The sequence below is a fragment of the Paramormyrops kingsleyae genome, chromosome 9 (genome assembly GCF_048594095.1).
Source record: "Paramormyrops kingsleyae isolate MSU_618 chromosome 9, PKINGS_0.4, whole genome shotgun sequence".
Classification (NCBI taxonomy): Eukaryota; Metazoa; Chordata; class Actinopteri; order Osteoglossiformes; family Mormyridae; genus Paramormyrops; species Paramormyrops kingsleyae.
Genome location: NC_132805.1, coordinates 8,116,049 through 8,260,227, shown reverse-complemented (window position 1 = coordinate 8,260,227; position 144,179 = coordinate 8,116,049). Strand labels below are relative to the sequence as shown.

At 49.5% G+C, this 144,179-nt stretch overlaps 1 protein-coding gene across 3 annotated transcripts; it reads right to left on the bottom strand.

Annotated features, from left to right (window-relative positions):
- Positions 1–44,110: 44,110 nt before the first annotated feature.
- LOC111844543 (mannosyl-oligosaccharide 1,2-alpha-mannosidase IC) lies at positions 44,111–138,843 on the bottom strand. Of its 3 annotated transcripts, none has more exons than XM_072716254.1 (12): positions 138,752–138,843; positions 98,809–98,905; positions 84,956–85,071; positions 73,040–73,120; positions 54,780–54,874; positions 52,632–52,755; positions 52,244–52,337; positions 50,866–50,981; positions 49,139–49,358; positions 47,289–47,461; positions 46,955–47,070; positions 44,111–46,040 (listed from the first exon to the last, which is right to left on the bottom strand). In XM_072716254.1, exons 2-12 carry the CDS (start codon positions 98,903–98,905, stop codon positions 45,893–45,895), a joined length of 1,380 nt encoding a protein of 459 aa, XP_072572355.1. In that variant the 5' UTR covers positions 138,752–138,843; the 3' UTR covers positions 44,111–45,892. The 3 variants fall into 3 exon arrangements, with proteins under 3 accessions (XP_072572355.1, XP_023668860.2, XP_023668861.2); XM_023813092.2 differs by lacking the exon at positions 138,752–138,843 and adding an exon at positions 136,317–138,001; XM_023813093.2 differs by lacking the exon at positions 138,752–138,843 and adding an exon at positions 134,273–134,398.
- Positions 138,844–144,179: the final 5,336 nt, after the last annotated feature.

Genomic DNA, 144,179 nt, shown 5'->3' with positions numbered 1-144,179 from the left:
TGGAGTTTGTCATTTACTGCATTTCTTCATAGAGGCAGAGTAAACTGGATGGTTTTATAGGCCACCTGGTTGCAGCACAAGGCTACGTTAAGTCTGTCAGGCACTTTGGGGCTGCCGGGGGGGAGGGTCGAATTGCTCCTCCAATCAACATGGTTGATTGGCCATGACTAAAAGTGGGCGGGCTGAATCGGAGAGGTACAGGTCAGCTGATCTCTACTCAATGTGTGGAGAAAACCTGGAATAAAATAAGCAAAGAAGAACAAGACAGTTGGTTGTTTATCAGTAACAAGACACGGTACGTTACAGAACATGGGGCATTACAATAATGCAAAGCCAAAATGGGGGCAGCACACAGTCAAAATGGCATTTAATAAGCACTAATAACAGAGGGGCACAGGTGGGTGCAATCGACAGACAAAGGGTCGAACAACAGCAGAGACTAAAATAGTAACACGTTAATGCTATATACAGGGTAACAGGGAACTAAGACAAGGAACTGCAACAAAAACACACAACTACATAATAAACCAAGGAAATGCAAAGAAACATACACGTTAAATTATAGCTAGTTGAGACTGGCTTCTCGAACCCAAGGGGAAGGCACAGACGACCTAACCACCCGCTCAGCTCATTAAGCCATGAAGTAGCCTGGGGAACAATAGGAGCTAACACCCAACAGGATGAGCAGCGACACCTGCTGGCCAAATGGAGAACAGAAATAACAGTGGATCTTGACACAGGGGGCTTCTTCTACAGAGAAACGTCTATCACTATTCATTCTTAAATTACTCACCATCTCGTGCACCGATCTTCAGCTCCAAAGAGACAGACTCAGTTGCACGAAGAGGCGCTCATCGCACTAAACAGATAAATGGACTCAGGATGCAGAACGACGTGTAATGCTGGGCGGCAGCAGGTCCAGCCGGACCCCCCGGTCAGGGTTCGTATTGATGCCTCAGGCGGCCGTGAATGTCAGTGTGAAGAATCGGAAATTGAGTTTTTTAGACTCTCGACCACCGTTGTGTAGCCTCTCGCTGGGCATAAATGAGAAAAATGTGAATGAGGAAATGTGCATTAGGTTAGTGCGTGGGATGGCTTGTAGGACGAGATATAGAACAGGAGGTCAAATGAGAGAACTTTAAAGTTCAAAAAATGTATTTGGAAAGATGATGGGGAAGAAGAGGTAAAAAATGAAGGGAAAATCATCCCAAAGTACTGCAGACACTATCAGCCAAATGTGCCCTATATGTGTCAAGGGGAAGACCTGCCTCCCAGCTCCCAGCTGACCCCGGTGGTACCATTTAGCCCAATCAGGTTTAGATGGGTTACCTGTGGGCACAGGGCGGCTAATGAATCTCCACAGCAACACGGAAGGTAAGGCAACGCCGGCCCTGATCCGTCTCCGCACCTCGCCACTGCGGACATGGAAAACAGATGCCCTACCGTCAATATTTACAGAACGTTCAGTTCACTCTGTTGTTGTTTTATTTCAGACATGGTGTCTAAGCACAGAGGAATCGGAAGCAGCTGACAGCACAGCTGTAGTTCTGCAAGTTCTGAATGTGCTATTGACCCAGTTAGATCGGCGATCGTCAACAGGCTCCAATTAGCGAGCCTTATAGTATAACTCTACCCCAGGGACAGAGAAGGGCACCCGAAAAAGGTTCTGAAGTACAGCTAATTAATCAGCCACTTAGCAAACAGGCTAATGGGCAGATTGAGGGCCTCGTGGTCCTCCTCAGGAGCAGAACACGCGTCCACCAGATGTGTCCCTCTCGACCGATTCATCTCATGAATGAAACGGCCATAACCTGACTCGACATTAAATGGGCTTTTTCCACCGACCCAAGAAGCAGCTCGAAAAGGATTTCCCCCAGAAAATCACACAGTGTCTGTCACCGTTGGCCTGACAGCTCTGTGTGAACTCAGTCCTGTGTCACCTGCAGTTTAAATAAGCAGAGGATTGCCATATTAGACCAAACACACGTCTCTGTGAACTGCACTCAGGTGAGACATGTCACATAACTGTCCAGTTTTATTGTACGCTGGAGACCAACACTTGTTGGCCCATTTAATACCTTCGCTTATACTTGGGTTTGTAGGAAGTTTTAGCTGAAGATTCCAGGAGAAGGATTTAATCAGACAGTGAGCGGAAGCTGCATGAACCTATAATCTCATCTGGGAGCATGAAAGATAAGACCACCTTCATTTCACAGTCACAATCATCCAACCAGCAGACCCCATCCCTAAAAAAACATTAAAGGTAATCTATGATATCCATTCCATCTATCCATCCATCCATCCATCCATACATTTCTCATATCCAGTTACCTCAGGAAGGGTTCCAGTGATGCCTACATTTCAGATTATATAAGGAGATATTTTACTTCCCAAGGGCTGTCAGGAAAGACTTACTGGTACCAGACAAATAAGGAAATTGAGATGCCTTGTTACATATGTCTGACAGATGAATCAACAAACATACCTTTCACCCTCCACTGACCATAGCTCTCCCCATACTGGGTTGTCTGCAATTTGAATAACTTAACCTTCATGCACGGTGCTTCTCTGAGTAATTCATTCTAAACGTAAGCAATTATTTTTAAGCACAACTCTCTGGAGTAAATCTGGAAGGTTGAGCTTTTGGTCCATGCTGTGAGAAGTCACTTATCTCCACGCTAAATGCTAGCATTAACACTAAAGGTGGGACGTCCCTAATGAAGCTAAGAGCAGCACGTTCAGGCTGCGAACGTAACGCTGTGCTCAGACGAGTTTCTGTGCATTTTTGCAGGGGGAATTACATAGGGGAGCAACACGCCTCACGTCAACCCGCCCTCGTGAGGGAGGGCCTCGTTCAGGGTCGGGAGGCGTGGCCTCAATGCACAGCTGTCACGCCTTGAGCTAAGAGGGAGGAAGTCAGTGCAGGTAGGAGGACCTGAATGAGAACCCTGACTGTGAGAAGGAAGGACCACCGTCTGTCTCCATGGTGACAATCAGGTGACCCGAATTCTATGTTAATTTGTTCCATGTGTCCTTCATTACAACTGGGGTGTGGCCCAGCAGGATAGGGCTCCCGTCAGGTTATCGGTTCAAATCTCATCATTGGCAGAATAATCACATCTCCATTGGGCCTTGAATAAGGCCCTGAACCCCCTCCCCCCCACCAAGAAATGGTCCTGGGGCACCGGATAAATGGCTGCACTCAGACCACAAGCTTTGTCCTCAACTTGGGGTGGACTGATCCACATTTTTTCAGTTCAGACCCGATACAGATTCCAACACAAGCTCTTTTTACTTTAATATTCCAAAATTATAACTATAATGTATAAATATTTATACTTTATATAAAGTTTTTTTAATGAAAAATATAATGAAAAAATGTATTCCAAAAAATCTTTAATTAGGCTACTAGAAACATACATAACGTACTGTTCCACCTCATTTGTAATCTTGTTTTAAGTGTTTTGAGGCAGTTCATTTTGAATAAGTGAGGATACACAAGTGGCAAATGCTTAAAATGCCCCCCAATGTTTCCCCCACTGGCAACAGCGTCACTTACACTTCGTTGTGATCTCATCCCGCTTTTTTTAGTGGGAATTAAACAAACCTCTACATCCACCTCTCAAAACTTTGCTTTTGCAAAGATTGCAAATCACCGTGCTACTTGTTGTTGTTAAAAGCATAAAATACTCCCAGATAGTTACCCTCTTATCGGACGTTCTTACAGTCCTCCTGGTGCAAAAGGGTTTGCACATGGCATCACAGCAGGTGGAAGTCACTGCGTTCACACCCACTATGCAGCCAAAAAGTGGGAGTGATACCGTTCAGCTTGACTGCCCCAAAAACACATCTAAAATGGGAAAGAGCTGTCATGCGATTGATTGTACAAATCAATTCAACAAGAAATCGGAGTTATCTTTTTACAGACTGCCGAAAACGAAACAAGTAAGTATCGGATGTGGATCAGTCCCATACGGCCCAGACCTAATCTGTCTAATAGGTCTGGATCAGTGGCGATACTAACCTGAATATCGGATCGGTGCAGCTCTACCCTTAACCATGTATGTATAGCAAATAGAGTAACAGTCAAAAGACAGAACTAACCTACCCACAGAAAGGTTTATTTGTACAATTTTCTACATTTTACACTTATTATAAAAACATGAAAATTGTAAAATAACATATATGGAATTATGACCAAAACTGACCAGAAGGTTGTCAGTTCAAATCCCATGGTCGGCAGAGTGATCCCACCTTTGGTCCCTCGAGGCCCTTAACCCCAATTGCCCCAGGCACTGGCTGCCCCTGCTGTCTCCTCTATGCCAGGTCCATGAGGTGGCCTCCTGGGATGGAAGGAGGTCCCACATATATGCTGAGCACTAATTGGCCGATTTTCCTTCACTCTTTGGTCAAACTCCTCCAAAACCATCTGTACTGTCTTTAGGTGAGGTGGCCAGGTCATGTGACACTATATCACTCTCCTTTGTAAGTGTCTTGGCATGTCCAAACTTATGACTGGTACTGTATGTGTGTGCATGTCTCAAAGGAGCGCAAGATGGCATATGTGAAATGAATCGTTCCAATGTACCTGTACCTTAAATAGCAGGTACAGAGTGAGTACAATCCCTCACTTTCACCCTAGTGCAATATAATACTGACCTGTTTTCCATCACCAAAATGAATATTTAATATGACATGCAAATTCCGATCAAATAATGCATCAAGACTTCCTCAAAGATCTTAGGCACCCCAATTACTCTGTTTGCAAGTTTTTCAGGGGCCCCGACTAACCTTGTATAATATAAATTTGAAGGCCCTGCTCTCCCCACCCAGTCGGTAACTCTCATTACACTCCAGTTTCCTCCTTGCAGTTAGAGGAACTGCTACCCATAGAAAACCCCTTTTGTGTGACTGTTTGCCTTGTGATAGATTGAGCAGTTCGGCTCGGTAAACACCAGTCAAATCAGATATTTTCCTTTTGTCAGCTAATCCAAAGGTACACCAGGCCACCTTGGCCAGTCTCCCAAAGACACACCTGACTGCCACTCCCATCTGCGCGGACCAACTTCCGAAGGGTGCTCGTCTCCCTGAAAAGCCGCTCCTTCAACCTCTAGGCATCATAAACAATTCATTGAGCCACGGTAAGTATTGATGAAATTTAATTTGTGTGCAAAACAAGCCTCTGAGTAAAAATAATGCATAAATAATGCAATTATTTTCCTTTTTTTCCCTAACGAGATTGCAAATTAATATGGAAATTATATCTGGAATATGAACGAACAGTCAATTAAACCAAAGTCCCAGACCTATTCAGCTGCATAAGCAGCTCAGTAGGACCAAAGAATCCCTCTCTGAAGAAATATGCCAAGGAAGTCAGTACCTTTCTGGTTAACACCGCCATCACGTATCAGCATTTTCTCTAAGTCAGGTACTGCTTTAATAAAATTCAGTATTTACACTCTCAGTAATGCAATCTCACTGTAGATCTCTATTTCAGAGTGAAATATACTCTGCAGACCAGAACATATAGACAATAAAATGGAATTTAAAAACAAAACAATTTACAGAGGAACTCATACATTATATAGCCTTTGAAAGAAAGTTTGGGAAACATTTTGTGACTGTTGGCTGATATGAAGCATAGTGTTGCTAAAACCGTAACTGTATAATGCTAGAGTAGGCCGTACCTCCATCAGTCTTAGGATGGCTCTCATTACACGATGCGAAAATACAGCGCTAACATTTCGCGAGTGACTGCAGCACCACATACTGTAAGATGCTTTAGATATTTTTCCTCAGAACTTCCTGCATCGCTACAGAGCTCAGGGGAAACCACACGAGCTCCTGTATGAAAGGATCCGACAATAAGCTCCATCGCTCAATTTGCCACTTTCTGCCTCACGCCTGCGATGTTCTGTGAGATTCTTCACTTCTGCCAAGTCATGGTGGCCATTCCTATTTGACGCCATTATATTCTGGAACAAAAGCTTAATACTGTGACCCAAAAACTCGTATTTACACCTCAGGGGAATCTGTGTTCCGGGACACAAATACTGACAACTGCAATTCGCACATGGCTCAGTGTCGCCCAGATTACGGCCGATTTTCCTGCATTCATCTACACGAACCGTGTGCTTTTCTCCCTAACACATTCAGGAAACTGTGCTCTCTCTGTCTCTCTCCCTAGCTATCTCTCTTTCTCTCTCTCTCTCTCGTTCTCCCCATCCCTCTCTCCATCTGTCTCTTGCTATTTCAATCTTGTCTCTTGGTTTGGATTCAGTGGCAGAGGTGAGCCCTGATGACAGGCTCAGGAACGATAGAGCTGGGTTTGGGTTTGAATCTCGCTGCTGCCTGAAGTCCTCCTTGCGTGCAAACGTCTGAGGATAGCACTCTGTATTCAGCCTTGGCACTTGCTAATGAAGCATCGCATGGATGTCAGACTTCATTTATGAAGTTCATGCTCAGATTATCAAGTTTGCAAGGAAAACATTACGAAGTTTAAGAATGGGCAGTACGGTTACTGCTTCGGGGCAGTGTGGATAAGCAGTCTAAGGTGCTGATTTAACCATTTTATTTACGCTCACATCAGCATACAATTATCCTGCAACATCCATGTGTTCCGCCTGGTCAGGTACACTGATGCAGAGTGTGGACATTGGATTTCAAGCAACTTCTACAAGACCCATTAATGGTTTTGAAAAAAAAAAAAAACATCATCAAGTTTATGAACCGTCATTTTGTTTTGCAATCTCCAGGTAGTGTGGTCGAGTTTGATATGGTGCTGGATTGAGGCTCCAGTCTCTCTGTAAGCATGGGTTTGAATCCCCTTGCATTTACACATCTACCCAACAATATGACTCTGCATCTGGCCTCACCGAGTACAATGATGCACAGTGTGAATGTCAAGCGTCCAACATCATTTACAAAATAGATCAAATATTCAAGGAAACCCTTACCAAATTTAAGTACCAATAACATGATCCAGAGTGCATCCTTGAGGCCAAGTGGTCTAAGGGGCTGGATTTAGGCTCCAGTCTCCTTGGAGGTGTGGGCTCAAATCCCACTGCTGCCAGAAGTCCTGAACATTAACTTCAAACAACTTTTACAGGACTGATTAACCAATTTGCAAGGGAAACATGACCAAGTTTATGGACTACCAGTATGTTTATAACTCCTGCCCAAAGCAGATAGTATGCTGGATTAAGGCTCCAGCCTCCTTCAGAGCTTAGGTTCAACTCCCATCACTGCCAGAAGTCCTGTTTTCATGCCTGGCCAGTTACAATGATGCATAGCATGGACATTACACTTCAAACCTCTTTTATGAGATTGATCCTCGCAAGTATGCAAGGAAAACATTACCAACATTAAGAACCATCAGCCGGCTGAGCAGTGTAAGGGGCTGGACTGGCTCCAGGCTCTTCAGAGGAATGAGTTTGAAACCCCCTGCTGCTACAATCCCTGGTTTTGAAGGTGATGTGGAGCTCTTCAGGTTTTGATTCTATGCTTATAATCAGAAGGTCACCAGTTCAAATCCCATGCTCAGCAGTCGTTTCACTGTTCAAGCCCTCAAGCGAGGACTAGCTGACCTGGCTGCTTCAGTGGGGCTTTGCTTTGGATATAAGCATCTCCTATATATATGAATGTATCTGCGGAATTTGGATGCCTCAGGCTCCCGTTACTATTGGACTCCACTCGCCCACCAGAAGGGCGGCGACATCAGCTATTACATCTACAGCATAAACTTACCTTCAGCTGTGACCGGCCCTGGTGACTGTCCTGAATGATAAACATTGAATGATTAAACACTTATCCAACACTAATTTGATCCCTAATTCTCACCAAGCTTCAGCAGACAGTTAGAACTCATCATAAACCTGCAGAAATCAGTTTAAGCCCGTGACTCAGGACTGGGCCTCACCTTTCCTCCCCTGTGCTGAATGTTTCCCGACTGAACAGTAACAGCTGGGTTCTTCAAAGCCACTCTCACTCGCTCTAATTAGGTGAACCAGCCTTGGACTCGAACCAGGGACCGTGTGAATATCTGCGGGAGCTATAAGCACACAACCTGACAGAGTCGTCCATATGCTAAGCTGTGGCTGGTTATTATTTTCATTTAATGCAACCTGGCGTGGACTGGGATACTAGGGAAGCTCAAAAAGTGACATTTCATAGGATATTGGTGGCAGCGTCATCTAAGCCAGGATTGTTTCTCTTGCTGATCCCGCTGAATACAGGACATAGTTCAGTTCAGGGACACTTCTGCCATCTTTCGAATGACAAGGCTGGTACCCTAATGTCCTGGTTAAAGTGGCGCTTTTGTATCTGACCTCCTAACCCTAACCCTAACCTTAACCCTAACCCTAACTAGTGAATTCTTGCCTGCCCCCTCCCCATCTACCGTGTGGTGAGCGTACTGCTGCAGAATGGCTGCCGTCAAGCCATCCAGGTGGGGGCTACTCAGTGGTGCCCCCCCATTGGTTATGTAAAGTGCTTTGGATGTCTTGAAAAAGTGCTTGATAAATGTAATATCCATCCATCCATCCATCCATCCATCCAATTATCCATTCATTTATTTTCAGGGGCAGCCAAGCCAGCAGGGGCAGCCAAGCAAAGCCTTACTTGGGAGGCCCCACAAAAAAGAAAATTGATGATCATCTCACTTTCTCCACAACACCAGTAATTTGGGTGCCCTGGGCAGATGCCTATTCTGCCTATAGCTAGGGCCAGCCCTGGTACTTATGCAGGCAAGCGCGTAAAATGTTCAGTGTTATCGCTTGGCACTTGACATAATTCTGCGCCAGGGAAGCATATAGTACACTAATGCACTGAAAACGTAGTATGGAGCTCTGATAACGTTTGGGTAAAGCCCCACGGCATGAGGGTTGTGCTGCTGGTGTCATAGTCCCAGCATGTGAGGGGTGTTCAGGGCTGGAGAATCATCCTGACTTGATGATCATCGAGGGCCATTTTATTTACGCTCACATTCACATTCACATCGGCACACATACACAAGAATAATTTTCATATTTTACTTCCCCAGGAGGAGGTCTGGTAGTGTTAAAGGCTGGGTGATGCTCTCAGAATTAGAAATACTTTAGAAAAAATGTTGGGGGGGGGGTGTATGAGATGGGGGGGGGGCAAGAATAGGTGGCTAATAAAAATGAGCTTCCAGGCTCACCAAAACTGCACTTTGCAAATGGATGTAATAAACGCTTTACGGCGCATGTCAGAGCGTAAACATCACCTCTGGGGCGAGAGGCCATCGCAGGTCCAGGCAGCTGATGCCCATTTTCTGCCCTGTGTTTACGAATCCCCGTGTAAGTGATGTCACCCACCCGGATCTTCTCCAGATGGCGGGCAGTGGCTGACGTGTTTCTTAGCGGCAGGCCAGCTGTTGACCGCCCATAATTCCGGGAGCGGACAGAGGTCCCACGCCCGGCCAAAGACTGCTGGTCCCAATTAATTTCTTGACTCTTGACGCCTAGCACTCCACGGATCGCCGCTGAAAACCTACATCTCTTGCCCCAGAGGTAAAAAAGACTCAGCACTCAAAAGAGAGCGAGCGAGGCGTGTGTGTACGTGAGTATGCATGTGTGTGTGTATATGAGTATGTGTGTGTGTGTACGTGAGTATGCGTGTGTGTGTACGTGAGTATGCGTGTGTGTGTACGTGAGTATGCATGTGTGTGTACGTGAGTATGTGTGTGTGTGTACGTGAGTACGCGTGTGTGTGTACGTGAGTATGCCTGTGTGTGTGTATATGAGTATGTGTGTGTGTGTACGTGAGTATGCATGTGTGTGTGTATATGAGTATGTGTGTGTGTGTACGTGAGTATGCCTGTGTGTGTACGTGAGTATGCGTGTGTGTGTACGTGAGTATGCCTGTGTGTGTACGTGAGTATGCGTGTGTGTGTACGTGAGTATGCGTGTGTGTACGAGAGTATGCCTGTGTGTGTACGTGAGTATGTGTGTGTGTGTACGTGAGTACGCGTGTGTGTGTACGTGAGTATGCCTGTGTGTGTACGAGAGTATGCCTGTGTGTGTACGTGAGTATGTGTGTGTGTGTACGTGAGTACGCGTGTGTGTGTACGTGAGTATGCCTGTGTGTGTACGTGAGTATGTGTGTGTGTGTACGTGAGTATGTGTGTGTGTGTACGTGAGTACGCGTGTGTGTGTACGTGAGTATGCCTGTGTGTGTACATGAGTATGTGTGTGTGTGTACGTGAGTACGCGTGTGTGTACGTGAGTATGCCTGTGTGTGTACGTGAGTATGCGTGTGTGTGTACGTGAGTATGCCTGTGTGTGTACATGAGTATGTGTGTGTGTGTACGTGAGTACGCGTGTGTGTACGTGAGTATGCCTGTGTGTGTACGTGAGTATGCGTGTGTGTGTACGTGAGTATGCGTTTGTGTGTACGTGAGTACGCATGTGTGTACGTGAGTACGCGTGTGTGTAGGTGAGTATGCGCGTGTGTGTACGTGAGTATGCGTGTGTGTGTACGTGAGTATGCGTGTGTGTACGTGAGTATGCCTGTGTGTGTACGTGAGTATGTGTGTGTGTGTACGTGAGTATGTGTGTGTGTACGTGAGTATGTGTGTGTGTATGTCAGTATGCGTGTGTGTGTACGTGAGTACGCGTTTGTGTGTACGTGAGTACGCGTGTGTGTACGTGAGTATGCCTGTGTGTACGTGAGTACGCGTGTGTGTGTACGTGAGTACGCGTGCGTGTAGGTGAGTATGCGCGTGTGTGTACGTGAGTATGTGTGTGTGTACGTGAGTATGCGTGTGTGTACGTGAGTATGCCTGTGTGTGTACGTGAGTATGCCTGTGTGTGTACGTGAGTACGCGCGTGTGTGTACGTGAGTATGCGTGTGTGTACGTGAGTACGCGCGTGTGTGTACGTGAGTACGCGCGTGTGTGTACGTGAGTACGCGCGTGTGTGTACGTGAGTACGCGTGTGTGTGTACGTGAGTGGGTGGATATCATCTGTAAGTGTGACGAGGCATTTTGGCATCCCGTGCCCCCCCGCACCCTCCCGCTGTGCCTTGAAGGGCCCATCGAGCAGCACGGTCGACCCAGTCAGCAGGCTGACAGCGCTCTGTGGGAGCCACAGTGAGACCTGCGGCGAGTAAATAGATCTGACGCAGATCAGGAGATGGCTGCCACTCCGCCTGCCGCTCCGCCTCTGACGTCCACTGCTCGGCTGCCGCATGCGACCTCGGAGGACTCCCGGGGCTTGACATGAAAATTAATATATCTGTCGAGGCCGATGAGATCTTATGAGACACTTGGGAAGGCGTGTTGTCAAAGCCTACAGGTGTTTTCAACACAGCTGGGATGTATACAAGGGCGGGGCCACAGGAGCACAAAGTTGATTGGCCCACAGAGTGCTCCCTCCCCTGTCACTCACCAGTTCAAAAAATATCATTGGCTAATGATAAGCTCTGTATCAGTAATGGCCCCTCTTACATTCCCCACCTTAAAAACACCCTCAAATCGCCCCTTGTTACGGAGTCCTGGTAACAGGACGGGATAGTTTGTTTACTCCAGGTCATTCAGAGACCTGGAATTCCTTACATTTGTCACTGAAACACTAAGTACTATCTAACAGGAAATGCCAGAAGGAGGCTGACTGACGTTCCTTATATGCACAATGTGGGGGAAATTGCTAAGAAGGTGGGAGGTCCAGCTAGCAGCAGGAGGTGCTCTGCGAGATCCTCATAACCATCACCATGAAAGAAGATACCCTCAGACTCAGGGCTAATTGAGTGGCCTAAGAGAAGAGGGCCAATCAGAAGAGGCTGTTCATGGATGTCCATCCATCCATCCATCCATCCGATGGTCCTTAATAGACTTGCTTGTATTTGATCTCTAGCCACAGCTCAACTCTTTTTGCTGCAGTTTTCCTGGGACTGCTTGATGAGGTTAGTTAGGAATATGCGGGATCGCAGCCCCTGCTGACAGCGACGAGCACCCATTTCCCGTTGAAGTGTTTGCGATGAATTATTTAGCTAGCAGAGGTTTCACAGCTTCACTTCTGCCTTACACCTGCTTCACTGACACCTGCTGGCACATCGGATACACGTGCAGTGGCAGTCCCACCTTTCAGAGCACGCTGGAGATATCTCAGGTCTCGCGACCCCGGCAGTCTTGGTATTTTACCCGTTACTTTGCTTTCCTCTGATTAGCAATTAGAGAGCACTTTGCTGTGTGATCCTAGCCCTCCACCTGCCAGCTCCTGCTCCATACCTACCTGTGTTCTCCTGTGGAGGCGCCACAGACGCCAGAGCCTTGTAAGCCATCTATCTCCTACTTGAGCCTCAGGCTAGAAACCTGTGTCAAGGGCAGGTGACGACACACTGAGGAATATTTGTCTGCATTTGGCCGTGCAGTTCGCTCAGAAGCACTCCCCTCTGGCCACTAAATCACCCAGTTCACCTTCCAGTAAGATAAATGACTGTGTGCTGTAGGAGATGTGGTCTAAGCTCCTGAAACAGCCTTACTGAAAGGAAAAGCGCCCCCTGGTGGTGAATCACAGCACTACACCATTCCAACCTTCCTGAGACACCAGTGCAGGGGCATATATGGAGAGGGGGGGGGGCAAGAGAGGCACTTTTCCAAACTGTAAGCCTATTGGCCATCAGAGTGCCCCCTTTTTTTGTCACTCACCAAATCAAAACATATGATTGGTTAATGTAAGGTTGGCCCCTCGCACCCCCTACGACAAGAAATCCCAGAATCGCCCCTCTGCACCACTGAAGACACCGATGCACCACAAAGGACTGGTGAGACGTGATGGGTGTTTGATGGTGAGTTTCTGCACATCTGCGTCGACGCCGAATCGGATAGGTGGCTTTAGAAAAGCGGGAAGAGTCATGCGATCATGAAAATACAATCCAACTACAAAAACAACAATGATGATACATTTTATAAAACAGATTTTTTTAAAAGGAGAAAAAATAGGGGCATATCTTCACCGAAGAGGCACCTGAAGCCTCACCCAGAGGCTGCCATCTTCAGTGGCCACTAAGACACCCATCTACCCTCTGCAGGGCATCACCACAGACAGCATTTCCCAGGAAGTGCAGCAAGGGCTGACAGATCACACAAAAAAGATCCTGTTTACGTCTCACAATAAAAGGCTACTTTTTTCTACAGAGCAGCGAGAACACGCTTCTCTTAACCAAGGTCTCATTTTCTCTCCTCAAAAAGTTTTCTCCCACCGAACAATTTGCTAGCTACGTACACATTCCCACTCGTTTTTCACATCCATCCAAAGAACAAGCAGCCAGGCGTGTAAATTTTAGCTGAGCTACCTCTCCAAAATCACTGAATTGTTTTACATTCTGACATGCAATAGAATATACTTTCTGCAAGCTGACCTAACGTGCGAAAGCTGAGCCGTGTAATGGATATATGCGTTCATTATTTATGCTGCGATGGTTTGGGTGCATCTGAGTTCTAGGGCTCTGCTAAATTTCTTCTTTAGATTGTTCTCTGGGAGCTTTTAGATGAAAATGCTGATTCCATGGACCTGGGCAAAAACACATATGCAGCTCTGGAAAAAAATAGTTTCACTTATTTCTCAGTTTATGGGAATGCATCTGTGTAAAATTTTTACAAACTCCAGCTTGGGTCTTCCTTGCTTCTCGTTGATTGCTCTTCCTTGCTTTAGGGGTCTTCAAAGGCTTCTAGGAGTCCTAGTAGTCCTAACTGTCTTAGCAGTGCACTTCACACCTGGACTTTTTGGAGGTCACTTGAGGCCATCCTCTGATTCATAGGGGACTGTTGGATAAGTTGACGGTCATCTCTGACATTAGAAAGTTGCTTCTGCCCTCTACCTGGCTGGTATTTGGTTATTGCTTCACCTTGTTGTTATGTACTGCTGTCTTAGAAACCTTGAGCCTGGAAGCAGCCTGCCGTGCAGTGTAGCCTTCTGCCAGCAGATCTAGGATTAAACCAGAATTTGAGAATGCAGATTTTTAGGAAATCTGGAGTAGTCTCTTCATTTTTTCCAGAGCTGTAGAAGCGATTGGTAGATAAAAGCCAATCACATTACTGTACAGACCCATGAGATTTAGAAACATAATACAGTCATTTTGGGAGGCATTACCTTTTCAGAATGAGACTATGCAGGATGAACGTATGAGTCCAATACTGCCCCAGGGAATTCTGATTTTGGGTTACTATTAAAAAAAGCAGACATGTAGAATCATGGTGAATGAGGAATCTACAAAAATGCTGACATGGATATCATCCCCTTCCTTGTTCACAGAAATACTAGTTCTGTGCCATAATCATTTTCCTCAAAAAAGTTCTCCAGTTGAGACCAGCCATCTCCAGCATGTCATCTGGTGCAGAATATACACACAGGTGAGTCAGCTGAAGTTGATTCAATCACACTGGAGGGATATTCTTATTTTTAGCTAGTTTTTAAGACAGGCACGCCACACTACAACTGATGCTGTTCTTCTGGCTTACATGGGAGCCACAGCAGGTGCAATTAATAAGCTGGGCAACGATGGCCGGCTCTTGCGGTATTTCGATACCTGATTTGTCGGCAGGTCCTACATTCCACCATTTCTCAAGAAGGATTAAAACAAACTCAATAAAACAGTATAGAAACCACACAACACTTACTTCCTGATATCAAAATCAGTAAGAGCACAGATTTTGCAGAAGGAAATGCCAGGTAAATACCAGGTCATGCCAGAAGTTAGCGGAATTGTTGAACGAAACGGGATCAGTAATTCTTTCCTCATTTGAAGGGATACAGAAATACCTGGCATTATTCGCTCCTACATTCTCGCTCCTTCTCCGGACACTGAGGTGACCTCTGACCTTTTTCCTCAAAATCAGCTTTGTCTACGCCAACGACGTGGGGCGTGGGGACGACGGGGCCCGCTTAGGCGAGGACGGGCGTGTGCCGCTAAAGGCCTGGCTTTAAAAATTAATTGCTTGTTAATTTTAATGCCATTCTCCAGTTTAACAGTTAATTGCTTTTTTGTGCCTGAAAGGCCTCAGTGACACTTTCGGATACAGGGGCTGCCTTTTCTCCTGTTGCAAGATGTTGAAAGCTGGCCGACTGCATCTGCATGGAGAACAGAAATAAGTAGAGGAAGGAAAAAAAACATGTAAATTAATAAATGGAAGGCAGTTTAGCCTTTTTGGCGTCTGCTCATGAGACAGCGCAGTAATTGGATTGGCACATTAAAATTATTAATCTGACACCAGGGGACTTTAATCAGATTAAGGAGCCAGCAGGATCTCGTCCCCAAAGGCGCCGTTTGATGGGGGCGTAAGATGGAGTAAAAGGTGGGACGCTTCTCAGTGATGCGCTTTTCGCTACGCTGCAGTGGGGGGTGATGAGGGAGTGTGCGGGGAAAATGCTAGTATGCCGCACTGGAGAGCAGTGCCTCTCACTACTGCTGACTTACCCTGGCTGCTCGGCTGGGCTGCTAACGTCTTGAAGTTATCTCCACAGGTTGGTGCCATTACCATTGGTTCGTGCCTCGTGTTCTCGTTGCTGCCGGAACCGCCTGAGAAATTGAAGACCCAAGACGTTTAAAAAGCAGCGCAGTTAACCGTCAGGCAAGACGCAGAGCTGATATAACTCAGCTGTACCTATTAGGGAAATCCTCTCCCACACTGCGCGGCGATTTCAGCACGACGCTCGGAAACAGCGCTGGGGGCAGAACACGTTTAGCTGGCTGTCTTTGACAGGGAGTCCTTTGCTCAGCCCAAAACTGCGGAAAAGCAAAGTGCACATAAAGCCCAGACAGATAGAGAGTGGAAGGAACTGGAGCGGCCGACGGCAAAGCTGATCGCAGGAAGCGGCGGACGCAAAAGACCGCAGAAAATAATGGACACCTCAGCTCTATGTATGTGTGGAGTTTGCATGTTCTCCCCCATGTCGTGTGGGTTTCCTCCACGTTCCAGACGCATTCGGGCTGATTGGTGTCTCTGAGCCACCCATACAGTATGACTATGCATGTGACTCGGTGCATATACTGCGACAGCCTGCATCTCATCCAAGGGGGTAGCCCAGCCTTGTGCCCTGTGCTACCTCAGGCGCTATGCCACCCCTTGGTTAGAATATGGATGGATGAAGGAAAAGAGGAACATCAGGAAGATCAAACTGAATGATACACTATCTGTAGAAACCAGTGCCTGAAGCAACACGCTACGAAAATGGATGGGTTACTTCCTGTCCTGAGTCTGGGGGCCATACAAACGTGGACACTTTCAAAATAGAAGCTGCAATTGAGATCTGTCGAAGCTATTGGCCTGGATTGGCATGCCAATCAGTACCATTACCATCAGACTACACTATTAATGAGACATCAAAGTATTTGGATAGTTCATTTAGGTACAAAAGAACACAATGACTGATGCATTGTCATTTATATATTTAGCATACATTTTTAGCAGATACTTTTGCCTAAAGCGTCATACAAGTGAGGCAGATATCACATTGTAAGCATTCATTCTGTCAAGGAGTCAATTAGGCATAAGTGCAGCTAGGCTGAGTTTCCAATGAATACGCAGGTTCAAGTGTAAGCAGTTTTGTAGTAGGAGCTACGTAAGAGCTACACGACTACACACCCAACACTGACACCCAGCATTGCCTGGTGGACAGGATAAGGCTAATCAGCTGGATGATGCTGAGGAACAGGGAGGTGTGGGGACTGTAGCTGACTTTCCCTCTGTGGCTCTGAGTCGAGCAAGGCCCGGAAGGTGCACCGCGGCACACAGTAAGCCAAACGGCATACTGGCATAGCGAGGCGGACGGCCTGGAGCCTGAGTGGGCCCTGCGCCCATCTGAAGCATCACAGCCATCCTAGCACACCAGTACCTGCATGTCCTGTGTATCCCGCACAGGTCCCACCCACATGTTAAAGGATCGATGATGTTAAGAAAAAGAACAGTGATGAGAGGCCTGAATATAATGTATTCATTACCGCAGGAAGGTTCAGATATTAGCCCACTGGTCATGAGTAATTACAGTCAAGAGGGACCGAATGCTGATTATGCTCACGCATCTCACGCATTTACGTTATGATGAGAACGAATCCTTAAAACGACCTCATCACAAATGTTAACGAGGTCGACTTTATGAACTTTGGGTTTTCAATTTGCGCACTGCATTGCCTGAAAAAGAGCAGCGTGTCTTTGTAATGGATGGTATTCTGTGCCCTGGTGTACCGGCTCAGTCTGCATCTAGGCTCAAATAAAGCTCGGGAAAGCAGGGTAGTTAACAAAACAGTTCAAAGGGAGGACAAACTCATTTTTTAAATTGAAGCTTCAGTCTGCTGGTGAATTTACAGAGAGCCTGTGCTTATTATCCATCAAAGATAATCAATGAAATTGACTAAACAGTTATTTATGGCTTAGATCAGAACTCCGAAACCTAGTGAAATTATTTTTACACTATATCATTATAACCCCAGCATCCTAGCAGGAAGTGAATAATGAAAGACTTTACTGAAATATGCATACAACATGGGAATAGCTAGCTGAATTTAACAGGTTAATTCCTGAACTATTCAGTACTTAGAAAATGTTACAAATCTATTTTCTTTTGATCGTTCTGATCAGCCAGAGTTTCAAATGTGCAAAAATGTTATTGCAGTCATACTACAGATTGCATAATAAAATCAAATTATTTTATATTGATGTGTTACCAAAACCTAAACAGACTCAAATCGTATGATAGTTGAGCATCATACAATATTGAATAGTAAGTTGCTTAGCTGATACAACATGTATCTAAAGCAACTCGCCATTCTGAATAAATGAGGCAGCCTAGTCTTTTATTGAAGAGTCCCCAGTGAGATTGGAGCATCAACCTTCTGTGTTTGTTCTTAAACGCTACGGCCCTTTTTAATATTTCTGTGATGCCCATGTGATAATCCTTATTCACTGATCCCTCTGCTCCCTCCAGGAAAAGGGCCCTAAATCCATGCTCACGGGTGAGATCAAACCGGCCTTGTTGTCATTCTAGATTCTAGGTGATCAAGTAAGTTTTGCTGTGATCCTCTTCAACATGAGAATCCAACTTCTGTTCTACTGACTTACCTCCAGCAGTAACACCTGCAAGGCTATAAAAAGAATGCTTCACATTTTATTCTGCTGAAATTATTCTCTATCCGAAGAAAAGCAAGTAAGGAGGGAAGTTAAATAAGACCCACCCCAGAATCTGTCTGGACTGTGGTAGCACCTACAGAGAATCAGGACACACTAAGATGATGTTCTGTCTGTTTCGGGCTTCTTCAGCACCTCGTGGAATGAGTGCCAATCTAACACGATTTCTCTCTGCCCTGGGTCTCTGCTCATCCAAGGTCACTTCTGACTGAGAGACAGGCTTTGTGACCCAGCTGTCCATCTGCAATCGTCAGTGCTTAGTGTGAGAGATGAGTCTTATCCTTTTGAGCCTGGTGGAAAACCTGATGTTTCCTGGCCATTTGACTGATTGATGATTTGATGAAAGCCTTCCTACTCAGCACAGAGATAACTACTACCTGCCCTTTCACAAGTGATGAATAAAAAAAAAAACAGGAAGAAAATGGCACAGGTCAACACGATTATGCTGGGAAAAGTCTGACTCTAGGCGGAACGGTGAGCGACATTCTGTACGCCAAAAACAACGGGGAGCAAGACTTTGTGACTTTGACCTTGGTCGCGTGCATCTCCAATTTAGCATCCATGACCTACATAATTAAGGGAGCTTTCCAAAGAAAATTCCCATGCCGCATGTCTCTGGTAATGACGGAGAAGAGAAGTGAGGACACGGTGACATAGCTGCAGGAGATTAGAAGGAGGAACGGGATAATGACAGCTGTAAAATAAAATGATGCCAACTTGGGAACACAAAAACAAAACATACTGGCATTTGGTACGGGATAAACAAATGTGTCTGTGGGACTCGGAGTGGATGATAACGTTGTCCCTCTCAGCTCCAGGAAAAACAAAGCAGAACTCATCAATTTATTCACCCACAAGGAATTAGGGGCAGCTGTGCTGAATTAACCCCAGTAACCACAGTCACTTGACGGTCCTACAATGACAGACGGCAGCCTTCAACCTCCCCCCCATCATCACTGTCCTTCACATAACACTCTTGGTTTGAGTGTATTGACTTATGTGTGAATGGCCTGAACAAACAACCGATAGCTTTGTTTGAAACCATCAATACCAATTCATTTACAATAAACAGAACTTCGGTAAGTGTCTCCAAGTGGACTATTCCTCAGTTCTCGCTGTGCTTCTCATCCAGAGGTGGTACAATTCAGAACCTATACTGTGCTGGAAGGCAATAGTCAGAATCCATATTCGACGCACGGTTACGTGCGTAAAATTAGCCTTATTGGTTTTGTTCACTGCGGCTTCTGCTTCGACCTGAGCGGCGTGACGACAGTCTCCGGCTGTTGACGTCTGCGAGGTCGTTGCTTTTATTGGACACATTTTATAGAAGTGCAAACGCTTGCAGGGTTTATTATACAGTCTTCTGAGTGTTTGAGCGGAGGCCAAATTATTCAGCTTTTAATGCTGAGAAACCCATTTAGCCCCTAATTACTTTGGGCTGCACCACGTGTTAAAAAATGTACAGCTATAAGAGTGTTTACAGCCAAAGCTATTTTAAGCTATAAGCGAATAATAAGTTTTGGAAGTTAGTGCCACAATCAGTGATGGCTTGTGTATATACACAATGGGAGGAATGCAGATCAAATATGGCTGTTTTTCTTAAAAAAAGACCTGATCTGCTAATGGCAGTTTATCATTTTTTTTTTACATTCGAGAAACTATAGTATTTAGAATAGTGAGTATATATGGCATTTCATTTAGAGACAACCTAATTGGCTGTGTTGGAATAACAAATTATATTTACACTGAAAAAAATATTCATGTGCAATAATATTTTATTTCAATACTGACTTTTTTTTGTTAAAACTTGTATATCATATAAACATGCAGTGGAGGGTGTAACGCATTTGTATTTTGTTAAGAATGACTGTGCAAAACCTTCTTATCATAGCTGCTGCTAAAGGCTGCTTTGCCTTTTGTGCTGTTTCTTGCTTTGCTTTTGGATTCGGTCGTTGCGGTGTGAGCACCCCGGAGAGGCGAGGAGGGGTAGGAGGTGTGAAAAGGAGTACCATTCAGGGCTTGGTGTAAACACACACACACACACACTCATAATTGTGCAAATGGCAAATAAAATTTAATTACATTTTTTCAGCAGCCAGGGTTTCAGCTCCTCTCTTCTTCTTCCCAAGCCGCCAGGAAAGTGGAGCCGCCTCGAGAAGGTGGGCGGGGTTAAGGGCGTGGCTTGGTTCGTGGCGCGTGATTATTGGTCTACACCTGGGTACTGAAATACTGACAGGTGGCCGCTCTCCGGAGTCCTGAAGGAGAGGTGTGGCCACCTGTCAGTTGGCCGGGGTAGCAAAGGACAGCAGATCTCAGAGGTGGCTGGTGATGATGTCTGTCTCCTACTGCGACTGAGCTTATGTGATAGCACCTTAAGATGTGCGTTACTCATTTTCCAGGCGGCCCTTACTCTACCCCACAAGTACATTGTTCGATGGCAGTTTTCTGCATTACTGATGATAGATACATTACGTGTAACGAATCGCTTGACTATATGCTGCGGTTCAAAGGTATTTAGCATTTTCCTTTGTTAGAATTCCACATTCTACTTACAAATTCGACTACTTGACCACTTCATAAAGGACTGAGACAAGAACTAAGCGATAAGGATTATACAAGACTGGGAAAAAAGTTTTTTAATACTGCTTAAAATTTTGATTTGATAGGAAGAGGAAGTTTGCAAGGTCACACCCCCAGACTATGATATTATAAGGTCCAACAGGACGTAGAATAGTACGTATAATATGATGAGCAAAAACATAATGTCCTCTACAGAGAATAAAAACAAATTGCTGGATCTTAGGAATATATTGTATGTCATGGCAGTTATGTACTGATTCCTATAAGTAAATAGACACTGAGTAATCTGATACTCTAAGTATCCCACTGCTGAGTAATCTGATACTCTGAGTATCCCGATGCTGAGTAATTTGAAACTCTGTGTAATCTGATGCACTCTAAGCCCCTAAAGGTACAAAACATGAGGAAATATGCAGAAATGCATCATTCCAAAGAAGCTTCCAGAAAGCCTGGCTTTACTAAGAGTGTGCATTCCTCACCATCGTGAAGTCCTCGGTCTCTCTTTCCTTCACCCAGCAACCATTTGAGTTATTGGAAAGTCTACTTACAGTCAATGTGCCCTTAAAAATCACTTACAGAAAGCAGCAAGAAACTCAGTTGTTTTGAGTAAATGGTGGAGAACATCAGAAAGGTCAGTCTGTTTTCCAGTGGTTGTCTTAAACCGTTCCAGAGGGGTGTGTGAGGCGGCCAGGAACCCCCCCGCTGCATGTCTGTCCTGGAGCACGACTCCACACTCAGCTCCAATGAATTTTTCACATGAAAATGTTCCATGTCATTCCCTCTTTATGATCCCTGGGACGTCTTCACTTCTGTGTCTTTGAAGACACCTTCACATCTTGAACATTAAAAAAAAAGTTTCCCGATACCTGCTGACTTCCAGTTTTGTCCTAAACTGTCCTCGCAGCCTTTATCTTTACAGAGCTTCTCCAAATTGCTTCTATGGTAAAAAAAATAAAAAGTCGATGACATTTGGCACAGGATAAAGTTAATATCTAGTTTCGCTATAACTGTAACTGTAAGTCATATCTCAAGATGTCCTGAAGTGATACAATTAATAGACAAAACCCATAGCCTGTGGAAGAACACTTACACCCCAAGGTGCCCATCACACCCAAGGGACACTTACAGCCACATCTCCAGGCCAAGGAGCAGTTTACATTAGAACCACTTCCAAACTGAACGGGGCAGTTAATCACACCATTTAGTTAATGTCAGCATTCTCTTACTAATATTATAAGAGATTATTGTCGTTGTTGTTGTGTTTCTGTTGTTGCACTAGTCAGCAGCACAGTATTTCCTAAGATTTTTTTTACATATTCATATGGGAAGCATTTTCTTTATATTTAATATTAGATTTATTATACAGAGTAATATACCATGTATATAATTAATACTATATTCATATATGTTTCATATATTTCTTGAAATACTTGTATTCCTATGTGCACATATTTGATATATTTTATGTATGCTCTTTTTCGGAAGTACTCCTCATGCAAATTGAATTTTATTGCACCTGCTATGTACAAGGATAATAACGGCATTCTATTCTATTCTGTTCTATTCTGTTCTATTCTATTCTATTCTATTCTGTTATGTTCTATTCTGTTCTGTTCTGTTCTATTCTATTCTGTTCTACTGATTTTGCATTTCAGTTTTTTCTAGTGCTCAAGGGAACAGGTTTTCTGCTTTTACACTAGGTTATGCATCTCGATTATGCAATTTAAGCACTGCTCCGTGGCATCTTTGAAATTCTGTTAGGTGTTTGTTTATTGCTTTGAAATCTCACAGACCTCTTTTATAACTGGCACAGCTAATTGGCATTCCGCTTAATGGGACTCACCTGCATTTGTGATGCATTCATGACTTAGTTATTTCAAAATTAAAGTCCTTTTTATGTGTGGACTCCATAATCAGGTCAAACTGTTGGATGATGCAACTTATAACTTTCATCATGCCAAAGGTGAAATGATTATCATTTCCTGCAAAGTCTTGCGAGGGTATTTACATGTAGGCAGTGAAACTAATCAAAACTATTTACTCTTTCGGGGGCTGGTAACATATTGTGATATTGTGAAACAAAAATGTCAGAAAGGTCAAATGTAAGAAATGTCAGAAAACATCCCATTCATCTGCATATATTATCAGTGAACAACACCATTATGCAGTTCGATCCAGCCACGGATTCTGCAAAACGTGTTCCCTTCGTTCTGTCCTAAGCTGCTCTCTGGCTGCTTAGCAAATGGACTGGAGCACGAGAGTGAGTCAGCTTTCAACTGATGGAGCAGAGTTCATCTGCAGACAGAGGAGTAAGCTATCCCTGAGGTGATCGGTGTAGACCAGGCCCTCGCTGCCATCATGCATCCAGCACCGAAGGCTGCAGCTCCTGTAGAGCTTCTCGTCTGCTGAGAGACACCATGTACCAAACAGACTCGGACTCAAAGTAACAGACAAATTTGCTCAGATCAAATCAAGATGGTACAGTCTTATGTTACCACTATCAACACACCAGAGAAGGAAGGCCAAGACCTAACGCCGGCTCCATCTTTTCAGCAGCCCTAGGCGACGCCCCCCTACCAAGAAAAAAGATGATCATTTCAATTCCCCCGCAACATAAGTCATTCGGGGCCATCCATGAACGCCCATGCATTTGTGATCCCTGTTGAAATGTAGAGGACGACGTTTACCACCTCAAGTACGCCGAACAAAATCTCGAAGTGACCTTCAAAGATGTGATCAGCAATCAAAGAGACCACAAATCCAGAAATGATAGACAATCCTTTGTGCCGTTATGTGTTGTTATCTACGTGAGCTACAGATGAACTGAAGTGCATTTCAGTTCACACTCTCTTTTCCGCTTGTTTTGTTAATTTTGTTTCCCCTTCCCTACTATTATTACCAGTACTGAAACTTTAAGTATGCATACAGGACGTCCCCAAGTTACAATTGAGATCCATAATCTTGAGGCTGATGTACATTTCTGTGTCAAATCAACGCCATAGGCACAACAAAGGCCTAACGCACACCTCCGGGACTTGGTCCACTTGGAACCATTGCACTTCCTCCTATGCAAATGTTTTGTTGCTGTTTGTTTCCAACTGGGAGTATTTTACTGTGGAACATGTTGTGTTTGGCTTGTTGCTAGCCTGATGTTTTTGCCACAGTTACAGTGGTTCACATATTGATATTGGAAAATTTTAGACATCGCATCGTGATTTGTTTTGTGATGTATATTGTCATTTTTATAAAGCAGAAAAGGAGTTCAAGACAAATTTCTCCCATAGCCACCTATGAGCGATTTAAACAGCAAGGATGAAAATGAGTATGATTGTCTCAGAGAACAGATGCATAGCTCATGCAAAAACAGCAGAGGTAAACTTTAAACTGATTTGTAATTGTATGGTTGAAAATCATGAAAATGAACAATCATTAAAATTGCTAAGTTTCGTTTCCTATGCTATAGTAAAATATTCTAGCAAAACGTAACCCCCCCCCGCTCAGCCAACTAGAGTTTCGGTGGTGTAATTGCAGTGTGCGGAGTTAGCTCAGCCTAGGCTCGATGCAGAAGTGTAAATCAGCCTGTAGCCTGAGGCAGACCTACCCAGATATGTAACTACATGTTGTGGCGACACAGACACAGTGGTTGGTTTTGGGGCCGTAATTGCAGAGCAACACAGACACTCCATCTAGGGGTGATGTGATTCGTCGATGTGCGTCAGTGCACCAGCAAAAGTTCACAATGTGATCTTCCCAATTAAAAACTGAACTGGATACAATTTGGGACGAATTCGAGATGCACCATATCTAACATCTTTGCACTGGAAAAATCTTATATATAATGTAATTACAATATTCTAATTATGTAATAAAAAATGAGATGCTTATTGAGTGTCAGTACTAGAGACACAAATGTGTGAATTAGAAATGGCACATTTTAAGTTAATTTATGATTTGCTGTATGCTTACGACGAATGAAATAAACCAAATCAAACTATCTGTACCATACTGATCACGCATCATATTCTTTACGTCGCATTGTATCTCGTTGAATTGCACTGTATTGCTATAGGGGTGAATCATAGAGTAGTTTCTTAAAAGCATCAAATTGTTTGCAGTGCATCGTGTCAGCCTCAGTAAGAGAAATGCACAGCCCTTAGTTTGTTTTTAAGTTGAATAAGTAGGTAAGTCAGAATAATAATAATAATAATAATAACAATAATAATAATATCAATAATTTAAAAAGTAACTACACTCAGTAGTGTACTGTACCTCCAGCCGATGAAACACTGAAGCCACACAATGTTTTCATGAGCATCATAAAGTAGTGCTTGCGTTCATTATTATGAACCATTGTATTTAACTCCGTTTGTAAATACAATTAGTCCGTAAGTCAGATGTTCTTAACCTGGGGTCAGCCTGTAGCTGAAAAGCTGTGTGAATCCTACTCCAGATTACTGTGACGTGATACATTAATACATTATTAGAAATGCAGCCAGGCTGTAAAATGGCACCAATTTATTGTGTATGGGATTATTTTTTTAGTTTTGATGTTAACATTTTTGGTGAAACGCAACTGAGGATCGCAAGGCGACAAACTGGAAGACGTCCTCAATGTGAAAAAGCTCCCAGCATCAGCTTGCAGTAGCTGCGTGCTTATTTTAATGGTTAGTACTATTCAGTTATTAAATGTTGCATATTTCACATATATTATAGCGTATGATTAGTTCTCAGTGGGACCGTTAACAGAGACATGTGACCTGGAGATGAAAGGAAGGAATCTGGAATATTTTAGAATGGAAGTGGGGAGGGATTAAAGGAGAACAATGAAGACAACGAAAACAAAAGGAATCTGCTTTAACATAAACATGGAGGAACTGGATGCACAAAAACCGAAATGAGAATTTGCACAGTTTGGTTACCGTAATTTTTCTCACAATCGCCAACAATGATGACTGAAGAAAATACATTTTTAAAAAGTCCATGCAGTCCATGGGCAGATGTACCATATGGATAACCTGAGCACACGCCCAGGGGCCCTGTGTCCCAAGGGGCCTTTGAATATGCCCGATAAAAAAGTCTCATTGGAGGAAGAGGGCAGTAATCAGCCTATCAAATACTGGCAGGCACTCACAGTCACTCGCTTACAGGAAATACAATTGTGGGTGGTCGATAGCATTTGGAGAGTTTAAATGGATCTTGCTAAAACACGAGATCCCAGTGTGGCATCCAAAACAACAAAAGAAAATGAAGCAAGAGGTGTTTAATCGCTTAAAGTTCCAGTAATAAACACGTTTTTTTTTTTACAAAAATCAAGTCAAAACAATATAAACAAAGCCGGTGCTGGCACAGATATCGCGCATGCAGATGCTAACAGTCAGGAAATCGCAAACGACATGTAGGCTGTCCCCAGCCAAAGAGCATCCAACTTATGGACGACTCATACTTACAAACGGACTTCCATGAAGCCTATTGTATTAAATATTCAGTTAATATGGTTCATGACAATGAACACACACACTATTTTTTGACGCTCATGAAAATATTGAGTACTGAGTACAGTACAGTACTGTAGTGTAGTGTAGCTGTATAATAATTACTCTTTTTATTATTATGTACTGTATTATTATTTTTCAGACACTTACAAAATCGATGGATCTTTTTCGTAACCTGGGGACTGTCTGTAGCTGCTGCTAGTGCCAGTTACTAACAGTGTGGGGACGGGGGGCTTATTGTACTGGTATCCATGTCCTCTTCGTCCCCTAATTCCTGTGCCCCTGCCTGATGTCATCAGCTTCTGTGGAAACAGCTTGTCTGCTTTTGAATCGTGTGAAGTTCCGTCCTCATAATTCTTTGGAGCATCTTGACATGTAGATGAATTTTGAGAGTCTGAAGATCTAAAAGACGGAGAAGAAAGAGCTAAAAAAAGATGAGGTGCTGGGAGAGGATGGCAGGAGGAAGGTGAAAGACAGACTGCTACGGAGAATGGAAGAGGAGGACACCTCCCATTCTACACCGGGGGTGTGTGACGTGCCAAAGGTAGAGCCCTGTATCTGTATAAAATGTGCTACATCCATAAACTTTCCTTGTTTTAGAACAGAGTATTGATAAGTCTGCACCGCAAAAGAGTTTGATTTCAGTCGGCTGCCCCTGAATCAGGCACTGGGAAATTCCTGGAGGCGGCGGACAGGAGGAAGCCTGGGAATAGGCGGTGTACGTGAGAATGAGGCCCCCAGTTAGCCTTCGTGGGGTGAGTGAATCAAGGGCGGCCACCCTCTGCGATGTGAGGGAGGCCAGCCCCCCAGCAATCTCAGAGCTGTAGCTCCCCTGCAGAATGATGCACAGCCACGGGAGGAGGATTCAAAATGAAATTATTTAAATGTTAAGATGTTACCACTAATAGCATTATAATTACTCTTCAAACATTAATGTACTGGACAGTCTTTCAGTGTTGTGTCGGTCCTATGCAGGGGTGCTGCTAGAGATTTTGGCCCCCAACCCAGACCAAATAATATAATTATGCTCCAATTTGTTTAGGGTCCCTGTCACTCAGGGGCTCTTGGCATCATCCTACCCCCCCCTCCCTCCCTCCCCAACAGCACTTCTGCTGTTGCATTCTGTGAAGGGTTGACTTGTGTCCATACTTACTGGTTCCCAAAGGCCTTAGAGTACAGAGTCTGCGACATGCTTATTCATTTAGCATTAGCATCGTCCTGTTGTTTTCTCTCTTTGCTAAGCATGACCTAAGCATGACCTGTAGTGCTCAAGCCCTGAGTTCCGCTAACTTTTTCCTTTTCTGCCTTTTAAACTCCTGCAGTTATTAGTATTATTATTCCTAAGACACATTCCAGCTTTCATTTTTCTTCTAGCTGTGTCCCACTGATAATTATGTAATCCTTTGTTTTGCTGCTTTGTATCAAAGTTACAATATCACAGAAAATATTCTCATTGGGTTTAACTTCATCACAACGATAAATTTAAAATAACTGAGGTACGGCCTGCCTTGGTTTTCCACTGCCCAACGGACAGAGTACCACAAAAAAAAAGAAGAAAAAATTGAACAAACAAAAAACAGCCCTGACACACTGTTAAACAACAGCCATCTATCATGTCCGATTTACCATTCCCACCTTTCCGGAATCATTATCCCAAAGGACTGGCGTGGATTGGAGGCGCATTAAAACATGCCGCCGACTACCTGTGGCATTCCTGCAGGAGTATATTAGGCCCCAGTCCGTGACAGAAAATGGATGGGAGCACATTATTACCAGGACTGAATCACTCTTTCATACATTCTTAATTAGGCCCTTGGTCTGAAACGAGAGCTTAATCCATTACGTTCAACCAGGCTGCTACCACAGGTAGGTTCAGCTAGCGTCTAGAGACGCCTCTCCGACTCTGTTTGTTTTTACGGCCATAGGGATCACATAACAAATAATTAACAGGTTCCCGCCGATTTTTAAGAATGCGCTGTGGCTTCCTGAACGCGTTGGTGTAATAGTCTTACTGCTCCCCTGAGTGTGGTTGCCATGATTTATGGGTGAATCTCTGCACAGTGCAGCTGAGGCTGTGGCTATCGCTGATGAATTTATAGCTCTGGTACCTGTCTTCTGCAGTATAAGTCTCATTACCACCCAGGCCCTGCTGGTAGGCCGCAGTCTGTTCATTTCAGACAAACCAAGTGACATTATCTTGAGTTCTAGCTGTCCTGGGCCACCACACTTTGGTGAGATCGGTTACCGTCGCTGCTTAATTTGTAAATCAGAAGGTGCTAGAACGTGAAGGGCGTATGAGAGCGGGGGCTAATGAGAGCGGGGGCTAATGAGGCGGGCGCAGGTCCCGGAAGGTGTACAAAACAATATGGCATCTATTTTTAAAACCATATCTGAACTAATAAAGGATGTGAAACTGTGTGAAAATTGGTCCATAAATTAAAATATGTACTTATTTTATTTTTAAAATGATCTTTATTTTATGTTATTGTGGGTAGCATAGTAGTGCAGTGGTTAGCACTCTTGCCTCACACCCCTGGGTTCAAATCTCTGCCCTGGCTCAACATATGTGGAGTTTGCATGTTCTCTCTGTGTCATCATCCAACTGCTCCAGTTTCCCCCTACAGTCTAAAATCATGTTGAGGTTGGCTGGAATTACCAAATCAAGTCCTGTGCCCCTGTGGGGTTGGTGCCCCATCCTGGGTTGTTCCCTGCCTTGTATCTGGGAGTTCTGCTCCCCCCCCCCCACTCCATGACCCTGAATAGGACAAATGAAATGGATGGATTTTTGTTTTTGTTTTTTCAACTAGGGAGCTGGCAGATCTTTGCAAATATGGCCCGGAACGAAGATAGTCAAAAACAGAGAGGTCCCAGGAAGTGTTCCAGCTGAATGCGGCACAGATTAAGCAGGGGTTACCTTCCTCCAATCATGGACGGGCTGCTGGGCAGGAGGGCTGCGCCGGATCCTGATCGCCAGGGACAGAGAGAAAGTCAGTCCTGCGGCGGAGGTCAGAACGGCCGTGCGGCTCACATCTGCTTCAGCTGTCAGTGGGGTCTGGCCGCTCTGTCAATGTTCCAGAGGAACCTCTCACTCTGCTCGCCTTCGAGTTCCCCGTTATATCAGGGTGAGCAGATAAAATCACAGGGGACAACAGGACTGCAACGAGGGGTGTCCATGACGATATACGTGGCTAATTGCCCCAGCCGTCTTTGGCACGTTTCCCCAACCCTGTCCCAGTTGTGCCAGCCAGACAGAAACAGACAAAGAATCTTCATAAACAAGGTTCTGACATGAGAGAAAGAGAGACTGAGAGAGAAAGAGAGGGTGAGAGAAAGAGAAAGACAGAGAGAGAGAGAGAGAGAGAGAGAGAGAGGGAGCATGCTGGGCATGGACTGATCTCTATTTTTTTACTTTTATTTATCCAGTCTTTTTGTCTTTTTCGTTTTTCATTTCACACCAAAGGACAGCTATGCATGTGCTTAAATATGTGTGTTTCAAAGAAGCAATTAATAATGGGACTTCAATGTATTTGAATTTAATTTCTCAGTATCTGATTTGTTCCAGAAAGGTTTTTTTATTATTTATAACTATTCATCTATGGAGCCTTCCTGTGCTCATTGTAGGATGGTGCAGATCATTTGCAGCTATGTTTCCAAATTAGCAATTTAAAATAAAACTGGGCCACGTGACAGCATGCTTCCCAGAACTGAACAATGGTATTTTTCAGTGAAGAAAGTCGTTTTTTTTTTTTTTCTTTTTGTGCTGAAGAATTCACAGTGAGGTTTGTTTCGAGAAGAAAGGGACGAATGAGTTTTTTTTCTGGGCTGGAGAGATGGAGAGAGAGGCTGTCAGCAGCGGTTGGCGCCTTCCCCCAGCCCTCCCAAGCAGCAGATCCTCCCCTGTGGTGATTTACCGCCTGCTCCCGTCTGCTCCCACCCCGCCAAGAGCTCGCGGTGCCCTACAGGTGATTAACGACCTGTTGTGTGCCTTCAGCGGGGAAGGCGGTGGCCAGACTCCCACGATATAATGACAGCACCACTATTGGCGTCTGCACAGGAACACGCTGCGCAAGTAGCTCCTGAGCCGCGTGACAGCGCTAGCTAACGTCGGAAGCTAGCTAACGTCGGAAGCGTACCGCAGTTCTGCTCAGCTTTGGCCATGTAGCACGTTTCACACTGAGAGGTCGGTCAAAAAGGACACTTTAAAGAGGTGGATAATTTACAATGGGTATCTTACAGAAAAAAATATATCCCAGAATGCACCATGGGCAGGGCACAGGATGCAACAAACGAAAGCAGGAAGTAGCAAACTGCAAGCAAAAACATGAACAAAACCAAACTGCATTTTTCCTTTACTTAAAATCTGAACTAATTCTTAAATTCACTGCGGATATATTGCATAAAAAATAGTTATCATGCGTATGTGACGTATTTTCCATTTAGCACAGAACCCAAAATGCAAACTCTGCGTGTCAAACAGTGTTCAGTGATGGGATTAGCAAGCAACCTTTGGTAAAAGCTAAACTTCTCTGGTTGCTAACGATTTGCCAGCCTGTAGCTAAGGGAAGGCGCCGGTGGTCGAGTGACGTCGCATTGGGGTTAGCAGGGGCGCTAAGAAGGACCCCTGTGAAGGACACAGGCTGTTTTTACAACTCCATACATAACTGTAGGATTTAGCTTCTCGCTATTGACAATTGGAGAATAACACTCAAGGTTTCTAGCAGAAAGTTAATCTTACTGAGGCATAATCAATCCCATCCGATTGTGACTCTTAGAGCTCTGTGTTTAATTGTCCTGGTGCACAGCGGATCTCTGGGCACACCGGGGCCTCCGTCGGTACCCTGTGAAGCCGAAAACGATGTGCCCCTTGATGCGGACCATAAAGAGGCGGGGCAGCATAATGAATAATACTTCTTGACTGGATCCTGAGCAGCTGGATTTCAGAATGCGGCTCACGTTTTGATATTCTGTCACATTACTCAGAGGTAGGACTGTAAGAACCTGCTGGAGAAAGGCTTTAGATTGGGTCAACGTGCATGATGTGGTAAGCAGGCAATGGATTGGGGGGGGGAACCACTCAGATTCAAAAGGGGGGGTTGCAATAAGACAAAGTTGCTATTTCAGCTCCACACTGTACTGCAGGACCTCTTGACCTGTTCACTAGGGACAAAAAGTAAACCTCAAAAGAGACAATCAAAAATGATGAACTGGTGGAACCCCCCCGCTATAATGGATTGAACCAGAGGCCCATCCCTTCCTGAGCAAGGTCTTTGCAGCCATTTGAGCACAGTCTCCAGAAATGAAAACATCAAGAAAGGTCATTTCTCACCATGTTAGAGGGCGAGCGTTTAGATGCCCGCCAAAGTGCCGGCTTCTCTCTGAGCCCAGGGTGATTATGGGTAATCCCTGCCGAGACCTGTCTGTACACGGTCTACAAGGCGGAGGCCCTGTACCAGACAAGACTTGGGATGTTCGATCCACACTGGCAGCCATGATAAAAAATTGCCTCTTTTTACTGCTTATTAAATCTAAGCCTTGTACAGGATTGTGGTGTTTTCCGACTCCAACCCGTCCAGAACAGAATATCATTGAATAAATACATCCTACTTGTCCCTCTCCTTGAAGGAGCTGTCCTCAATCTCTTCATTTCCCCATCTCCATCCCTCGGGTTAAAATCTCTTGTAAATGGTTCAATCCACTTACCCAGTACAGGATCTCACTCTGCCCACAGCCTAGTCCAGCCAGCACAGGTCCATGAAGAGACACCAATTCACCTAAAGCAGACACCTTTAGAGGCAGAGGAACCCAGAATCACTCCTGCAATCACACAATTAGGGTGCTGGGCAGGAGTCGAACCCACAACCCTGGAGGCATGAGGTCACAACGTGATTCTGAATCGCATTTCAGCAAGCCTTCTCCATGAAAGTGGTTTCTCTATAGAAAAGCAAACAGGTGCTACGTAACAGTTAACGCGTGCCAGGCATTATACGTTTTTTAATCACACAGCTGCGGAGGTGAAGAACTGCCTGGTGTGCAACGTGCTTATAAACACATAATGCATGGCTTAGAGAAAATGTGCAGTGGTGCATCAAGATGATGGTTTGATACCTGAGACAACCTATTTAGGAAGAGGTGGAAAGTTAAGGTTCAGAAAGTGCAAATCCAGCCAACTGCTTGGTTGAAACAAAACCTTGGTCTGAATTTTTGCTTCCTGGACCTGAACTGTCCACCTCGAACCCTGCAGCTATAGAAACTGATGGTGTCTCTGAATGCACCAGTTAAGCGAGACAATGACAGCAATAAATGGATGCAACGATGGACCAGCTCCATCCTTTTGATCATAAAGAGGTCCGCTGGGGAGGAAGGCTTGTTGGGGAAGGTGTCAGCTTGACTGACTGTTTCTTTTAGCCCAGGTGCCATGATCCATTCTGCCTAACGGAAAATAAAAACGGAACTACATCAGATCTAGAGAGCTGAAAACACGCAGCGCGGAGATGCTAAAAGAACAGGCCACGTGGGTGGGGGATTCTGTTTATAACTGGAAGCAGGGCTGGATTTTGGGGTCCCCCACAGTACATTTTGCTAAAGGGGGGGGGGGGGGGGATAAAAATTTTACTGGCACCCATACTCATTGGCCCACTGGGAAAATGCCGGGTTTGCCAGATAGCCAGACTGGAAGCACCCTAACTCTGTTCCCCTGTGCCTGGTGAACACGCCCAAATCAGGCACTTCCACATATCGCAATTAACTCACTTAAGGATCAATGCCTATGAGAGGAGGCTGATTAGTATCAGAAATCAGGGACCACACTGGGGGCTACAGCCAGCATTTCAGGTAAAACGGAGCTCACTGAAGGAACGGCATTCCAGTGGAGGACTGCACAAGCACCTCAGAATCACTCATTAATTGAGTTGTCTGTATAATCACTTTGCCGATTTGCTCAGGAACCAAACAACGTTGGAGGGCTCTTTCCTGGGGAATATTATCTGCGTGATTAATCGCATCATCAAAAAGGTTACGGCAGATCGTTAAGTCGAGTAAACATTCCTGTCACATTCGACTCCTGATCCGAGCACAGCTCTACGTTCCTAATCCTTAATTCCATCAATTGCCCCTCCTAGCCCTGCCCTCTTCTCCTTGTCCGGATGCCCCCACCAGGCTCCATTTAAATTCTGCGCAGCCGATTTCCCCCCTGCGCATGCGCAGTGTCCAACACGGGCCTAGGAGACGTCCGTACGAGCGTCATCCCGGTACCATCTTTTGTTCCCTTGCCCCCCCCCCGCCACACGGCAGCAGTATTTTTAGCCGACGCAGTTTATTTAATTATTTATCGACAGCAGACAAAGCTTTCCTTAATCAACAGGAGCCATTATTTATGGAAATTAGTTCACTTGCAATTAAGGGATCCGTCACGGCCTTAAGCGAGCGAGAGAGTAAGGGGGGGGGGGGGGGGGGGGGACGGCTGTTGACTGCGAGTCACTGCAGTCCAAATCATCATTTCTTTTGAAGTCTACCGGAGAAAGGACCCGGGAACTCAGCAGTCGCCCGCAAGCACCTCGCAGCCCCCCCCCCCCCCCCCCTCCTTTGTCAGATAAACATGCAGACTCTCGGAAGCCGAAATTTCGGGAGATACGGAGAGTGCGTCAGAGATGACTAACCACAGGCAGCTAAGAAGCCTGAGACAAAATAAACTTCAGATATCAGATAACCCAGAAAATCCTTCACCTTGTCCCCATGCTTTTTGCCCTTAAGATGAATTAAGGAACATCTATTCAGCCCTGTAGTCCTGTGCCCTTAAATTGAAATCAGTACAGCAGCCAGAACCTTAATGCGTAATCTTATCCGTGATTTTATCATTCATTTCCCACATACTGCCTTTGGACTCATTTATGTGATCTTTCCTGGACTCCCTTGGTCTGCTGGCGTCGCGGATGTGTGTGTAATTGCTTTGTTAAGCTCAGTTCCGCCACGGTAACGGCAGCCTTGCACGCACGGATTAGCGGGGTGCATTTACTGCACCCGTCCTGACATATTGTGACCGTGTTCTCGACCGAAACACACGCTGCTCTCCGTCTGCGGCACGTTCGAATGTAAATAGGATTACCATTGAGATTAATGCGGTCCCCGACAGCTCCGCCACGTCTTAAATAATCCCCAAGGGCGTCTCTCCGAGAAGGGGGGGGGGGAGGCAGCAATTTTTTTCCGGATCAGGAGGCGTTGAAATCCCAACCCTCCGTTTTGCCAGTGCCATTCCCCAATCGTCACTGCAATCGTCAATCGCACTGTGCATTTGTCCTGAGAGAAGTGCTCCCCATGTCTCCCCATCCAAATATTTATTTACCACACATATTCCAACAGGCTTCTTAAGCCGGAGAGTTTGTGAGGAATCTGCAGCCCTGAACAATCGGGCCGCAGATATGAATTATGAACAGTAATCTTTTTGATTTTCATTTTAATCTCTCAACTTCAGGCTTAAATGCATGCAGACTGGGAATTACATATATAATTCAAAGGCTTAATTAAAAAAGCACAAGGAGATAAGTGTCTTACTGGAGAATAAAAGCTGGAATATTTGCCGCAAAATCTGAGTTTGGAGCGAGGCCCTGCTAGCTCTTACATCGCTCAGCGCCTCTAAACGAAGGATGAGGTTCAGTAGCTTGCTGACTGTTGGCCGTAAGGCTTCTCAATCTGTGTCTAACTCTGGAAGCCCTGCATTGCTTCAGCTCTTCAAACTCCCAGTGAAAAATGCATCTGGACCACACGATCGACCCCCCCTGCACTCCCCTCGCTCAGCAAATTTTTTTTCAGCCGCCTTGGAAAGTTTTATCAGAGGCAGTTGGCCCTTGGCTTTGTGTTGCTGACAGAATTTGGCCCTTGTTGAAAAAATATCTGGGGACCCCAGCTCTAACGTGTCTGATCTTTCCAGCCATGATGTGGAAACGCAAAACATTTACTACAATCCGTGTTCTTCTTTCGCAGAATTCTAATGACGCCGGATTTCGCAAAATCTTCGGTTTGGGACGGTACTGAATGTCATGTGGTTGATCCATCTACACAGTAAAGAAAATTCTGCAATTAGCTTGATGGCTTAAAAACGGTTCATAACACATGCGGGCGGCAATTAAGTAATAAATGGAGCGACGTCCGGTACACACAGACACACAGAGCAGTGCTGCCTGAGGTCAATAGTAGGACGGAAACCATTACAATCTCGCCTTTAATCTGAATATGATTTACAATTCTGGCATCATTTTTCGCTCGGTTACTGCAACTCAGAGAAGCGATTACGGTCGCATTAAAAAGCGATAATGCAGCCCGGTTCGGCTGCCACGGCGCTTTTGGCCTCCCTGCGACTGTTACGACCAATCAGGAGACACTCAGAGCGAGGGGAGCAGCCACGGCAGAAACGCCGGCATTAGAAATTAACCGTGATTAATTTCCACTGCTGGAAAACATATTCAGCAACATGTCGATAAGACCCGCTGCAGTAGAAGCTCTCGCATCTGGCATTCAAATAACTGGCACAATTCCAAAATGAAAAATCATAATAATTAGTCATAACACTTATATTAAAAATGTACACTAATCTAACTAAAAATGACAAAATATAACAAATAAAAGCATCTTTCTGCCTGTCTGCTATGGCTATTGAGTATTGAATATCTGACTCAATCTGATATTACCCCTCTGTTAACGAAAAAGTACAATAATCATTAGTGTGTTTACATTAATGCATTAAAGTCAGTGTAATTTTACAATGCAGTGGTTTGCAGGAAAAACAATGTGGAAAATGCATGTATCCGCAATCCTTTGATACTGATGTTGGTAGATATGAGAACTTTCACCGTGTTTAGAGCTCGGTAAACAGAAGCAGCAGAATGAGGGTTAGGGTTGCACGTAGGACATGTGTTACCCATGCAGACAACCCGCCATTGGCTATCCCGGGTTACGAGGACGCCCCACTCTGACTCACCGCACTCACGCTCAGCTCAGTCAGCGTGTGTGCAGGTGACCGCCTCTCTGGATGAGTGATTAATCTAATTACACAGCGCTGCTGTTTCCGCCTAGTGTTGTATCATTACAGGCAACCTGTCACACATAATGATCGCGATTAATTCAGCCTGACACAGGCGTACAGCTGTGCAGCACAGTTATATTTACACTTACAGCATTTAGCGGACGCTAAATCCAGAGCAACTTACATTTTTTTTCTAAATTCTGGGACAGTCCCCCTGGAGCAAGTTGGGGTTAGGGGTGTTGCTCAGGGACCCAATGCTGGTAGAGCCAGAGGTGGGACTCGAACCCGGTCAATGCCAGCGAGGAATGCCGGCTGCGGCACATCATCCACAGGGCGGAGAAGTCGACGGGCTGCGGACCCGCACACCCCCAGGACCCCGAAGCCAGCGGCAGATTGCAGCTGACACCCCCCGACTCCGAGCATGGACTTTCACAAACACTCCCCTCGCACAAGAGATTTCGGTCCGTCGAGAGAAAAACTACAGTCAAAAGTCTCAGGCAGCCAAAGAAAATGATGCTTAAATGATCTTTATATTTTTGTAAAACTAATTAATTAATTAAGTGAGCTAGTGGTGAGATTTAACAAACACATGGAATGGCCGGGGTGCCCCTGAGGAGAGGTTTGGGAACCGAAGCGGTGTTCATCTAACCATCCAACTAGATATCAGTGACTTTTTGGAGAACAGAAGAAGTTCTTATTACTTTTTATCGTGCTACTGTTTATTTTCATATATTCTAAAGTTAAATTGTGTTTTTTGTTCCTAGAAAATGTCCACTTACCACCCAGATACATGGCTATAAACGTTTCTTTTGACTGCCTAATACTTTTGCACAGTACTGTCCATGACCAAAGGTCCTTCATTTCCTTGTGGCAGTCGGCCTCATCCACACCCATTAGTCCTGTCCACCCCCTGGCCATGAGTCTCACTTCTTGCCACTACATCTAGCACACAATACCCCCACACAGCGCCCCCCCCCCCCCCCCCCCGCCCCCCAACCTACTGCTGCATCCCACACAGTATCTGCATTGCGCTTTTTAAAATTGTATTTATGTACATAATTTATTATGCTGATTGTTTTCACCAATGGTCACGAATTGGCAAAACCTATGATTGGGAGACCCCCCCTCCCCCCACCCCTGTCCCACCATCGTCAGCAGTGGACATTCATATTGTTGAAGGTATTTGGCCCCCAGGGAAAAATAGTTGGTGACCCCTGGTCCTTGATTGATTTGCACGACACCCCAAAGTAAATTCCTTACATGAAAGTACTTGTTGGCAAATAAATTATTCTGATTCTCTTTTTTTCTGGTTCAGTATCCTGTCCAAGGGTGACAAAGCAGGATCCTGACGTGATGCTTATACAGGGTACCTCAGAAGGCCTTGGCAGGTGGGTCTGCTCCGGTGCACATGAACAGACGAAGGCCATCTGGTCCCCGCTGTCCCCCATTCAAAGGCTCCGCCCTAATCCTCCCCCGAGGCGCAGACTCTGACGCCCATAAAGCACCCAGACGCCATTGGGGGGGCCCGTTGTCGGAGGTGATTCCCAGGCAGTCAGATTCCGCCGTGCCCCTACAATGGGCGCCGGGGATGTTCTCACTGCCATTTCCCCTCCGCCACGCGTAGATGTGAAACCCGCCCATCTGGCGAGGCCTCACTTCCCAGGGTGTCGAGTCATAAAGAGAAGGCCTCGTTCCCGAGGAGCCTGGGAGCCCGCAGTGCGCACACGCGTCTCACATGCAGGCAGCCAGATTAAATTAGATCCAGGTTCAGCCAGGAGCCGTGGATTGGCGTCACCGAGGCCCTGGAGCCTGTCAGAGTCGATCGCTGGTCTAAATGAGTGCCGCCGGTGATGCGGGCACGGTGCCCACTTTGGCCGTGTGATCATCTCGGTGCCATGTGCAGACCCAGACCCAGGCGGCAAGCAGTCACATTAATTAAAGTGTCTAATTTTTTGACTGAGATTGAACTACTGCCATCACAACAAGGACCAACAATCTGGCTTATCGACCCGCGTATATATCATGGCAGCAGAGAGCTGAGTGTCGAGTCGGAGGGGTTTATAACAATTGGTAGGTAGGGGATTATAATAAGGTTTAGGGTATCAGATGTCTCATTATAAACCCCTCCTACATTGCCCCTCCTACATTGCCCCTCCTACATTGCCCCTCCTACTCGACGTTCGTCTCTATCAATCTGACACGGTCGTCAATTTGCCAAAGATGCTGACGGACTGGGCAGGGTCACCTGACTAGAGCGGAGTATGTAATGCGGTAAAATACCACCCAGCTCTAGCCCTGGACTTCAAAGGGGCCGCAGATCTTGGGAGGGGGAGCCAGTCTGTTAATGACGCGGGTGATTTTTTTAAATACGGTATTGTGACAGAACGGCGGCCATCTTTGAGGCTCACTGGCACGGACCCAGGGTTGGGAACACCGCAGAAAGCCCCCCCCCCCCCCCCCCATGGTGTTTCAGTCTGGAGGACACACCAGGGATGATGCGCCGAAGCCAGAGCCACAACACATCCCAGCTGCTCTGTCACAGCCTGCAGATGAAGGTTACCTGCAGAGACTATTAGGGTGTCACGTGATTTGGTTCTGAGTGAATTTTCACAAGCTTCAGGAAGCAGAGTGAAAATAACGGTGGCATTATGTAAGTGATATTTATTGAAGCTACCCGCAGTGACGCCCCCTGGACTTCATAGTGGCTCCATTATTACGCATCATTTGGACAAGCAGAGTCCTTCAAGGTGACCTGTCTCTGTTACCCAAACAGCAGCCGCTTGTTTTGTTGGGTTTTGTTAAGCGTCTCCTGCAGCATAGTGGAAATTTCATCAGGGGCCACCCAACCGGGCGTCGGTTCCACTGGAGCGTGCCTTTCCAATCAGAGTGTTTGGACTAGCGAACATCAATCACGGCGGAGAAGCGGCGTCAGGATGGCTCTGCCTGGAATGACCGCGGCCATGTCCTCCCCCCGAAACCCGACGGCAAACAGGAATGTCGTCAGCCTCGCGGGGCACCGTCTGAACGCGAGCCTTCGAACCGCCAGTGCTAAGCTAACAGCGTGCAGGCTGTTCATGAACTGAGCCGTAGCCCTTAAAGCCAGCTAACACTCAGCAAACTTGGCTGGGAGTCTGAGGATGAGCTCCCAGGGGACGACCAAGTGCGATTTCAGTAGTTTATTTTAGTGCCGTATTATATTTAGATGGGTTTTTAGTGCTGGTTTCTCGTTGTTGACCTTGTGTTTGCATGGCTATTCAGGTGAACCTGTAACTCATCCTTAAAGTGTGGCTACACAAACAATACTGTGCAAAAGACTTAGGCAGTTAAAGAAAATAATGTTTATATGACCTTCTTGTCAGCGTAGAACTATTATGTGTGAGAAAGTGTGCCAGCGTAGCCATTTCAAAACCTTAGTATTAGCAGCAACCGTCCAATGCACCCATGCATTATTTAACTCGACCACCAGCACACCTTGATTACATAATCAATACTTCATCAAATTAACTAATTCAGTTATTCAATTAATTGAGCTGGTGGTGAAATTTAACAAATACATGGAATGCCCCTGAGGAGAGGTTTGTGAACTGAAGCGGTGTTCATCTAGCCATCCAACAAGATATCAACTTTATGGAGAGCAGAATAAATTATTGTTTTATCATTGTTATTGTTCATTTGCAATGCTGTAATGTTATGTTCATGTTATGTTAATGTAATGCTAATTTGTTAATGTTGTAATGCTAAATTATGTTTTTTTAAAGCAAATATACACTTTCTACCCAGATAAATAGCTTTAAACATTTTCTTTGACTGCCTAAAACTTTAGCACAGTACTGGCAGGAGACAACAGGGGGGTCGATCAGCCCCTTCCCAGCATCCTTTGCTCTCTCGGCTGCGTCGGTCTGCGTGAGAAGCTTGCTGCGGTGCAGGCAGTTGCTTTCACGCATTTCAGCGCAGAGGGAGAGAGAGACCGTCGCAGCCCATGGAACAAGACAGTCGGATAGGCTAACTCGACCTGGTGCCTCACGACCTTGTTAGTAAAGGAAGTACGCTAATCAGGCATTAGGATGCGCTTCTTCTTATATTGTGAGGCACATAATTACCAGGGAGATGTTCCAGTATATTAGCTGGAAATTAAGCTTTTGTGGGGGTGGATAGAATGAAATCTATTAATTTATTAAACACATTTTTGAATGTATCTATTTAGGCATTGTTTGAGAATATTGTACACCAGTGTTTCCCAACCCGGTCCTCGGGGATCCGCAGACGGTCCATATGTATATTCTACCGGAAGCTGGGGGGGGGGGGCAGAATCGTGGACCATCTGGGGGGTTCCTGAGGGCCAGATTGGGGAGACACTCGTGTATAGTATTCCCAAACAATAGGTAAATGGATATGTTCAAAAATGTGTTTAATAGATTAATAGATTTCATTCTACACCCCCCCCCCAAAAAGCTTAATTTCCAGCTAATATAATCTCCCTATTTCAAATGTCAGTGTTATTTTCCTGAAACCTAATCAAAGAAAAGGTTAAGTTAATTTAGAGCGTGGCTCAAAATTGGAAGACAAATATCAGAATTAGATTTTTGCTAAATAACTGGATTAGAGAAATCCCATTGTGACAATCTTCACCTGACAAAGACCAATCTCTTTATATATGGGCCAGAGATGAGGAAGAAAGCCTCACCGATAATTGTCCGGAATGTACTCTTCTTAATACCTTTACAGAAACTGTTCCCCCCCCCCCTTTCACCTGACAAAGACCAATCTCTTTATATATGGGCCAGAGATGAGGAAGAAAGCCTCACCGATAATTGTCCGGAATGTACTCTTCTTAATACCTTTACAGAAACTGTTCCCCCCCCACCAATACTGTTGTTCATAAATCACTAAGCAAACAGCATCCATGTTAATAAGAATCAAAATTCCCTTCCTCCTCTTGCACATCCATTACGAAACCTTTGGCCCCAACAGAACTGCCGATTTTTGAAAGTCGGCCTACGAGATCCATCCGGCAAAAATACCGCCTCGCAAATCAAAGAAAAACACAAAGGATTAATCTGACCTGAGCAATTTCATTTCATCGTTCGTGAACCTTCTGCACCTTTTTATTTTTCCTTCATGTTTTACGTGACCAGCTTGGAAGTCTCTGTTTTCAAAGAGGCAGCTCAAAATGTGTCATAAATAATGATTAGGCCTTATGCGCGAACGGCTGGAAGGACTTTTTCCTTACTTTGTTTTTTTCATACAAAACAAAGCAAGACTTGGGGTCAAGACCTGTGATTTGAAAGGACTCCTTTTCGAAATCAGCTGGTGGAAATGGCTTCCTATTCAAACCCATTAAGTCGATCTGACGTGCTGTGGTCTTTAGCACAGAGACGGGTCCCGATCTGAGTAGTTCACAGATCTCCTAAGCAACCGTAGGAGAAAATATTCCACTTGACAAAGCGCACATGGTGGGGAGAGACCAGGCCCCTAGGGACACTAAATCTTTTGGTTCCGAGTGAAGAGAGGTGCTCAGTTTCCCCTTTTCCCTGGCCGATGGTTCAGCCCGCGCCCATGTTAAATGCTCTTCCGCTGAATCGGCCTCTTCCACACCTGTCTGATGGGGTCCGTGGTCTCAGGACTGCAAGTCGGTGCTGCTCAGCAGGAGTGTCACGTGTTGGGGCAGCTGCTGGAGGACTGCCCACCCGCAACGCCCGAAACACCTCCCTCGCTAACCCCCCAGACATGGCCAGTGGCTGCTACACGTGCCATCTCGCCCTCTTCTCCTGCAATGGCGAACTTCACGGTGTAAGCTCAGATCAGCAAATCCCGCATGCATATCCATGTGGGTGGGCGGGGGGTTAAGGTGCCGGAAGGGACAGATGGAGAATACCCGCGAGAAACAGATCACATGCAGCCTCTCAGGATGTCAGTGACACAGCAAAGGAAGCCAGGAAAAGGGTACAGATGCGTCTCCTGATAAATACTCGCCAGGAAAGGGGTACAAATGCTTCTCCTAATAAATACTCGCCAGGAAAAGGGTACAGATGCTTCTCCTGATAAATACTGGCCAGGAAAGGGGTACAAATGCTTCTCCTGATAAATACTGGCCAGGAAAGGGGTACAAATGCTTCTCCTAATAAATACTCGCCAGGAAAAGGGTACAGATGCTTCTCCTGATAAATACTCGTCAGGAAAGGGGTACAGATGCTTCTCCTGATAAATACTCGCCAGGAAAAGGGTACAGATGCTTCTCCTGATAAATACTCGCCAGGAAAGGGGTACAGATGCTTCTCCTGATAAATACTCGCGAGACTTCCCAAGGCTGGCAGAATGAGGTTTTAAAAGCCTGTAATGATGTTAAGGTAATTAATCACACCGACTGGTGTTTCTATGTCAGCAGTGAGAATACGTGACTTGATTCCTTTGACAGGCTCCTTTGAATTTAAACTGCTACTGAATTATAATAATTACTATGCATTTTACCAGAGCTATCTAGGTAAAGTGCCTGCATAAGGATAAAACAGTAATGCCTATTAACTGCCCACGGGTCACAAGTCTTTGTTCCTACAGTACCTGCTACACCACCTGTTGGCCACTAGGTGGAATTTTCTGTATCTAATCCTGGAATGTGTATTATTATGGTTATATTTAATAGTTAACTGTAAAAGTAAAATAAGTACAGAACCATGCACCATTCTTTAGCACTAACCTTCTTCTGCTCGATCACTGCATTAGTCATATTTGCTTGTTATATAGCTGGAAGTGGACCCATCTGAAGCCCCCTAATGATTAATTCAGTTTCTGTTTGCAAACAAGTTGCCCGATTTTTGCTCGGCAGTTCCAGAAATGCACACATTTCAGGGAACATTGTCCGCCTGACAGAAATCCTTCCACTGAGGGTAATTACTCCACTTCAGTTCAACATCGCATCATACCTTTAAGAAAACCAGTTGTGATTGGTCAAGGTTGATCACATTGTGTGTGTTCTCCAATCCACTGGGGAAGGCAGTGATCACCCAATCATCGGCAACACCCCCCAACCAGAGTGTCAACAGCCGTCGGAGGGAGTCCAGGGGCTCAGCTCACTCGAGGGGCCGGACTCTGGCCCAGTCCCAGGGGAGACTGTGAATTCAGAAACACAGCTGCTACAACGGTGACATGTGACACAGCGAGTGCGAGCATCAAAAACACGTCTCCCTCATTTAACCTCTCGCCCCCCACCACATCTGTGGCACCAAGTAAAAGCCAGCTGATGTCATCACGTGAGCCAGGAGCCATATCAAAGGGGGGGGGTACTGCATGTCCACTGAGCAGAACTTCTTACACCAAAGCCTGTAAACGTATCTCCCAGTTCGGTTTTTGATTATGCCAAAGGCCGTCTTTAGCGTTCAGTCATCGTGCGTTAAGATGAACCTGCATGGAACCTGAGCAGAATTAAACATCTGCCCAGACAGGCAGCACGCTGGTACCTCCCTCCTCAAAGCAGCCGATGACTGTGCCCCCCCCCCCCATCTATAAACGCTTCCATCTCTTCATGGTCTGTCCACCACGTACTTACATCACTATCCCCATCAGAGCAAGATTCTCCACTTAAGCGAAACCCCCCCCCCAACCGCAAAGCCCCCACGGCAAGACGATGATGGTGGCAGGATGACCTGCGCACTGGCGGAGCAATCTGCAGATTCCTTCTGAGCAGAAGTGTACGGTCCATCTTGTCTCAAGAGCCCGTTCCGAATCGAACCACACGGACTGATACCGGACTCGCCAGTGGGCCTTAAATAAAGAGTGAGACACCTACCTGACAGTTTCAATTCGCTTAAAACCAGCGTTTCCAGGACAACACAAAAGCCCTCATTTCAGGAGACCGGCGAATGAAGCACTGCAGACACGCAGGAATGAACAAAGCCATCTTGTTTGAAATGTACAAAGCTGCACAGCGATTCACCAGTAGTGGAAAATATTCAACAACGGAAGAAAGGTGAAATTAACAATAAGAATAATTATCATAGCAATAGTAATCATGATTCAAAACTGAACTTTTTTACAGACACCTGAGGAAAAAAAACAAAAAAATGAAAAAAGCAAAGAATTGCATAATAAGAAACAAAACTATGCATTTTTAAAAATCAAGATAGATCAATAACTGGGTACATTCACACGGACCTGGGTATCTACGGCTCTGTGTGTGTGTGTGTGCGTGCGTGTGTGTGTGTGTGTGTGTGTGTGTGTGTGTGCGTGTGTGCGTGGTGCACAGTACTGGTGATGCCTGCAGTGATGAACAGCTTGCAGGACATCGGAGAGAAAGGCAGTGAGTGACAACGTCGATGACACCGTCACTGTCTTTCTGAACGACTGACCTGAAAAAAGCCTTTGTCCCCACCCGTTTCCAGAGGAAAAACCAGTACAGACGTTGTGAAAAGTACAGCGAGTGGCACACATTCTCTTTATAAGGTAACATTAACCATGTACAGCCATGGAAAAAATTAAGACCACAGCACAACTTTTTGTTTCACTCATTTCTCAATTTATGTCTGCGAATAACTTTTTGTTTTTCCAAACTGCAGCCTGGCTCCTCCCTGCTTCTCATTGATGAAGGGCTTCTTCCTTGCTTTTGGGACTTTTGCCCGATTTTTGCTTGGCAGTCCTGCTTCTAGGAGCCTGATACGATCCTGTCCTAGCAGTGCACTTCACACCTGCACTTAAAGTTTCCCGCTCCTTTTGAAGGTCACTTGATGTCATCCTCCGATTCATGAGAAACCGTCAGATAAGTTGTTGGTCATCTCTGGCATTATAAAGTCATTCCTGCCCTTTACCTGGCTGGTTTATGGTCGCTCCCAGTGTCTCCTGCTTCACCATATTCTTATGTACTGCTGCCTTAGAAATTTTGAACCTGGAAGCAATCTGCTGCTCAGCGTAGCCTTCTGTGTGTGTGTGTGTGTGTGTGTGTGTGTGTGTGCGTGCGTGTGTGTACATATGTATATAATGTTATATGTATAGCTAATTCATTCAAAGTTTCAAAGTGTGTGTTTTTCACATTTTGTAAATCCCATCAGATAAAAGCCAACATTCACCGAAGGCAACGGCAACAACAAAAGAGGGTGATTTTTGAGTAAGAAAAGATAAAATGTTAATAACGATGAGTAAACCTTTGGTCAGATAACAAGCGCTACGGAAAGGAGAAAGAGCATGAAGGAATCCACCAAACCACTGCACGGGGCCCAGGGGGGCCCGGGGGGGCTCGGGGGGGGCTGGAGAAGGAGGGGGGCACGTAAAAGCCTCAGTGATTTATCGCCATCTGACAATACTGCCGCCATTTCTGCGAGAGCCCCCAGACTGGGAGCTGCCAGCCGCCCAAATATTGTTTTCCTCATGGAGGAAGGAAGGAAGGAAGGAATGAAAAAGGTGCTATCTATTTTTAGTATTTTTCTTGTTTTTTTCCATTTCCTTGTCAAAGTCTCTGATTGTCCACCGAAAATAATACCGGCGCCCCCTGCAGGACAAAACATCCGGGCTCAGGAAAAAGATCACAGCATAGCGACGAGGTCCTTCGCAGGAGAGGGACCAGAACTGGGAACACGGCCTCGTGGTTTCGGCTCATTCAGCCGCCGGCTGGTCGGAGGGGACGGCCGGGACCAAGCTGGGGGGGCGTGGGAGGGGGCAAGCTGGTGGGCTGTGCTATTAAGGTCCCGTAGCTTCGATGCCCGGCGCTCCTCCCCGCTCTGGAGAGCAGTTCTGCCGGATGATGGGCAGGGGGTGGGCCTCTGTGTTGAACACCCAGTCATCCAGGGACAGCAGGTCATCATCGGAGAAGAGCAAATAGAGGTACCTGCACAGGCAGATGGCGACAGGGTAAGGACGAGGACACAGCCGGCTTTCTGCTCCTCACACGCACGTCATCCTGCTGCCTCCACAAACTTAACCTCCACCTTGTGAGAGAGGAGATATCTGCCCCCACCAGGTCCCTGTGCCCCCCCCCCCCCCCCCCAAGCGGGCAACAATAATCAACCTCTCAGTTGTTCTCATTCAACATGACGCTTTATGATGATCCGCTTTAGCGATTACTTATAGGGTGGTTATTGCCGTACTTACTATTCTAATAATGTAAAGGCATAATCGGTTTAGAACAGAAGCTGCTAAATATTTTATTTGTACTTTATTTGCTGCAGTATATTAAATAATAATTAACTGTTTAATTAGTTTTCTGTCGGGGTTGTATAATCAATCCATCCATCTTGGAAGTCTGGGGTCGTTGGCCATGATATAACCCTTATTTGTTGCATTGTTTAGTAGTTTCTTATTTATAAACACTTTTTATGAATCATTAGAAGTTATGGCTCTTATTAGTAAGACCGATGATGTTGTTGTTACTCTCCTAATTAAATATTTCAGTGTGAGTACGAGGGGGTCACTCTTCATGTGGCCTTAATGAGCACCAGAGGTACCAGCTGTGTTCACGTCGTCTGTGCTGGGCGAATTGAGTCATTCAAAGAGCCCTTCGGCTTAATTATTCAGCTGCAGCAGTATCTGTTTATATGTATATATTTCTTATAAATGCGATGTGAGAGTCAGCAAGACTCATTTTTTTTTATAACCCTTTGTTTCTCTTCTGCTGTGTGTATTTTTGTATTTTTTTTTTTGTTTTATTCATGAATCTTGGCTTATTAGATACTAATAACACACCTGCTTCCCTGAGTTCCTCGTAAAATGACCCGTAAAAAGGTTAGAGCCGGAGACACTCACTTCAGCGTCTCCGCCAGGAAGAAGCTCTGCTGCATGTTGTCGTGACTCGGCGTCGTGGCGTACACGTCCCTGATTCCCGAGAAGCCGGACTCGACGCGGCAGTGTTGCTCCAGGGCCTGTAGGGGGCGGGGCAGAGCAGAACACTCTCGTCATTTCCTTTAGTGAGCCAAGTATACGGGACGGCAATGGTCTGTCTGCCACTGATGGGGAAGTCTCTCTTTTAACATCATGGCGAGTTCCCAAATGGAGGAGTGTGGTGGTTCTGGTATCATGCTCAGACTCTCTCTCCATGCGCAGAACCCTGTAATGTGACCCCACACGTCACATGACTCACCTCCACGGCCTCCCAGCCCCACTGGCGGTACTTGGGGTCGTGTGTCATCCTCCACATGTACATGTAGCTCTCGACGACCTCGGGCCGCAGGATGTAGTACCTGTCGCTCAGCCGGGTCGCCGTAGCTTCCGTGCCCCCGTCGAAGCGGAAGGCCTCCGGGCCCAGCTTGGTGGCTGAGGGGACGGTGACAGACAGACACCAGGAGCACGGTCAGGTTTAGCTGTTCCATCCAAACCCTTTTACAAGCCTCTTTAGGGTCCAAACCCTTAACTGGGATCTTCCTGCTGGCCAGGAGTCTGTAACACCTCACGTTCCGGTTCCCTATTGACGTCAGCCCATCGCCGCCCCCCCATAATGGCAGCCGGGGTCCATGGAAGGAGAAACTGCCACATGCCTTCGTAAAACCGTCACCACGCCAATAAAAGGCCTCCTGAAATGGGGGGGGGGCATGGCAGTGGGAGAGCAACTGCAGCACAATGACTCTGTGATTACCTTCAAGATAAATATCTATCTATCTATCTATCTATCTATCTATCTATCTATCCGTCCGTCCGTCAGTCCATTCGTCTGTCCGTCCGTCTACCCAAATTACTAAAAGTTGCTTTGGCTAAAATCGTCAGGTAAATGAGTAAATGTCCGTCCTTCCAAGAATGGAGAGTGTCTTTTTTTTACAGAATGGTGTCTGAGCGACGCGTGAGCAGGCCGGCACTGGACTGGGGAGACAGCCGGGTCTGGAAGGGGGCCCGTTTCCTCCCGGTTCAGCGTGCATGTGGGTGCCTCACAGAACCTGCCCGCCTGCTGCTGCGGAGATTCGGCTCGTGCTCCTGATCGTTAGCAGATAAAAGGCAGATCCCCCCCCCCCCCCCCCCCGGCCAGCCACCTTTGAAATGCTAACAACTGTCACCGCTGCCGAGGACCTTCTTGTTATTCATCAGAGCCGCCACCCTCACCGCCGATCGCCGTCCATCTGCTGCCCCCAAAGCTGCGGGAGGCTGCAGCGACCTCGCCGGCGTCTCTGAGCATGACCCCTGGCTGTCCGGTTCCGTGTCGGGGGGGGGGGGGGGACACTAATGTTTCACTCCATGCCATGAAGCTGTTTCTCTTTGAAGTCAGGGAGGAACGTGCTGTAAAATTTGGACTGACTACTGATGTTTGTTTTTTTTATATTGCCCCCCCCCAATGCCATACCAACCCCTTGGGTGTCCCCCCCCCAACCCCCGATATGCAAACAGATGCTCCTTTCTTGGCTCCTTCTTGCCATGGCGACTCTGAGACCCGATAACGAGATCTGTGCCACTGGTCCAATATCTGGACATGCCACGCAGCTTACTGGTATCCTTTTCCCCTCCCACCCCCCATCTCACCCCATTGCTACCCCTCCACTCCCCCCGCACGGACAGTTATCTGCCAAGAAGTGAAACGGCCGCCAGATGAAAGGTAAGTGCAGGCGGAAGCTAGAATGCAGTGCGTCACATGACCTCCAGCGGAGCAGAGCAGCGGCCGGGAAGCGGGCTGAGGCGGTATGGCGAGATCAAAGCCGCACGCCGGCAGGCTCGCCACGGTTACGGCCGCGCTGGTTTTGATCTCGGCCGTCCGCGTGGCGTGATGCACCGACCACTCAAGGCACTGTGAGCGGCGCTTCCTGAACGCTTGGTCGCTCTAAAAAATACAGCATGTGGCATCTCAAGGGAGGCCGATAAGGAGAATCACACACCGCGAGCAGTTACCGCGGGAGATGGGGGCTGCCAACCATGTGACGTTTACCATGTGATGCACACCTGCTCCATCCACTGACCTGTCAGGGCTACCACCCGCTAACCATGTGACACACGTTTGCCCCGCCCACTGACCTGAGCGCTTGTAGGACTCATGGCAGGTGTGGGTAATTTCGGCAGCCAGGTCCAGGTAGTGCTGCCTCTTCTCGGGCTGCCCGTCGTCGGCGCCGATCGCCACCATGCCGCCGGAGAAACAGGCCAGGTGGCCCATCTTGTGGTCCAGGATGCCACCCCTCCACTCCGCCAGGTAGGTCAGGCCCCCGGGGGACTTCTGCACCAGGTTGGATTCTATGGCCTGTGAGCCAAGAACACAAGAGCGCAGACTTTCTGGAGCACTGCCCCCTACCTGAAAGGGACAGCCCCCCCTCACCGTGCATGGCGGAACATGCCTGGGGAAACGCGGGTGCGTGTGCCGCTATAAATTTCCTTGACACACGGGTCGTTCTCTTCGCGGTGCTTCAAAGCGAGCATTTGGGAGAGTAAACACAGAGGAAGCCGGCAGAAATGCGACAAATCTGCATATTCAGGCCACTTGCTTGCACCTCGGGTGTGCCTCTGCCTTGGGGCTTTGTGTCAGGACAGAGCATCCCCCCCCCCCCCCCCCGCCCCCCGGCTCCCTACTGCCAACACTTCAAATGACCGGGGGGGTGCTACCCGAAATCGCACAACAGTGGTGCTCAATTATTTTCCATCAAAGTTCCAAATTCCATCAGCAACACAAAGCCAAGGTCCACTGCACCTGAAAAAAAATTCTGGAATTGGGGGCGGATGCAGGATGGATTTCACTAGGTCTGGATTAGATTGTATTTTGGTCCAGGTGTGAATCACGGGACGCCAATTGAGTACCCTTGTCCGAGACTGTGGGGGTGATGGATGTACTGTAGGTGGAGGGGGATGGAAGGAGGTGGAGGGAGGTGGAAGGAGAAGGTAGGAGGTAAAGGGAGATGGAGGGAGAATGAAGAAGAGAAAGGGAGGTGAAAGGAGATGGAGGGAAGTGGAGTGAGAGGTAGGGAGGTGGATGAAGCTGAACAGAGATGAGGGAAAGAGAGGTCAAAAAGTGACCAAACTTTGCAGCCAGGCAGAGTGAGCCCTCTGGCTTTTTTAAGAGATCAGAATCTCTCTCTTATTATTAATTCATTTTATTATAGGACCATTACATTCCTCAAGGGCTGGAACACACACGCCTAATTAAAACCTGTTTGCGCTAATTATAGAGTGAAATAATTGAAAATAATGTGTTGCCTCATACAGTATCTTCATTAGAATTTGCTTTTGCACCAGGGCAGGAAGTGTTGGGCGGAACGGCCCGGATGCTCCTGGGCTAATTATTTCTAGGATGGCTCTGAGAAACAGATGATTTCCTTCCTTACGATTCCATGCTTCCAGCTGGATACATAACAAGCAGAGAAACACGGAGACTCCCTCCCGGCACAATGGAATCATTCACGCCCAAGGTTTGCCTAGTGATGGGCCCCCCCAACACACTGGGCTGCCCCTTTATGACTATAATAGCCTGTTTTATTTGTTTTTACCACCCCCTACTCATTCTGCCTGCCGCTCTGTGCTCGACTGGATGGCTGAGTGATCAAATCAAGGGTCGGTCAAGGTCATAGATCACATGACCTGAGGGACCATCAGTAGTATCTCTGTTTCAAACAGCATAAACGAAGGATCTGATAAAAACATACCTCACCTCATCACATGTGCCCTCCCACATCCCACACCCTACCTGCCCCCCCCCTAGGGTGCAGGTCTTCCCACCTTACTGCCCCTCGCCCCCAAAAACAGCCCACGGGTCGCACCTCCAGCGCACTGTAATACATCTTCTTGGCCTCCTCATCCTGCTTGTCGGACATCAGGTAGGACTTGATGAGATACTCGTAGAAGCTGTCCCCCAGCCCGCCGACAGACACGTGATCTGAGGAAGGGGAATTCAGATGCCTGAGCCTGGCATATGCAGAAGGGCAACCCTGAGATTCAGCTAACACAACACGACCATCCATCCATCATTTATGGATTTTTAAGGTGCAACTTCAGGGCTGCAGAGTCGGGGCCAGCGGAAGACAAGATCTCTCGGTACAGAAAGTTATGGTTCATCTGAGACCTTAACATCTCCCAAAATGTGGGCTTGCTTCTCTCACATGGCCATTCTGCCCAGATTAAAATGCTGGCTGCATGTTGGGAGACTCCCCCCCCCCCCCCCAACTGCCCACAAAAGGTTATCTGCTGGACGTCAGCTTGACCTTCACAATGAGATCTGGGCAGGTCTTCCCTCATCCCCGAGGCATTTGGCCGATAAGACTCAACCTTTTATCGCTCATCCCTTTTCGGGCCAGCAATTAAGCTGAATAACTGTCTCCGGTCCAAAAAGCTTCTTGCATTGGAGAATACGAGACGATTCATTTTCTGGAGCAACAACATGCGAGACGGAGTCAAATCGAACGGATAAGAGACAAGGACTTTCAGTTCCAGTGAGCATTAAACCGGAGGTCTCCGTGGGGATTTTAGCCTCGCCAGATCCCCCCCCCCCCACCATGTTTTGGCTCCGTCCAATCCGTGGCCGTCTCCCCAGTAACTACGGTGCAGCATTAAATGAGCTGGCAAGTGGGACCGCTCTCGCAGATGGGGGAAACTGGGTCTTAACGCCGGCTCTGTGATTTGCTTGGATGCCCGTCGCACTGCATTCAGGCGAAACAGGCAGCAGGGGCTGCGATCCCAGCGATCCGGCCAGGTAGGTGTCTGCTAGCGGGGGGGATTGTCAGAGTAACAGAGCGTGGATGCTGTCGATAGGTCTGGCGGTCTGCAGAACGCTGGGGGTTTTGGCGAAGGGTTGGGTTAATGTCCAAAAATTAAGTATATCCTTCTGAAATGCGGGGGAAAAAGTTTTCTCAATTTAAATTCATTTTACATAAATTATGTGTTGGGATGGTAAAAAGCACCCCCACACACACATGGTATCATGGTTAAACTTATTAAATCTGGCTAGCTGTTTGATTCACTGCCAGCACCAGCCTGCCACATTTTTGCATGATGTGAACCAGTCCGTGGACATCGAACGTTTGGGAATCGCTAGGATTCGAGGATTCAGCAAACAGAATGGAAGGCCTTGTTAGACCATTCTGTTTTCAGTCTGTACATCACCAATGGCAGTCGCTGATATCCCGGCGTTTCCATACTCACGCTGAACCCAGTTGCCGGTGGCCGGACTCAGGAAGTTTGGGTACAGTCCGTGTGGCTTCTCGATTTTGTTCAGAAGCTTCCGGATGTTCATCACCTAAAGAAAAAAAAAAAACGCGCAGGCATGAGAAAACCCTTCTTGAACGTTTTTCTCTTGTGGGCCTCCTGGAGACAAATATTACAGCCCTCAGTAGATGTGACAGCAAAGTATTTTGTGTAGATGAAACAATGCAACATCGAAAGCGAGACATTAAAAGAAAACAAGGATTTCAGACTGAGCCAGTTTCATCTGCACAAAATGACATTCTGCAAAGAAACTGTCTCGCTGATAACTTTCACAGCCTCCTCCATAACTTCCTGGAAGTGTCTGATGAATTATGGGATGACTCACCTTCTCGGTGAAGACAGGATTGCCCGTGAGCTCGGACAGGTGGACGAACTCCAGGTGCAGGGTTCCGAACTCGGCCAGGATGCTGCTGCCTGCAGAGGCCCAACCCCAACTCCAACTGGTGCCGCTGGAACAGAGTCGAGGTGGGACAGGGCCGTCACGCTCACGCGTGAAGCCCTCGGCGGCCTGGAGCTCGCCGTCCGACCTCCTGCTAAGCTTCCGGCAGGACCCCTCCACTGCGATGGCTGACACTGATCTCCTTCCTTCCACAACGATTCATTTCTCACCGTTTCCTCGGTCTGTCTGCCCAAGCTCGGCCTCAACTGTCAGTGCTTTGGCTGGGCCAGACCTGGTAAATGTCACTTGATGGTCCTCACAATTAAAAAACATGCCTACTTGCTAATTATTGGGAAACCTGCTGGACCAGCCCCCCCGATTTCCCTGGAATTATAACTCTCATCTTCAGCTAAGTCTGTGTCTCCAGTTTTCCTGGAGGGTGGAACATGAATCTGATTCAAATACGGCATTAAGGGGCAGAGAAACATTTCCAGACCGGCAATCGCACACAGAAACGCCCCGGCGTGCATTAGAAACCAGCTCATGATTAGCAGCCCAAGTCAAAGCGACACGCACGAGTGCGGCGGGGAAATCAATCAGCAGGCAGAGCGATGGCTCCACCCACCTCCACCATTGTAGCCTTAATCCCCCCCCCCCCCCCCCGCCACCCCCATCTAATCACAGGCAGAGGAAACACCGAGTGCCATGGAAGGACAGGAAAAAGGGGCTGTTACACATTGAAGTATAGACAGAGAGGTGGGGGCTGACGGAAGAGGGCCCCCAAGAAAAGGTCACAAGCTCGCCTGCACCGTTGGGGGAGGGGTCGGCGGTCGCCCGTTCTGTGACATTCAGAATAATGTGACTCATCACCACGTTGACCTCCGATAACATCCAGAACTCATCGCCAGCCCAGTCAGTAGACGACCGCCGGCCCAGCGATGCAGCTCAAAACAATCTGGACCGAACCGAGCGGAAAGGCGACCCTCTAGAAGGTAATGGAGCGGGATCCCACAGCCAAGGCCGGCTGCCAGATGCGTGTCCCGCGGACTGAGGACATGGAGACAGGTGCCGGAAAGAGCTGCGGTTCTGAGCACCACTGCAGCATCACTAAACAACGCAAAAGAAGCCAAGACTGGACCATCGTATACCGGGTGGAGAACACGGTCAGATGATCACCATGAAGCCGGGCCAAAGAGAAGCTTGGATCTCCATCTCCATGGACGGTGTCAGAGCCAACATCCTCTCCAGAGTGCCCCCTCCCCTGTCACTCACTGATTCAAAGTATATCATTGGCTACTGAGAAGGTTGGTCCCTCCATATGAATTATGCCCCCCACCTTGAAAAATTCTGGAATCTCCTCTGCTTAGTTCCTGACTGACTTCACTAACCAGAGCAGACGGGCCCATTAAGGGGGTCAAGGCAGCTAAAATCACAGCCAATGCTTGCAGCCCAAAGAACACGCATTGCATTCTGGGTAGAGGAAGGTGGAGACGAGATCTCGGAAGCTGCCTGGTCTCGACGGCTGGGGGGTGGGAATAAATGGACTCTGACCACATGGGGTGAAATTTCTTACCCAGCATGTGTGTATATGTGATTGTGAGTGAGTGTGTTTGCATGAATAAGTGAGTGAGAGTGTGTGTGTGTGTGTGTGTGTGTGTGTTTGAGATTCACAGTCCGACAGTGTGGATCTGGTGGGATGCACAGGCAATGGATTTTTCTTTGTTACTGTCACGGTGGTTCTGGCCCATCTGGATCACAGACCCTCGTTACCTATCAAACTGGAATCATTTCTGCAGTCGGTTAATTAAATTTGCCGGCAGCTGTCCGAATGAGCTGGCGGGCTAATTGGGAGCAGGTGGGTGGCGGGGGTGCCAACGCCAGCGAAAGCACAGCGAGAGGAACTGAAAAGCAGTGAGCGGCAGCTGCTTTACTCCGATCCGCATAGCTGCCGCCAACCTGACCCCCCAGGACACAAATCGCCAATTAGCGCTTTTACTCGCGAGGATGTAGGGTCAAAAATGTAGCCGGGCAGTTGTGGTGGAACATGGTGGTGTAGGGTGGCGGGGGTGGCATGCGGGCAAGGCTGCAACTCACCTGCCCAGGTTGATGACCCCACGTGGGATGCCAGTGGGCGTGTTGAAGGCGGGCAAGAGCTTGTCGCCCAGCTCCAATACCTTCCTCTTGAAGACCTGCACGGGGGACAGAAACAGAGCTCTTGTTTTGAGAAGTCGGTGGCTCGATGAACGGGGGCTCCCCGGGAAAGGTGCAGGGACTGGCACAGCACTGGGCCACCCCCGCTGCCCGCTGTCGCCCACGATAAACCGCCTCATTACCTCGCGGGCAGCAGACTGCCAGCGCTGCCTGGGCGGGATTAAAAGCTGTCTCGTTGATGCAATCCGCAGCGGCACAATGAAACAGGCCGAGCTCCTCGGAGCCATTAGGGATGGCCACTCTTCATCTGGAGGCGGGGTTAATGCCACCCCCCCCCCCAGGGCCAGGCGGCACTGAAGGGCAGGAACGGAAGCAGCCTACTCCAGGTCACATGACCAACCCTCTGCAAAGAGCGACCTTCATTACTTCCTGTGTCAACCTTCCACTAGGCTTAGGCACTAATTTTTCATACTGACATATCACATCATGGTATGTTCTAAAGCAACAGGCAGCAGGGGGTGCGGTTGACTTGATGAAAGTACCGTGGTATACCATAGTACTGGGCACCAAAGCCTATCCTCCACCTTCCCAGTCTGCTGTTCGGAATATGCCAGATAGAAGTAGGCCAGAGCTGGTGAGACAGAAGGTGCTCAGTGCCCATTCCTGAGGACGTCCAATAGACAGGCTTAGCTTCCATCGACGCACCACCAGCAGAACATCTGCCAAGCATTAGATGTTTCCCCCAAAAGGCATTATTTAAATCACGAAGGACATCAGGCCAGGAGCTGAATTCCATCACACTTCTCGTAAAACCGAGCGCTGAGAGATTTTCACAGGGATGACGTGTGATTCGCCCGCTTTTTAGCATTAACATCAGGAACATCGTTGACGGCCCACACAGTGAAAGAGGGGCACCATTGGAATGGCGTCAGAACAGATGATTCTACTAGGTTATCTTTGGATAAGCATCTGCTAAGTGGAGCCGTGCACGAATGCCCAGGCTCAAAGCCCACCTCGCTACGGCCGCTTTGCTCAGTTTTTCCCATCCACGCTTCTCCCAGATCCTCCACCCTCCTTTGCTGGGGATTTGCACCTGCAGTCCCACCTCCCCAGCCCTTCTGCCTGATTTGCACGGTGCATCTTCACAGGCCACGCTGACACGCCATCTGATGCGATGAAGCGGGAACCTGCGCTGAGGCCGCAATGCGATGAAGCGGGAACCTGCGCCGAGGCCGCAATGCGATGAAGCCCGCAGGATGGGTGACGACCCTCCTGTTAGTGTTCCTAGGATTCTCACACTGCCACGGAATATCCAGCATCTTAGGAGAGAGACCCCTATAACCTGCTGCTGTATTTTACTCTGCCCCTGGTTAAATGTGCGGTACCGGTGCTGTATGGTACCGTTCTCTCAGGGGGTATTTCTAGGTAACCATGTTGGCGTGAGGGTCAATTATGAAACATCCTCATTTGGTGTCAGAGGACGGCATTCCTCTCTTGGCTGGGACTCCAGCACCTGGCTGATGTAGTTCTGCTTTCACCAAGCTCACACTGGGGCCTGGAGCCACCAAGATCCATGTTTAAATCCTGGTTCTGCTAAGACCCATGTCTGGATTCATGTTCTGCGAAGATCCATGTCAGACTCCCAGTTCCACCAAGCTTCCTGCCTGAATCCCAGTTCTTCTAAGCTCTATTCTTGAGTCCTGGTTCCTCCCCGCTCCATCCATACGTCCTGCATCCACAATAAGTCAACTCTAAACATCCAACAACCTACAGGATTCTCTCTGTTCTTTTACTATCTCCTCGAGCCTGACCTCTACGTGGTACCTTTAGGTTAATCAGCTTGTCCCTGAATTCATACCGGGTGAGTTACTCCACACATTTCAAAACCGCCTCTGTGAGCCAAACCGCCTCCCTTCGTTATACCATACAAATGTGAGTCTGTAGAAACATCAAAAGCTTTAACTTTTACCAGCACAAAGCTTGGTACAGCTCCCCTTCAAAGGCGCGGAGTCAAGGCAGACCAGTGATGACATTAAACAAGCTAGAACTAATGATCATCACACACAAGCCAAGTTCTCTCTCAGGAAACGCTGCCAGATGCAAACAATTAAGGACAAAAGTGTAAACGAACTCTCAGCCGGCTTAAGGTAACAAACGAGTTGCTAACTATTCCGTCATGGCTGCAGGAAAACCGAATTACCTAGAAACGCAGCCTCAAACCTGGTCTGATTTGATTGGCTCGGACCGGTCACATGACTTGACAGCATCGTGATGAAACTAGTGAGTGCTCGCTGTTTGTGAAGTATATGTTAGAGAGTTGTGTTTTCACAAGACATGGAGACGCAGCTCAGCATCTTTCAGATAAAGCCTGAAAATATCGAATGGGTTTAGAAATCTGTCTTATTCTGAACACAATAAAATGCTGAGTCAGCCACTCACACAGGCACATACGCTGAACCCAGCTCTGACACGGGGCACATTCCCCTTGCTGAGGACCACCTGGGACTCAGGACTCTCTCGGTGTCCCCTGCAGCAAACACAAGCCTCCGGAAACTCAGTTCCCCATTAGTGATGCAACATAGGCCACTGAGTTCCATTTATGCACATAGAACACCTTCTCCTTCTCCCCCCAGCTGAAAAAAGGAATTGCAAAGCAGAAGAAAAAAAGAGAGGTTTAATAAAAAGAAAAACAAACCCCGTGTGATGCAATCGGAATCGACTTCTTTAACGCGATGGCGGCGGTGGATGAAAGGACACCTCCCAATGATTTTATTGTAACTCGCTCTCTGGAAACATAAGCTGTTTAAAAATTCCCTGTCAGAGATTCCTCCTGTCCTTCAACCCTTGTGCTTTGATGTCCCCAAGGGAGGGGGTTAGAGGGGGCTTGGGGGTTAAATCAGGGCAAGCCCAAGGCAAAAACGCACGTGTCATTAGATGACCAAGCCCTGTAGCATGAATGCTTGCATTTCATTTGCTTCAGCTATGCACAAAGTTTGCATGTTGACTGTTTCATCCTGCAGTGCAGTAAGACTGGGACACTCATTCCTACAAAAGAGCTGCCCCTCCCCTCCGCCCCCTCCCCCCACCCCACCACACCCCACCCTAGGTTTTAAAGCTCACATACAGCCTCAGGCTGTTTTCAGAAGCTGCACATTGAATAACTGCTGTGTTTCACTGGCGATCTCACTGCATCTCACTGCGGCTGTTTTCTGACTGACTGCTGGAACTCTGTGCCCATACCTGACAGACCGCTAACCGCTGACCTCTGCGTTCAAGGTCAAATAAAATTCTAAGCAACGGTTAACATGGTCCAGCCATTAGCACTAATACTGATCTGCAAATAGACTTATGCACCTTCAAAAATAGCAGTCGGCGACTTTCATAAGGAAGCAGCCAGTATATATATAACAATAATGATACATTATTAGAGTTACATTAGAGTTATACAGCTTTTCAAAACCCAAAGATTCGAACAATATTCAGCCTCACAAAGCATTTTCAATTTATTCTAAGCCAAGGAATATAACGCCTTTGCTGTTTTTATGTAGCAGACATTATCCAAATCCGAAGTGATGTATATTTTTTGTTGAGAAAGCAGGGTCACACAGTCCCTGGGGCAACAGGGGAGTAAGGGCCTTGCTCTGGGGCGCTATGAAGAAGTCACTCTGTTGTCTCTGAGATTTGAACCAGCAACCTAACCCCCCCGAGCCACAGATCAGCTCCCGCACCAAGCTGAACCCGAGACAGACCCAAGAACAGCAGCTCCCCTGTGTCGCCACACCCGCCAAAGCGCATACAGACCCCGTGTCCTGCACCAACCCAATAAGCCGCAAACCTGCCTCCCCACGGCCCAGGGCACGCCGGCTGTTTGTGAGTTTATGAGTATAATTTCTTTGCCCAGCCAGACGGCAGACAGAGATACATTATGCATAATTTATCATAAGTGGTCTCACTCGAGAGACAAAATGCTGAAAAAGATCAGATGAATTAGATATGAACCTTTCTCGGCAAACAGCATCAAAGCTACATTTACTATCAAAATCTAATATATTAGAAAAGAAACAAGCAAAGATGGATTACACAAACTTCCTGTGGAAAAATGACTGTACGGCTTAATAATTATATCTGGAACAAATGTTACTTCATGTGTTTAACTTTCACAAGGTGTTCGTACATATAAATTGCTTCCTAGTTTGTCGGGATAATATATGCGGCAGTCTGTGTATCTATTGCTCTTTCCCGATGTAATTCTGCAGCATGTCAGACTGAACAAAGAGCTCCTCTTCTTTATTAATCAGTGTCGTAACTACGGCTCAACCAAGTACAGAAGGACCTCTCGGTGTTCCGGGTAGGCGAATGTATCAAAAGTAAAGGCACTCGCGGATCCCGACCCATGTGATCCGCTCAATGAGACAGTATGCTTGTGCTTCTACTGCCTGTCATCAGGTGGCGCTGTCTGTTACACTACAGCACAAAATTCCTCTTCTCTTTTTACATGCATTTTTTATTATGCGTATATTTATTGCACATACTTTTCTAAACCTTGAACCAGTGGCCATGTATTACAATAGAGACAACGATATTAATATTCAAAAACAAATGTTGTATTTAAAGAGTGAAATGATTAAATATTAATTGACGGCTTTAAACATCAGAGTATTTGCTCATGCGGGGTGGAAGTGAGCACAGAGCCCGGGCGTGTGCTTGTGTGGGCAGGATGAACGGGATTCTGGTGCCTTTCCCTGGGGGAGCCAGAATCTGGGGAGAGTTAAAACCCCATAAAGCATCGCTGGGGCAAATCTTCCCACGATGACAACAGAAAATCGAGCCCAGGCACAAGAGAACCAGCCCACCTTTCTCCTGCATTACCTGTCACTGGTGGGGGGTGGGGGGGGGGGGCGTTCATCAGATTGTGGTTCTCTTACGCACGCCGGGCCCCCTTTTGGGACAGATGACATCAGAGCGGAGAGGCTTTAAAGCCAGAGTGCGAATGAAGAGCTTACGTCTCATGCACACACACACGCCCACGGACGCAGGAAGCAGCAGGAGACAGAGAATTACATTAACCGCACACGTTGATTAAATAAGATAAATCAAAATCAAAAATCACATCTATGCAACGGAGTTCATTTCCTCGCCCCAAATAACTTCTGTAAGCCCAAGCAGAAAGATGGGAATCTGGAGTTTAATGGGACCTCCCCCCCCCCCACCCCGCCATAGCTAGAACAGCAGCAGATTCACATATAAACCACGGTGCCACGAAAACGGCGATGCAGGGGTGTGAGAGCAGGATGGGGGGGCATTACTGCGCCCATCGCCATGCCGACGTCGCCCTTCCTGCTTGTAAATATCACACAGCCCCCCAAAAGTCTCACTCGCAGGGATATTAACTTTATGCACAATCTGTTGTTTTCTGCAATCTAGTAAACGTAAAGGAAACTACTAATTACTTTACAGAGCAGTCTTGCTGCCGGCGGGGGGGTTACTGCCCACAGAAATACCGCCTGTGCCCCCCCATATTGCACAAGCATAGGCGATGAGTCCTTTGCTTCTTGTGATGAAATGATCCTTTATTCGCCATTTGCACAAGTATGAGTACAGATACACTGGAATGATTTGCATAGCATATTCCATCTTGCTCCTCTTTGAGACACACAAACAGATGAGAAGAATTTTTGGAATCTGAGCACAAGGTCAGTCACTTACCTGGCACTCCGGGAGCTCACCTCGGCCCCCAGCTCGTAAGAACAATGCCCCCCCCCCCCCAACCCGCTAGCCAGACGGTCAGGTGGCCGGCCAGCGGGGTAAATAGTGACATTTGCCTTCTCCGACACGCTGTGGTCCACGCTCGCTAATCCCCACCTACAAGCAACGCCGCTTAAAAGCCCAAAACTCTGGCATGGCACGGCGTGGCGTGGTCTGTGGATGTGCAACCTGGTCCAAAGCCGCTGTGCCCGCAGCCTATCGAGGCATCCGGCCACCAAACGATGGCAGGGAGCAGCCAGACGGGCTCCGGCAAGCCTTTACACTCACCGGGGACTCCTGCAGCGATTCCAGGGCCAAAACGAATGTAGGACCTGGTGATACGGTTTATTTCTGAGCACCTTGGTGACGCCCCGCTCTTCCTCTGAAGACGGCTTGGCACCGCCTGCTCCCCTGCACTCGCTCGCATTCGGCAAGTTGTGTCCCCGTGGCCGCCATCGAATATTAGCTTCACAAATGGCCCCAGCCATATGCCGTTCAGATATGCCTTGTCGCCATGGTTTCACATCGGCGGCGTGGTATCGAGTTCCACACAGAGCACCAGGTCAGATTCATCAGACTGATTTCACAATGCTATTAATTCTGAAGCGTGACGACACCCGGAAAACAGGGTCTCACACGACACAAGAACATCAGAGCTTCCCTCTGATGTCTATGACGTCCTTCAACTACAGCCGATGCAACGTCCATCTTCTGGGGAACCAAAACAAAGGACTCCGGATCGAACCCCCTTGCGTCGCCATGGCGTTCGATCCCAGCAAGCAAACGTGCGTCCTGTTTCTGTTTCTGCTTGTCCTTTGCAACGATGAGGCTGTAGATCAAAAAGTTCAAAACCCAGGACTGGCTGCTTAACCTTAATACGAGGTCATCGTCGGAAAGACAGGAACACATAGAAATATTAAATTGTAAAGTACATATTCTGCGGCGGAATAATGTGCCAGGGAGCTTCTGAATAATGAGAGTAATCATCATTGTAATAATATCCTGCACACAGCGAGCATGACCCCAAGGACTGCCCAGAGACGGCTTGACTGTGTGAAACCCTCCCTGCCCGCCTTGCCGGGCATAAAAGGCCACCTCCCATTTCAGGAGGCCTGCAGGACGCCGTGACCTCGAATGCAGTCGGAGCTGATGAATCCTAGCCTGCTGGCTTTATGGCACACAGGGGAGACAGAGGAGGGAAGGGAAAGGTGGGGATCATGCATCTGTGGTGCTCTCTGGCGAAGGAGGACGCGGATCAAACCCCTGACTCTCAGGCATGGAGACGTACTCGTGGGTGCGCTCAGTTAGCAAAGGCTAACCTTTAGCAAATACACCAGGCCTGACTGGGGAAACTGGGAGGACAGGCTGCCTTTAAAGAGGGTAACATTATCCAATGCTTCTGTCTATCAACTACACACCTGCTTCTGAGCAGCAACCATGGACCTGAGCTACAAGGCAGTGGCAGAGGGGCGTGTCAAACTCCACAACCAATTGTACTGCAGGGTTGATAAAGGGGGCGTGTCTTTACTTAGAACCAGACCAATGACACTGCATGTGGGCTAACAGGGGCGTGTTCTTCTCCTGATCTACACCACCAGTCGAAGGTTTTTGCACACACTGAAATGTTTTACATTTGCATGTTACTCACTTAACATTTAGTAAAAATACACTCAATATTCTTTGCTAACGAAATTTACAGTATGTTCGCCATTTATTAGCAAGAAAATGTCATATCTTTGATTCATCAAAGTAACTTGCTCCAGCAGTTATAACTGCAGAGAGAATTCGAGGCCTTCTTTCCAACAGGGGACATTACATACTGCTCTGTTTCATGGGATAAAACAGGTAACTGGTGCATTTAAAGTTAAAGGACAGCCTAGAATGTGAATCTGTCATCACCACACATCCAGTTAAGTGGATGTCAGACATGCAGTTACATACTCTTTCTATGTTATTAAGGAAACTTGTTTTCTTTGACTTATATTTCATTTATAGTTGTTCACTCAACTTTCCAACGCTGAACAAGAATAAATTTGCAGTTTATGAAATAAATGGATAAGTGGTAAAAAACTGTGGTGTGCACAGGCTTTGACTGGTAGCGTAAATCAATAACCATATATGCAGCCAAATGGATTTTTGTTGAAACAGGCTAGTTGCTACATAAAGTTAACTGGGGGGGTCACTGACATCCCAAAACAAAGACCGTCTTCGTTGCCCAATCATGAAGATTCTGATATTTATAGATCTGATGGGAATTGTCTGTATGAGCAAAGCTGTCTGACAGGAGACCCCAGGTGAAGCTGACGACCAGCCTGCGCGTGGAAGCGATACTACCCCCCCACCCCCATAGCACGGGGCAGAGCAGAGGTGAGCCTCTGCCTGGCGGCTTGATGGCACAGGCTGCGCAGTGATTACCGGCTGGGGGGAGCGGGCCGGGGTGTCGTCCGCAGGCACGACCCTGAAAGCACTTCGAAAAGTGAGAAAGAATGTCACATCTGCTTCTGACTGCTCAGTGCACCACAACGCGACCAGGGACCAACATGCTTTCAAGAAATAAAGCGATCAGCTTGATTATCAATCAAGAAAACGGCCCACTGTCTTGACCCTGAGTACAGGGGTGAATGACTGATGTAGCAGCACATTAACATAAAAATGAAGAAACGTCATTGGTATGCATCCACAAAGGCAGGACACAGTAACAACGCCGACACCGAAACTGAGGGGGAAGGACTTCAAGGTTTTCTAACTGTCCTCGCGTATGTGTAGCAGGTAGGTTAATGACAGTGTGCTCATTCAAAACAGAACCTAAGAACCTAAGAGCGATAAAATATGCACTTCCTGTGTTTAGCCTCCGGGGTGCAGCGTAGAGGACCAGGAAAGTCGTGCGCTGGTTATGGTTTGTGGGGCACATATCGGGCCCTTTAAAGGCAACGGCGGGGGGGGGGGGGGGGTCGGCAGAGCTGCAGACGGCCGCCGCAGACGGGGACTCACTGACGGCGGTGACCATCTGTGCCCTTTGCGGGAGTCCTCGTCCTGCCAAGAAGGCCAGCCACTGAAAGGGACCCGGCCTATGGACTGCCAGACCCGGCATCGGCGCCCCGAGCGGCCCGCGGCGGTCAGGCAAACCGCGGCGGTCAGACGACCTGCGGTGAGACAGTTTGGGTCCGCAGCGAGCACGCCATTATGGAAGACGCCCCCCCACATATGTAGAAGGCATCAGAGCTATGGGCAGAGCCAGGCGGAAGGCGGCGTGTGCCCGCTTTGCCGTGGCAGACGCCCTGACCGGCAGGGGCCTGGCACTCGGCCGTGATTCTGGTAATTCATCCAGAGGATCAATCTATCCCTCCCTCGCTCTCACGTCCGCTTCATAGCCCCCATCTTCACCCCCCCCATCCCGCCGATGATCCCAACACTCCAATTAAATGCCAAATAAATCCGTTGCCCCCAGCCAGGAAAGCTGTGTCCCACATGTTATGGGAAAAAAACGAGAAAATCCAAGCATAACACAACAGCTTCTTGCTGCCCAATCCCCCCCCCCCCACCCCCTCAATGCCCTCCAAATCTAGCCCGTCATCAGAGAGATGGCATTTCTACAAACCCTGGCACCGGGAAGCTTCTCAGAGCCTCACTCTGCTCCCGTGGGCGCCGGCTGATTCGCCGTCGAGTCGCCTGTCGGAGCGTTCTCTGCCTCTTGGGATCGGTCTGACATTCTGGCGCGTTTCCACGGAGATGTGCTCGGCGGGGGCCGCGGGGCTCTCGCAGCACAGCAGGGAAGATGGAGAAAGGGCTTGGATGGACTTGAAAGCACCCCATACCCCCGACAACCCCCCCCCATCTGACTCTCCGCGGTGCCCAGAGTTCCATCCTATGCCCGCCTACACAACTGGCACCCGACAGAAGCGCGGCCAGCCCCGTCCAGCCGGAGCGGCTCCCCCGAGCGGCCAGGGGGAACGACTCGGCTGACGCTGGCCTCGGCCGTTTGATTCCTCCGGGGAAGATCCTCCGTAACTCAGAGACACAAACAGTCTGGAGGGGGCCACAAACACTGACCTGCCCGATCCGATTACAGAAAACACGCTGATGGCAGCACAGTCACCCAGCAGCTAGACCGTAGGGACCTTAATTTAAATGCTGTTTGTATGCGAGTTGAAGGATGCAGTCAAAATCATAACAAGGGCTCACAGTCCCCGTTACAGGCCGCTAAAGACTCTGCCTTTGCGAGATCAGCTGATAGCGCCATGCGAGTGCTGTTCAGCTATGAGCTCCATACTTCAGCAAAACAGCTTTCAGCCTGTTTAGTGAACTGGAGCTGAACGGCAGGTGGAGGAAACTCGCAGGAAAACATGCAAACTCAACTCAAAGGCTGGGGAGGCAATAACAATGTGCTGAGCTGGAGCACCACCCAGCGCACGCCACCCACCAGCCCCGACACGAAGCCGACAGATGATCAGTCCCCTTCCCGAAAACAATGGTGACAGGGGGAGACTATCACCACACCCATCCCTACCTTCTCTGCGCATAACACCGCCTACAGGCCATGGCGTAGCACTGCAACTGGCAGACTGGTGCAAATGCGAGCAGCATGGAAAATCAAAACAAACACACAATATTTTTCCTTTTTTTTTTCATTCCACCCCTCCCCCCTCAATTCCTAAGCCTGCCAAGTTGTCATGGTTACCTGGGGACCACAGTCACCCAGAGTGGAAAGAGGACCGCGCGTAGCCTCCTGGGGCCTCGTGGTCCAGCCATGGACCAGGGTGCTGCTCCTACTGATTATTATTTTTTTTTTTTTTTGATAAACCAAAACATACTGGTTTCTGTTTTCGTGACGACGGCGACCCATTGGATGGCGCTGTGTCACGAATCTGACCCGACCTCCATCACTGGGCTGACTGACACCTGGGCGTGCTCCAAACTAACTGTGTCACTCAAAATTTTCAGAGTGCATGGGCTGGTGGTTTGACTGTGGATGATCCTCTCCAGAAGGACAGAAACGTCTCCAAAGAGGAGGATGGACATCTCTCTGTAGCTATTGAGTTTACGACGACGACGACAACAAAAAATAGCAGCTCTCATTCAAGGACACACGAAAGGATGAGTGGGATAGTGTGACTGAGCCGTCTACGGTGCTGGATTAAGGCTCTAGTCTCCTCAGAGGTGTGGGTTTGAATCCCACCACTGTCAAGAGCAAAGCTTTCATGCATACAGCCAATGGCACCAGCCTGCATTCAGCCTGGCCAGAGAACACAGCATGCAGGTCAGGGTTCAAGCATTTTGGAGGGCAGTGTGTGGATCAGAAGGGTTTAGGCAAATTGTGGTCTTTCTGGTAAACGTTTCACATATAGCCTCAAAATGAACAGAGAACATGAGAAAAATCTGCATGTTTCAAACTCAAAAGAAATCACTCTGTATCTGAAACATTCAATATATTTAGTTTGATGTTTGTCTGTTTGTGTCCTTCCTGGATGTGGAACGCAGAGAGTTTCTGTTACGTCTCATTGGACAATGCTGCCCCGGACTCGAACCCCTGACCTTCTGGAACCTTTCCGACCCACAGAGAGGCTGGGGGAGGAGCCATCTTGCCCTCCAGGTCCATCCATGACACTGAGCAGCGATGGGGGCGGGGCATGATAACAGAGTGACGGGCGGCCCCCACCATGGACAACAGCAACAACATCCATCAGGGGGCCAAAGCCGCAGGAGACCAGGAAGCTGCCCCCACCCAGGCAGGTACAGGAGAGACTGGGGCACGGCGCTAAGGACTGAGAAATTACCCAGACGCCACCGCCTAAGTGAGCTTCCCCTCTCCATTCTAAGGACACGCACAAGGTGCTGTGGAACCAGCCTCCAACAACCCATCTTAGATGTCCCCCCTTGGGGGGTGGGAAATAAAAGGACATCCAGCAGGACAGGGTTTCCAGACCCTGTCACCTTAAGACTCCAAATTAGCTCAGTTTATTGCTTCATGCTACACAGTAACCAACACACACCCCCCCCCCCCCCACCCCCGATTGCTTAATACAGAACATCAAAAGACAGGTGTCCATGTGCATGCATGAGAGGAGGGAACCAAGGGAAGACTGCAAAGGGCAGATAAGGGGGGAGTGGGCAGGTAAACAAGTGGGAGAGCTTCCTGTATTGAAGACTGGGCTGGAAAACAAAGCAGCACCTGACACTTCTGTCACGTCAATCGACCAATCAGCCGAGTCCCCCTTTAACCACGCCCACTATTAAAGGGTCACGCCTTAGCCACTCCCATTCTTAAAGAGCCAAGCCATTAGTTAACTGTGTCTCATTGAGGAAGAATAGAGAGACTGATTGATCGCAGTCTGTGCATTTGTGTGGTGTTTTCGTGGGCTGGGGAGGCAGGAGCTGCTAACCCGTTCAATTCCCTGAAAAATCAGAGCGACACAAGCTCTCCAGAAAGAGCTCTAATTGCTGCTCTCAAAGTAAGTAGCTGTATTGCCCGTTACTCGTTTACAGTAATAACGCATCACTGCTCTCTAGCCTGTTTCACAAGTGTGTTGCTTTCTGGTCCTAATTGACAGTCACTTCCGTTCAGGGAAAATAAGTGCTTAATTATAGCCTAGCTGAATGTGAGAAGCTATGTACCCGCAGTGCATTCTGGGATCCCTAAAAGAGCAGCTTCAGCCACTGTCCCACCTCGGTGCATTAGAACAGCTTTGCTCGTTTTTTCCACTTCTGAAAGAAGAGGGCATTTCCCTGTGATATGTGTGAGTCTGAATTTGTCCACAGACCTGCTGTGGTCTTCCACAGAGAGCCTCGTTCACAGACCGACAATGGTTCCCGCCTATGGAGCGGCTGTGGGTCTCCCTGTAGAAGTACGGTACATGGAGAAGATGGCGACACAGGGAGAAGGAACCCTGACCAGTTCCTTAAAGCCACTGGGACAGTTTGAGGTCTGTGGGTTTGTGAATAAAAGCAGGAACAGTGAGAATGCTTCCTGTCCCTTTTCTCCACACCAGAAGCTACAATTCAACTTAGTAATGGTGCAGGAATCCCTTTGTGCCTGTGGAGTAAACCGCTATCTGATAATAATTCTGTTTATTCACACACGGCATGTGATGTAGGATATTTGAAACCCATTTAAAAACAGGTAAAGAGAACAGACAGACTCAGTGTCTGCCAGCACGTAAACACAGGAAGTAGACAAATAAGGTTTTAATAAAACACTTCACTGAAGAAGCTGGTCAGAACCAACGGAAATCTTTGGTAACGCCATCTTAGAGAAAGTCAGGCGTGAAAACACTCGTTTGCGCTTTTACGAAACGACCAAAAAACGAGACACTACAATTAGCGATCAGAGCAGAATCACGGCTGTATCCGGCTGATGGCCACTTGTGGACTTCATTTGCATTCGCTTGTAGTTTTTAATTTCCGAACGGCAAAATAACACTCGTAAGCTCTGGTGATTGGAAAGAGCACTTCAGATGAACTAAGTGCAGAAAACATAATTAGTTAAGTGAATCTCCTGCATCCACAGCATGGAGCCATGAAAAGCAGACACCAAGCAGAGGCTGTTATTTTTGGTGTTTCGTTTTACTGCGTTCCTCACACAATAGTCACACAATCTAGTATTAGGAAAGAGATCCATGCCATTCGCCTGACATCCTTATTCGCGATCGAACCCCCAGCCATCCTGTCATGTGGCCGACATTCCGTCACTCTTTCCGGCAGCCAGTCAGATTCGGCCCTGCCGGCTCCGCCTCCCCTTCCCCCCCCCCATTCCCAGAACGTATCGATCACGAGTAAATAGCACTCTGGGATCGATACCACTCACTGTCACGTAAAGAGGACCCTTTTCGCCATAAACACCCACCTTCTGCAGGTCTGCGTTTGTAAGCAGCATTGCAGACCTGCGCTTTCTGAGGCTTTACTGAGATCATAAACTGTAACCACCTAGTTTGTTTTGCGCAATAAATACGCCATCCATGCCGTGACTGCACATGGCCTTCGACATCACTTCCTCCATATAAATTCTTTGCACGTATACAGAAAACTACAGGGCATGAGGGTTTCAGGTAAAAGGCTACAAAACGTGTGGGATGAGCACTTTGACACCGTGTGGATTTTACAGTCGAGGACCTGCCGTATACTACTGGAAAAACTTATTTAAGGAGTTTAACATCAGCAATCAGTAGTAGAGAAGGATACAGTTTTATGTGCCTTTAATGGCATTTCATTTGCAGTTTTGTTCAATGGAGTGCAAAGTAAAAAGGATCTGTAAATGCCACAGGTTTGATTACTGTATGTATGTTCTATATTCTGTCTAGGCCGGCCTGATTAAAATGCATTTACAGAGTTTCTGCTGAAAGAGGGAACTCCACACCACTGGCAGTGTCACTCCTGTTAACAAGCAGAAGAGGCGAGGTCGTGTGAATCAGGCCGGCGCACAACGGTCCAATTAGCGCTCCTGGCACCGATGAGCGTTTTCTCCATCCGGCCTCTAGAGGGCGATTGAACTGTCGCCAACGCAAAGACGTGGCAGGGAACATGGTTAATGAACCGCCGAATGAACGGCGGCGGCAAACTTCACAGGGAGTAGAGACAATGAAGACAAGACCCTAATTTCAGCGAGCTATCTTCATTACACTCGACATAATGAGCTGTCAGGTGCGACCCGTGAGAATGGCGGCGGAGGCAGCCCGGACAGAACAACTGTCAGAACTGGGCGACGAGAGCGACGGTGCAGTGAGGCCCAGAACCGGGAGCGAGGATTCCAAACGGCGGGATAACGGAGGCTAGCTCATTAGCACGTGCTACCAAGACCTTCGGAATGAACCTTCGGGAGATGAGAAGAAGTGTTTGTGTTTAAACAGCAGGAAGACTAATGGAAAATCAACAAGAAGCCCATATGGTGGTAGGGTTCAATTAAATATTGATCTGTGAGTAAAGACAAAAACCTGTGCCTTTGGAAATCAAAGCTAGAGAGTCTCCCTCTGATGCGGCTGACTGACCTCCAGGCATTCCACGCAGGGATGTAGGCGAGATCCTGCCTACACAAGACCCAGCGTCGAGTGGCGGTGTACACTCATCTCAGCAGGATGCTCTCAGAACGGGAAGGAGGGGGGAGGTTCATCACCTTCCAGGGGCGTTCGGGACCACATGAGGTGTTACACGGCCCCCGCAATGCCACACGAACACCTCCGAACATCAACGCAGGGTTTACAGAAGCCCAGAAAGATGCTGGTTTGTCAGGAACATCGTCTACCAGACAATGTGAATAACGAAAATGACACCATCATTATTCCTAAACACTTATGAGGGGAATATCGATTTCCTTTCCTCTTCCAGCCCGAGTCTGGCTGCTTCATTACCCATGGGAGGTTCTCTTGGGGAGGAACTGTGGAGGGGACACTTCACTCGGGGACAAAAATTGTGAGATCTGCAGAACTCGCCGGATCGTGAGAAGCTGCCCTGGGCATCTCCCTCTGAGCTACGAGGTCTTGGCTCTTGGGGATGTTCAAATATTCATTAAAAGGACGTTACACAAGTATTCTTAGGGTATCGTAGCACATTACGACAAGAAAATCACATTAACCGTTATCCAAAGGTTCCAGCGGCGCGGCCTGGAATTGCAGGAGCTGTTTATTAAATGAGCTAAACGCTACGACTCAGTGTAGCTTTCATCACGGCTTGGCCTCAACCCACAAGCCCAGCGGAACAGCACAGCAGGATATTGTGCGATCACAGCAATCCACTTCACCATCACAAAATTCAGTTTCACAAGCGCTTAACCTCTCCGGAAAAGGAACCTCCGAAAATACTCTTCTTGGGCTGGCTAAACCCTTCCTAATCCCTGAACTGTGAACCACAAGCTCCAGTTAAATCAAGCCTAATTCTTAAATTGCAAACGGCGGGCTGCCCCCGGAGGGTGAGAATGACGACTCAGATGTGCACAGAACGTGAGCTTTGTCTACCAATTGATGTTCATGGACCCATAACAAGGCAAACGACAAACACATGCTGATTCGACAAGCTCATATTCTCCATGATCCACCATGCTGGTGCCCAGAACAAGAGAAGAAACATCCTTGTTGGGTGTCTGTCATTTGTCATGGGTCCCAGACCCCTAGTGATGTGGCTTCACACCAGCTGCCTCCCAGACCATTCCAGTTAACCCCAGTGCATTGATCACCATGATGGATGATGTCAAACCCTGCCCCAGGTCCTCAACCCCCCATCATGGACAAGGTAATGATTAAAGATCTCCAATGCACTCACATGTGGATCTCATCAAAATGGGGGTCTGCCCCCCGTAGCAGCTCGGCCACCTCTCGACGGTGTAGTGCTCAACGATAACCTCATGGACGTTAGAAGTAGAATGATCTGAACACTTGCCTGAGTGATAAGGCGGCGAAAAAGCCATCAGGGAATAAAGATATGTGGAGCAAGACGTCTCAGACTAGATCTCCGGCGAGTCTGATTAGGGAGCTTGTGTGTGGTTTCATTCCCTGATCTGCATTAGCTGTGCACTTTGATCATCTTAAGGATCACAATGCAACAGTGCCAAACAAGAAGAAACCTTCAGCACATGGTGGAGACCATACCCTGTCGAAGAGACCTTTCGGATGAACTTCCAGTGCGGGGTGAAGTGGTGCATGCTCACTGCACACCTGCTGGGGGGAGTGAGGGCCCTCACAGGCAGCGGTGAGTAAAGATCATGCCAGACTTGGGGCTAACGCTGGTGCCGCCTTCCCAGAATGCTCTCCTGAACATGAGCAGATGTTCTGAGCAGCCACACTGTTCGGGGGTGACGTCGGATGGCAAGTCTTCATTCCATAATAATTCATTTCAACCTCTGAAAAAAGGCTCCCTTTTAGCCACCACTCACCCCCCCCCCACCGCCACCCCACGCCGCCATTTCGGCAAACTCAATACAGCTGGCGCCACACAATCGCGATTAATCTAATTGCCCTCCACTTCCCGAAGCAGCAAAGTCGAGATGAGGACTGATGGATGCTTTCCCATGTGAGGAAGTGAGAGAAACACAGGCAGATAAAGAGCGGGTCTGTATCCACTCGGCGGGACACAGCGTTCCCCAGCCCAGACGATGAGCACGAGGCCCGGATGTCAGGCGAAGGTAGGAGCCGTCGCTCTGCTCCACGCAAACAGGGCACCTGCACCGCCCTCCGGCCCCCTGCGGCCCCCCATGCCGGCCTCTGTGGGTCTGCTTTCGGAGGGTCTGTAACCAATTTTCTTTTGATTCCAAGTAGCATGTGAGGAAGCTGGAATTTGACCTTTCAGGGACCCCAGAGGGGATCGGAATACGGGGGGACAGCGAACTTATGGCAAGGCCGTCAGAGCAGGAGAGGCTCCCCAATCCGGCTCGCCGTGATGGGGGGGGCGGGGGTATTTAAAACGCACCACAATCCCATGCTGCTGCAGAAGAGCACTTCACTGAGAATGAATGTGGCCTGCTCCCTCATAGGTAATTTTGCCTTTTTCTGGTGTGATCATGACCTCTGATAACCCCACACGCAGATATGAGTGATTCAGAGCAACTTCCAAAGAGTACAAGTCTGTATCGTTACTGCCTCGCTTTCCTGCACGCTAAGATTAAAGCCCAATAAATATACGATCCAGACATCAAAATACATTCACCTGCTGTGTTTCGGTTTTACAGTCTATTACGCCCAAAACTCAGCAAATTCGCCTTAATTTCCCTAAGCAAGCCTGTAAAAGAATACCTGCTGTGATTTATGAAATCTTTCCTATGTATACAAACTTATAGAATAACGACCCGTGCTGCATTCAGATGAGCCCCATGCAGGGCAGGTGCTGCTGTGACATTTCACGCTCAGAGAGTCATGTGACCAGCACAGCGCCGCAGAGGTAACATGCCTGAAAAGACATTGCGTGCATGTTGAGGAAATTAGCAGATCAACCCTCAGTGATGCAGACACCCAGCTAAATATTTATATATGTAATTAAAATACCCACAATTCGGTGTGTTAGTGCATACATAGATCAAATTTGAGGACCAAATTGTCCCCAAAGTGTAGTAAAACATGAAATTTCCCTACTTTTGGGGACATCTTTTGAGGTCCCTATTTGGATAACCTCAGTTTTATAAAAATCTGTGAATGCAATCAAAAAAGTAAAAATGCCAAAAGTCTTGTATTTGGGTTGGTTACTTATGGTTAAGGTTAGGGATGGGTAGAGTTTAAGGGTGTCGTGATTGGGATTATGGTTTTCCCAAAGAAATGAATGGATGGTCCCCATTTAGATAGGAAGACCAACTTGTGCATGTGTGCATGTGTGTGTGTGTGTGAGAGAGAGAGACACAAAGCAAGACAAAGAGGGGGGGGGAGGGCCCTTCCCTCACACCCCTATTCATCACTGGCCAATATGCCAGGCTTGCCCCTCCGAAATGGACCAAGAGGCGCTTATTCCAAAGGCATTGTTTGGGGATAATGGGAGCTAATAAATCTTACCTCCTCGCCTGTCAGGTAGTACGCCGAGAGCAGGCCGCCGACATAGCGGATGTTCACCTCGAAGAGGGATGCTTCTCCATTCTGGAGGGGAAAGAAATGTATACAAAAATCCGTCAGAAACCCAGAGACACCTCACCCTCACCTCAGTAAGAGAATTCGATCACACAGTTTAAACACACACCAGGCACATGTACCACTGCCGGGACTTTTGTTTAAATCCCATTTAAATATAATTAACAATCCCTGATACACTTTGAAGCTGTCAACAAAGTAAAAATGCATTTGTCAGCGTCTGTGTTTGCGACAGTCACGCTTGCACGTGACCTCCCGCACCCCGTGTTTGTGGAGATCCCGGACTGCAAATTGAGTCTTCTTTTGTTTTTTTTTTTGTTTTTTTTTTTCATTATTTGTCCACTTAATTTCCATTCATAATTTCACTTTATGCTGGCTGTGGAAGAAGAAAGGGAAAGAATTTAAGTGCGAGAAAAACACCCTAAAATACTGAGGGCTGAAAACTTCAGGGCCAGTGTCTGACAAACAGTTCATGTCCACACTCATCCTACAGAAATGTAATTACAAGGGGGGGAAAAAAGAGTTTAAAAACATCGCTGCAAGAATGCACAAATCAGTAGAGGCTTAGGTTTCAAGTCGCTATTAGGGTAGAGCTAGGTTTAGTGTTGCCATTTTGGGTAAGGCTAGTTAGGGTTAGGTTTGGCATTTTGGTTAGGTTTAGGGTTAGGTCCAAGATTAGGTTTGAGAGAAACAAGATGCATGAGCAACCCTCTCTGCTTACATCAGCACAGGTCCTGTTACCCTTGTTGGGGTTAAGGTTGGCATTGGCCAAAAAAAAAAAACTATGCTGAGATAACTGCATTTTTTTCAGTCATCAGCCTTCATCCATTCCTACCAGCAGTCTGCAACCAGGAATTTATCAAATCAATATCCCCCATCTGCATGTCAAAACAGATTTCCTTTAACAAGGGGTGTTACTCCTGACGGGTCTGAATCTGCCATTTTAAAGCAGGAGGTGACTTTATTTGATCATCATCAGCTTTCTGTTGGAGCAGTCAAGCAAATTGTGGTGAGAATGGCAGCCTTATAGTAGATGGTGGACGTTTGAGGCTGATAATGGCTTTGTCAAGACCCCAAAAAAAATAAATAAATAAAAAGAAGCTTGCGTCCGCCCAAACTGGAAGTGCTGGAAGTCCACAATACGAGTGAAGGTGATGGAAATAAGGGGTTTCCGGAAGAGATTGGCAGGGTCACGGTTTGCCGAGGCAGTACTGGCCCACGGCAGCTGAACCGTGCAACCCGCTGGAGTAACGCAACCAAAATGCTAGCAATTACCACGGCTCTCTGGCAGATAAATGCAAACAGAGTGACAGGACCCAAGCTTTGGGCCCCCCCCCCCCATCACTGCCACTGGTTCTGTATGCTGTAGGCATGAGTTAATAAGTACACAGATTAGCACAAATCGGAAGCAGGCAGAAAAAACAGAGAATTACAGAAAGGAAAAAGAACGAGAATAGTTTATTAAACCTCGTGGGGAAATTGTCAGACATATATACACGTGAGAGCAAGTTTGGGATTCACAGTGCGGGGTTAGGCAGCATCGGTGCCGGACCCAGGATTCGAACAGGCGACATCCCGATCACGGACACAGAGTCCCAACCTGCTGAGACACCCTCCCCCAAACGAGGGAGCTTCCGGTCACTGGGGGGCTGATCTGTCAGCTTGAGAGACGGCCAATTAGGGGACGGCACTCGCTGAGGGGCATTTCCAGCACTGTCGGGGATGGATGCCTGTCTCCCAGCAGAATGACTGGTCAGGCACCCCTCGCTGAGACACTGACACATTGACAGGCATTTCAACTGCTAAAGGTATCTATATGAGCCTAATTAGACACCTCCCCCCCACCCCCCGCCATTTCTCACTGGTTTTCATAGCACAAAGTTGCCTGGGGCCAGTGGGCCATCGCCAAAGCCGAGCAATTTATTCCCGGGCAGAAGTGCTACGCAGTCATGTGTATACATAGCATACGCAATACAGCGCCCCCTAGCATCCATCTTGAAAATAAAAACCTTACTTTTATGGAGCTGGAAAATATGTCCCTTAAGTGTAACGGCCAAGAATACTCTGCTCAAAACCCAAGGGATCAATGTCATACTTAAAAAAGTTAATTTAGGAAGAGGTATCGCTGCCTTGTTAAGCACATAACTTCCCCGACGGGTAAAACCACCTTTGATCCATGGAGGGTCTATGACATACTTCAGGTACTTAAAGTATAGTCTTAGCATCTTCAAAGATCATTATAAGCTGTATTATAGCTAGAAGAGGAGACTTGAAAATGTTTCAGGTCGCCAAGGCGAATCTGAGGAGAGCAGGAAGGGGATGCGAAGAGAATGCTAAACGGTGCACACAACAGCAGCAGAGCTTTCCAGCCCGCTGGGTGCCGGTCCCCTGAATAAACATCCAGAGGGAACAGGGGTGCAGTGGAGAGCCAGCTGCAGAAACCCCCCAAAAAACAAACACACTTCAGAAGAGTGGCCTCCGACCATTTCACTTATAAAAGGGCAAGTATGAAAACAAACGAAAGGACGTTTTATTAGATATTTGCAGAAGGATGAGTACAGGGACACTGGAATGCTTCTTTTCACATATCCCATCATGCTCTCTTTTGAGAGATTCATACAAGTGAGGGTGAAGCTTGTGGTCCCAGCCATCTTTCTGGCAGCCATAGAGGATTCACGTCCTTACTCAAGTGCCCAACAATGGTATCAGTCTCCCAGGTGTGGGATTCAAACTGGCAACCTTCAGATCAGGGCCACAGAGTGCCGGGCTGCTGAGCCGCATGCCATCGCCCTATCAAGCAACCAAGGAACCGGGAGAATTCTCTAGAAGGCTGCTCCCAGAATTATCAATGACTGACAGAATAAACATCAGTAATTATAGCACATTTCAAAGCAAAGCTGTACAGTATCTGTTACCCCCCTGACGCAAATCCTATTCCTGCCCCCACCCCCAACACTTTTCTTCACACAAAACTTATAGCAATAATCTAATCAGAGCACCACATGCAATAACCCTAAACGGGCTATTTCTATCCAGCCCCGTCTCAAAGGAAAATTAAAATCTATCCCTTTTGTTTTGAGACTTGAGTTAAATGGCACCAGATGTCTTGGGGACTCCTGGACCATAATTAATGTGCAGAGATATCAGGTTACATCTTTAAGTACTGGCTCAGCAAATGGCTCTTATTGTAAGACGATAAGCTGTCTGGTTTACATTTGGAAGCAATGGCCTTTATTGTGACGGGGTGGCCCCAACACAGAGGCAATGTGGCCCCCTCTTCTGTGTGTGCAGGAAATGCTAATGGCAGGGAGTTAACATTCAAACGGCGTGACCTAGCCGCATAGCAAGCAGGCCGTGGCTGGGCTGCTGTTTCAGGCTCCTCGCCAGGGGCGCAGTAGGCCCGGATACCCTGGCTGCTTTAGGGGGGCTGAGCTGCCACCACTTCTTGAAATGGGCTGGAACTCACAGCTATGCTATAGCAGGACCTCTTTGTTTTTTCTCTTCAGAGTACTGGCACCTCTCAATATCTGCTGCAACTGAATAAGAAGCAGGGTACCAGCACCTGGTATTGAATATCAAGGGGAGTACCGGCACCTAGTACTGAATATCAAGGGGAGTACCGGCACCTAATACTGAATATCAAGGGGAGTACCGGCACCTAGTACTGAATATCAAGGGGAGTACCGGCACCTAGTATTAAATATCAAGGGGAGTACCGGCACCTAGTACTGAATATCAAGGGGAGTACCGGCACCTAATACTGAATATCAAGGGGAGTACCGGCACCTAGTACTGAATATCAAGGGGAGTACCGGCACCTAGTACTGAATATCAAGGGGAGTACCGACACCTAGTACTGAATAGCAAGGGGAGTACCGGTACCTGGTATTGAATATCAAGGGGAGTACCAGCACCTAGTACTGAATATCAAAGGGAGTACCGGCACCTAATACTGAATATCAAGGGGAGTACCGGCACCTAGTACTGAATATCAAGGGGAGTACCGACACCTAGTACTGAATAACAAGGGGAGTACCGGTACCTGGTATTGAATATCAAGGGGAGTACCAGCACCTAGTACTGAATATCAAAGGGAGTACCGGTACCTAATACTGAATAACAAGCGGAGTACCGGCACCTGATACTGAATAACAAGCGGAGTACCGGCACATAGACCTGAATAACAAGCGGAGTACCGGCACATAGGCCTGAATAACAAGCGGAGTACCGGCACATAGACCTGAATAACAAGCGGAGTACCGGCACATAGACCTGAATAACAAGCGGAGTACCGGCACATAGACCTGAATAACAAGTGGAGTACCGGCACATAGACCTGAATAACAAGCGGAGTACCGGCACATAGACCTGAATAACAAGCGGAGTACTGCCACCTCTTTTGCCCAACTTCAAGCACTGATTGCCACCAATCCCATATATTATTGGAATGTCTTACAAAGTAAAATACCTTGCCCTTTATTTTCATACACACACCCCTTCTGGCAAATTTTAGTGTGGGACCCCCCGTACACTGCAAATTGTATCTCAGAGGACCCCCCCCCCCCACACACACACACACACACACATACATACACACTATGCCCCTGCTCTCTGAAGCCCTTCTGAAACCCTTTCTGCAAGCAGGCTGAGCCAATCGTATCTGCGGAACCCATGCCTGCCACCACCTTAAAAAGGTATCCACAATGTTCTCATATCATCCTTTAACACTTGACCAATATGATCATGGAACAATACTCCTTTAACATTACAACACCAGTGCAATCCTGCTATACCGTTCCTTGAACAATTTACCTGTATGATCCTGGTACAGCATTCCCTTAACACCTTAACGGTGTGATACTGGTACAGCGTTCCCTTCCTGGTACAGCGTTCCCTTAACATCTTAACGGTGTGATCCTGGTACAGCGTTCCCTTCCTGGTACAGCGTTCCCTTAACACCATAATGGTGTGATCCTGGTACAGTGTTCCCTTCATGGTACAGCGTTCCCTTAACACCATAACGGTGTGATCCTGGTACAGCATTCCCTTAACACCTTAACGGTGTGATCCTGGTACAGCGTTCACTTCCTGGTACAGCGTTCCCTTAACACCTTAACGGTGTGATCCTGGTACAGCATTCCCTTCCTGGTACAGCGTTCCCTTCCTGGTACAGCGTTCCCTTAATACCCCATTGATGTGATCCTGGTACCACATAGAGCAGCGTGTACTGTAGTTCCGCATGCACCGCCTTGGGCTCTACAATCTCAGTGCTCAATTAATCCCTTTGTCTTTAATTAAAACAAAAACCAGCCCTTCATTTAAAAATCAAACTACGTGGAGATCACCTGTCATCGGCGCTAAGTGGTAATTACAGGGACCAATTAAATCAAAGCATCCAGGTCCCAGTAGTCCTGCACACGAGGGTACTACCAGCACTGCCATTCCAGTTCTCCCACTTCAGAACAGAGTCTGCCTCACCTCCCACCAGTGATGGATAAAGTCACTGCTGTATTTAATATGCTCTAATTAGTAGTTTGATTAGTTTCCAAGACATGAGAACCTGGTTTCCAAGCATTCAATTAATGCTTATCCAAAGCTTGTTGCATGGGGGGGGGGGGGCATCCACTGCATAAATTCCCCTCCCCCCACGCTAGGCCACTCCTAGCGGATCCCCTCCCGGAGTATTGTTCCATGATCACATTGGTCCTCGTCTAGAAATCAACATTTTGGTGGCAGGATAAATGGCAGAGAGTGAAGGTGAGTGGAACTGAATCACCCAGAACTTCTGATATCCATCACAGCAAGGCGGAATTACTCAGCTTGGGTCACTGAAGCCCCTTATAGCCCAATAATGTTAACGGAGACAGAACTTGATCAGCACACAAAAACAGGAAAAGAGTGACACGGAACATGGGACAATGAAGGGCCGGGTCTCTCAACAACAATTCTGCTTATGTTGTAAATTATAAAATTCATGATAAACTTCTTAAAAACCGAGAGAGAGGTCCTTGTGCTGTTGTGTTAGGGGTTTCCCAAGACTGGAAATCCATAGTACAGCATCCAACCCCACCCAACCACAGGACTCATTTTTTTTCACCGAATAATAGCAGTCCTGTCTTGTCCCCCAAGAAAAGGCCTAACATAACCAAACACGCAAACAACATGATCGAACAGAGACTAATTACCCATAAACACCCTTTGACACATTATGTCTTATCAGTAATTTCGACAAAAACAGACGCTTCCGCTGCCCATCAAATCGGCAATGAGCAAATGGCAGTGATCAGTGTTTATATGCTAAGTTTGACATTTTGATGACAAGCACAGTGTTTGCTCTAGAGTGAGTGCAGTCCCGTGCATCGGGGGGGGGTTGGGGGTTGGGGTTGTTGACACTCAACTCCGTGGTTCAGTTGCATCTTGAAGACTTGGTTTCAATAGAAAACAGACACAAGCGCTCAAAAACAACAAGATAGCAAGACACGTTCCTTATTATTCACACACAGCTAATTTGTTGATATAAATTTGGTCAACAGAAATTTGGCACTGGTAATGAAATACAAAATTGGTATTGGTAATGAAATACAAAATTGGTATTGGTAATGAAATACAAAATTGGCATTGGTACTGAAATACAAAATTGATATCAGTAATGAAATATAAAATTGGTATCGTAATGAAATACAAAATTGGTATTGGTATTGAAATATGAAATCGGTATTGGTACTGAATTACGAAACTGATATCAGAGTTGGTAATAACGTTGGAGTGACGAGCCATATTAGCTAGGTATCTATCCACGAACCACAAGGAACAACTTGTCAAAGGCTGTTATTTTCAGCTGAGGCTGCCCTCCCCCCGCAAATATCTGCTGACATTGGTGTCCATGTCCAGAGCCGCACAGGCACAAGCCCCGCAGATCCTGCTGCAGAACGTTTTCCAGCAGCAGCCGAGTTCTGACAAATTTAAACGCAAGAATAATTAAACGGGAAATCCCACCCCAAAACAATTACACCGAAATTATAGACCGCTCTGTCTGAACTCCCCCTCACTGTCAGGCAGCATTATCAACACAGCTGTGATACTCCAGCTCTTTGGTGTGTGTGTGTGTGTGGGGGGGGGGGGGGGGGGGTTGGCAAGCAGAGCAGGACCCAATTAGTATGGGAAAGCTGGGGGAATTTAAACTGAAATGTTGGCATGGAGACCCTGACATACCTCTCTGCTGAGGTAAGGGTTTGTACATGCCCCCAGGATGGGCTGGAGAGCAGCAGACCAGCGTGACCAGGATCTGCCAAAGGCATCGAGCTCTCCATCCCCACTTAAACATATCCACACCACCTGAGGAACATCAGTCATGTGACCTCCTGTAAGCTCCGGCTGCTTCGACATAGAGAGGCCTGTCTATAATTACCCTGAGGAGAAGCTTCTGTTCCCGTCAGGAAGGACGTCGGCCTGCCGGCCAGGCCGGGAACTTCCCACAAACTCAGGTTAAGAGGTACCGCTTAAGCAGGCCAGCTCCGCGATCTAGACGACAAATCAGATTTCTTGTCCTCACTAATGGATGTGTAATCAGCATTCCCGACGAGCGGGCCACAATACTGGCGCCTGTATGGAGCCAGTCTGGGGGGGGGGGCTGTTCCAACACAAGGAGGAAGCATGTGGAGGCCACACCTCACAGTGGGAGCCGGAGGAAAGTGAGGGCAAGGTGAGGAGCCTAGTTTCTGCAGCACTTCCTCCTGTGGGGCAGATTGGCGTGCCGTTCCCAGGCAACAGTAGCCTTAGATGCTGTAGCACCCAGCACATGGTCCCTTTAGACCCCTGAGTGAAGGCCTCACTATGTCGGTTCTGCTTCACTGATGGTCAGAAGTAGCACTCCCTGCTCCTCCCCTTCCAAGCCCAGCCTGAGGTCCCAGTGCCTCTACGGAGGTGCATAAAAGAGGCATGTTTGCATTCATGGAGGGTCTTTTTCTGCCTTTAAAACCCATCACCCCTGTAAACCTCAGGGTATCCACCCCAAGCACCAGGGGCAATTGTAGGATTTTTAAAGGTATAGGACATAAGAGGGACCATAGCCAATGATATGTTTAGAATCAATGACAGACAGGGGAGCGGGCACTCCATCGACCAATCAGCTTTCAGCTGGGGCCAGTGGCTCTGTGGCCCCGCCCCCAGTGCATCCTCCTTGTAGCCTGAAGCAGACCTTCTCCTGGAGCTCCACTCTGCTCCATTCTGAGGTGACTGCCTGTCGATCAGGAACCTCACCGGTGTCTCTGCACACTAACACACCAATCCGATCTCTGCCTTCACTCTCTAATGCAGGCCTCTTCAAATCTGGCCCTCGATTCCAAATCCAGGCCTTGTTTTCAGTTCTACCAGGTAGTTAGTTTAATAATTACTGGTTCTGATTGGTCAGAGGCTTCACACCTGACTCACAGGTAAAGGAAGGATGGAAAACCAGCAGTGCTTGGCCCTTGAGGACCGTGATTTGAATAGCCCAGGTCTAAATCCTCTCATTTGATTCTCATGGAAAATATGAATTATGCAATTCCCATTATCCTGTACATGCAAACAAAAGGAAAACAGGCCTTTCTCTCAGGATAACCGCAATAACATTAAATATTTAAATTAAAAACCTAATATATAATAAAGTGCCAGGGTTATAAAATATTGACCAACTCCGAAACATGCATTTGAAAAGTACATATTACATTATGCTTTTCATTTTTATTTGTAAATTTTCACTCATTAAGGCATAAATACTCATAAAGATCCCACTCTGCATTTCCGTTACCGGTTACCTTCCTGGAAAGTTTCTCTTTATACTGATATGCCAAACAAAACGTTAGGGACCCCCAAAGAGGAGGGCCGGCTTCCTCACCTAGCTTTCCACTCCAAAGTGGAGAATTTTCAGCCTTGGATCTCTTTAAAACAGACAAGGGGAGGGCTTGGTCTCCAGCAGTGTCCTGACGTCAGACACATGACATCCTGGGGGTTGGGGGGCCACACGGTCCACATCGGGCTCTTTGCAGATAAATGCAAACCCCAGGTTCATTCGAACCTGTCACTTCCTGGCTGGTAGACATACTGTCTCCTTTTAGGGTTCTGGGACAAACGCTGTGAGAGATATCTCCCAGGAGGCCACTGCAGAGGACTTATGCTCCAGTTTGCCCAAGCAGCAGTTTCATCCCCAAGCAGCAGTTTCATCCCCAAGCAGCAGTTTCACATGTCGCTACCAAGCACAGGCTGGCCTCCCCAGATAGTGACCTGACCCCAAAGACTCAGATAGACTGTGAAAGATACACACACACACACACACACACACACACACACAGACACACACACACACACAGACAGACAGACACACACACACACACACAGACACACACAGACAGACAGACAGACAGACAGACACACAGACAGACACACACACAGACAGACACACACACACAGAAACACACAGACAGACACACACACAGACAGACACACACACACACACAGACAGACAGACACACACACACACACAGACACACACACAGACAGACACACACACACACACACATACACACAGACACACACACATACAGACACACACACACAGACACACACACACATAAACACACACCCGTACAGATGCACAGCATATCTACAGACAAATTGAGGAAAGTTTGGGGGTATGACTGTTTTTAAAAATTGCCCTTTTTTGCCGTGGGGGGGGAGGGGGGCATTAAACAATGTCAATGGACCAAACGCACCAAGAACCAACCCAGAACCTGAGAAAATTTGGGGGGGGGGGGCAATAATCACAGACAAGCGAAGGGAGAAAAGCGAGTCCCTATATTGAGGGGGGTGGGATTAACCCCCTGTGTCGCACATGAGATGGGGGCTGGCAGCCTCATCCCTCCTGCCCCCCCCCCCAACCTAAGGGACCCACCCGGCAGCACGGCCATGCCCGCAACACCTGACTGTCCTCACACTGGGTGTTCAGAGGGGCCTGTTTCACAGCAGACTCCCCCACAGAAACCACAACAAGTGATAAAACAGCTGCAGACAGCAGCTTCACTAATGTCCAGGCATCTCCACCTGCGGGGTGGTGGTGGGGGGGGGGGGGGGTGTTTAAGGCAAGGTCCTGTCAATCACAGCAGCAGGAACCGGCCCACACAGGCAGCATAAAAAGCATAATCAGCGCCGTAATTTTCTGTGGACCGTTTCTCAGATCAAGGAAGGAGATGGGGGTGGGGGGTGCGGAAAAACTCTAACGGTGCAATCAAATCAACACGGTAATAAAGGCAGAGTCCCGGGTGGGTAACGTCCCTCGGAATTACCCTCGTAGATCGAGTCAGGAAACTGACGGCAGAGGCGGCTGTCGCGCGTCGAGCTGATTGAGCGAGAGGAGAGGGAATCACGGCGTCTGCAAGCCAGAACATCACTGGCAGTGCTGGTTTGTTTGTTTCCAAGTGGGGGCTTTGGGGGGGGGGGGAGAGGGAATAAATTAAACCGGGCTAATTTATTTACACAACCCTGAAAATCCGTCTCCATGTTTATCATTAAAGCAGATGTGTCATTTGGCATTCCGGGGATCGCACCGTAGTTCTGACCCATTTCCCTCTCACGGGGGTGAGACGCCCTCACTGTGGCCTTCCGGAAATGTCCGGGTCTTCCCCGCTTTTTGTCTCGGGATGGAGGGGGCCTTTTCTCTCCGGAAAGGGCCCACGCCGATGGTAACGATGTTCTTTTCCAATTCTCCTCTGGGGGCTGTAAGTAACCCGCGCGACACCTTTATTTACTTTGCGAATGAGCCGTAAAATTAAAAATGGAGCTAAACAAAACGACATTTTCAGTGATATTACCACCCACCCAAGACCATCCCTCATCATTTCAGTAGTAAAAACGCATGACGTAGAGTGATTCCCCAAGGAACCAACTCGCCTGTAACATCAGAGTTCTAATGAGATTAAAGCTGGAATGATGACCCCACCCATCCCGTTGGGTTCAGTCCGCCCCTTTCACCCACACGCGCGCCTCCGTAATTACTACTAGAACATTTACGGTGAAGTGACTCGGCGTTCTCTCCAAAGTGCAAAGACGGTTCCATGCGAGGAATCGGACCCCACAACCCGCCCATCAGGAAGCACAGCTCTTTCCAAGGTCCGTAACCTCAGTGTTACACGGCGTGGACGCACAGCAGGAAGTCGTACCGAGCCTAATGACCATTTTAAAAGTGCACGCTTGAGGGAATCCACCACACGGCTTAAAAAACTGTTAATAAAGACGTGAGGTGCAGCACAGCTTGAGGCTGACATTTACGGGGTCAGAGGTCACCAAAAAGCAGAAGATAGGCGTAATAAACATGGACGGGGCCGTCCTCCCCCTCCTTCTCAGTAGCTCTTATATTCACCAGTAGGTCACAGGTTCAAGGTGATGAGGGTGATGAGGTATAATTCCACTCAGGCCCACCAGCGAGACCCCTGCTGTCTACTGTGACACAGTTAAATGTCTGTCCTCATAGGCCACCGATAGTGGCATGGAACACAAAACAGGAAGTACAACGGGCCGGGGGGGAGTTGTTTGTCTGGCACCAGCAAACCCTGTATCCCTTTCATTAGCCCCCCCCCCCAAGGAACACAGCAGGACTCCACTGTCACCAAGCCGCTCATTATGGGGGCTACGGACCCTCAAGTTCCCCGGGGTCTGGCCCGAATGAAGGTCTCTCAACGAAACACACAAGCGAATCAAGTTCTGTATCAGGTCCTGCGCAGGAGTGACCATCAGAATGACAGTGGAATCAGTGATGTCAACAAGGGGACAGATGGGAATCCCGAGAACTACCGGGGGCGGGGGGGGGCTTACCGTGCTCATGTCCAGGACCGTCTCCACCCACTCCTTGGCCTCCTCGTACTCCTCATTCAGGCCCATGATGTAGAGCGTGTCCAGTGAGTCCACGATGCTGGCTCCCCTTAGCCCACCTGTGGAACACAAACCATGCATGGCATTTTCCTCACGGTTGGGTAAAAGCCGCCCCCCCCCCCCCATCTCAAAGCATTCCTCATTAACCTTAAAGCGCAAAGGTGTGGATGATCATTACCCAGCTGGCGTCAGGCCGGCGACTCAGCGACTCAGCGCCGCGACTCAGCGACTCAGCGCCGCGACTCAGCGACACTGCGACTCAGCGCCGCGACTCAGTGACTCAGCGCCGCGACTCAGCGCCGCGACTCAGCGATTCAACTCAGCGACTCAGCGCCACGACTCAGCGCCGCGACTCAGCGACTCAGCGCCGCGACTCAGCGCCGCGACTCACCGACTCAGCGCCGCGACTCAGCGACTCAGCTCCGCGACCATGACCAGCCACATCCAAATTCTCACAACATGCAGAATGAGTGTTTTCCTCCATTAAGGGGCCGCATTTAGATGCACTTAATTTGAAGTTATTATATTCACCACACAAGCTTAATGAGAAATGTTCCAAAGCCTTTATTAAATCTTGCAGCCTTTAAATGGGTTGTTATTTATTTATTTATTTATTTTTTTCTCGATAAAATGTGCACACGCAGCTGAAACGAGTTATGAGAGCGGAAAAAGGACCCTATATTACGGGGGGGGGGGTTAGCGAGCTGTCCTGGAGGAGCCCTGCCCATTTCCCATTTGGCTGTGAAGCTGATCATCTGGCACAGACCCGATCACCACACCCGCCTTCCCTCTCCCTCTCTCTCTCCCTCTCTCTCTCCCTCTCTCTCTCACTCTCCCTTACTTCCCCTGCTAAGACCCTCTACACCAGCAGCCTGCCCCCCCCACTTGCCACACACTGCCCTATCTGCCCTCACTCCCCTCTGCCTTTCATCACCCTGACAGTAGGGGACGCCATTGAGCCCATCACTTTGCATGCTGCCAGTTATTTCTGCTCCCGTTTCCCATCAACACTGTGCAGACAGACTCCCGGTTCAATAATGCTGCCGTTTCCCTGCATTTTTTCACCCAAACACTCTGCCGGTCCGTCCCCCCCCCCCCCCCCCCCCCCCGCAACGTGGGCCTTCTCATCTATATGCCGCATTTTTTGCTGTGTTGCTATTTGCAGACATGAAAAAAGGCCGCGGGATCGCTGGAGCACGGCGAATTCCCACCGGAAACGGGAGCGACGCCAGGCGTGATTTATGGGGCGGGATGACAGAAGGGGCAGATCAATCAATCACGTCCACCCAAAGCCATCCACAAGCGCACTATTAAAGGCGCCTTATTTATTTCAGAGGCAGACAGAGACAGCCCACAGCCTCAGGCAGGGAGGGGGGCAAGGGGGCAGGCTTTGTAGGTATCATAAATAAAGCCGGTCCGATGAATCTGATTTGGGGGGAGTTAATATGGCCAACCCCATGGATGCTGCTCAATACTCCCTGCGACTCAAGTCAAACTTGGCAATTAAAAGTCCAATCGGAGACAGGCAAAGAACAGCTGGACAGATGCCGGACACTGAAGGGCGGTCAGATCAGGGACGGCAGATCCGCACCCGCGGGCTTTTCAGAGTATTTCTGGGTATGCTGACATTTGGAGACACAGATGTACGGCAACAGCGTCGGCATTAACATGGTGTTGCGTCCCGATTTTCCATCGAGTTTTACTGTAATTCCCGCAATTACACGCTAAACACGTCTTTTTGTGTACGTTCTGCTCGAAACAGACATGAGGTACAACATGTAATCCCCTAATCGGATTTGTCTGGCCACGATAATGGCGCGGAGGTGGAGGTTCGGCCCTTTAAAGCGGCTCATCGCCGGGTCCCTGAACCACAGGTTTGCCCCCAGCTGCCCCCACAGAACAATCACCTTCAGAGCCAAAGCTCCCAAACAACCGGCCAGCAGCTCTAGATCACATCGTAACATCGGTTCCTTTCCGGTGGTCTGTGCCTCAGCGAGTCAGGCCCCCTGTGCCTGTGATTGGTTGCTGGTTTGAATCCCTTCCTTGGCAGAATGGTCACGGATCCATTAGACCCTACAGCAAAGCCACTAACCTCCCCACCCCCCACTCCCAAAATGCTCCAAGGATGCTGGATAAATGACTGACCCGGTGTTCGGGCCCCAAGCTTCACACGCAACGTCTCAGAGGAGAGCATGCTGGGATATGCAAAAAGAAGCATTCCAATGTACCTATGAAAATGGCAATTAACGCATCATTTCATTAAATTTTTTATACCAATTTAGACGAGTGGATAGTTCCTAGTTTAATCTACAGTGTCGGACGGGTGTGCGTGACGCTGCAGGAGTTGGACACACACTGTGACACAGTGTTCTTCTTCTACACACACACACAATGCGCACCTGTGTGTGTGCGTGCATGCGTGTGTCCATGGTGTTCATTCATCACGCCTGTCACAGCAGTCTGCAGTGGCCCGGAGATGCCTCTCTATAGTTTAATCACCGAGATCACACACTCACGCACACACCCAACAGAGGGATTATTGAGTGCGACAGGAGTGATGTAGCGAGATGTCCGGGATCACAGTAATCCTGAGAGGTATCGTGCACCTCATATCTACACGGGTCCGCATTTCAAAGGTACATTTAAAGACTATCTACAGGAATTCAGGCCTGTAGCTGTATTCATGACAGCTTCTCACATTTTGGAAGGTCCCATTGGGTCTTCACGGTCTTCTAGGGAGCAGGAAAGCGGTAACCTCTCCAATCCAGCAGCCCGCCTAGCGCATGAACCGTCTGGAGGACCTGACCCTGTCAGTGACACCTGGACGGATCCCAGATAGTGGTCACATCAGAGGTTAACGTTCCACTTCATGTCTGATGTTCATTTACCCCCATCACATTTCCTCTGATTCAACACACCTCTTTCGATCATAGACACATTTTATAAGTCCTACAGCTGCCAGCATACTGACACAGAATGACACATTCTGACAGATACACCACGGTAAGTACTTATAGATACACAAAGTAAGTACTGACGGATACAGCACGGTAAGTGCTCACAGATACACAGTGGTAAGTACTGAAAGAGATACAAAATGGTATGTACTGATAGATACACCATGGTAAGTACTGACAAAAAAACCATGGTAAATACTGAGAGAGATACAGAATGATAAGTACTGACAGATACCCAATGGTAAGTACTGATAGGGATACAGAATGATAAGTACCGACAGATACTCCACGTTAAGTACTGACAGATACAAAATGGTAAGTACTGATAGGGATACAGAATGATAAGTACCGACAGATACTCCACGTTAAGTACTGACAGATACAAAATGGTAAGTACTGATAGGGATACAGAATGATAAGTACTGACAGATACTCCACGTTAAGTACTGACAGATACACAATGGTAAGTACTGATAGGGATACAGAATGATAAGCACTGACAGATACTCCACGTTAAGTACTGACAGATACACAATGGTAAGTACTGATAGGGATACAGAATGATACTGTCTGTATAAGTACTGACATATACAGAACAATAAGTACTGAGAGATGTATCATGTTAGGTACTTAAAGATACATAACAGTAAGTACTGAAAGACACAGAATGAAAAATAGTGAGAAAAACACAATATTACCACACACATACACAGTCAACTTGAGTTCCAGGTGTCACTCAGTTAAGCTTGGATAATGGATAATATAATGGCAATAAGGTAAATTTCAATTAAATTTATCACAATGTACTCTATACACCCACCCCCCTCCCCCCCCCCCACACACACACACACACCCTGGCAAATTTCATCACCAATATTTAAATATACCGAACCCTGCTAGTATAATATCTGTACGGTATGACAGTATGAAAAATTAGCTACTGGCCAAGCCTACTTTCAGTAATTTGGGGCTATTTCCATAGAAATAACCTTATATTTTCAAGGAAGTGTAACTATGGCTGATTCTGATCAATCATGCAAACAGTGAAATATCTGTCAGCCGCAGCAAAATTATAAACTTAGAACAAATTTTGTTATTTGGTCTTTCTGTGATATGTGTCACTCTATACCGTAGCTAAATGCCATATAAGGACGCTTCTGGGAGTTTTACTAACAGAAAAATGTTTGGTTCAGAAAGATAACCAATCAGATTTTATAGGAAGTGGGTCCAAGCAACTAGAAGAGATGGGACCAGGACAGCGGATTGGTTCACCCACCTCCTCTAGTTGCTCGGACCCACCTTCTCTACAATCTGATTGGTTATCTTTCTGAACCAATCATTTTTTGCTCTCTGCACATGAGAATATTTGAGGATGGCTGTCTTAGTGGACCTACTGCCTCAATATTTACTTCCTTTTTTGTTATAAAACTCTGCCCCCTCAAGGAATATTTCCAGCAGTCTGTATCTTTGGGATGTGGGGTTTGTGAATGTCCCAGGCCCTTGTTTAAAGGCCTCTCTACCACACACCCCTTTGGCCAGTAAGCCCTGGTTAGTTAGTGTTAGCATTAGCATTAGCATCGCGGAAATGCTTTGCTGTCGGAACCGGAATGCCCTCTAAATGCTCACGCAGAAAATGCTCAGCAACAATAACCCTGTGTAAAGAAGCAGCTTCCCTCTGCCACAGGAGGGCGTACTATTTTCGCATCCACTGCAGTGTGCTCTAAGAGCCATTGTTAGCTGCTGTATCTCCCTGCAAAGGCTGGGTTTGCTCTCCACAGCGAGCGTGAGGTAGCGGGACGGAGCGGCAGGGGAACGGAGCGGGACGGAGCGGCAGGGAGACAGAGCAGGCCCAGCCCCCCCGGAGGCTCTCCGGCTGGCTCAGGATCTCCTCGCCGTCTGCGGTCCACCTCACCTTGGCAGGGGAGGCGCTGCTTCACTGTCGGGGGTAGGGGTGCTAATTGCTTCTTACTGATGAGGAGGAAACTTCTCCAGAAAGTTCCCTGCTGGCCTCCCATGATAGTAAATGATGCACCATGTGGTGGCGGGATAAAGAAATGGGGGGGGGGGGGGCTTGATTTAACTTTTCAACAGCACTTCTCTCTAATACTTATTGAGCTGCATCCATTCCGGGGGGGGGGGGTGCAGGCCCAGTGGAAGGGAAGAGTTCCCTCCTGGAAGGCTCTGCTCACCCCATTCAGCGTTTCCACCCAGTGCTGCTGAATAACCCCTGCTGTCTCACTGAAAGTCACCCCCCCCCCCCCCCCCAGAAACACGGACAGGCATCTGGATGGGATATTTCCGGGTGTTTGAATTCCCTATCTCCCAGTCAGGTGAGATGCATCATGGCAGGAGCGCTAAGAATAGCAGGTCTGATTGCCTGCTTCCCCACTCGGGTAATTAAATTGGGGGCTGGGGAGGGGGGGGGGGGCGCATACAGATGCAATGCACTGGAGACAGGACAGTGCAGCTGGTCCAAAATAAAGAGGCACAAGATCAGCACACTGGACATCGCTGTCGCTTCTGCGGACGCGGCGGCGTCAGACATGCCCATCAGGGTCTGCTGCCCTTGATTATTCCTTTGTTCGGGTGCTGGGGGGTTCACTCTACGCAGATGCAGAACCGCAGACGTGACAGTAAGGCTTGGTTCGGCCCGGACAAACAGAACCACATGACTGCAGGTGCACAGGACGATGGAATGGGGGTTTTATTTGGGTTGGGAAAAAAAAGGATAGGAACAAGACAGCTCGATCATAGGGGAAAGACAGGGAACTCTGAACCTGGTGGGGGGGGGGCACTGGGGCCGTGGCCAGGAAGCATCGTTAAGGGCGGTGCCTGTGGCCTCAGGAAGCTGCACAAGCAGAGGGGGCACAGCCGTGGTCGGGGCACGTGGGGGGATGCCCCCCCCCAGGACAGTCCCAATCCAGCATGTCCTCCTACTGTGTTTCCTTCCACGCTCTGATTCACCCTCAGTCTCTGGTCAATTTCCTGTAGCGAAAACATGGGCCTGGGAGCCCTCATCTCTGTGCCCCCCAGGACAGAAGAATCTGACAGTGTCCTAAAGCCTCAGCTGAGGCTGTCAGAGGAACTTCAGCCTATTCTCCTTTCCCCCCCCCCATAATATTTTCCACATCCCTAGGTCTGGGCTCCACCTATCCCTGCTGGCAGCACCAGTCTTCTCGAACCGTGAACCCTACAGCCTTGACAGCTAAGCTCCGCCTCTCACCACTTGTAATGTAATATTCCCTCCCCCGGAGTCCGATTGTCGGGAGGTATGGCACCAACATGGGAGAGAGTTTCCCTGGGAATCCGGGTATTTTCCCACATTCCCAGCAGATTCAATGCTTATGGCTGGGTCACCCTAACCAATGAGTGAATCAAAGTAAATTGCAGGCGTGCAACATTCCCTAACGCCCCCCCCACCCACCCACCCCACGATGAGGAATCTGGGACTACCTGCCATGGCTGCCACAAGGACCGGGGGGGGGGGGATAACCATGATCGTTGCTGACTCTGAGCCTAATCAGCAGTTAGCCTGCGGTTAGCAGCCTGCCTGCCGCTTAATGGCTTTTCAGTGCCGGTGACTGTGATGATCTGGAAGTTTCCGATCTGCGCGGGAGGGAGGTTACGTAAGGGCCTGATCTCGCATTCGGCTCGCGTGCGGAGAGCTGCTTGTTACGGCTGACAGTAATTCGACCCGTTTGCTGCCTCACGATTCGCAAATTACAAATCCGCTGACAGCCCTTATTCATTCATATCGCCGGCTGCCGCATCCCCCATCTCGCCCCATCGGCTTCCGAGAAACAATTTCGCCGACTGAAGTTGTTAACGCGATAGGAAGTGGACCGGGGAGTGCCCCGTAATCGGGGTCAGTGCGGAGACGTCTGCCTCACGCCGGTTCTGCAGATAAACGTCAAAGAACACCTGCCGGTATGAGAACTCGCGACCATCTGAAATGTGGCACAGCCATTAATTACTCCCTCATCATAAAGCGAGGGGCTCCCGGAGCTCACAGCGCCACCTAGCCTGCACTGCCGTACTGCAGGGGCCCCACCTAAGAAATATAAAAGATCAAATATTACTAAGCCACCAGTGTATGTAAGCAAGGTGGAAGCTAATGAACAGGGTAATAGCCCCTTTAACGCCGTAGTCATTAATCCATGTGGGCTTTTCAGACACGCCCCCTAACGTCTGATTGGACGAGCAGTTGTTGATACTGTGAGAGATTCCAGTCGAAGTCCCCCAGCTCAAAACAGTTAATAACACCCCCCCACACACATCACACATTCTTCCTGTAGTTCACGCCCGCCCCCCTTCTCCTCTATGCCCTCTCCCTTGGCACCTCTTCTTGCCCCCCCCCATCTGATCCACGGCTCATTCTCTGATGGGGATGGGGCACTGGAAGAGAATCCATTCAATATTTATTAGTTTTACACCCCCCCCCCCCACCAAAAAACACCTCCCTCACCGAAGAGAGATAACATGACTTAGTTCTGCTAAACCCTCACATGTTCCCATCCGCACCCTAATCACAGATCTGCTGAAAAAACAGCCATGCGATGCTGCAACTGCCCCACAGGAAGGGGGTGAGGGATGAAGGACAGCCCCGTGTGGGCGGAGCCACACCAGGTAGGTTTGAAGGTGCCCAGCGGGTGAGGGGCCCGAATGCACCACGGTCCCGAACTATGTGAACTATGGTCCCTCTCAAATGGCCCAGAGCCCTCCCACCATAGCATCACATCATCTGATTGGTCAACTGTTAACACCATTCATATGATTGACAGCTACTCTGCCACTGGGGCTGTGGAACAGCTACCAATCACTTTCACAGATGTACTACACTGAGACAAGCCCGGGTGCCCAGAGCCAATCAGAATTCAGCTACCTAATGATGCATTACTGTCCTGCATGAGGTCTCTCAGATGGATGACCAGCTCAGTGCTGCCGTGGCAACAGCGACAAAAGCCTGTCACGTAGCAGACTGGCAAATTTACGCCAGCTTCTCAGAACAGCTGTGTCTCACAAACCTTGAAAACTGGGGTGGGGGGCATTTATTTACTCACCCACCCTGATTTCCCCTACCCAGCTCCCCAAAATCTTGTATATGAAACCATACTATCCTCTTAGCATGTGTTTTGCATGACCGTACACCAGAGGCAACAACATCTGACGCAGTGCTATCACCAGGGGTGGGGGGGGGGGGGGGTGGTACTGCTGTATCCCATCCCAGAGATGCAATCTGTATCTAACCTCAGAGATGGTCATTATGGATTCCAAAGCCCCCTGCTGAGCCCCTCAGCGCATACAGGCGCCCAAAGGCAGCAGCGCGGCCTGTCAGCTTCCCATGCAGCGCCGTCGCCTGAGGGTTCGCCAGCTGGGAGCATCCTGGGACTTGAACCAGCAACCTCTGGCCGTGAGCCGAGGCTGAGAGCCAGCAGAGGGAGCCGTTTCGACACGAAGTCCTCGGGATACGCGCCGGGCAGGATGGTTTCGCTGATCCTGTGTGAGTCTCAGCCCGCTGCCCAAAGACATGAAGACTGGGGCTAAACCCTATTTAATATAGTCATGCTCATGCCCCCCCCCCCAACAAATGATCATTAAGACGTGTCTCTGTAATGCCCCGCATTGCTGTGCTCGCCCGCATTCTGTGCAACCTGCTGCGGCCGCATCCCTGCCTGCGTCCTCACATTCCCCACCATGTCTGACAGATACTTCCACCCCCATCATCAGTATGCTGCAGGGATGCAGCGGTGAGGGGCGTGGGGGGTGGAGCTGGGTTAGGGGTCACAGCGCCACTCAGACGAGGGCCAAGTTTCAGTGCAGCCTGGGGGAGAGATAATGGGTGAAAGAGAGAGAAAGAAAAAAGAGGCTGAGGGATGGAGATGGGATGCAACCCATGACGCAAAACTGCTGAAGCGCCCCCTGCTGGCAGCCCTAATAGAAAAAAAAAATACTGCACTTTTCAGCCCAGGTGAACTTTGACCTTTTGCCATCAGGGAGGAGCTACAGAGCTCGTCTCTGGAAGCAAGAAGGGGAGCCTGGAGTTTATCCAGATGCTGTCAGAGCTGACAGGATGTGGTGGGACTGAGCCGGGAGCAGCACTGGCCAGCAGCTGGCAAAGCGAGCAGGGGGATGTTTATCCAGCCTTTTTTTTTGGGGGGGGGGGGGTTGGGTTAACAGGCCTTTCATTTGTTTTTCATTTGTTTCATCCTGTTAAAAAAGATGTGTGGCGTTGGGGCGGGGGGGGGCAAGGGCAACCTTCCCATTTAAAAGAGAAAGGCTGCCAGGAAGGACACAAATAGCACAGCCCCCCCCCCCCCCCCTGCCCCGTCCAAGCCATACAGACAAAGCGGAGGGGGGGGGGCATCTGTGGACTGAGTGGCTGGTGGGGCCAGGTACTGGAGAGATTCACCATGCCCTCCCCCATCCACAGCAGCCGCATACAAACAGTCGGCCAACCGTCCGGCTTCTGTCAGAGGCTTCCCAGGCGTCCCACACTACGTACGTTTGGCTCGTTAACAAAACTTCATTATATTCCCGCCATTAACAGTAGCCGCTCTGTTTCCCCCATGACACAACTGGAGCTGGCAGTGTGACGGCTTCTCTTAACGATCAGGGTGGAGTCTGGAGGAGCTCTTCCAGTAATTACACTTCTGAAGCCTTGACACGCTAAACACAGGTTGTAACACGCATGTAATGTGTTGTAATAATATCAAAAATGAGCGTTGTGTTATGTTGGCTGGGAGGTGGCTCCTCCCCAGGGCTTAGAGCTTAAGCCCGGGTGGGCGGGGCCAGGGGCGGGGCCAACATCATTGTTCTTCATGAAGCTTAATAGGGGTAATTTATGCAGCCTTTTCAGTCAGGGGTGTTTGAGGTACCTGGGAGGAGCAATTGGATCATGGCCATGGTCTGCTCACTCGGTTTCCCATAAACACCCTCCGGGGTGGGTGGGTGTGAAGCAGGGTGGGGGCAGCAGAAGACACCCCGAGGCACGGCTTACTGAACTGCTTCCAGCAGAAAGGAGCACAGAAGTGGGAATGGAGAGTTTTTAACTGAGCAGCACCTGAAAGCACAGCATGGAAGACGCTGCTCTGAAAGGTTGGCGGTTCAGAGCTGAAAAATATTGTGACCCTTCCTTCTACTGTAATTCACTTTGGGCAAAAGCATCAGATAGAACAGATGGGGAAAAATAAGGGGCACAAAACAGACTCTCATCTGTCAGGGCTTCTGAACCTCAAATGAGGTCGTGACGCTACTTTACCTGCAATCCCATGAGTCTGTGTTATGTGCTGCGTGTTAAATACCCCACTTTTTCCTTTATATGCAATTAAAACAGCCCTTCCCCCTCACACACACACACCAAATTAGACTTGAATGTGCCAGGCTGGCAAGTTGTTTTGCATTAAGATAACATGAGATCCTGACTAGCAGGATAACTTCAGTCCCCTTCACTACTATAGACTACAGAAACATTGTGGAAACACAGTGCATGATGGGAAATAACATGACCACATGCAGCCATCAGGAAGAGTGAGACACTGCAGATTGGGTGCCCACACCAGGACATCAGATTTGCCCACGATGAACGGAAGGGCGTTTCAGAGGACAAGCGCCAATCAAGCGAAGCTTTCACACATCTTGGGCTTGCTTGTCTTATTGCCAGGAGAATATTTAAATACACTGCCCCCCCCCTCACTGCTGTTCTGCAGATCTACAGTCTGACATCAAACATCAAGAAAGAGGAACAATACTCTGAAGTCAACTCATGCAATGAAAAACCAGAAAATGATGGAAAAACCATGGGAACGTTAAATATTCTCAGACGCCACCCGACTCTAAACACCTTCTGAACACTTGACTTCCTATGACGGCTGTGTCGTTTTTCCACCCCTTAGCAGCTGCTTGGTTTTTCCTGAGGGGTCAGCCTGTAGTTTTCAAGCATGTAAAATGTAAAAAACAGAAGTGCCCTTCAAGGAACCCTGCCACGTCAGCGCACCACTTAACAGAACCTCCTTATTGGTCACACCCCAAATCCCACCCCTCAAATCAGACTGACAAGTGTGCAGACCAATCAAAACCAGCTGGTCTTCAGGTCATTAGCATGCGGGACACATAGTGATGGCTTGTAACTCTTCTCTATTCTATCCTTTGTATCACGTTCGGACGGCGTTTCCTTAATCCTGCCGATCTGCGGTCCTCCTGACCTGTGGCATGGTCACAGGATCCAGTGAGGTATCTTCAAAGATGATAGACCAGAGCTAATAAAAGCTCCCCATCCACCCCCAGCAAACGGCTGCCTCTCCTTCGTGCGCCAGAATATCTCACCAAACACGACATCGGGGAAAAACAAGAGGGCAATTTTAAAAAGTCATTAAGAGGCCGCGTGACGGCAGGATGCTGAATCATTTCTGGCTGCCGCCGTCAGAGCGACGCTGGATGGAGCTGGCAGAGCGCGGCGTGACCGCGGGCACGCTCCTGCCCGCCGACGCGCCTCAGGCCCGGGCAGGAGGCGGCGGGCAGTACATGTCACAAGACGCAGTTAAAGACATCGCCCGAGGCTGCCGGATGTAGGGAGGCCGTGACGTCGCCTTTCTGAAGGCATGGAGTCACCGCGCACCTCTGACACTGAGGCGGCAAACAATACAAGAAGGACTGAGAGAGTGTGGAGATGAGGGGGCGTCAACTAATTAGTGATTAACGAGGCTGCCGCCGAGCCAGAAGTAGGGTCACCAGTGCTGGTGACTGTACAGATGCACGGCCACGCACACGCACACGCACGCACACGCACACGCACACACACGCACACGCACGTTAATATGCTCCAGTCACCCACAAGGCACCTGCTGTCCTTTAACCTCTGTATCTGCTTAATATTTTCGTCGACAGACAGGAAGTGCGACGTGGTGAGTAAGAGATGGAGGGGGGGGGGGGGGAGGTGGGTACAGACATGAAGAGACGGGCAGCAGGTCCAGTCAGCGGGGGGTGGGGTGGTTGTAACGAGAGCGTGCAAAACAGAACAAAGTCAGTGTTCCCAGAATCCCACCATGAGCCTGGACTGGGCCTTCCAAGGGGCTCCAGGCACGTCGAAGCGGTCCGACAAGTTTGTCAGACGCCGATTTCATCTCCACGCACCTCTGTTTACCCCTGGATTAAACAACGAAACACAGCATCCAATTTCACACCTGGCTTGCTGTGGGGAACGTCACGGCTGAATCCTGAGTATGCAGAACAAGCCCACGGTCAGGCTGAGAGCGCCATATCGTCAAATGTGCATTAAAGAAATAATTTAACTGCAAGAAAATAGAAAAAAAAAAACCTTCTTATCAGATTAGCGATATTGGGAGAGAGTGGCGGTCGGCTCCTCAGGGGTTTGAAAGAGGAAATGATTTCAAAGGCTCGGGGAGAGACAGTGAAATGAACGCCATAGTACCCCTATGTGTCTTGTTCGGCTGCTAATTGCGTCCCTCTGATAACAGGCCAATTAAATGATAAACGCTGATGCTCGCCCAACAAGCTGGTGACCTCTGGCCCGCCAGGGATGCTGCCGATCGCTCATTTATCACACAAAACAACTCCGTAAAGTTTCTTCGGGCAGCGCTGACATTAACCTACCTGTAGGGGGCGGTGTGTGAGCCACACCCCAGCCGAAAAGCTTTCGTCTCAAATGAGCAGCTCTGATTTGACTAGCGTAGGCATGCCTTCTTCACGTTCCAAAGTTTTTAACAATTAAGTAATCGTTAATAATTCCAGATAATGAATGCGGATGGCTTTCGTAACACAAAGGTATCTCATCCTTCCTGCAGGAAATGTTTAATGCACAAATTCAGCTGAAGGCTAATGAGGAAATAAGGCGAGAGCGCAGACGCCTTTAACGCGATTCCGATCGCGCACCCTCAGTCAGCGACGGTATCAAGACTAATTAGCTGCGAGCTCAGCTGGAACAAAGGACAAGGTACAAATTAGGCCTCCAGGACAAGGAATATATAAAATATAAAATGGCTACACTTTCTCACACTGACTACATCAAATCTTCCTAAGACTGGGGTTCTCTGACTGGCTCAATATGGTCGGCGGATCGATGTGACAACCACGGACTGCAAACCCAAGAGACGGCAAACTTTTATTTAACTGTCTAATTAACTTCCTTTCATTTTAATTTTGCCGAACGAGACCGCATCGCCTCAATAGCCAACGTCCCCATAAGTTCCACGCCATTCCCATCAGCCCCGAAGTTCTAAGACCCCAGATTTATTTCCTGAAGTCGGGGGGAGGGCAGATTTCAAAGAGCAATTAAAAGCTAGAAAGGTCAGCCTCATCGCAGATAGGATCAGCGGACCGAAAAAAGCTTGGCAGGGCAGAAGGCCTGAGGCGCTTACGACGTCTCTGCCGTCCTCATTAAAACCTGATCCCACTTTATCATCAGCGTTATTAAACTGGACTGTGTGGGTGGTGGAATCCAATGGGCAAAAACACACCAAGTCCCCCCACGAGCTCAAAACCTCACACCCCCGTTTCACCACGCCAGCTCCAATTACATCCAACGCCGTCTTGAGTAGTCCTGGCTGGCTACAGCGAGTACGCAAATGTGTAAGCGGACCAGAACCTCAAGGGGAAGGATGAATTATGGCAGAATGAGGGCCTACATCCTGTTTGGTGTCTAATTCGAGGTGCACGCTGGTGGGAATGTGTCTGCTGACGCTCCGACACCACAGGAGCTGGGAGTGTGGTCAGAAACTGGTGATGAACTATTACAGTGATTGTGCTCCAAGAACAGGTCCTCTACCCACCCCCTCCCCCCCCCACCACACACACACACAAACACAGTGCAGGGAGGTCACTCACCGAACATGCTCCCCGTGTGCCCATTCCTGGTCAGGGGCTGAAGCTCGTTCTTGCCCCAGGCGTAACGACGGTAGTTGTCCCAAGCAAACTTCATCATCTGGAAGACAAGGGGAGCCAGTGGAGGCCGCTTAGCTAGAGGTATGACAATCAGCACAGTCCCCCAAGCAGCCACAAGGGGGCAGAGTCACAAAGGAATGGCACCCTGATGATGCCGTGCTGACACAGGTCAGAATCTTGGACATGTTCACCGGAACCGGATTGTTCCAAACACCCACAATGACATCAATTGAGGTCAAAATGTCACCACTTCTGGGAAGGGAGGGGGGTCCTGGCCTGAGACCATATGGCCATAACTACTCATATTGTCTGACAGAAAATAACTTAACAGAATAACATGACAATGTCTTTTGATTCAAGTCATGAGTGATGGGCAGTTATGGATAGTTTTGTTCATCTGTTGACAATGAAAAGAATGTCCAGTCTCAGTTCTGCATTTGCCATCAGGCTGACACTGCAGATGGTCGGACTGCGCTGGCCAGGAATACCTCAGGGCCACTCTTAGGGAAAGCAGCAGAACGCGCTATAAACTCAGCAGCAACGAAGCGGACACCCCCTACTCCGATGCCAGTTTCCGGGGACCCTAGAGACTGATGCAAGGAACGGCAACATTCCGGAAATCCTTTAAACGTGGAACACCTGCCTAAGCAGGAGCTGGAAAGGGACCAACAGCTCCGTGGATTAAGTTTACAGAAGGTAAACGAGATGGAAATACAAAACAAAAGTGCATCAAATAATTAGAGAGGGGGGCACCCCCCCCACACTCCATGGAAGACTGGAGTCTAATAAACACCTCCTTGGGGGGGGGACACTCATCCAGCCCACCCAAACCTCTGCACTCGCTTCCCCCTCCCCCGCAGTCTGATCAGCACATCACTGTCATGGTGTGGGAGCACAGCCAGCGCCCCCCAGTGGGTGCAAACAGGGGCACAGTGCGCTCACACCTTCTCCTATTTAAGTTGCGAATTTCACGATGTTTCCGGCAGCTGTGAGAGATCCGAGATACCGCCGAGAATAACACCTGACGAGTAACCAGGAAATGGCGTTCGCCAACCGTAGACGTGGCCTTGCTGACCATGAGGCTAGACCGAGAGCTGCCACCCCCTGCAAGCCGGCTGGGGGTGGGTGGGGGGGATTGCAAACGCTGTCTTTCATTTTAATTCAGGCACTCTTTTCTTGCTTCTTTTCAAGCTGTGCATCCATTTGATCACAACAACTAAAATGACAGACCATTTGGCATTAAAACAAGCTGACAGAATACAGACACCTACACAGGGGGCTAAATTCTGGAAAACATGAGTACGTAGACAGCCAGATCAGCCGAATGTCCTGCAGGGGGAGCCGGTGTGCACATACACCCGCAGTGGGACGTCTTTCTGAGGCTGGATGGCACAGATGCTGGGTAAGAACTAAAAATTCCTGCATTTCCCCAGATATTGCGTGTGCTGGTAAAGATCCTGCTTTGGTTTGGTTTGGTTTGCAGGAATAGAAAAAAAAAATCCAATTATCGTTCAGCTCAGGTCAATGGGATCTGTGATGCGTGATCATCCGGGTTGGGAAGCGGTAAGACACCGTTCAAACAAAGAGCACAGACCAGTAGGAGGCAGTGTAGGACTGTGGAGAATCATCTTCTGTTTCAGGCATGAATACTTAATGAAACAGAGTCAGAATCCAGTGTGGGGCCGGCTATGGTGGTATCTCTCCATACAGGAAGACCACGGGGAATTGCTGCACGTTTAATGTGGGACACAAACTGCCCCCCGCCCCACAGAAATGGGACAGTAGTTAAAAGGCATTGCAGCCCACTTACTGCAGATGGTAGACAGGCATCAGACGCAGAAAACCGTGGAGCCAAATCCTTCAGTAACGGGAAAACAAACGGCTGGGCTCAGTCTGCACGTCTGAGGAGGAGGGGATCTAAACACAGGCTGGGCTCAGTCTGCAGGTGTGAGGAGGGGATCTAAACACAGGCTGGGCTCAGTCTGCAGGTGTGAGGAGGAGGGGATCTAAACACAGGCTGGGCTCAGTCTGCAGGTCTGAAGAGGGGATTTAAACACAGGCTGGGCTCAGTCTGCAGGTGTGAGGAGGGGATCTAAACACAGGCTGGGCTCAGTCTGCAGGTGTGAGGAGGGGATTTAAACACAGGCTGGGCTCAGTCTGCAGGTGTGAGGAGGGGATCTAAACACAGGCTGGGCTCAGTCTGCAGGTGTGAGGAGGGGATTTAAACACAGGCTGGGCTCAGTCTGCACGTCTGAGGAGGGGATCTAAACACAGGCTGGGCTCAGTCTGCAGGACTGAGGAGGGGATCTAAACACAGGCTGGGGGTCTGCATGACTGAGGAGGGGATCTAAACACAGGCTGGGCTCAGTCTGCAGGCTCCAGGTGTCGTGATCACAGCTGATCCCGGCTTTTCACGCTGTCAGGGGTCCTCTGCTCTGCCCAGCTCCCAATCGATAACGGATGTGGTCCGGATGGCCTTTTAATCGTTGTAATTTCAGCGGATAAAGAGCCACTGGTGGTGGTGGGGGGGGTGGGGGTGTCGCTTTTGGCCTTTTCCACCGGGGGACACTCAACTGCAATCTGCGGTGGATTCAGGCTGCGTACATCCGTGGGAGGGGGGCCCTATGAATAATATGGGGGGGGTGGCAAATAACACAGTGAATAGGAAGACAGGGAAGACGGCTGTGGGTGGGAGGGTCGTACTGATCTCCATCTTTCAAAGCTCACAGCTGCGCTTGACACTCGGGCGGGGGATGACGGGGGGGACCGTATGGAAAGCCAGCCTCACTGGATGAGTGGTGCAGATTGGGGATGGGGGGGGGGGGTTGGCAGAGGGGGTACGGACAGCCTGAGGTGAGGGGACAATGTCACACAAAGTTGTCCTTCCAGAAGACTTTGAGACAAAGGAAACAGGTACAGCAAGACTGAGGTTCAGCAACAACAGGGACCTGAAAGAGTACAAAAAGAGCGAGGGGGGGGGGGGACCTGTGGCATTTTCAGGGCGCCAGTGTTCGAATTGTGCCAAAGGTCATTGGGGGTCCCAGGTGCTGCAGGCGAATCTTTTTCAGCATCTTTGGGAGATTATTTTTGGGGTCACGCCGGCCTGGACACCCCCCCCCCCTCCCCTCCCCCCCCCCCCCGGCCTCTGGCCAGGCCATAAAGGCCAAGCTCTTGAAGATGGGAAAGCCGCCCCCCTCCCCACTGAAGAGGGGCCGCTGGATCGAGGCAGCCAACAACCAAAAGCACGGCTGGAATGTACCCGGGGGCCGGCACCTGAGCAGCAGGAAGAAGGAAAAATACGCAAAGAACCGAATAAAGGCTAGGCCAAGCACACCCCCCTACAGGGTCATGGAGCAGGAACAACCCCCCCCCCCCCAGCAGTCCGCGGTACTCCCATATCGAACAGAAACATCTGGAAACAAACCAAGGTCTGCTAAACTGCATAGGTTACACTGGTCCTGCATGATACGCTTACACACGTTCAGCTAACACACTCCGCAGGGCACGGACACTGAGGCCTGGGGGCGACTCTCTCTTTCATGCAATATGACTCCTTAGTCCACCCTAACAAACAGTACAGAAGGTAATGATCTCCCCCCATGTGGTTAGGAAAACACGTACGGTTTAAAGTGATTTATCTGAGCAGTAAGTGTATATTTGCTCAGGAAAAAAAATTACATGACTATTACATGTAAATTAATACTAACCCAATAAAAACTAACAAGAATTTCTTGTTTGCTCCTAAAAGTTACTGATATCTAGTTGGACGGCTAGATGAAAACCGCTTCAGTTCCCAAACCTCTCCTCAGGGGCACTCCGGCCATTCCATGTACAGTTCCAGTCAAAAGTTTGGACACATCTACACATAGAAAGATTTATTTGTTTCTCTACATCGTAGAATAATTATAAAGACATCAAAACTATAATAACATGTATGGAACTAGGAAGCTCTGTGGGTTGGGACTCAGAAGGTTTCAGGTTCAAGTCCCATGGCCGGCAGAGTGATCCCACCTTTGGGCCCTTGAGTGAGGCCCTTCACCCCAATTGCTCCAGGGACTGGTTGACCCTGATGTCTCCTCTATGCCTGATCCATGAGGTGGCCTCCTGAGATGCTTTTCCAGCTGTCCTGAAGGAGGTCCCACATATATGCTGAGCTCTCATTGGCTGCTTTTCCTTCACTCCCTGGTCAAACTCCCCCAAAACCATCTGCGCTGTGTTTAGATGGCCGGGTCATGTGATGTGACACCATCACGCTTCTTTGTAGGAGGCCACACGTGTCCAAACTTTTGACTGGAACTCTGTCTTTGCTAAAATTTCACCACTCGCTCATAAAATTAACTTAATTTGTTAAATAATTTGATGAAGTATTCATTAACCAAACAAGGTGCACTGGCGGTCGGAGCACAGAAACACATGCGTGTATTAGATGATTACGGCAAATACTGGGGTGACGTTAAGCTGACACACTTCGACAGACATCAAAGTTTGGACATCATTTTTTTATTGCCTAAGACTTTTGCACAGTACTGTAGGTAAACACACTTTCACAGACACTCTGAGGCAGGACTGAGCCCTGTCATCAGTGTTGTGTTTGCACTACACACAAGGCGTGACTTTAATTTGGGTTCACGATGGCAGAGTGAGCGGTGAGAGATAAATCACCCCACTGCAGGCAGCTGAGACTCTAATGAGCTGTGCTGTGTCGTCGGGGGGGGCGGCTTTGGAGCAGAAAGCACTACCTCAGCTACATTACACAGGGAGGGGGGCTCTGTCGAGCTTAAAGACACGGCACCCCGAAGCTGCACGGAGCTGGCCGGATCACTAAGCACCCCCATGGGGGTGAGGCTTCATTATAAAAGGGGTGGGGTTAATCGATTTACCGTCGCACACTACTTCATGTCCAGCCCGCCGGCATCTCACAGGATCGAGTCCCGGCGAGTCTTGTTTGTCCACGAGACATCTTTAGCCATTAACTTGGCGGACGGGTGAACCAGAGAGGTACGCAGTTTTGTTGGGGGGGTGGGAAAACTCCACTGTTGCCCATTTCTGCCTCAAGCTCCAGCGCCGGCACTCCAGCAAGCATGCGTGCCATCGCCATAGCGACAAGCTGCCCTTTCCTGACTCTGTCTCATAAGTCACTCCAGCCCCTCCTGCGGCCGGGAGTTATTCCGGCATCGTCCTGGTGTGGCGGCCGGACAGAGGGCCTTCCGCAAACAGGCAGTCGTCATTCCCATCGTCACATTCCCCTGTGTGGACACCCCCCATAAACGCTGGGTCCTGGGATCGATGGGGGGGGGGGGGGGGTATCCATAGCGACGACGTCTGCCAACCCCGGTTCAACAGCAGGCCATGAAATCTTCACACACGTCATTAACACAATGACCTCTGACTGCACCAGCCCAGCCACACCCACACTGGCCCCAGCTGAAAGATGATTGGCCCCCACCCTTGTCACTCAAGGATTCAAAACGTATCACTGGCTAATGATAAAATTGGCCCCTCTGTATGAATTATGGCCCCTCTTATGCCTCTCACCTTAAAAAAACCCTAGAATCTTCCCTGTCACTGGAAGAAGTGACAAGGACATGGGAGGTGGAGCACAGGCTCAGTTGTCATGTGGAAACCATGAGTGGAAACATCAGCCGAGCCAGACCGGACCAGCAGCGCCAGCTCAGCCCACCGCTGGAGTGGCCCGGGTCCATCGATCCGTTAAACGATAACAAATCACTGCAAATGCAGGGAATTACTGAAGGCAAAATGCTCCATTTATCAGCAGTACGGCATTTCAATCCATTACATCTAGTAACCTTCAGGAGTAACTGTACTTACAGTGCCAGTCAAAAGTTTGGACGCACCCACCCATAGAAAGGTTTATTTGTACTATTCCCTGCATTTTAGAATAATCATGAAGACATCAAAACTATTAAATAACATGTATGGATTATGCGCAGACCAAAAAAAAAAATATTTGTTGGTGGTTGGCAACAGAAGGTTGCCAGTTCAAATCCGTGGGTCAGCAGATTGATCCCACGATTGGGCCCTTAACCCCAATTGCCCCAGGCACTGGCTGCCCCTGCCGTCTCCTCTATGCCAGGTCCATGAGGTGGCCTCCTGAGGTGCTTTTCCAGCTGTCCTGAAGGAGGTCCTGCTGAGCTCTCATTGGCTGCTTTTCCTTCACTCTCTGGTCAAACTCCTCCAAAACCATTTCTACCATGTTTAGATCAGGTGACCAGGTCATGTGACGCGACACTATATCACTCTCCTTCGTAGGTGGCTTGTAAACTATTGGCTGGTATTGTACAACCAGTGGGAGCACCCCCTACCTGTAAGGAACAGGGAACAAAAGGTAAATCACTGGTCAAGGGGAGGAGGCAGAAAAGCCCAATGATCCAGTCCCAGCCTGGGCAGGATTTAATCACCGCTAGCCTTCTGGCAAATGATGATGCAGCAAGGAATTGTGGGAAAGCGTTAGCGTATGGCAGCCCACAGGAGCTGCGAGTAAATCGTCTGCCCTCAGTCCTCCATCACCTCAAATAGCCAGTTTTATTTAAGCAGTGGGCATTAGCAAGCGGGACGGTCTATGGCCAGAGTTCAGCATGGTGCTGGGAAGAACTCCCAGCAGACCCAGTTTGGGGGAAAAATGGAACCAGAATGAAGATTAAGGAGCCGCTCAGAAAAATAAATTTGGGCTATTACAGGCCCCGCTTGCCACCTGGAGCTGAGCAGAGCGTGAAGCTGGGAGATATGGGCCATTTGGGACGGTCAGTGTGACGTAATACAGGCCTCACATAGAATCACCGGGGAACAGGCAAATAAAAGGGGCTTGGTATTTTAACTGGGGGGGGGGGGCTTTGGAGAAGAACGAGGTGGGGGTCAGAAGTACAGGTACCTAATTGCTTGTTTTGTGAAGGTGCAGAAAACTCCACAGAAGCGTGAGCTCTGTAAAGAGGGTAGAGGCAAAATTCATTGCTGCTTCAGAAATCAGAATGTCCCCCCCCCCCCCCATCCCCAACAGCCACACACAGGCACACATACACCACTAACCTGAGGCCCAGAATCTCTCCCCACAGTACGGGGGGGGGGGGGGGGGCACTGAGCCATGGGACATAAGGATGGGTCTGATTCTACCCAGGCCCTAGTGGGGGGGTGTGATTACGGAGAAACATTCCGGCTTTTCCACGTCGAAGTTCGAGGGTTTGAGTGGGAATAAGACAGGAGGCAGACCCAGATCCATGAGGAGTATCTCTGCATGTGAAGCGTACGCAGGGCTGGGGAGGGACACAGCCTTCACCCGGAGGGCAGGGAAGAGGAGACACAGCACTGAGATGCAGAATAGGCAGGCAGGGAAGCACAGACTCACTGAGCCTGAGACCTGAGGCTCCGTTCAGGCTTTGGGGCCAAAGGAAACAAGACGCCATCACAGTGAGCGTGGGATGGGGACGGATTAATCAGCACATCTCACTGTCCCCCCGCCCCAAAAGCGCCACGACTCCCCAGGTAACTTCCTCAGCAAACACTCTGCACAGGCACCTGAAAATCGTTCATTCACATCTGACATCCCCCCCCAACCACCACCAGCACCATCTACGAGACGGGTCTCTGAACTCCCCCAGGTGCCAGATTGGTACGGGCCAGTGGTTGCTTCCCAGCAAAATAACCGCACTGCATGTGTCTTAAGGAACGATAAGCTCCAGTGCACCCCCGCCCCTGCCTTCAGCGGGCGTCGGCAGACTCTCTCGCGCGGCCTCATTAAACGGAGCGATCGCTGGGGCCGGCAGGCCCATTCCACGCCGCTAACGGGTTTCGGTGCGGGAATAGCAGCAGACAGCGGCGAGACCGCCAACGATGAGACAGACGGTTACCGGGGGCAGCACGTCTAACGAGCATCTCGGGAAAAGGCGTTAATTATAACGACGCGCTGTGTGAGGATGGCGAATGCGGCGACGTGTCGGTGCAGGAGACAGCTTGTCGCACCTCTGCCTGAACGTGGGCTCGGAAATGATCGTTTACCAACTACAGCTCCAAACAGACATAAAAAAGGTAAAGATAAACAATAATCTGTCAACGATACCTTTATACTCATCAACAGTCGCTACAAGTATTAAAGGGACGGCAGGAACGGCCTTTAAGCATTAATGAAACGGGTTAGGGGCTATCTGAGAGAGACAGAGAAGGGTATGCAGAGGGAGAGAGGGATACAGAGGGAGAGGGGGAAACAAAAAGAGAGAGGGAAACAGAAAGAGAGAGGGGAACAGAAAGAGAGGGAGAGAGGGATACAGAGGGAGAGGGGGAAACAGAAAGAGAGGGAGACAGGAAAACAGAGGGAGAGGGGGAAACAAAAAGAGAGAGGGGAACAGAAAGAGAGGGAGAGAGGGAAACAGGGAGGGGGGAAACAGAAAGAGATGGAGAGGGGGAAACAGAGGGAGAGGGGGAAACAAAAAGAGAGGGAGAGAGGGAAACAGAGGGAAACGGAGAAAGGCAAAATGATAGAAAGAAGGAACAGGAGAGTGGAAGAGAGGTGGAAAGAGGAAAAAGAGGGAAACAGCGAGAGAGGGGGTAAGGGGAAGAGGGGAGGAATGAAACAGGGAAACACTGACAAAGGTGAAAGAAAGAGAGAGAGAGAGAGAGAGGGAAATGGAGATAGAGAGAGTGAGAGAGGAAAAAGAGAAAGAAGGATGAGATAGGAAATAAGCAGGAGAGAGAGGGAAACAATAGGAGCAATAAGCGAGGGAGGGAGAGATGGAGAGAAAGGGAGAGGGAGATGGAGAGGAGATACTTGCGGAGGTTTATGTACAGTCATGGCAAACATTTTCCTAATGAAATTGCGTGTGAAATGAATTGGCTACGAAATGTGTCAATAAATTTCACAGCCCATTTGATACAGACACGGACACAGAGCCCCCCACCTACCCCTGCCCGCCGGCGCCCCCTCCCTCGACGGGTTAACCACCTTCCTGCAGACTGATCCAGCGAGAACCGCCGACTCCCAGAAAGCCCACCCCCCCATGCGTCCCCTCCCAGAATCCCACCCAGCAATACAGGATGGGGGTAGGCAGGGTCCACATAGAAGACTGGAGCTCTCTTCTCTTTTTCCAAAAAGTACTCGTCGCCTGTAAACTGCAGAATGAGGCATTATGGGAATTCAAACGGGCCCTGTATCAGCTCACAGATAATGCTGTGGTTGTTAATGGGAACCGCGGGTGGAGAATCCTGAGAGGGGCAAGGACAATCTGCACAGCACCACATATGTTGATGCTATGTAGACAGTTGACGCCTCAGGGTGGTCTTGGGTGATATTATCGTAATATGGGATATTTTTGGGTATACCATGGTAATTAAGGTAATCCATAGTACATTGAAATCTTGGTAACAAAGTTAGCTGAGATGAGAAAGTGGCTCAGGGAGTGCTGCTCATTGGAATGGATGGATGGATGGATGGATGGATGGATGGATCTCCAAATACCAGAAACTGTGGAATAATGTCTGGATAGTATGACGGTATTTAAAATTAGACATAACCCCAGACTACCAGAGAGGAGCCGCAGACAGTGTTCAGAGGAGCTTCACTCTGAAAACACAAGGGACACCAAAGCAGCAGGCAAAATTCTGCAAGGCCCCGGTCCAGTGGCCCGGCTGCCCCAACCAAGAGGAGATGCCACTGAAGAGGAAGCAGGCTGGGGGCTGCCCCATGAGGCCCAGAGCCGGCACACCGCCCACATTATAGGGCACACACAAGCTTTTGGGGAGAGAACAAGGAAACAGTCAAACAGGACTCAAGAGGCTAACACTACAGAGCTTTCAGAAGCGGCTGTAATCCTGTTTCATTAAGCAGAAAGCCGGCAGCCAGACCAAAAACTGAGGCGCAAGTCAACAAAGTGGTTCCTCAAAGCTTGGTGCTCTTTGTGTTTAAGCTAAAGGAAGGATGAAGTAAGTTTGTAGTGAAATTGCAGTGTTATTCCAGCGTGGCTGCAGTGCAATGTGATCGCGGTGTTATTGCGGCATGACTGCAGTGAGTTTGCAGTGTGATTGCAATGCCATTGCGGTGTGACTGTAGTGAATTTGCAGTGTGATTGCATGTCATTCTGGTGTGACTTCAGTGAGCTTGCAGTATGACTGCAGTGAGCGTGCAGTGTGACTGCAATGTGACTGTATTGAGTTTGTAGTGTAATTGCAGCGTTACTGCAGTGAATTTGCAGTGTTACTGGCAGCATGACTGTATCATGACTCATAGCAACCAAGTAAGAGAATTCCCACCCCCAGCACCCATCCAGCCACCCCAGAGATACAGGCAATTATGGACCAAGCAGAGAGACCTGGCAGTACCCACTCTATTGTCTTCACATTACCCTCAACCCACACTGCCCTTAACACACATTTATAATCTGAACCGCGGTCCAAAGCACAGATCGGGCCGAATACGCCGGTGAGAGCCGTGTGACAGGATTATTCCGGAAGGAAACTGCTGCTGTACCCTTGAGTGAAGCACTTTCCCCAGAGTGATCTAGTAAGATTTCCAGTGTTATCAGTAAGTCAGTAAGACCCTTAAGCAGCTTTGCATAAAAGCGTGAGCTTCCCAGCAGCATAGTGTTAATAGCCGGAGCAGGGAGATGGATGGCGTCTCCGCAGTGGAGCTGTGGGCTCACTGCCGCCTGATGTTAGCAGAGAGCTGAGCGCAAACGGCTTTTCATTCACCGTGGGCTGCTCTGCACATCACTGATAAGTCCAGAAAGGCCAGGCAGAATGGCCATGTCCTCTCGGTCAAACGCGAAGGCCTCCCCCACCACCACGCTCCCAGTCAAACCATGAAGGCCTCCCCCACCACCACGCTCCCAGTCAAACTATGAAGGCCTCCCCCACCACCACGCTCCCAGTCAAACTATGAAGGCCTCCCCCACCACCACGCTCCCAGTCAAACTATGAAGGCCTCCCCCACCACCACGCTCCCAGTCAAACTATGAAGGCCTCCCCCACCACCACGCTCCCAGTCAAACTATGAAGGCCTCCCCCACCACCACACTCCCAGTCAAACCATGAAGGCCTCCCCCACCACCACGCTCCCAGTCAAACCACTAAGGCCTCCCCCACCACTACACTCCCAGTCAAACCATGAAGGCCTCCCCCACCACTACACTCCCAGTCACACCACTAAGGCCTCCCCCACCACTACACTCCCAGTCAAACCATGAAGGCCTCCCCCACCACCACGCTCCCAGTCAAACCACTAAGGCCTCCCCCACCACTACACTCCCAGTCACACCACTAAGGCCTCCCCCACCACCACACTCCCAGTCAAACTGTGAGGGCCTCTCTTGCCTCTAGCCCCCCGGTCAAACTGTGAAGGCCTTTTCTGCAGAATTTCACCAGAGTAAGTGTCGTCTTGCAGAAGTCCAGCCCTTTGTTTGTTCAGCCCACTTTGCTCCATTGGATATCCGAGGGTTCTGCACGACAAGCAGAGCAGGGAGACTGTAAATTTACCTGCCTCGCCTCCCCTCAGTCCCACCTCATGGCAGCAATGATGCACAGCAGTTCATCCAACGGACCACTGATGATGTGGTATTTATGACCCCGCCCATCCTCTGTGACCAGGCTGACCAAACAGAAAAGCATGCAAACGTCTTGGTAGTTTATTGGGACAACTACCAACCTCTTGCTTCTCCATCAACCTCTGACCTCTGACCCAGGAAATAATCACCGCTGTGAGTACATGCTCAGAGCTTCAGCAAACTGAGCAAGCACTGCTTAGGTCCAGGGATCCTAGAAGGGGTCAGACAGTTTGGTGTCCTGGGGAGGACACCATGTCCCATCACATCACATCTTCTCAGGAAATGAACATTGATCTGAACTGCGTCACTGCCCAGGAAATGAATTAAATCTGTAATTAATGGCATCTTCTGTAAACAACTGGCTCAAGAAATGAGGAAACTGTCGGTGGGCAGGCCCCCGCTTTCGGCATTAATCTCACGAATACCAGAAGATCGGTGTCGTTTTTATGGGCTGGATCAAGCCCCTCGGGGGAATGCAGTGAGCTGGACCCCTCCTCATGCCGAAACCGCTGCCTCTTGTTAGCGTGACCTTGAGAAGGCACGGCGTTCAGAGCGAGGGGGTGCGCAATGTGAGAGAAGTCCTGGACAATGGGCCATGACTGCGGGAGGGGTGGGGGCACTGCATGGGCTGTTTGACTTCACACCCCGGCATCACCAGAATGCTATCCTACGCCGATTAAACAGGAGAAGCGCTGATGCCAAAATAATGACCAGCATCTCTGTCCTCTCGTGCCAGGCAGGTACCCCCCCACCCCACCCCACCCCCACCATTGCCAGGGAACTCGTTTCTCAGAATCCATGGGTGCTGGTCTCTGCTCCACACCACCGTGCTGTGCGGGGATGCAGTGTTGCTACGGTAACACCCATCTTTGCAGCCGGATGTGAGCTCAAAAGACTCCATTCATAAATAAACGTCCCCACCTCTGAATAGAAGGTGAGCCCCCCACCTCGCCTCAATTCCAGCCGAGCAAGCTGCTCAATAACAGCAGCCCATGACAAATACTGGAAATACTGGAATCTGGAAGACTCCGGGCATGGCGTGCTGGGCCAGCAGAAATCGATGGTGGGCATCTTCACACATTCATGAACGTCCCCAGCATGTTGTCCCCTGATGGACGCCAGCAGGTCCTCCAGCTTCATCCCAGAAAGACGCTTGATGTTTCCGACACACTCCAGGAACTGCGATTAAGACTCGGACCGAGCCAGAACTCACAGTAGCGGACAGCAGTAATGCGCGGCGTGTAGAAACCGCAGGAAACGCCGGCGCAATCCACTTAATTGCCAAAATCGATCATGCGAGGAGGGACGATGGAGATGGCGTGACCTCACCGCATCGCAAGATGGTATCCAGCAGCTAAACATATGACGCTGTCAACTGGAGGCGATGAAGACGTCAGATACTGTAAAGGGGGGGGGGGGGGTGTTCTTCCAGCTACACCAATGGATTGCTGGTTTTAGCGGTCTGTCAAGACCTGATACGCTGGCAGATGGTGACTCCAGCAGTAGGTGGAAACTTCTCATCCACTTCCTGACTCACTTGTTCCACTGAACTTGCCAAAGGAGACGCAGCTTCAGCTCACTGCAATTTTGTCCCCCCACCCCTGACCAAAAACAAAAAAAAAAGACCCGCAACCAAAATCCCCCTGTATTCTGTTTGTTACCAAAGACCTTGTGGTGACTTACAACTGAGCAGAAGGAGAAGAAAAACGTGGGGGGGGGGGGGGGGGGGGTTTATTGGGCTGGTTCAGCAGTGTTGGTTTACAAGGCCACAGGGTAAGGCTGTTCGGGGGAAATGTTTTCACTGTTTAATGCCTGTATAAACAGCCACAAATCCTGCCAGGGTCCGGAGGGCCGTCTGTGTGCTGATTGGGGGTGGGGGGGGGGCTCTGTCATTTGCCCGCTTGGCTGAAAGTGACTCCCCGAGGCCGTAGTCACCGTCCTGCATGGGACTCTACCCTTTTCAACACGCAAACCACATCGTGCCATTATCTGGGAAAAATGAACATACGAAACTCCGGGCAGGCAGGGAAGGCACAGTGTCTGGCCATCATGGGGCATGTGGTCATCGCCGTGGCAACCTGAGAATGCGTCCATCACCATAGGGTTTAATTCTCTGTATGGCGCATTTCACTGCAAACACACCATCACCCAGTTCATTGGGATGCGGGGGGGGGGGGGGGGCATTGCTCCCCAGCACTGACCAGCTCTAAAAGGGAGGGTCCCTGCTGATGATCCTCCTAGTGGCACGATAAGGTGAAGGGGGGGGGGGGGTGGTCTTTACCTCAACAACGAAAATGAAAGATAGGCGGCGCCACTCAGACCTGAGGGGCAACTACACTAAGCAGCCCAGAATACAGCCTCCGACTGGAAGGCTCAGGGGACGGCAGGAAGGGTTGCTGAGCCCAGGACAGACAGGGGGGTGCGTTGTTTTAAGTCTCTGTTTCAGCCTGGGCCTCGTCTCTGCGCATTTACATTAATTCATTGATTTTTTTTTTCTGACTGAGAAAGATATTTTAAGCCACCCTGACAACAAGCTTGCCGAGCTTGACTGATAACAGCACGGTTTAATTAAATGGGAGGCCCTCCCTCCCCCCCCCCCCCAAGTAGCAGGCTGGTAGATGCTGAGGCTGTGGGGGAGGGGGAATTAGGGGAGGGAGTGAAAGAGTTTTCATAGTTGAGGAGCTGTTGTCTGTTTGGTGATGAAATATCAGGGGGGGGCGGGGGGCAAATCGGAGGAACTGCAGAGGGAACGTCGCCATATTATTGGCTCTGAATCTAATCGTTGGACTGGCCGGCTGTCACTCTTGGAGAAGCCCCGCGCCACCGCCCAATCCTCTGCCAGCATGAAACATCTGGCTAATGTGCGCTATCCCAGAATGCCCTGGCACACCACTATCCTGCACAAGTAAAAGCAGATAAACGACACAGGCTTTCAGCAGCTCTGACGCTCACACAAATACTACCCAGAACACACCTCTGGCAAACAAACAAGCAAGCATCATTAACCCACACATGGCAGACGGCTAACCTCGGAGAGCAGTGAGCACCCCCTGCAGCTTGCACCTGTGACAGCTTCATGCACACTGTTCTTTGGAGATCAGGTCCTGAGCTCTTGTCAAACTGCTTGCCTGTTTATCCTCTCTAAATCTTTCCTTTCTGAGCTCATTATGCAAACGCAAACCCGCATCCCATTTACGCGTGAGTGCTTTTTGGGTTTCTGTACACTTACCGCGGTACCGCAGTCCAGTCACACACCCATAACAAGGTTGCAGAGAACAGAGCATGGTGGAGCGGTAAAGGTCAGACTTCAACCGTGTGAAAATGGTTGTTCCTAAAGTTCACAGGCGCAGTCACTTTTTGGTCTCATGGAAAGCATTGCGCCTCCTGGTGATGAGGATAGAGCAGTGCGGCTTTTACCAACATGGTCAAACAAACAGGACACGTCGACGTTTGGGATCTGCCTGGATGGGAAGAGGGCTGGGACAGACGCAGGAAGCTTCCTCTCCCCTACGATTACGCAGAGATAATCCCCACTGCTTCAGAGGCGGCCAACCCCCACCCCCACCCCCGCAGCCCAGCCGCGTTATCAGCGGCGCTAATCTCCCCTCACATGGCTGCTAGCAGAGCCGCCGCAGAGCGGGATTCACTGCAGACGGCCCCCGGGGTCCTGAGCTTCGAACGTGGCTGAAACTCACTCAGCAGAAACACACAGACACACAGGCTCACACATACAGGAAAGACGCACAGAGATATAAACACACACACAAAAGCCAGCAGGCACACACACACACAGAGGAATACACACACACACAGTCACACAGACAGGCACACAAATAAACAGATGCACACACACACACAAATACATAAACTCACACGCAGGTACAAATATGCAGAGACAAACAGAAAAGCTTGCAAACGTCTTGGCAGTTTATTGGGACAACTGCCAGTGAACCCACAAACAGATTCCGTTCGATAACAGAGCGCTTTTGTGCTTTTTAACGTAGCTGATGTCGTTTCCTAAACCTTTTCTCCGTTGTCAGCAAACCTAACCCCCCCCCCCCCACACACACACACACACACACGCACACACACCAAACCCCTCCCCCCCCCCCCCAGTCCATTTCAAAGGTGCCAAAAGAGCCTCAGATGAGCCTCCATTACCCTCCAAACACAAGCTGGGTGCAGCGATGAAGATGCAGGGAGGGGGGTATCAGTTATTTAGACTGGGGTGGGGGGCCCAAACGTTCCTCCTGCGACACGCTAACCTGAACGGCAAACAAGAAGGCTCGGTGCAAAAGCTTCACGGCAGCTCTGCCAAGCCACAAGGTACTACAAAGAACAAGCGCCTTCATTTAACAGGAAGTCCCGCCCCCCTCACCAGTATCCCCCCCCCCCTCCATGCTGGCACCCACTGGCACTGCCACGCCTCCCACGCCGGCCGCATCCATGGGGCCTGTGACAAAGTTTGTGGGGGGTGGCATTACAGAGGCCTAAAAACAACAGAGAGTAAAAGAAAAAAAAGAGAAGGATGGGGGATGGGGGATGGGGGGGTGATATGCGGGCGGGGAGACTGACCTAGTTTGGTGTGAGAGATGGGCACCAGGCTGAGTGCGGGGGCTACGTCTGGGAGCAGAACGACATCCCAGCGAGGGGCAAAATCAGCGGGGATTATAACAGATTAAGACACGAATAAGCACATCGACAGTACTGGCCCTGCCTGTGGGGAGGAGTCTGATTTGGGGGAGGAGTTTGTTTGGGGAGGAGTCTGATTTGGGGAGGAGTCAGTTTGTTGGAGAGTCTGTTTGGGGGAGCAGTCTGTTTTGGAGGGGCTCTTTGGGAGGAGTATGTTTGGGGGAGGAGTTCGTTTCGAAGAGGCCCCCGGAGGTCCCTTCCCCCCGCGCTGAAAGAGAGCACCTCACCGTGATGTGGGTAACTGCTCCCTCTCCAGCACCTTAACGACATCTGCCACTGAATCGCTCCTTCCGCCAGGTTTCCATGGGGACAGAGTCTTGAGAGGCACACGTTTTGGGATGGCTCTAGCCTCAAGGTCTGTGAGCTCATTAGCAGCGACTGGCTCCTTATGCACTGACGAGTTTTGGCGTGAGAGGGCACGGGGAGGGGGCGGGGGTTTATCACCTTCATATGTAATCGTGTGTAATCTGTGACCTCAGACTGTTACTCCTCCAGAGCGAGGCCGAAATCAAACCGCTCAGACTGCATTAATGAGCACCATGCTGACAATCTAGCCCTGCTTCCAAAAAGATATCAATCAGCCACCAATTAACCCCTCCCACGCTGCAGAGGGTGCCACAGGAAGCAGATGCAGAGCAGGGAAACCAGCACCTCTCCTGACAGGCTGCCTGTGCATGTGCGAGCAAGAGGGGAGCATCACCATGCTCACCCCCGTTAGATGAATTCACACATCCAAGCCGGAAATTCGGAAATAAGTGTAGCAGAAACTCCCATCCGAAGGATTCCTGCTTCGTAAGGTCACTAAGAAACCTCTGTATTAGCGGAAGAGAGACTGACATCTCGTTACTACAGAATCTTTCATGCACACAGATCCGGTGAGAGCTGAGCACACTCTACAGACACCACAGCACATGTGACCCACAGCAGGGATGCTTTTATCAAATTCATGGGGGGCAACTACATAGTATTAATAATAATAATTTAACCTTTATTGTCCCTCATGGGGAAATTCTTTTTACGCCTCCATCAACTTGCTCTTTGTAGAGTAAGCTGGCCATGAAGGGCAGCCACCTGTTGGGGCTCCCAGGGAGCTGGGGGTTAAGGGCCTTGCTCAAGGACCCGCAGACATGCTGAGGCCACCCCTCCCCCCAAGAAATCCAGAATCCCAATCCTAGCCTGCCACAATTTTTAAAACCCAGAACTGTCACGATTCATGTCACGCAAACATGTCACACTCAGACCTCAGAAACCCTCGTGATGTTTGGCGGGTGCGATGCTCTGACCAAAAACGACAGGCCAAACAAACAAAAAAACCACTTGTTTGGTTTCCTTCTGCGATCAGCCTGACGTGATGCAAGCCGCTGAGTGAGGATTTCACCATATGATGAAAAATAACATCACGGTGTGTTTTTATATCTGCATTTTTATACGTCAGTGTAGCCCTCGTTCAGAAGATCAGCTGGAAGGTAATTTCAAGCCAGGATGCGTGTGCTTGACGTCCTGCTTCGATTTCTGCGGCAGAAAAAAACAGACCGGAATGAAGAAAGATCCGGCAAGCGCTCAGTCGCGTTTACTGCAAGATCCACACTAATGTATCGTTATTTGTCCTTTTCTGGCCGATTCATTAAGCTGTGGCTGATTTTATTTGCTGATTTATTTTTGTCGATTATATATCAATGACTCCGCAGCAGACTGAAGTGGTCCGAGCTTATTGAGATCACGGAGTCGATTCCATGGGACATTCTGCCATCAGCAGAGAGCCTGGCTGACGGACAGCAGGGGACGGGGTGCCATGGTGCCCCAGGGGAAGCCTGAGGAGCTGAGAGTTGCGTTTCATGCGGCTTACGTGACGTGAACACGGCGGCCGAGGCCCGCGATGTTCCGGCGTGTTCCGAGGTAGAGAGAGCAGCAGCAAGAAGGCCAAACCGGCGGCCGCCATGTAGGGTCCCCCAGGACTTTCAGGTTCAGCCAGAAAACCGTACTCACACTCATGGGGGGTGGGGCAAGAGGGGCAGCCGCCATACCCCCCCCCCCCCCCCGCTCTGCCGTTTCAGCCTCCGTTGACACATTTTCCAGCTGCTGCATCAGGAATGACTCATCGACGAGCAAACGTATCAAACATATATAAAATATATACACAACGGGAAAGCATGGATCACGGAGCCAGGAAACATGCTGGGAAGAAAGACGGTAAACACACACAAGGGGGGTGTAAGTGGGGGGGGGGGGGCAGGGTATCATATGCAAAAGCCTGTGCACGTGTCAGTATGGAGCAGCCAAATTCTACATCAGCCTTGCCGAGCGAATCGGCTTACCTCCAGGAGAGTCATGTGTTCCTCATTAACCAATCGCGCCTTACAAACTGTAATTCCTATTACCGGGGGCGGAGCCTGGCTATGCTCAGGCAAATCACCACTGAGGTTACGGTCTGTTACCGTTGACATTTATGCAACCTCTTGTACCATGACCCGCCGTCTGAATCCTGTTTATGCATCACTTGCATGAGCACCGTGACATTTTACGGAATACGCACGCCCACGGGGAGCGTTTACACACCAACGGATGACCGAGCCTCGTGCCCCCAACCTGGGACGGAATCGTTTGAGCTGGAGCGGACACACATAATGGGCAGAATGAACTCCACAGAATGTCGGCCACAGAAATGCCAGGCAACAGACTTTACGGTAACAAGAATGAGGGAGGGAGAAAAGGGCCCAAAGAAAGACTGCAGCACTAAAGATGGCTGCCTTTGAAGTAGCAGTGGACAGAGACTCCCCTGACAAAAGGGCTGTACAGAGCCTATGACTGTTAGAACACGGGGTCTCCTGTAAGGATCACGTCGCTACCTCCCCGAAAGCGGTGCCCTTTGAGTCCTCCCCCGAGAACCTTAAACCCTCCCCATAATCGCAGGCAGCCCTGTCAGCTTGTGGCTAAGACCAGCGGAAATCGGTGACCCCCGTGACCCGCTGTCAGTGTGGACAAGCAGCCACATCAAGCATGACAAGGGGACATTAAATGAACGGCCGTTTTGTCAATCAACTACATCGCGGAACTTGGGCAGAACAGTCCCGCCTCTCGATTGGCCGATCGCCCTGTCATTCGAATGGAAAAAGGCGGGACCGCAGCCAGACTTACAGGAAATCTGCTTTATTTACATCAGGATATCGAGCCCATGAACAGGATAAGCGATCAGAAGACGCATGGCTGGATGATAAGCCTTTATGTCACTGTAATGAATGACATATTAATAAACAAATGGGACGTAATGAAAAGGAGGCTTGTTTCGCAGACAGGATTCGTGGATCCACTTCTCCATGGATGCCCACTGCTGGAGGGCCACCGGTGAAGGGGGTGAGGGAGAAGGTGCCCCCCCTCACGCCCCAGCTAAGAAGCACACACCCCTTCAGTTGCTGTTACTTGGGTTCCAACTGAAATTGATTCAGTGTCACAGCTGGGGGTTTGGACTGACGGGGCGCTGGCGACAGCGGTGTGGGCTCCATGCCCCCTCACCCCTGATATCAGCGTGGAGGGGGGGGGGGGCATCGTCTGGATCGATTTACGCTGTAATCCCGCACAGCCTTTGAGCTCCAGCAGTGGCCGCAGTTCAGCCAAACGTAGCGACACCATCACCTTCATCACAACAAATCACACATCCTGAATGGGGGTCCATCTCCCATTCGCTCATGGGGGCGCGACCCAGGACAGACTATTCTCAGCAGCGACTTGACCCAGGCCCGTGGCACCAGCTGTCCCCCCCCCCCCCGCCCATCTCACGTGCAGCTACACAGTTCACGTGCGACGCAGCATGTGAGCAGAGAGGAAGGTCCTTCACCAGCTGACCAAACAGGAAGCAGGGAACACAGAGCGGGGGAGCATCTTTCCAGACCATGGCTGACTCAGAGTCCACAGGGCTGGGCCACCGAGTCTGGAACCCACCCCTTTAATTCACCAGCCACTGCGTTCTAACAGCCGCGCCAGTCCCAGCTGGGTCAACCTAAACCGCATCCCAGGGTCGCGGTCCGAAAGCAACGGGCGAGGCCGGTCCTGTCTAAGGTATCCGGGTGCAGCCCCAAGAGGCAGCTCCATTTTCGGAGCTGGGACCACAGAGGACACCCCCCTCCATCCCTTCGCTTCATCTGAAAGCTCTGTTATATCGCCTTCCCAGCTCACCAGCGGGGTGTCGGTCAAAACACAAAGCGATGCTTTATTTTTCACATATTCCATCCTGTTCTCCTATGAGACACAAGCATATAGCGGTGATTGTGAAGCTTGGGGTCTGAGCCCACGGAGCATGTCAGGAGATTAACGACGGGACTCGAACCGACAGCCTTCTGATCAGAAGCACAGAGGTCTAATCTGCTGAGCCACACACTGTAACTGGGGTGCATTGTTAAACAGTGAAGGTCCAAATCCGGGGGCTCCCATAAGATGGGACTCTGTAAGCAACGAACCAGCTTTAGCTATTTAACTACAGATCATCTGCGTTTCTACAGCACAGTATGTATAGGATGGCAGAGACTGAAAAGCCCAATAATCCCAGCTCGTCCTCGGCTATCCAGACTCCGTCCCGTCGTTCCCGGCATCTGCCGTCCCCAGCCGGGCCACTCGACCGGCCTCTAAACCCTGCCTAGGTGACTTTGCCACGAAACCCAAGTACCCCTGATGACAGGGAGTTGCCATGACGATGCATCTGTTTACATAAGCAGGTAAAAGCCATTGTGGTCGGCGGGAGGCGCGTGCTGACAGCGGCCTCTCTCCCACACACACACACACACACACACACGCCGATGACATGCCGCGCACCCTTGACGAAAGGCTGATTGAGAATCAGCAGTGCTTTCCGACAGTCGGAGAGCCCTCGCCTTCCTCGGAGGAAAACAAAGACGGAAGATGGAAGCTAAGCCCGGATGCGACTACAGACCCCAAAGCCTTCAGGACCTTTTTTAACTCTGTCACCCCTGAGCAATCCTCCTCCAAGGAGCTCTGTTGCATTTCATGACAAAACGTGCAGGTTAATCACTGAGCGCCACCTTCCCAAAGGAACAGGGTCAGACTGAAACTGCGTGGCAGGAACTCTCCAGAATGGGTCCCAGACGCTCCCTGCAGACCCGAATGTCTGCCTTGCAAAAATGACAAGTCTCATATTAATAACAGACGCAAAACCTTGAGGATGTGGAGAGAAAGCTCCGCATCCATGCTGAATTACGCAACCTATCAAGTGTGTGTGTGAGTGTGACTAACAGGGCAGGCATGCAGCATATCTCCCAGTAGGCAGCACAGCTCCTGTCCCAGCATGCTCTGGGAGGGTGTCTCCTATCCCAGCATGCTCTGGGAGAGCGGGGAGAAAGCAGAATAGTACTGTCAGCAGAGTTGACTTTATACTGATCTGCACCCGCTACAGACTCACGTACATGTAACCCATACCTCCAAAAGAGGATTATGCGATGCCCACCACCCCCCTGCTGGGTACAGCTGGATCCATCGCCGGGGGGGGGGGGTGAGAAGAATGGCTGCATTGGGGGGCCCACTTCAGCTTGGATTCACTGAGAAAGATTCTCACAGCCATTGTGAGTGCAGTGCTTTGGCCTGGATCCCGTGGGTTAAGAGCGGGGTGTGTGTGTGTGTGTGTGTGTCTGTCTGTCTGTTTGTGAGAGAGAGAGAGAGAGAGAGAGAGAGAGAGAGTTGCGTGTGTCTCAAACTAAATCTGTCCCTGTGTGCAGCTCCCAAACATCCCAGTTCAGTCGACCGGAAACATTTCCTGTTTGAAACAGAAAGTTTTTCTTTGGGGAAGCAGCCAGAGCTCCCACTAGGATGGGGGGCAGGGAGGGGGGATGGAATTCAAGACCAGCAGGGCTGCAGTTAGTACAGGGAAGGGGGTGCCACGCATGTGTGAGCTGTCATCTCCGTGCCTGTTAGCGTGTTTCAGTTGTCGTGTTCTTCGTTATATGTGTCTCAGCGCCCATGTGTTTGTGTATGGGGGGGGGGGGGGGGTACAAAAAGAGTCCCCCCCCCACCTTGGCCGCGCCGTCAGCTGCTGAATCCTCAGGCCTGCAAAAAGGCACTTGTGCTCTTTACTGCTTACTCTAAACTTTCAAATATACCCACACGCACTGAGAGGCTCCCCCCACTCCCATGCGGGAACCGGCAGCCGTGTAATTAGGGCAGAAGTAAGAGCCCATGCTGATGGAGGGGAAAAAAAATAGCAAGACGCCCAGAACACTCCGACCAATCAGACGAGAGAAGGGAGACAGGAAGTGGTAAACCACGGGCCCGTGTCACCACCCCTCAGTGTGGCAGGGATGGGTTAGGCTGCGTCGCTAAGGACGGTTCAGCTTTTCTGTTTCATCCCCAAGGCGTTTCGGATTACCTGCTGACACCAACGTGAACAGAACCTCCAGAGGCACATCTGCAGCCAGTGAAGGACGTGTTTCTGAAATAAGCTGCCGATCAGAGCATCCTACAGGGATGGCACAGATGTAATCACGCCCCCCAGCACTGTGGCGGGGTGGGCGTCGATGACGTGGAGCTGGGAGAATGTCTATGGGGGGAGCCATCCTCATCGATTGGCCGATTGTTGTTCGGCCAAGCATGATACTGTCAGTCAGGCATTAAGACCTCTGCGGAGTAAGTCCAGAGACGATGGACTGGTAAATTATTACACAAGGCTTAGGGGAGAGGATAACAAAAAGCAGCACCAGAGGGCGCTAACGAGAAGGTCAGCGCATGGTCCAGCCTTTCTCCTGACTAGCTGATATGGTGATCGCTGAGAATCTCAACACCCCCCCACGTACTTTTTGATGGGTACATTAATGCATTTACGGCTTTGCTTTGACGTCAGACTGGAGCGGGCTGCCGATTTCCTACATGCTATCAGGATCCAAGCCTTTGCAGGCCCAGTGCAGGGCGTGGGATCAATCCAGGCTCCCAAGACGGATCTTACAACAGGTGGCCGGGATGTTCACTCAGAAAGATGAGGCTGAAGGCACTGTGTCCCCCCCCCCAAAGAAAACAGGTCAAGGTTATAAGTGATGCCAGGGCTGAGAGGACATGTAAGCGATCCGGGGGACCGGACAGGGGCAAAGGCAGGAAGATCGATGACATCCTGTCACAAACAAGCCTAGATCCACTGTCCCCACCTCACCAGACCCCCCCCCTCCCACCGCCTCAGACACTCACCGCCTTCCATCTCAGCCAACAATGACGGCCTTGCCGGAGAATCCATGTCCTCCTTCGCAAACAAAACCACCAGTGTTCTCACAGCACCTCTTATCATGCCTTCCTGCCTGGGAAGCCCCCCTATCCCAGTGACCCCCAATACCACACCCCCCCCACCACCACCACCCCAGTAACCAAGGTGCCACTCAGCGCAGCGGGCGTCAGCATCCCGGAGCGGCTTGCAGAGCCCAGAGACAATGGCCCTCTGTCCCGCTCGGGGGTCTTTGCCGGGCCCCGGGTGGCAGGTCTTGACTCTGGAGCGCTGACAAAACAAGAAGAGGCTCCTTTTCATTCGCACCAGCCAGTGACGGTCGCCGTCAGCCGGGGGGGATGAAGGAGCCCCCCTGTTCCCTGCCCCCAACCCCCCCCCCCCCAGAGAATGCCCTTTGAGTGCTTCCTTCTCATAAACATTATTTCATTATTCCGCATTATTCCGACTTCGGAACCACCACCTCCCCATCCTGCTCACGCACAAAAAGGAGGGAAAACAGCCGAGTGGTCCGACGGCGGTAATTAATTTCCAGATGAGACGTGGCTCTCTCAGCACAAAGCGATAGGAGGACAGAGACAGTCAGTGCATTAGCCACTGTGAATCCATAAATCATCCTTCCTCAAAGTCACTAATTACACGTACGGGGGACAGCCCCTCTCTGCAGGGCCGAGAGCCTGACCGCCAGCAGCTCTGCCCACCAGTCGCCGTGTCACGGCCAGCCGGGCAGCTCAGTCAGCGGGCCCCCCCCCCACATCATAAACAGGGAGCCAACCTAAGGTGCATTAATTAACCCTGAGATGGGGGCCCCTTCTGCTTCCCCTGACCCAGATGGTGAGAGAGGCGACCAGCCCGGCCGAGCAGGGAGCCGGGGGCCCCTCCAGGTCCCCCTGACGAGGCTGGGGGGTGATTAAAGAGACACAATGCAGAAAGGCTCCCAGCACCAAAAGCCCTGAGCTGTTAGGTCTTCATTCACAGATACAGCGTCAGCCAAACTCAGCTGGCTGGCAATGAAGCATTTATGTAACATTACTACAGCGTTACGCAATGCCATCGACTAAAAATGCTCTTTACACACGAGCGACAGTGTCCCCCCACTGGTCACGCACGAGTAGGGAACGTACCACTAACCCTGCGGTGACATCACCCGCTCCAGCGGGGTTGAATAGGAGATCAGGCCACCTGGAGGTTTTCATTTAAAGCCTCTATTACAAGCAAGAGGGGGGGGAGGGGGCTCCACGGCAGTCCTGAGTGAGATGCAGCCCCACCCACCACCACATTTTTTACATTTGTCTAAAGTGACAAATGAGGGAGGGATGCTTGAGGTGAGAGGACAAGGACAGCCAACGCCCCCCAGGGCAGCTGAGGTTAAGGGCCCAGCTCACGGGCCCAACGTTGAGGTGATTTCTCTGGCAGCCATGGGATTCAAACCCGTGACCTTCCGGAGAGAGACAGTTTGGTGGGCTTTAGGTGTGGGGACGTACGGGGTGCAGCCCCTCTCTGCAGGGCCGAGAGCCTGACCGCCAGCGGCTCTGCCCAAGGCCAGCCGGGCAGCTCAGTCAGCGGGCCCCCCCCCCCCATCTAAGACGGGGTGCCAGCTTAACGTGCATTAATTAACCCTGAGGTGGGGGCCCCGTCTGCTTCCCCTGACCCAGACGGTGAGAAAGGCGACCAGCCCGGCCAAGCAGGGGAGGGTGGATAAATCTGTGAATCTGCATCCTTTTCTTAAATGTGTCCCAGACAACTCCATGCCACATACTGTTATGAAGCCCACTGGTGCAGCAAGGCATGCTGGGAAGGCGTCCCTCCACGACCGACCTGGACCCCATCATCACTGTTCACCGACCTGCCAGACTGAATCGTCCCGGCAGCAGTCCATGGTCGTCTGCCACCCCCCTCTGTGGATATCATATTATTGATAACCAGTCCCCCCCGCCCCCCCCCCCCCAGGAATTAGACAGCTGACGGAAAAAAAACGAAGGAGGAGGTAGCAACAGAGCAGGCCACCCTATTGGACATCACTGAGATACAGGGGTGAGAGCTGTCAGGTGATTGGCTCCTGATCACGGCAGGGGGCCTGTCCTCGGCACCGTCAGTGAGGCCAGAGAAAAACTGGACGCGACCTGAACTCCATCAGGCGCTGCCAGCTACACAGGATCACCCATCTCAACCCTCATTTTTATCCTGAATCTCGAGGGATACGCACCGTCAAGGTGAACCACGTTCTCACCGTAGCCAGCAGGCAGGAGAAGGTGACCTGTGACGGGTCAGAGTATAGCGGTAAATTAGCCTGAGGGATTAGCTCTATAGGGGGCAGGGGGGGTCCTAGTTAAGTGACTCCTGTCCCTCTGTGAGTGTGAAACACTGCAATTACACAATGAGAAGTAGACCCCCCCCCCCCCGCCCGCATCCCTGCACAGTTACCCTTCAGCTGAATGGCAAGTTCACACCTTCCCCCATAAATGTCCACAAACCCGGGGCTCACAGTTTAATTCTGCGTCATTCCCACTAGGGGGCATCATGACTTCAGCTCTGCCTTAGGCTCCAGGTTCACCGCCTGTGCTCTGCGGCTGTCAACCAGCGTGAACCCTCACTCAGAACAATGATGTGGACGGGAAAAGGTCAGCCGGTGTAATATTTCACACCCTTCAGCAGGCGAAACACGAGTGACAGCAAACTCAGGAGAGGTTGATGACCCTGAGATCCGTGTCCGGCCCTTTAAGAGGAGCGGAGCGACCGGTGGGGGCTCACTGCAGGCCTTTCAGCACCCTGGGGCTGGAAGACGGGTGACAGGAAGAGGCCCTTTTATCCAGGGGCCCGCTGGAAATCTGCATCTTCAGTCAGAAGTCTCCATTGTTCTTCAGCTTTTTCCCAGCAGGTCAGCAGAACCAGCTTCCCGAACAGAACCCATGTCAAGGTCTGGGGGCTACTGATTCAGCATTTCCTGCCTCAGAGCGGCCTGGTAAAGCCCAAGGCCACGGACCATGTGCGTGCGATTCTGACCGCATGTAACAGGACCTTAGACCCAGGTCACTGGGCTCGTAATTAGAGAAGGAAACGAGGGTTCCTGTCACAGTCTAGGCTGAACCCAGAGTGGCTGAAGAGCCAGCCAGGAGCAGAAGCTAACAGGCTCCGCCCACAATCTCCAGAGCTCCGGCCTTTAAAGGCACAAGAGCCCAGTGATGTTACCCCCCTCCCCCCCCACCCCCATGCACTAGCACCCCTATAGCGGAAAACGTGGAGGCGCAGACTTCGACCAAAAGGCACGTGTTGCGATGAGGGAGCAGACCCTGCAGGGCCCTAACACGAGACGATGTTCTGGTGACATTCCTAATTAAACATCTCCGCACTGCCCTGAGGCTCTGAGTCAGTATATTACTTGTATATTAATGAGTCATTGGTAATTTTTTCTAAAACATAGGCTGGGGGTGGAACAATAAGGGGGGGGGGGGGTTGGTGTTTAACACTGCGTAGTGAAATGAGAATTAATAAAGAGGCAGAGGAGGCGTGTTGGCAGAGTCTGAGGGCTCTGACAGGGGACCAGGGATGCCAAACTGCACAAGCAGAAATGAGGAAACACAAGGCCACCCCCCACTTACAGGAAGAGAAGCAGGTAGACATTCACCTCCCTCCTTTGCTGTGATACTAACCATTGGAGACCTACAGCTTTGCTAACTAACCGATTACCAGTCATACCACCTGACTAAGAAACAGTCCTGTTTTCGATGCCCCTTGTAGCTGTAATTACATTAAATGAACATGAATCACCCCAGATCCTCATAACAGGGTATTTACGGTAATTAAGAGTGGGGGCTACCATCCGCAGGAATATGGTACAGTGAAACCTTCAGCTCTGCCACAGCCGACCATGTGAGCATCCTGGGCTCTGAACACCATCGCTGGGTATCTGCAGTACAGGGCTTTTCACTCACTCCCCTAGCTGGCACTGAAAACTCTGAAGGTTAGGATACAGAAAAAGTGCTCTGGAGTGTCACAAATTAAATGAACTGGCCAGAAAACTAGAATATGTCTCTGTTTTATCATGTCCAGCATGGAAGCACTTCCCTCACCATTTCCAGGCCACACTTTCTCATCGCCAGGCCACACCTCCATATAGCCAGGCCACACCTTCTCATCGCCAGGCCACACCTCCATATAGCCAGGCCACACCTCCATATAGCCAGGCCACACCTTCTCATCGCCAGGCCACACCTCCATATAGCCAGGCCACACCTTCTCATCGCCAGGCCACACCTCCATATAGCCAGGCCACACCTTCTCATCGCCAGGCCACACCTCCATATAGCCAGGCCACACCCCCATATCGCGAGGCCACACCTCCTCATCGTCAGACCACTCCCCCATATCGCGAGGCCACACCTCCTCATCGTCAGACCACTCCCCCATATCGCGAGGCCACACCTCCTCATCGTCAGACCACTCCTCCATATAAGCGAGGCCACGCCTCCTCATCTCTTTTTTGCATTTAGCTGCCTTCTTAGCTGTCGCTTATACTGAAGCTGCGGCCAGGATCCTGTTGTCCAGGGCAACGCTGAGCGCTGCATTAACTGCAGCCAATGCATTTTGTGCTTTAGGAGAGGGCAAGGGACTGAGCAAGGGGGAACCCGAAGCCGGGTGGAGGCAGAAAAAAACAGAGAGAACCCAGCAGCACCCCCCACTGGGAAGATTCAGAACCACCTTCGGCCATTTCACTCAGGACAAGACCGGCCATGGCAAGTGACATATGACCTTCCGCTTATGTCCCGTGGACAGCCAGCCAATGGCAGGAGAGAGGGACAGTCAGATGACACATGAGCTCATGAGCGAGGACTTGCGACGCAGCCTCTAATTTTTTAGCACATATCATGAATTATTAATAAGCCCCTCAGCAAATTAATTCATTGTTTGAGGCAAAGGAAGAGCTGAGATGAGAGCGATGTCATTTATTTAAGAGCTACTCCCTGGATACTCTGAGAGCACCCCTGTGTGGACTGCCACCTTCCCCAGAACCTTAAAATCCCTCCCCCCAGATGAGGCTGAAAGGAGCTGAGCGGGACAGCAATGTGAGAGGAGAGACCCCCCTCCCACACCCATCGTACGTCACACATGGGAGGGGGGCACAAAACTAAAAACAAAAACAAGGAATGGGCTGCAAGACACCATAACATGTGACTGGGGGGGCAGTCCATGATCAGTCTCACGGCTCAGCGTCTCTGAAGAAGCATCGAACGTCACCGAAGATTGAGTCACAGGTCCGCAGCTGCTCGATCCGCTGTGATGGTTCACGTATCCATGAAGTGCTGTTCAGTTACAGCATTTTCACTTTGGAAACGAATGAAACCCATTTACTGACATAGGCAGGACTTAAATTCACAAGCAGACGTCCAGCACGGAAAACACTGTGCTAAATGTGGCTGTGAGTTTGTTACGGTTAATGCTGGAGACCCTCCCACGTCACTTAAATCAGTAGTTTGGGAACATTACAGTTTCCTATTAATTTACACCAACAGTACAGAGAGAGTAGCTGATAAGACCAAGACTGTCTGTTGGCTCTGAACTCGGACATGTTGCTGGAAACTCATCTAACATGCTAAGTCGTTTGAGACGGCATCATCGCAGTGTGTGTGCGAATGGAGCGAGGCAGACAGCCTCTGCAAGTTACTCTGCCTATGGCCATTAAGGTGACTTTGGCCAAAAATTCAGGCCTAAAAAAACAACTATGGTTATAGGGATGTTTATCACTACGGATATGTGACCATACTCAGTAGCAGAGAACATGGGGTTTAGCTGATTATAATTGTTATGATGTGCCTCATTTTTTACTTTTTATTTATTTTACATATTTATCTTTACAATGTGGAAATATGCATCACTCTGGTGTTATTCAGAATATTGCCTTATGTTTCCTTATTGTGTTTGCAGTTTTAAAGAAAATTTCAAAACAAATTCTATTTCACCTGCTGTACCAAAGTGGCACTGAATTGTGAACCAAGATGGAGGTTCGTACTGAACCGAGAATTTCGTGTACCGTCATACCCAAGCCGCCAAAAAAACATGTGCATTCAGCTAATCTACTTCTCTTTGTTGGGCTGACTTGCAGCTCTCTCTCTTTAACACCACGCCCCCCCCCCACCCCCACCCCCACCCCCAAACCCCACCCTTAAACACGGTCAGCCATCTGGAAGCGTGATTAAATTATTACTGTTGTTTTTAATGCACTCCCATTAGACACACTGACTCACTGAGTTGATCAAACGGCAAGAGAGGCTTGCAAAACACAGCAGCCCCCCCCCCCCCCCCCAGGGACTGGGGCGAATTCCACACAGCGTGTTTACACAAACTGGGACAGCGCCGATTATGGGAGCTGCGTCTGGTAGGGGCCACCAGAGAACACCGGCTTTGCAAAAAGGGGGGGGGGGGTGCACGAGTGATGGTGTGCACGAGTGATGGCGTGCACGAGTGCTACGGAGCGGAAAGAAAGTAGGGAACAAGAGAACCGAATCGTGACTCGAGCTCTCATCCAAAAAAACAGGAAGTTAGATAAAAGTGCCAGACGTGACTGAGACTTTTCCTCGAAGCTCATTATGTGGCAGTCACAGCTCGACCAATCCGAGAGCCCGGATACAGTCCTCTGTTGCCCGGCCGTTCGGTTGCTAAGGCTTCACCTCATAGCCCCCTCCTCTGCCCCTCGCCACGCTCTGAGGGTTGTCGTTAGAGCCTAGGCTGGCAATTAAGCCATCCTCCTTAGGCTCACCGCGGGCCAGCCCATCGCACGGCGCCAAGCTCATGGGCCGGCTAATTGGACAGCACTAACGAAACAGTGCGGCTTGAAAGAGCACTCAGCAGGTGGGGGGGTCGGACAGGGGTGCATTAAAGGGGGGGAAGTTAGGATGATTTCAATCGCCTCAGAGTGACAGAGGTCCTAAAAAAATTTGGAACATGACTGGTTTGGTCTCGGTTGGGGGCCCAATTTGAAAAGCTTTCAATGAACACGGTTTTGCCCCTCCCCCCTGTTCATGCTATGTTCAAATCTCCCCGTCACGTAGCCGGCGATTCAGTGGGAAATACTGCTTCGAACGGTTCACTTTGCAGGAAATTGCGAAACTATTTTGTCAAACAAGACAAATCACCCAGCATTCTGTTAATCGCAGCTTCCCGCAATTTGATCTTTTCTGTCGCTTTTCTCCGCTCAACATAATTTAGACACCAGCTTGCAAAATAACAGCCACTAAAGACTGAAATAAGACATAAAACAAATGGAATTTTATAGCCTTTAGGCAGGATGCCTACTATTGTAGCGTGAAAACTGCCAGGAAAGAACAAACAAACATTATGACATTGTTCGACATCTGCTTTCCAAACGAATCCCGAGCCTCTTAAACAGAGCCTTGTTCGTAGGAGCAGGAGCTGGAATCGGGGAAAACAAATATCCAAGGCCGGAAATCCATGGTGAGAACGATCCCGCTGTTTGCTCAGCGACCCCCAAAGTGGAGAACATGGAGTCTGGCAAGAAACCAACGGAGATATTGGGGAAATCCTGGGAAGGCAATCAGCCTGAAATGTATGCGAATGCGTCACTTCGAAACAGACAAAGACAGGGGCTAATCTCCGCTACATTAGCTGAGTCACGATGGCCGGGCCCTCGGAGTGTTTCATCTCTGCTTCGGGACCCCTGGACTCAGACCCAAACGTTCACGCATCAGCGAGAACGAGGCCACGATACAACACCAGATAAACGACCCTCACGCCGCTCCACGAAACTTACAATGAGTCAGCAGCAGCTGTGCAGGCGGACGGTTTGTCTGAGAACCTAAAGGCCTGCCCTCCTGTCCACCACACCCACTCGGCTGCAAAACAACGCCTGGTGTTTCGAGGGCCTGCACAGTCGGGTGTGTTTCCAGCAAGGGAGTCTGTTAACGACGACTATGCAAAAACCGCCGTGCTTCCTGTGACACACACACGCGTACAGCGTGACAGCTAACGGGACTCACTTTGCCCAATGACTGCCGATACCCTCTATCAGGGCTGACGGATCACCGCAAAACCCCCTGCCCCCCCCAAAAATAACACCACACATTTGATTTGGCTGACAAAGGCTGCACTGCATTTCTCGTTACCGGCGTGAAGAGTCACAGCAGGCCTGCACTGCCGGCGGCATCTGGAGGACAGGAATCGGAGCTCGAGCTGAAGCGTGTCTCTCTGGACACCACCAGACCCATTTCCCACTTAAAATTGTGTGTCCTGCCATCAGAACAGACGGCCGTCGGGGGCATTGCGATCACACCATCGGAGGACCCCATAGCAGCTGAGGAGTGACCCGGATTGCGTGTGGCCTTAAGACAGACAGGGCTGCCCACCGCAGTGCCTGTCGACGCACATTGAAGTCGGCTTGAATGTGCTGCACTGGATTCCAGCTCCTAGCTATTAAGGAATTAATTGGGGCCATCAATCTTATTTTGCTTCTGAACAACGAAAGGCTCAGAAGACTGCGTCTCCCCCCCCCCACACACACACATACCCCTATCCCCCTGAAGCCATCATGCTAACCACTGTCCTGAATCTTATCCAGACCTCCAGCGCAAGCGCAATGGTGTCCTGCAATCTGACCTCTGGCTTGAATATCAGTGTTTTCTGGGACTTTGGACAGTAAAGCAGGGTAAACTGGGGGCGTGTGAGACTCGCAGGCTTAAAATCTGACATGAAGACCTGAGAGTACAGGCCCCCAAACGGAAATTGAGGTTTTCTCCACCCTGACACATACACACGCTGTTCTGCAGTCACACCCAGACACACCCGTGCAGATAAGGCACAAGGCGACACACTCAATCACCGATTCTCACACTGCCGACTCACACCGGAAGGTGCCGCCTCCCCAAGAGCCTCAAACATAATCAGACGGTGTGCAGAAATGAAGAGCAAATTTCCAAATTTAATTAAGCTTCTTCGTTGGACTGAGTCTTGGTTCCCGATACCGTCGAGGAAGCCTGACTTTCGATCTTCTGCAGTCTCATCCCAGAAACTGCAAGAAAGAGATTGAGGAAGTTTTGGAAATTTGCTCTTTGAATACATGCAACACGGAAGAGCTCACGGGGAGGAAATGAGACATGGAGAGGCATCTGTGGTCAGAAAGGGGAACCCCGAGGTCGAAACCACCAGGTAACCGGCAGAACCAAAACTAGGACCTCCAGTGACTGCACCACATTTAGCGGCCGAAAATCGTGCCACCACCATGTCACATTGCTCCCCCCCTCACCCCCCTCGGGAGACGTAAGGTGCCTCTGGATTCTCAGGGATGACTCTGGATTCTCAGGGATGACTCTGGATTCTCAGGGATGACTCTCGATTCTCAGGGATGACTCTCGATTCTCACGCAGAGCAACTTGTGCAGACTGTCGCCCCCCCGCAAAGGCGACAGCAGCCCGTTAACCGCTAGACGCAGCCATACTAGCCGGTTGCCGGTGTGGACCTTCGTGAAAGCGCCCCGCCTCCTCCAGCTTTGATGAGCACCCAGAGTCATTACCGCCATTTGATTAGCGTTTTAATTGTGATAATAAAAAACAAACATATTCTCCCTGTGGCTCAGTACGAGGCACAGAGCACCTCCACACCGCCAGTTAATTACCGTTTAATCGCGGCGATGCATCCGCTGAGGGTGGACACGGTCATGTGACTTTTTTCCCAGAAACACCTCTGTCAAGGTGTAAGAAGAGTGTCCCCCACTCCTGAAAAAACACATTTTTTCCATTTTTAAAAGCTAAACAAATAAAATTGACAGGCAGAGTCTCCTGTAGCTTGCTGGGCCTGAACTCCAGGCCATCCCATTCAGCACCCCCCCCGGTCCCTCAAGTCCCACATGTACATCACTCACAAGGGGGCAAGACACCCCCCCCCCCCCCCTTGGCAGGAGAACAGGTGGAGGAGATAGGGAGAGGAGGAGACTGGAACGACCGGAAGGGGAGTCTACTTGCTATGTATCTCTGACTAATCAGGCGAGAACAGTAGTGAAGCTGGAATCAGCCATTGGCTGACGGCAGAGCACTGTACTTTAGCCCCAGTGCCATGTGAAAGCCCCCCCCCCCCCTTTCCCCAGTCCCCCTATTTCACCCAAACGCAGGAGCGACCAATGACCCCCCCCCCCAACACCCCCCATTCTCTCAGCTGTAAGCTTAATAATGTCAGAGCCTGTGGCAGTATCGCAGAGGTAATGACACGGAATGGAAAAAAACAGGCTCATTAGTGCACGCCTAGTGACATGGAGGGTGGGGGGGGGCCGGAAAAGGGGGGGGGGGGCGCGGTGCTCTCGCAACAGGAGCCGCGAAAACGAGGCGTGTTGGAAGCGTTAACAAAGAGATTCGACGGGGGATAATTACGGCAAAGGAGCGGTCTGTAACGGCGGCTTTCCCGTGACCTTCCGCCATCAGCGTGACCCCTCCACAGTAGGCTGCCCCTCATCGCCCCCCTCCCCAAAGTAAATTGTGTATAAAACCAGCCCAGGGTCGTACGTGAAAATACGCCACTGATTTTACGATCACTGATTTTAGCAGAATGCTTGCACCCACGTTACGCAGGAATAAAGTGACACCTTGCTAACCGGCTAAGAAACTCCACCGAACTACCCCCCCCCCCCCCCAAGCCAAGACATTAAACTCACACCAGGTACATTTATGCCCATATAAGGAAAGCGTATAATTCCATTATTGCGGCCTCTTCATGGCACAACTGAGAGCAGCGTGTAGCCTAAACGCGTTAAGCGCGCATTAAAGCGCAGTACACCTGCCGGGGGACTCGCCCACTGTTTAATATGCAAGACGTCCTGCCAAGTGCCGGATCCTTCTACAACAGCGCAGATCTCGTTTCCGGTGAACAGGAGACAAACCCTTTCGTTCCCAGAAAACGCAGTCCTGAGCAATACAATGGAATTTCTGATCAAATGTTTGACTGGGAAATTCTTCGGCACCCGACAGAAAGTAATTAATATTTAATAAACAGATGAATAAATACATCGCAACAGCGGTAGTGTGACTGTTGGCACGCCCCCCCCCCCCCCCCCAGAATGGCCTTTAGTGCGGGCTCTTTTCGTCTGCTGCATATTCACCCCCTTTTCCCAGCAGCTCCTGGGAGGGCAGAGGGGGTTAAACAAGCAGCCATGTTCTGTACAGGATGTACCACTCAAACAGCACCAGATCTGACCCCTCCGGAGTGAGAGAGCGTTGGGCTGTGTGCCGCCCTCCGCTGCCCCTCCCCCCCCCCCCCCCCCCCGGGGATGGCATTGACCGTTACTGCACACGGCCGACCTGCGGTGACAGGACAGCATTACCAGGGTCTGTGCGCCTTAGATACGTTATCGCACAGATGAACATGCCTCTGCTTTGGGACACATAGCCCCCCCCCCCCCCAGCCCCCACCTCACCAACCTTAACAGAAAACAGCTGTCGTAAACAGGGCTGATAGTTATTGTTGTTTTGGCAGCAACGTTCCCATTTAGAGGCCGGAAACAAAGGAATCTCACCCCTCCCAGTCAGTCGTCTTGCTTGGGGGGGGGGGGGGGCGAGAGGGCATCGTCTGCTCCTGGGAGAAAAGGGGCAGGAGATCGAGGCCTGAAACCCGACCCCTGAATGGACACACACGCGCACAACCCCCCGATCTCATCTCGGAAAGCGCTGTCTCTGAGCTGAAGATGGACTCCCCCGATCGTAATGGAAAGACAGAATGACCTCAGCCGCCATCCAATCACCTGCGCCAGAGGTGAGACGTGGTGACCCCCGCATGTGTGCCCCCCCCCCCCCCTCGCCAAACGTGCACCCAAATCCTCACTGGGTCACCAAAACTGACCCCCTCCGGCGGGCTGCCAAAGCACTTATCCACACCTGGGGGATTTAAAAGCACTCTCGTCTGGCTTGAGCAGCCGCTGCCTGCATCTCCCTGTAGGGGGCGCTAAGGACGAGCGAGTCGGACGTCAGGCACTCACAGGGAGGGCTGGGCAAACGCGGAGCCGGACGTTAGATTTCACGGCGTATGTGGATTTGTGTTCACCCCGACTGACTCCGCCAGACTCTGATCGAGCGTCGCTGACGAGGCAAGGATAAGGTATTGATCTGGCAAACCTGGATTTAAAAAAACAGCAGGAAAGTAGGGTCCAAAGTTCCCGGGTTGTTGCTGCGCTGACCCGTCTCCAAAGGCCCAGCTGCAGCTTGTTGATTCAGACACTGCCTTTGATAGACCACAAAAAGCAGGTACAGTCTACACACCTCAAATAAGGCCACAACAGCAAACCATGGCCCTTCTGAAGTCTGCCTGGGGAAAATGGATTCTACGAGGGACCCTTGTGAATAACAGCCCTCCCTTTCGTCCGTCGGAAAAGAAGCAGATAAATGAGTTGGACAGAGGTTCTGTGCGTGTGGCAGGGTGGGAGCCACAGCCCCCCCCCCCCCCCAGCCTAATGAAGATACCACAGGATGTCCATGGAGCCAGGAGACAGGGGGGCTGAGCTGGGTATTTTTGCATCACGTCAGCGTCCCCTGCTTTCTGTTATCCAGCCCCCGCTAAAACTGAGGGGGAGGGGGTCTAGACAAACTGGGTGCCTACGGCCCGACCAGCATATGGGGCCCCAGACAAAGTCTTGGATTGGCTAAATCAACCACCACCCCCCTCAGAGGCCTGCTAGGACCACTAAAATGGTAGATCCAGCCCTGGGGGTGATGGGGGGGGGGGCTGGCCCGGGGCATGGAGGCTTCTGAGCAGAATGCCAGAAGAAGCTGGCATTACAGAAAGAGTTTCCGAGTGACCAAAGGAGTTTGGTGGTAAGACATCGAGCTGGGGCATGCCCTGGGTGAGGCTGGGCAGGCCCAAGTGAACCACCGGGTTCCCTGGTAAACAGAAGCGTGGGTGGGTCAAACAAAGAACCACAAAGTCATGTGAGTTCAGACTCCATGAGTGGGTTCAATGGGCAGAAAGCGAACTGATTTTTTCTTTTCTTTTTCTTTTTTTTACAGTTTTAGGCTGCAATCCATCACCCCTGAAATCCCCTGTTCCTGCAAACCCGGCTGCCCAAACTGAGGGAGCAGGGAGTAAAAACACAGACACGGGGTGGGGCTGGGGTGTCGCAGAGAGCCCGACGTGCCTGAAATAGAGGAACACGCTAAGACAGAGGAATTTTTGTGGTCCTAGCAGGCCTGACCATGAAATATCCCATATATGTGTTATGGATGTATATCCCAAATATCCTGACCATGAAATATCCCATCTGAACAAAGAAACAGAAATCAGAGAAAGGGACAGAGAGATTATGAGACCCCACAAAGCACCGGTTAGGCACGTCGTGGACTGAGGCGTCCGTAGGTATGCATGGCGGAATTTACATGCTTTTCTTACTTAGATGAACCACTTTACCCCCACTCTGCCCCCCTTGGGCTGTCGAATCTACTACGCCCCTCCCGAAACGGGACCGTGACCCAGGAGCTGAGTGCGTGTTTCTCAGAGTTAAGCCATTTGTGAAAGTTCAGAATCACACTGTCAGTCACATGGGAAGTTGTCGACAGGAATAGCTGTTCACGAACCCTCCAGGATCTGGCGGGAGCCGAACCCGGATTGTACCACCCAAAACCCCCTCTCTGCTCACGGGGGCTGCCGCTATTCGGTGTTCTCCTTCAGCCAGGGACCCAGAGATGGGGCACAGCTGGGTGGTTATGCCCCCTGTGCCAATCCATCGTGCCGCTATGGGAGCCCTGTCCTGGGAATGAACCCGACCGTCTTGCCAGGACCGTAACGACAGTACTGCTGACGTATGCCATTGAGCTGGGGGCTTCGCAGACACACAGAACCTCCTGTCAGCTGGGGATTCTATTTTACTGCCTAAACAGCACAATAATCCAATCCAATGGCCAAGATGTACACACACAAAGGTCTTTTGCATTAAATGCCCTGTAACTCAAGAATTTCCAACAAGGAGAGTAAACAGCAAGCATATGTGAGTAAACTATGCAATCGGGTTTATTGTTTATAAACGAACCTACCTCCTTGACTTTATCTCGTCGCTCCCGAGTCTGAGCATCGCCCTGATCGGTCCCCAAAGGTGGCTTCAGCAGGCATTTTTTAAACTTCCCGTAATCGAAGGCACCCCCGTGCTGTCCGCGGCCGGAGGAGGCGCTCTCTTTCGCGGATCCCGCCGCATCCCGGGCTCTGCCGTGCTCCGTCCTCCCCTGGCTCCGCTCCTCCTGCGCTTTACCCCCAGCGGTTCTGGCCTCGTAAGTGACGGACGGTCTGCGGCTGACGGCTCTCAGCCTGGTGACGGCGTCCCCCCTAGCGGGGGTCATGCCCCGCGGCTGCTCGCGCTCCCGGACCCCCTTTTTATGGTGCTCGTTGTGCCCGTTCTCGGACACCGCTGTCACGGCGGGGCTGTCGGTCTTGGACAGAAAGATCCGCTTCAAGCGAATCGAGTCGGGCAGGAAGAACAGCGCTCCGAAACACAGAGTCACTAAGCCCGACAGAAAGAGTAAAAAAACGAATTTCTGGGACAAGCGGAGACCCATCCCCGAAGCCGACACGCCGGGTAACTTTCGGAAGAGCATTTCTCCTCCCGATCAAAATGACTGTATAGAGAAACGCTGCAAGGCGCTATATGACACGTCCGCTGCGCCGATCGCCTTGTTGCATTTATTTGAAAAGTTACAATGTAACGCAGCCAGACGCAGCCTCGCAGGGACGGAGCTCTTCGCAGCGTCACAGCCCACGATGGCATCGGCGACCCGGCAGACGGCGGTTCAATGGTCAAACGGAAACGCCTGCAGCACACATGCATGCACTCCCCAGAGCGAATAACATCCCCGGTGGTGTCCGCGTCCGTCCCACAGCCGACCATCCAAAAATGCGCCGTGTGCTTTCCAGTGGTATCTTCTGTGTTATTACAGCGCGGAGGCGAGCGGAGCTGGCATCGCGGACGCCGCTTTCAGATCGCCGAGAAGCGCCCCGATGAGCATCGAAGTGAGCGCTCTCTTCCCCGGGCTCGGCGCCCCCGTCATCGTGGGATTTAATTGCGTTTCGCGGCGTTTCCGCAGAAGGACACGGCCAGCCCCGTCGCACCAAGTGAATAAAGTTTATTTCCACTCACTTGCGGTGACGTACCAAAGCATTACAAAACACTGGTTGGAAAAGGGAGAAATAAAAATACAAAACCATAAAAACAGAAACAAAAAAAGGAAACAAACAGGAAGGATCCCAGCAGAGTGGCTGAAATCCGACCCACATCCAGCTGAAGGCGGTATCGGGAGGATGCAGCGGTTTTGCAGGGAGAGATTCAGATCAGATCGGCAGCACCGTCTGACTCTGTGTCCGGGAGGATGCACGTCTGTCGGTCCGCGTAATCGCGGAGCCGCCGCCCGGTCCCCGGTCCCGTCTCCGCTTGCGAAGGGCACGGATCGCGATCCCACACGGGCTACGAGCTTGTGGGGCTGCGGAGATCCGGTGGATGTGCTCCTCGGTCATCGCCGGTAACGCGATCCCTTCGAAACGCAGGGCATCGCTGCCCCCCTCCCTCCCCCGGTGTCTGCCCGCTTTACGCGCGTACCCGATCCGTGCTCGTTCACCGCGGCTGACTGACGAAGGGGGTGGTTTAAATGTAACAGTGACCGAAACGCAGGCTGCTAAAAAATCCAGGGGGCTGGTCATCCAGCTGATACATTTCCAAAGCAGTTTATGGAAACACTTTATACATACAAATCAAAAGGACACAAATGAATATCTGTAACAATCATAATGAAATAACGGCGCGCAGATCCGCCCCCGGACCGAAAATATCGCTCTGTGGGCGGTCTGCTTCGAAACGTGCCTGATGATCTCAAACATCAGGGGAGCAGAGATGGTTTTTACCCAGACTAAACGCAGCATCAAACCAGCTAATATATCCCATCGTCTTATTTCCGGTGGATTACGACTCCAAACTGGGTTTTAATATTGGGAGGCTCCGCTGAACTGGGTGGATTCAAAACATTGTGTGTGTGAATATATATATATTATATATATATATATATATATATATATATATATATATAATATATATATTCGTTTATTTATTCCCTATTAATTAACTGAGTAAATTGTGCGTAGCACGCCCAGTATATATAGAGAGGATAACAATAGGTATTAAAGCTGCGTGTTCGCCTGTTGGTTCCAGTTTAAAAATACCGAATAAAACTCCATCGCGCGTGACGCCTAATATATAACCACATACAAGACAATAACATGTAAGACAGGGTAGCACAAGTACTCGTACTGGGCGCCAAACATCTTCATGGAATCGGATTCACTTGCTGCGGAGACATAAAGCGAGAATGTAGCGGCTCTCTCCAGCAAAACGCTCCGATGAAAACGTGTTACTTTGACGAGGAATACAAGAATACCTGTTAGCGTATATTACGGGACATGAGCGGAATATAAAAAGTTTATTCCCTACCTGTAAGGAAACATAGCTCAGCGTTATGATATTTGTCACGGACGTGTCACTGGGGCTGCAAAAGACAGGCTCCTGTTCACTGATCCAGCAGGTAAACGTTACTCTCCCGAGAGTTTGGGGGGGGGGGATGATAAAGACAAGGTTTACCTGGGTCATCTGCAGGGGTGTTAACAGGAGTGTCTGCATGTCTTTGGCGCTGTGTCAGAGATATTTTTACAATTTCATTGGTGCCACTTTCTTAAGTGTTGGGGGGGTTTTCTGGAGTAACGTTGGGTGTGGTTGGGAGTCTTCCAGCCTTGCATGGGTGGTGGTGGTGGGGGGAGGGGGGGTTGGGGGTCATCATCACACACCACTGAAATGCAATGACCAGCCCATAGAACCATGAGCGCCCCCCAGAGGATATATTCTCATCCATTCAGCCTCAAAATACTGGGAAAGCAATGCTGAGGATGGGGAGACGTCAATGGAAAATCAGAATGTAGCTTAATGTTACTTAATGGAGGGGGGGGGGGGGGGTGTAGTAAGTTAGGTGTGATATTATAAATGGCTGAGTTCCTCTGGAAGAAAAAAAAAACATAAGTAGGTTACAGTGAAACAAATGTATGCATGTGTTCATCTCAGACGAGGACGGCGGTGAGAAGCGTTTCGGGGAAATGAGATTGATCGCCTGAATTAATTCCTCTCCCGGCTATTAACGAAGGAGCCTAGCTGAGAGCAATTAAGGCACAGGCAGGCCCACGGCACTGCCTGAAATGAGGAAAGGCCCGCTTCCCCGTCTCTCTTTGTTTTCAGCGTCGTCGGGCCACCCCACCCCCCACCCCGCTGAACCCCCCCGCTCGCCCCCCGTCTCTGCCAGCTTCCCCACTACGGCCTGAGTGGGACACAAAGCCGCCTGGCATTTCACAAATGCCACAGCGATATCGGAGTTTGTCGCAGCATCTGAACAAACGAGAGGGCGCCCGGGCAGCGCTGACTGTCGCAGATCTTCAGAGCGGGCCGGAGAAGAGATGCCTGCGTGTCAAAATGTTTCTAATCCTGCAGCAAGGATGCACAAATATCCACGTCGTCGATGCATCCCCTTACCTTCATCAAGGTTTTCTGTGTCGCCATGTAAAGGAGCACGTCGCGGACCTGTACGTCACGCCACATCGCAGATATACGATATCTATACATGCCATAAATTTATTATGGAGATAACTAACGTTCCACCTTGTTCCCAAAGCTATTTCCCAGTCCAAAGTGTTTGGGGCTGCATCCTCAGCACGTCCAAGGTAGCGGGACGCCTTTCCTAATCGAGACGGCAAAAGGTGCTCATCCCTCTTTGCGGAATGTTCCGGAAAGCTTCTTCCACTCAGTTTCTTCTGCATCGAGGCATCTGTAGATGTTCACTTTTGTTCATATATGTATATCACGTATGCATATTTGTCTGTTCTTGTTCATTGTATATTTATGCTGCATTTCTTCCTCCTGTACTGCCCTTAGGCTGCTGTAACAATGCAAATTTCCCAGCTATGAGATTAATAACGGTCATCTTATCTTATCTTATTTTATCTTTCACGGTGCCTGGTGGGAGGGATCGACAGTTTGCCATTTATAAATGGGTTTTACGAAGCAGAATTACACTGAGGCTAAATCTGTCATGCGAGCTAAAGCTAGTAAAGTATAAATAAGCCCTGGTCTTCTCCCAGAGTCGCCCCGTGAGTCAAAGTTATGACAGATTCGACTCCGTCAGGCCCTGCACGTCTCACTGTCCAGGCCGGCAGAGGTCAGAACTGAACCGACCCCAGGGTGGATCTCCAGGGGTCGCTCTGCATCTCGCACTGCAGTCAATTAAAGTTTATTGCAGTTTGGGCTTTTTTGGAGGCTTCTGTCTCTGCGGGACCAAAATAGCCTCATTTTTCAACTGGATTGATTCTCCTTGCACCGCTGTTGCTCTTCTCGTTAATTTGTATTTCTGTTGCCTTCGCTGATGCTCTAATTTTGTCCTCGCTGTAGTTTCTGCCTCACCTCAATCCATACAAGGTATCGATTAAACAGAGTCTAATAGGAGATTACTTTTCTTTAATTAACCTAATTTTGATTAAACCAATCGCCGTCTGGTGGTGCTACCGTCTAGTCCATCCGTCTCCAGTCGCGCGGCCGCGACGGTCTGTTTTGATGGCCCATTTCCGGTGTCCCGTTTGCAAGGTAAACTCTAATTTCGGAAGATGGAAGGCGGTTGATTTATAGAATGACTTGTGATTCAACCGGAGTATTAATCTTCAGGCATATACTGGGAACTGAAGTCAAGTAATGGTTTGTGTTGAAATAATGCATAAATATAAATCTTATTGTAAATGTAATAAATCTCACACATATAAGATTTCAGCAGAGTCGACCGTGTCAGTTGGGGCTTTTTCTAAGGTTAGGGGCATAAGAGGAGCCGTAATTTATACAGAGTGGCTAACTTTATCATTAGCCAATGATACGTTTTGAAGCGGTGAGTGACAGGGAGGGGGTACTCTGGGGGCCAATCAGCTTTCAGCTAGGGTCAGCGCTCCTGTGGCTCAGCCCCTGTACCTCGTTACCGAATGCCCTCATTTTGGCACTTGAGACTCGTACGTGCTTCTCCATCCTCACCTGGAGATATGGGCCAAATTGGGTATTAATTGGACCCCCCCCCGGAAGTGTTGTCCCGTTGGTGTGGCCGTCAGCGGGATGGGTGGGTGCAGACCAACCAGATCTGGCTTTGTGCCGCAGTGCTCTACCGGATGCGAGTAAGCTTGCTCTAAACCTGGACATATGCCCCCTTTCGACATCAGCAAGCAGTTTTTGCTGCCGCAGCTGATTCGGGATCAGTGCAGGAACGTCGGCAAAGGCGTCACATTCGTTTGCACCAGATGCCGTTCCAAAATCGCATCCAGCAGGTGTTAGTAAGTGAGAAAAATGTAAGATCATTGGGGCGGAGCATCTCTAAAGAGGGTCAAGAAGGTTGTGTCCATGTGAAATATCTGCAGGAGACAAACACCTCGGTAGTTTTATCTGAAAAGCCAGCAGCTTTCGCTCCTCATCATTCCAAAGCCCTGGCGACAGGTATTCACGTCGCGGTCTTAAAAAGGATGATTAAATTTGATGAAGGTGATTCTATTCACCTCGTGCTCCAGGAACCAAAAGCTCTCTGCTGATGTAAACATTGTAGTGGACTTGTAAAAGTCTTCCATGGAGGACATAACGAATTATAATCACACATCTGGTTTGCTTACCTCAGCAAAGCATATCGATTTGTGCACATCTAAAAATGATAAAAACAATTACTGTTTAGCCAACCACCACTTTCTTCCTAAGAGAAAGTGTCAGCTTATGGACAATTTCTTGCACTGTGAATTGTATTCCTTCCAGACTTTACTGGAGAGAAATGTTGACCTAATTAGTTAACCCATTATTAAAAAAAAAAAGAAAGAAAATTAAACATCTGACAGAATTACACTGCATGCTGTGTAAGCCATCAGAATGACCCCTTTTGACAACTTTATCAAAAGAAGACAAGCGATAGGGGAAAAAAATTTGAATAGAAGACATGTTTGGTGCGTGTAACCGCGTGTTGCCACCATGAAGGGGGGGCGGGGCAAACAGTGAGCAGGGCTCCACCCCCTACCCTCCCCTGCTATTTCCCTCTGCAATTATAATGTTCAGGCAACTTCAGGGCAAACTGTGGGTCAGGAGGAAGGATTTCAGGAGAGAGGAGTCTGGCGGAGAGAGAGAGCAGCTCTTACAGATGGAGATAAAGGTGTCCGCGCCCTCGCTTACCCCTGCCAAGAGCAGGAAGCCGAAAGCCAAGCCCGGCTCGCTTGTAAGCATCTGATCGGGTTCGCTGCCGCGACTCTTCGGAGCCCTTTAATTCATCTGTGCCCCTGACCCGTGCCCTGGCCCTCGTAGAGCGTGCGGCCCCAGCCTTAACTAATGATTCTGGTGGCCCGGAGGTCCCATGTGCCCAAAACTCTGGGTTCGAAGAGCAGGCAATTAGGTCCAGTCAGAGCAGAACTGACGCACGGATGGTTAAAGGCCAGGAAGGAACCGGCCCGACTGATTTCTATTTCTTTGCGTGTTGGGAGAAGGAACATACTAAAAATGAGAAAGTGAGGTCATACATGTGTAAAATGGCTCACTGCAAGCCCGCTGCTCTCCAGCTGCTGCAAGGCATTATGGTCCATGAGTTATGTAACCGCGGTACCTTCTGCCACGCCACCTGGTTCATGTCTCCTAAATGGCGTCTTTCTTATTTTCACCTTGATAAATTTTTGTCTGTTATGTTTGTCTGTTACGTCAAAGCAGTGATGGGGGGGGGGTCGGTATCATCCCAGGTTTTATTTTCCTTCACTCAACACTCAAATTATCCATAATGGAGGCTTTTACAGACGTGCTTCTGCCTGTCGGTAGTGACTGGGAGTATCCAAGTGGTGGTGGGGTGGGGGGTGGGGGGGATCGCCTTACTATTGCATCACTCGGCCACAAGAATTCCAACCATTGTCAGCTTCTGGCCATTCACATCCCCCTTCACAATGCCCTGATGGGGGGTTAAGATAATGACACTGACGGACTGCATTTTCAGGAATGGGGTCATCCACTCTCAGGACAGAGCTTTCCGAAGCCCTGATTGGTAGATGCCTGACCTCAGATGACCCCGATGACCCATTCACCAATGAAGCAGGTCATGACATTTATTACTGCCTGGAGGCTGGGCGAAAAAAAACTTGCGGCCGCCTACCTCGGCACCCTGTAAGCCTTCAAGGCCTTGCAGATGGGGCGCCTGTAGATCTGTGGCCACAGAGTGCCATCTACTGGCGCTTGTGGGGCGTTGCAGCCAGTGCTCTGCAAACGATTCCCTAAGACATTCAGGATGTGAGGCCACAATCTGGCAGCCCCGTTGACCAGTGGACCAGACGAAGGTCACAGGACAGTAACAAACATTGTTCCTAGAAACCACACTCCTGCTGCCAGGAACAAAGGAGGATCCCATTAAGTCGGAAAGGTCGACAGGCTCCCACTTAAGGGAGGGGGAAACGTGGGCTCATAGTGTAAACAGGCTGGACGAGCTCCACCCAAACTACTGTGCTGTCTGAGGGGAGCCTTTCAGGACAGCCTGGGTGCGACCAACTAATGGAGGAGATGGAGAAGGGGCAAATCCAGCATTCCAAGTGTCTGCAAGTACAATTAATACAAATAACATTAATTAATAAAAGAAGGAATGTGCTTTGTTAAGCTATAAATGAAGAGTCTGCAGCTGTCTGGCATGTAAAACGGTCTAAGAAACTACTATTTTGTAGTAGCGAGACTGTGAAAATTATAATGTGAAGTTTAAATGCTATTGAAGTTCAAATTTTAAAGTTAAAATGCTTGGTCATGAGCAATATGAGACAGATAAAGATGCAGCTTTAGCTGAGTGAGTGTG

Excerpts from the sequence above, each read along its gene's own strand:
- LOC111844543 (XM_023813092.2), bottom strand. The coding sequence starts at position 136,871 with ATGCTCTTCCGAAAGTTACCCGGCGTGTCGGCTTCGGGGATGGGTCTC. Across the intron at positions 85,072-98,808 it reads GCACACGGGGAGCATGTTCG|GTGGGCTAAGGGGAGCCAGC; the intron begins GTGAGTGACCTC and ends TGTGTTCCACAG. Across the intron at positions 52,338-52,631 it reads ATCCTGTCTTCACCGAGAAG|GTGATGAACATCCGGAAGCT; the intron begins GTGAGTCATCCC and ends TTTTTTCTTTAG.